Below are 144,179 nucleotides of genomic sequence, written 5' to 3' on the forward strand. Positions count from 1 at the left end.
GAAAAAATAACTTATTGAGGAGATACATACATCCCTCTCAAAAAATAGTTACTGCCACCTATGCATGCTTTCCACCTTCTTTTAGGAATTTTAACGTGAATATCCCTCCGTTTTAGTGCAGGTAAATCTCTCTCTTTTGGGAATTTGTTAGAGAACTGGTCGTAATAGCAACCAGAGATAGAGAATCCGCCAATCATAATCACTCACTCATTTTGTAATTTCGTCAGGCTTTCATTAGCAACATCTATCACTTAAAAAAAAAAAAAAAAATCTGAGTCCAGTCCTCTTTGTCAAGTTTTCTTCCAGGCCAAGGGAAGACATACAGGTTTCCTAGGAAGGCTAATCATCTGAGATGCCTCCTCAAACTGTTAGTCTTTAAATATCTGTTCACCAGTCGGGAGAAACTGATTTTCTGACAACAAAATTAATAACACACTTTGGTTCATGTTCTAAACAGAAGGGTTATTACATGTTTAGTACATAGTAAACCTTTTACTTTCTTTAGAAATATCTTTCAAAAATAAAAAAAAATTAATTAAAAAAAAGAAATATATTTCAAAATTTTATTCTCTTGGAGAATTAGATGCCCACCCTTATTCAAAACAGAGGTAGATTTCATACGATCATTGTGATCATTTATGATCATTATACGATCATAAAATTGTGTTTGAAATCTGTTTTAAAGTTCTCCATGTTGGCAAAGCATTTCTCATTTTCTGTAGTCCCTTTTCAGTTTTCCTTGGTGGTGCTTTCCTCAAATCAACATGTTGAGAAGTACATTAAGGACTTACCTTTTAGACACAAAATAGGTCGCTCATTTCCCCTAAACAAGATGTTCTACAGTATTTCAAATTCCGAGTTCTTGTGTACTGACGGCTGACTTACACATACCAGCTGGCTGACATCAAGGTTGGAAGTGTGTCTGGGGCTGTACCAGGCAAACTCCCCATGAGGCATGCCAACAGAACTAGCCAGTGTGGACTCCCCAAATCCCATTCATTGTGAGCATTGGCTTACATTTTGCTGCTTGTACAGAAACCACACTTGAAGACCATGCTTCCAGTGAATCACAAAATGTCCTGAGCCCTCTTTGGATTAGCACTATTGGAAGTGGCCTGGTTGGCCCTCCTTGCCACTCTGCCTTTGCCCTTCTGCTCACATTTCATCGCTGTGAGGCAAATTTACTTTCATAATTCTCCAACTTCTTTTTCTTTTACTCGGGATTTTCGGCAAAGTCCACAGCGCTGCCCTACCACCCCTATACTCCCATCGGCCTAGCCCTCCTCCAGCCACTGCTTCTGCCTTCTGACCTCTGAGTCACCAGCCACCTGCTGACATCAGGGGAGGGCTGACACTGTCCCAAAGACCGAGGCATATGCATTGGTCTCTTCTCCCATTGTGCTTCATAAACCCCTGGGACTGTACTGGAGTGTTTAATTGTCAACATCCACCAGAGGGCGCCACAACACTGCCGGTACCATGTGATGGCCATGGATCACACCTACCGTTCAAATAGATTAAGAACTCGTCAATATTGGGCCCTTAAAAATGGAAAAAGAAGACCTTTTCTTGCATAGACAAAAGGAATGGATAAATACCCCTCAGGTAACGTTCATCACGGATTTAGCATTTTTGCCCTTGTAAAGGACAGGATAAGACTTACAGTGAGCCTTGAGCACAGTGAGTGGGGCTTTACTGCCACCTCCTGGAACATGGCTTGGCAGCACTGGGCAATCCTGGGCAGAGCCAACGGAGTAGGGAGGATGTCATCTTAGCAAAATGGATTTAAAGCCAACTGCAAGCAAACCCTGAGCTCAGAACTTTCATAATTACCCTGAAATAATTCCTGTCTGCCCAAACAGAACCGACTTCTTCAGCCTCTACCCTGGAAGGTAGGAGTGCTTATCTCTTACTTCTCTCAGGACCCAAGAGAAGAATGGGAACCTGACAACCTTACTTAAAAAGCCAAGTGATTTTAAAGTACATTTTGCTGGCTGGTACTGCGGAAGACAGTATGGAGGTTTCTCAAAAAATTAAAAATTGATCCAGTAATCCATATGATCCATATGATCCAGTAATTCCACTACTGGGTATTTATCCAAAGAAAACGAAAATCTGCATTTGAAGGGATACATGCACCCCTATGTGTATTGCAGCATTATTCCAATAGCCAAATTATGGAAGCAACCTAAGTGTCCATTGGAAAATGAATGAAGAAGATATGGTGTACATATATACGATGGAATATTATTCAGCCACAAAAAAACAAATGAAATCTTGCCATTTGCAACAACATGGGTGGATCTAGAGAGTATAATGCTAAGCAAAATATGCCAGTCAGAGAAACACAAATACCATATGATTTCACTCATATGTGGAATTTAAAAAACAAAACAAAGGGGGGAAAAGAGAAAGACAAACCAAAAAACAGACCCTTAAATAGACAACCAACAGAGGGTTACTAGAAGGGTGATGGGTAGGCAAATGGGTGAAATAGATAGATACAGGGGGTTAAGGGTACACTTATCAGGGCGCCTGGGTGGCTTAGTCAGTTAAGCCTCCAACTTCAGCTCAGGTCATGATCGCACCTTTGGTGAGTTTGAGCTCCACATTGGGCTCTGTGCTGACAGCTCAGAGCCTGAAGCCTCCTTCAGATTCTGTGTCTCCCTCTCTCTCTGCCCCTCCCCCGCTCATGCTCTCTCTCAAAAATGAAAAAAAAGTTTAAAAAAAATTTTTTTAAAAGAGTACACTTATCTTAATGAGCAATGAGTAATACGTGGAATTAATGAATCACTATATTCTATACCTGAAATGAATGTAACACTGTATGTTAACTATACTGGAATTAAAATAAAAGTTTAAAAATAAATAAATACATTCTACTGGCTGGGTTGCATTTCCCGGTACAAAATATTTTTTTTTAATTTTTTTATGTTTAATTTATTTTTGAGAGAGAGTGTGAGTGGGGTAGGAGCAGAAAGAGAGGGGGACAGGATCCAAAGCTGGCTTTATGCTGACAGCAGCAAGCCCGATGCAGGGCTCAAACTCATGAATCACAAGATCATGACCCGAACAGAAGTCAGACCCTCAACAAACTGAGCCACTCAGGCACCCCTCAGATCAAAATAATTTTGATCTAAAATATACCTTGAGCCAAACTATATGATCTTAATCTGGAATTTGGCTTTGTTTTCAGGAGGTAGGAAAAACATTTACAAAGGAAAATCTCCAAAACTCAAGCTACAATCTACCTTTTTTTTAAGACTTTTAAGATCTTTTTAATTTTTTAACGTTTTATTTATTTTTGAGACAGGGAGAGACAGAGCATGAACAGGGGAGGGTCAGAGAGAAGGACACACAGAATCAGAAACAGGCTCCAGGCTCTGAGCTGTCAGCACAGAGCCTGACGCGGGGCTCGAACTCACGGACCGCGAGATCATGACCTGAGCCGAAGTCTGCCGCTTAACCGACTGAGCCACCCAGGCGCCCCATAAGACCTTTAGTATCTTTTATTCACAGAAGGAGGAAACCAAATGACTGATAAACATACGAAAAGAATAATTATATAAAAATATGTGTAACCTCAGTAGTAAACAAGAAAATATAAACTAAAGAGATGAGTTCCACCCATCAGACTGGTCAAAATGGAAATTATTAGTAATATCTAATATGCTCTGTGTGTGAGGAAATACTTTCTCATACACTGTTGGTGGGAAACAGTACAGCATTTTTTGGAGTACAGTTTGGCAGAACCAGTCAAAATCTAAAATGAAGCCTACCTTTTGCAGCTCCAAATATCAATCTCTGCTGAGCTTTGTGACTGTTTCTCCAGCATCCATTCTATGTATATTCTCCAAGCTGGGTGGTTCCACAGGTAAACTGACATTGGCCTAAACCAATCAGAAGAATCCTGTTTCCTTTTGCTCCTGTCATTATTAATTCAGATAAAGGAATTTAACAGAGGCTCAAGCCAATAGGTGCATGCCATTCCCCTGGCTACAGTGCTCGATTCACAGTGAGTAATATCCAAATTTGGCTTAGAGTGAAGTGAAGTTTTGTCTGGTGGCTAGAGAAACGCACTTCCTCCTCCATAAGTGAATGACGAAGCATGTGACTCCAGGAGTCTAATCTCCCAAAGTTTATATTATCTAAACAAAAAAGTTTACATTCATTCCAGTTCTAAATAACCATACCCATATATTTATTTCAACAAACACACACTGCTCTACCATTGACTGAGCGGGGCTGAGTAAATTCCTTAAGCCTTTTAAGCCTAGTAACTTGCCTATAAAATACGGCTTATATTCCTTCCTTCATAGGATTATTCCTATTGTCACATGGAAATCACTGTGTGAGATGGTGTGGAACAAAAATAGATAAATAGGATGTTCCCTAATCCTATTCTTTAGAATAGTTCCCATCTTTAGAGACACAGAAAATTTAATGGGGTGATGACCCTGGATTATTGTTCTTGCATATGGACCTCAGAATCAGGCCCTGACTCTTCTGGAGAGTCTAGGAACAACTTAATAAACAACTTTTCTACACACACACACACACACACACACACACACACACAGTATCTTCTATATATCTACTACCTATATATCTACATATCTATATCTATATCTACATATCTATATCTGTATCTATATACCTATATATAAATATAGATATAGATATAAATATCTATATATCTATATATAAATATAGATATATAGAGATATGTAGATATAGATATGTAGATATATACATATACATATACATATACATATACATATACATATACATATAGTTGGGGGGAAAGACAGTAGGTATACATGTAAGCAAAAGGAATGATGGGGCTAAAAACAAGTTGGGGAGGAAAGTAGCCACTTGGAACACTGTTGTCATGGGGAGGAGGGATAGTTTTAAATTCTAGCAGCTATGTTAATAGAGATCACTTTCCATATCTAGAAGCAAGGAGATAGCTGAATGGGTATAAACTGACAAAAAAACCCTATTCTCGTGACTGATAGGAGATACTCCCATTGACTAGAGACAGAAATATACTGAATGGAGATATTTTAGTTTCAATTCCCTGATTCTTTCTTATTTTAAATTCATGTTAACCAATGATACATTTTCTAAAATTTTGCTAGAATCTTTCTCACTTCTACAGATGATCCTGCATGCCAAAGTAGAACGAGAAAGGATTGAATAAGGCTATGTAATGGGGAGAAATAAAATTTCACTGAAAACAAAGGAAAATAACATTTTGTGGGTGGATTTTTTTAAGAGAAAATTTCTCAGTGTATAGTACATCCAACATCAGATATCCACAAACATCTATAAACACAAAGCTCTAAATCACAAGTTACTTACAAGTGATGAGAAGTGATGTCAAGGTTTGTGGTAAGGTACTTCTCAGAAGGCCATGTTAAGAAACAAATACACTGTATGTTAATTACAGTTGCAAATTTTCTCATGTCTGAAGTTAAACAGAAAAAATAAGGCCTTATAAAAGCAGTGAATGGAAAACGTAATTTTTCATTCACATAGAGGCATGTTAAGAGTCCATTACCAATGTAAGAACACATCACAAAACAATAAAGAAAAATTCATTTAGTCCAATTCACAAGAACCAGCCTTAAAGCCTTAGGAGCAGTGACCCTTGCTGTTTCTAATTCCCTGCCAGTGGTTCAGTTTTATACAGGAAGGCTTAGAAAACAAGTTAATCACATTTTTCAGTCTAGTCTGACTCAGAGTTTAGTGCAGATCGAAAGTTCTATTGTAGCACAACTCAGATAAAAGAACAAATAATGAGAGAGTCACATAAGGAAACATGACTTCTTTGTTCCCATTTCAATAGGAAGTCAGCTATTCTAACTGAGCAAAGGATTCTCAATCAGGAGACCCAAACTCTAAGCCTCGGTCTGTTACAGCTTTGACCAAGCAGTCTTTACAAGACATGTTACTTTATGACTAGGCAGCTTGTATCATGTGCTGTATAAAAAAACTAACTTGCCAACACCCAAAAAATAAAAAGTCCAATTAAAAATGGGCAGAAGACATGAACAGACATCTCTCCAAAAAAGATATACACGTGGCCAACAGAAACATGAAAAGATTCTCAACTTCACTCACCATCAGGAAAATACAAATCAAAACTACCATGAGGTATCACCGCAAACCTGTCAGAATTACCAAAATCAAAAACATAAGAAACAGCAAGTGTTGGCAAGGATGTGGAAGAAAAGGAACCCTCACGCACTGTTGGTGGGAATGCAAACTGGTGCAGCCACTGTGGAAAACAGTATGGAGGTTCCTCACAAAATTAAAATTAGGGCTGCCATATGATTCAGTAATGTCCACTACTAGGTATTTACCCAAGAATATGAAAATACTAATTCCAAAGGATATATGCACCTCTATGTTTATTGCAGCATTATTTGCGATAGCCAAATTATGGAAGCAGCCCAGTGTCCATCGATCAATGAATGGATAAAAAATATATATATTCTTTATATATATAAAGAATCTTAATATGGGATATATATATATATATATATATATATATATATATATATATACATATACATATATATATATGGAATATTATTCGGCCATAAAAAAAGAATGAAATCTTGTCATTCACAACAACATGGATGGATCCAGAGAGTAGAATGTTAAGCAAAATAGGTCAGGCTGAGGAAGACAAATATCATATGACTGCACTCATACGTGGAATTTAAGAAACAAAACAAAGGAGGCGGGGAGAGACAAACCAAAAAGCAGACCCTTAGAGAGCAAACAGAGGGTTACCAGAGGGGAAGTGGGTGGGGGAACGGGTGAAATAGGTGAAGGGGATTATGGGTACACTTATCTAGATGAGCACTGAGTAATGTATAGAATTGCTGAATCACTATATTGTATGCCTGAAACTAATATAACACTATATGTTAACCATACTGGAATTAAAATTTTAAATAATTAAAAAAAGATAACTAACTTGCCACCTCTATATCAAAGTTTCCCCCCCAAAAAATTAACAGATAATTTAAAATTTATCTAAGTACCATACAGTGCTATACACATTATTTGTATTCTCTTCATTAAATAAATGCAAATAAAGCCATCTATGGAGCTCAGTAAGGTATATATTTATTCATTTTAAAACATACATCCACACAGCAAGCCCATTTCTCCCCACCAATACGTATACATATTTCCTATTAGGCTTAACCATATTCTTCTAAGGAGAGCAAAGTAATCTTAAGCTGAAAGAAAGAATTACTTTGGTTCAGTATCTATAGGCCCAGTTTGCAAAATCTTCTTTTTCAAGTAGTTCTGCCAAGGTTCTAACCAGATATGATCTTTGAATCTCAACTTGCACTTACAGTATTTAATTTTTAGTTCCTTAATTCTAAAGTTCACAAAATGTGTCAATAGGCAAAATACACCAAAAGCAAATACAGAGACAAAAAGGTAATTGATCCTAGATCCTCAGTCATTGAGGTGATATGTTTACACTGATCTTTAAATAAAAATAACATTGAAATAAGCTGGAAAGCCACTTGACTTTGAAATATTGTCTTCTTTCCATACTGTACAGTCTATTGGCAATATTTTTTAAGTAAAAATGAAACAATATCTTAATGTGAAGCCTATTAATGTCTATACATTAACTGCCTTTAGCATATTAGCCATACCAATGTAGTCAAACACCTGGTCAGAGGTTAAAAATAGAGTTTCAAAATCAAGACCAAATTTTAATTGAACCACCTATAGACTTCTACATTGGAATCTCTCATTTTGCCTCCTCCTGAATGTCCTGCTTTTTTGAGGACAAAGTATCTAAGGTCAGAATTTTACTATTAAGCTCCTCAGAGTAATAGAAAAGAGTATTAGTTAAATTCTTGGGCTAAGTTTTAGTCAATGCCTTTTGGAAAAAACAACACATTGTTAACTGGTTAAGGCAAAAAAAACCACACAAATTCTGGTCCCCTTAACAGCCATTCTCTAAAATAAATTCAGAGTGTGACCAGCAACCTAGAAGCCAAAAACCTACAGCCAAATTGGCTTAAACTTCCCACCTGGAAGTCATGGACTGGGGCATGAGAAACGGTGTGTGGACTGTATGTAGGTAGATATTTTTGCATGTTCGTGAAGAGCTTTTGGGAAGGCCTATGTGTTTGAGGAAATGAGAAGACAGGAGCATCTCTGGGTTCTGTCTGATATCACCTTCAAACTATCAGTGGACAGGAGTGAGGTCCATAACAGTGGACACTTCCTCCCCAAAGCCTCTTCAGCTGGGGAGTTCAACAGTAACTGGCCTAGAGAAAAGTAACCAGTCCTAGTCAATCAGTAACACTGCTTCCCATCTCCTGGTTTTGTATGTATATACTTCCCCTTTCAAGGAGAAGCATAGTCCTCAACTCCAAGGTATACCTACAAAATTCTCCTTCACTATTCTCATTCCATAATCATGTTCCCGCACGCAGGAACACTGGCTCCAGAATCTCACAATACAGAGGACTACCCGATGTCAGAGTCATACTAAGTCATGAGAAAGAAAAGGCTTCTTTGAGAAATTTGGATCAGTGTGGTTCATAGAAGATCAGCAGAGAGGCCAGATTCCCATAGTACAATGATCAAACATCAATCACGATAATCACAGAAACCAAAGATATACATCTATCCATAGAGAGCAGTTACATATCTCCTTAAAGCCTAGAAACAAGCAAGCTTTTTAAAAGTATATTAATAGGTAAGTTATGGTAAAGGAAACATTTTCTCTTACTGATCCTAGTTTTTTCATTTCTTCAAATGATCCTAGTTTTTATCACCTACCACCACCAAACCCATTCCTAAGTAAATGTACACATTTATACAGATAACACAGAGTTCAATGCATAAATAACATAACCATTATAATGTTTCTCTCTCCCTTTTTAAACTCATTTTTAATCTTGGGTAATTTTAAATCACAATCTACTAACAGTAAATACACATTCGTGGAACAAGAACCATATCACTATTCTTCCATTGGATATATCTTGAAATAGCAACAGTGGACTTGAAAGGTGATGGGATAGCAGTTGGGGAGGGGCACTTGTTCAATCTTCCTTCAAAACACTTGGAAGTCTTTGTCTTTTTTCTTCTACAAGGCCTTTCCCAGAAAATGCAGGCAGTTCAAAAGCAAATGACCAAAACCACAAATCTCTCTTTGTAGGATATCAGCACTTTGGTCACAAGAAGATGTCATCTCAAGGGCTAGAGTAGCATCTAAAAGCACAGGGGGATACAGGCAACCAAACAGTTTACATAAAAATCTTTCTAGAAAGTGATTTATATCTTACTTGCTTTCTCACATTGAATATATTTATAATATTGTAAGTATTACACAGTCTAAGAAAACTTAAGACCGTATATAACAAAAACAAGATTTTAAAGAAAACCTTTAGGATAATTATCAACCAAAACTGTCATGTGTAGCACACCATCTCCTTTTATGTAAATAATGATTAGTTTTGACAAAATAGATCCAAGTTTTATAGAGGCTACAGTTTATATAGTACGTATAACGAATGCATTGCAAAGACGTCTCCCAGCGCCTGGAAAGGGCCCTGTACCAATGAGGAGTTAAAACTTAAGATTTGTTCACTTCATAGTAAATTCACATTTGATGTCACAGACGTTCAAAATGCTTTGTGGAGAATGAGATACCACCTCACAGCTGTCAGAATGACTAGCAGTAACAACTCAGGCAACAACAGATGTTGGCAAGGATGCGGAGAAAGAGGATCTCTTTTGCACTGCTGGTGGGAATGCAAAGTGGTGCAGCCACTCTGGAAAGCAGTATGGAGGTTCCTCAAAAAATTAAAAATAGAACTGCCCTACGACCCGCAATTGCACGACTAGGTATTTATCCAAGGGATACAGGTATGCTGTTTTGAAGGGGCACATGCACCCCAATGTTTACTGCAGCACTATCAACAGTAGCCAAAGTATGGAAAGAGCCCAAATGTCCATCAATGGATGAGTGGATAAAGGAGATATATGTATATATATATGTATATATATATATGTGTATGTATATATGTATATGTATATGTATATATATATGTATATGTATATATATATGTATACACACACACACACAATAGAGTATTACTCGGCAATCAAAAAGAATGAAATATTGCCATTTGCAACTACATGGATAGAACTAGAGGGTATTATGCTAAGTGAAATTAGAGAAAGACAAAAATCATATGACTTCACCCATATGAGGACTTTAAGAGACAAAACAGATGAACATAAGGGAAGGGAAGCAAAAATAATATAAAAACAGAAGAGACTCTTAAATATGGAGAACAAACAGATGGTTACTGGAGGGGATATGGGAGCGGGGATGGGCTAAATAGGTAAGGGCATTAGGAAATCTACTCCTGAAATCATTGTTGCACTATATGCTAACTAACTTATGTAAATTAAAAAAAAATAAATTAAATTAAATAAATGCTTTGTGGAGGTTAACAGATTAATTCCAACAGTACATTTATGAGAGTGTGGGATTTTATTACCATCATATTTTACAGAGTTAATAAGATATTAAACATTAGGTGACTGGTCTGAGGTCACATACCAAATTGCCACTCAAAAGGTCTGATCTTTGGTTTTCATTTTTTTAGTACTAAACAGTTATATTTAAAAGGAAGGCAATCCTGTTACCATTTAAAATTGACACTTAATTTTTCAAATCACTGTTGGTGCCTAATCAAGTGAGTTTTTAATTTACTCTGTTTTCCTTTTTAAAAAAATTTGTAACATATTTCTCCTGGGGGTAGGTCCCCGGTGGGGTGGGAACGTGTGCCAGTGGGTCCTGTTCTTGCTGTGCAGACACATGGTGCAGGCCTGGAGCTTGTAGCTCCCTTTTTACCGTGGTGGAGTAGCAGGACAATAATAAAGTTCATCAGAAACAAATATAAAAAATAAAATATAAAAATAAAAAGGAAGGCAATCATCTAGAATAGTGCTGATCCCTCTTTATTGGGAAAAAGATTACCAAGCAATCATTTCGTCTTTCTCGCTTTACGAGCCCAAAGGGCAAATGACTGATAAGGGAGATAAGTATATATCCTTCCACTGCACTCATCACCCTGAATTCACCTTACTGTATCCAGTAAAACACAGGAGATTAGTTTAAGGGCAAGAGCTGTAAGCTCCATGGAAAGGGATTTCATCCCAAAGACAAATACTACTTTTTTTTTTTTTTAAGTGGCACAATTCTTTCTCTACCAGGTGTTCTCACAGAATCAATCACTAGAGAATGCTTAACGGCAGAATTTGGCCTTTAGCAAGCTACAAAATATCTCCCATGGAAGGTTTTCTTTGCATTAAGTATGAGAAACCAGACATACCCAGTTCAGAACCAAAATGACTCTCAGTGTTGGTGTTCCATTCGAGGCAAATCAGCCTCCGAATCATCTAACAGGGGAGATCCTGAAACCTAGAAGTTAATAATCAAGCATTAAAGATTCTCAAAAATTGTAAAAGTCTCACTCCCCCCCCGGAAAATCCCAATTCTTGTTGTTCAAGTATCAGGTGTTTATAATTAACCATTCATAGCGCAAGCTGCTTGCACAGAAGATGATGATGAAGTAAGAGGCTGTTATTCTTTGACCTCTTTGGTGATACGTGTGTTAAAAAGATGCTTCTGATGTGCCAAGGTAGTGTAAACCCACTACAACCCATCTCTCCTACTTATTACAAACAAACAAACAAACAAACAAACAAAAAACCCTTTAGGAAAAATATGAAAAACAACTGGAGATTAAGGAGAGGGGTCAAAAGTTGGAAATGTGATCCTTCACATGGGGGGTAGGTTCCCAATTTTGTTTATTTTTTGCTCCTGTGACTTTGCCCAAAAGGCAGGCCCTAGTCTCAGAGTAGTGAAGAAGTACAAAAAGCTAAAAGTCTGAAAGAAACTCCCTTGTTATCCCAGAGAAACCCTGCAAGCCACAAAGTATGGGGGTGGGTTGGTCCTGGAGCAAACAGAACTAGAGCAAGGGACTCCCTAATTCTGTGTATAGACTGATGGGAGTCTGAGCCCAGCTCCTGACACATGCATGCATGCAGCAGCTCCAAACCCAGAGCAGCAACAGCTTGGCGAACTGAGCTGAGATTTGAACTACCTGCACAAGTCTCCAGCTAACCCCTGAGCCACACAAGCACAGGACAGATGCAAACTACGATATCAAAGACTTAGAGAACTGAGATTTGAAACATTTCTCACAAGAGATAAGGCAGAATTTGCAGTGAGAACAAAACTTCAATGACTGCCTGCTAAAATAAAACGTCCACATTCTCCAGAGGATTATAACAGGACCTGGAGGCTACACAACCTAATACTAACAGTTTCCAAGATACAATCAAAGTTATTGGCCATAAAAAGATCCAGGAATGTGTCATCAATTCTCAGTGGAAATGGCAATCAACAGATGCAGAAATATATATGCTATACAGGCATATATAACTTAATTAAGTTTATAAAGTCCCAATATTTGGGTCATCTCGGGATCGATATGAATGAAGAAACAGGAATTCTTAGCAGAGAAATATAAGCTCTAAAAAAGAACCAAGTGGACATTTTAGGACTTAAAAATACAGTATCTGGGGGCGCCTAGGTGGCTCAGTCAGTTAAACATCCAACTCTTGGTTTCAGCTCAGGTCATGATCTCACGGTTTGTGGGATCTAGCCCTGCATTGGGCTCTGTGCTGTCAGGGCAGAGCCTGTTTGGGATTCTCTCTCTCCCCCTCTCTCTGCCCCTCCCCGCTCATATACTCTCTAAATACATACATACATACATACATACATAAAACAGCATCTGAAATTTAAATATCTCCCTGGATGGGCTTAATAGCAGAAGGGAAACAACAAGGTAAAGAATCGAAGAACTTAAAGATAAATCAATAGGAATTACCTAATGTGAAGAGCCAAGATAAAAAAAGAAAAAAAAAAGATTAAAGAAAGCAGAGTCTCAGGAACTTGTAGAAAATACCAGAAAGTCTAATATCTATGTCACTGGACTCTCAGGAAAAAAAAAGAGAGAGAAATTATGGCAGAAAAAAATTTTTGAAGAAATAATGACCAAAAACTTCCAAACTTGGCAAAAGAAGTAGGTTTTCAAATCAAGAAGTTCAGCAAATGCCAAACAGGATACAAAGAAAACTATGCTTAGACACATCTTATTAAAACTAATGAACACAAAACGATGAGGATAAAATCTTGAAAAGAGCTAGAGAAAAATGAAACATTACATACAGATGAACAATTCAAATGCCTAAGAATGTCCCACATTCTGATAGAAATCAGAGAGATCAGAAGACAGAGGAATGATGTCCTTATAGTCCTGGGAGAAAAAAGTTTTTAAAAACCTACCAACTCATATTCTATATCCATTGAAAATATATTTAAGGGATGAAGGCAAAATAAAGTCATTCTCAAATGAAGGAAAACTAAGAGTTTGTCACCCATCAGACTTGCTCTGGAAGAAATGCTAAAGGAAGTTTTTCAAGCTGAAGAAAAATGATACCAAAGAATAAAAGTATAATCTTTAAGAAAGAAAGGAAGAACAACAGAAACAGCAGGTAGTTAGGTAAATATAGAAGACTACTTATTTCCATAAATTGCTTAAAATATCTATGACTATTTAGAGCAAAATATATGACAATGTAGTGGGGTTTTCGGTGTATGTAAATAAGACAAAGAATTCTAACATAAAGTCCAGGTTGAAGTAAAAGGACATATGCTTACCACTACATTTTACAAGTGGTACAATATTTACTCTAAGTAGACTGTGGAAGGTTAGTTAATATATATTGCAATCCCTAGAGTAATCACTAAAAAAAATAATACCAAGAAATATACCCAAAAGCCAATCCTAAAAATATTCAAATACAAAAGAAGACTAAAAAGGGAAAACAAAGGAATAAACAAACAACAACAAATATATATATATTTGTTATATATATATGTATTTGTTATATATATGTATATATTTGTTATATACACATACATATAAACATAGAGCTCGATCCAGATATATCAATAATCACATTCAATGTTAATGGCCTAAGTATTTACTAGCAGGCAGAATTCTAAAGATATCACCTGGTTAGTCAATCAAACTATTGTAGCTACTGCTGTGAAGCAACTTTGCACGTGGAATTAATGTTACTAATCAGGTGACTCTAAGATAGAAAGATTATCCTGGCAGGTGCAATGTAGGCCTGCAAGGCCAATCACATCCCTCTTAAAAGCAGAAGAGGAAGTCAGAGATGAGGCAGAAGGGGAGGTAAGGGAGGGTCAAAGAGTAAGAAGGATTTGATCACTATTACTAGCTTTGTAGATGGCAGAACTAGACCATGAGCCAAGGAATGTGGTCAGCCTCTAGAAGCTGACAGCATCCCCCAGGTGTCAGCCAGAAAAGAAACAGGGACCTCAGTCCCACAACCTCATGAAACTCAATTCTGCTGACAATCTGAGCGGGCCTGGAAATAGATTCTCCCCTAGAGTCTCCAGAAAGAAATGCAGTCCCGCTGACATCTTGATTTGGGGTCTGTGAGACTCAAGGGGAGAAGAAGCTATTCCTAGGCTTCTGACCCATGGAAATTGTGAGACAGTAAATATTTTAAGTTGGTAGAAGTTTACTAGCTGTAATAGGAAACACATTCCAATGAACAGAATTGGAATTGACAGAATGGATACAAAAGAAAGACCCTACTTCTATGAAATGTTGTACATTAAAACAACAACAACAACAAGAAACAGATAGTATAAAAGTAAAAAGATAAACCATGGAGACAAATAAGTAGGCTTGAGTGGCTATTTTAATCTCAAATAAAATTGGTTTCATGGCACAGAGCACCACAAGTGATAAAGAGAGGCATTTTCTAATGATAAAAGTGATAATATATCAGGAAGACAAAAACTATTATAAGTGTGTATGTACCTAATAATAGAGATTTAAAATACAGGAAACAAAAATAAACAGATATAAGAGAAAAGTAAATAATTCCACAGTCAGTGAAAGATTTTGACAGCACTCTTTCAAGAACTGATAGAACCAAACAAAAAAATCATTAAGGATATAGAAGATCTGAAGAATACTACCAACCACCTTAATCTAATTTCGCATTTGTAGTAGGCTATGTCTAATATACATTATTTTCAAGGAAACAAGGTTCATTCGCCATGATAGACCATCTGCTGAGCCATAAAACATATCTCAATGAATCTAAAATAATCAAAATCATACACAGTATATTCTCTGACCATATGGAATTAAATTACAAATCAATAATAATAAAATATCTAAGGAAACGCTAAATAACTACTAAACAACATGTTTCTAAATAATTCCTGGGTTAAAGAAGAAATTACAAGGGAACTAAGAAAATGTTTGGACTGAGCAATAATGAAAAACACAACACATCAAAATTTGTGAGATGATGCTTAAACACCACTTAGAGAAAAAATATGTAGATACATACACATAGAAGTATATAATGTGTGTAAGTGTGCAGGAGGTGGACAAGTGGAGACAGAGTCCACGGGTTATGCAATACTTTACTTACAAAAACCTATCTTACAGGTGTTCCAGAAGGTACATAATAGACTTTTATAAATGTGAAAATGTTTGTGTTATGCACAGAAACAAAATGAAGCTCAACGTATTGATCCATACCATAACGTAAGAGTGCAAGGCAAGTCACAGCTTCTGCCAGAAAGCCTTTTGCTTTCAGTCTCTCGCTGTTTCTCTTCCCACTGACATCTTCCACATATAAACTCATGTTATTTTGGTGTTGATTTGTGTTTTTCACTACACCTACTTTCTCCTTTATTGTATTTTAAATACAACTGGGAAATGAACAAATAAACTTAAGAGTAAAAATGCAGAACAAGTTTATAAATATCAAAGGAATAGTTCAAATCAACCAAATAAAAATACTGACGTATGAAGGCTGCCAAAGCCTTTCTTCTATTTCATGAGACAAGATTTGGTTATGTGAACCCTGAAAAGTGGTTTTGAACAATAGTACCCCCACAGACAGCAAGTGAAAAATCCTGCACCTTTAAAATCCACATTAAATTTTAGACATGTACAAGGAATTTATTGAGATACTATAGTTCCTAAAAGTAAAATTTGTGATGGTAATTAATCTTCATGCAACAGGAATTTATTTAGCTTTGATTATATTGCTGCAGAAATTGTTAACAAGAGATAAGGCAAAGTAATAGCAGTCAAAAAACCTTTTTCTCAGGGTCACTGTGTAACTGCCTCTGTAATTTGTTGCCCTCAACAACATAATTTCCCTTGTTGATTGAGTTCTACCAAACTATTTAAGGCGCAGTAGTAGAAAAAAACATCCACATAGATATGGAGGCAATACTTAAATGAGGATGGAGACTTAAATTCCAAAACAAAAGTTGCCTAGCATCAAGGAGAGGTGAGAAATCTGTAAGTACAATGATGCATATCCAAAGTTTATACCCAGTTATGGTTGGCTCAGGGAATTTAAAAGTTTGCGAGTTTTCTTAATGTAAAAATGAGTGATAGGACTGTTATTAAAGCAGCAGAAACATAAATATTCTGTAGAATTAAGAGAAATTATAGAAAAATAATTATATATAGAATAGCAAGTCTTTAACATGCACAAAGTAGATAGTCTTGGGGAAACGTGTCAAATAGAGGATACATTTTAAAAGGATACAGGCAATTCAAAGAGTGGAAGATAGGTTATAGCTTTGGGGTTAACTCAGTGAAATACTATGAGTTACCACAAAAGTTATATAAAAGCCATAGCTAGGCTACACACACACACACACACACACACACACACACACACACATAATTTTAATCTATAAAAAACTGATGACGGTAAGCTGGAAAATGTCTATATAAGTATACATGTAATAAAGGTACTAAGTGCAATGAACAGTAAGAAAAACTTTGACAAACAAAATTGTATGGATCCCACCAATAAACCTGCCCAATCCTTAAGAGTGAGCTTTCCCTAAGATACTTTAATAAGGACATGAGACCCAAATTCTATCTAACCTATAAAGTATTTCTGTACCTGATGTAATCCAATACTGGGGGCGTGCAAGTCAATAGTGGCCAGAGAAGGAATTCGAGATTCTGAGAGATTTTTGTTCTCTTTCCTTATTAACCTGGAATTTCGAGCTAGATAAAAATAACCACAAACACATTTAAAAATTAGACATTTGTATTAGTTTTCCACATTCTATAGCTGTCCCTCAGTATATACTTAGTGTACATATTTACATACATAAGTCTGTAAATATTTACATATGGAAATACATAGTTACTACAATTTTTTACTTTTAATATTTTTTTAGTTTACTTAACATACATTTTATTTATTTTTTAAGATTTTATTTTTAAGTAATCTCTACACTTAACATAGGACTCAAACTTACAACCCTGAGATCAAGAGTCACATGCTCCACTGACTGAGCCAGCAGGTATTCCAATGTAACATAAATTTTAAATAATATAAACAAAAAGGCTGAAAAGTATTATACATACCTATGCCTTCCAAGGCTCTTAGTTCAGGGAGATGATTATAGTTCAGTTCAGGCAAATGAACATCTGTCTTTGAGTATTCCCTTCTTTTCTTATTTGCCTGAAGTAGGCTCTTTTCACTTGGGACCTAAGATCAGAATGATTAGCACAAGTGAATTAGCCTTCAGGTAAGCTGGGCTTGCCTCTTTTGTAACTACTATATTGATATCCTAAAATTTAGGAATTCAAGAATAACACAAAACTTCAGAAGTCCTGTAATGAGATTTTGAGTTTCTTTATTTGGAATTTTCTGCTTGTTCTTTTAATAGAGTAAGTGCTAAGACTCTTGGTTCAAATTAGTTATAAAATAATTAGTTTAAAAAAACCTATCTGCATGTCCAAAAAATAGTAAGTTCAGACCTCAGGTTGGTCTTCAACCTACGTGTTGTAGAAAGTTTAGGCAAAGTTCTGCCTCCAATAATTTTCATTAAGACTCAAGTGTGTCTTCTTCCCATTAATCTCTACCTCTTTTCTTGACAGCCTCTTAAAAATAAGGATAAACAGAAATAAGATCTAAAACTGACAGCCAGTTTTGATTATGCAATGCCTGAAAGAAGGCTGATATCAATTCCAGCAAAGTGCTTTTGAGCCAGCTACTCTGAAAGCCTTGCTGATCAAAGTAATCCTCCAAAGCAGATCAAGAATGTAAAGCACAAAAATATCTACAAAGAAATCAGTAGGGTATTAAAAAAAGGAAAGTACTGTGGATACAGAAATCGTGGGCCAAGAATAATTAAAAGAAAAGCAAATGTAATGCCCAAATCATGAGAGACATGAAAAGAAGGCTACTCTTGTTCAGCTCTGAGGATAACGAGAAGGGTAGACAAGGGAAATTTGAGAGAAAAATACTCTTTGGGAATACATCCACACCTCCATTCCCTGGCACAAGAGTTCATTCACCACAATCTGTAAGCATTTTCTATGGTGCTAGACATGTTCTAAGGGTGGGGTAGAGCTGTAAGGAAAACAGAGCACATATTCCTACCTTGGAAATGTACATTCTAGTTTGGGAGACAGACAATATATAAATAAGCAAATATAGAGGCTGGTAGGCATATGTAATGGAAAAAAATTAAGCCAGGAGAGAGAAAAGAGAGTAATGCGAGACAAAATGAGTTCTAATACTAGGGAAGACCTCACAATAAGGCTTCATGTAAGCCAAGGAGGAGAAGAAGCAAATTCTTTGGATTATCTGGGGGAAGGAATGTTCTAAAGCACAGGAAATAAGTGCAAAAGCCCAAATATAGGAGCATGTCTGGCCAGGTTCAAGGAATACAAGGAAATCAGTGGGTTGCAATAGATTGACCAAGAGTAAGAGAGGCCAGGGGCACCTGGGTGGCTTAGGCAGTTAAGCATCTGACTCTTGATTTCTGCTTGGGTCATGATCTCACATGATCCCAATGTGAGATGGAGTCCCACATTGGGCTCTGCACGAGAGACTGCTTGGGATTATGTCTCTCCCCCCCTCTCTCTCTGCCCCTCCCCTGCTCACGTTCTTACTCTCTCTCTCTCAAAATAAATAAATAAACATTAAAAACAAGTAAAATTTCAAAAAAAAAAAAAAGAGAGAGAGAGAGAGAGAGAGAGAGAGAGAGAGAGTAGCCAGGGGTGGAATAAGAGGGATGGGGACCTGGGTCAATCAGGGACTTATAAGCCCTGTTAGGATTTTGGTCTTGACTCAGAGATGACCAGTCAATGGAAAAGTGATGATGATTTAAGTTAACTTTAAAAAGAAGCATTCTGGCAGTTACGTTAAGCAAAGTAACACTCCTCTGAACCTTCAGAAAACCTCTGAGCCTTGTACATGCTGCCATTCTTATAATCTGACACTGTTTTAATTTGTTGATCTTCTACTAGACCATGAGCTCCTTGAAGAGAGAGATTGATTGATTCATCTCCAGTGTCTCATAATAAGTTATCAATAAATATTTATTAAATGAATAAATAGAATACTTTCTTTTTTTTTTTTTTTTCAACGTTTTTTTAATTTATTTTTGGGACAGAGAGAGACAGAGCATGAACGGGGGAGGGGCAGAGAGAGAGGGAGACACAGAATCGGAAACAGGCTCCAGGCTCCGAGCCATCAGCCCAGAGCCTGACGCGGGGCTCGAACTCACGGACCGCGAGATCGTGACCTGGCTGAAGTCGGACGCTTAACCGACTGCGCCACCCAGGCGCCCCGAATACTTTCTTTTTTTAAAAAAATGTTTATTTATATATTTTGAGAGAGAGATAGAGCATGAGCAAGGGAGGGGCAGAGAGAAAGGGAGGGAGAGAGAGAATCCCAAGCAGGCTCTGACTGTCAGTGCCCAGTGCAGGGCTTGAACCCACAAACCATGAGACCATAACCTGAGCCGAAATCAAGAGTCAGACACTTAACTGACTGAGCCACCCAGGCACCCCTAGAATACTTTCACCAAAAATCTTATGTGAGATACAACAATTTATCTTGTCACCTACTCCAAAAAAGAACTGATCACCAAGTATTAAGTTAAGAAAATTTACTGTTACTAAAAAAATTAAAACATGTCATTTAAATAATATATTTAAACATCTAGACTTACAAAACTTACTTAAACTTTAAGACTTTCACATTTATGATTGTGACAGGTTGGGATGATACACGTACAATTAAGGTTCCACTTTATGATATGTCTCCAAATAAGATTCCCAGTTCTTCACTATTATATTTAACATTAATAGAAGTCTAGAAATGACTAATGCTTGCTCTTCTATCATGGGAGTAACAGTTCACTTACTGATGTGGTCACATTAATATTATAAATGCCTGATGGAGAATGTTTATGTGGTTTCACAAATGGAATGCAATACTTCTTGGTTTTCTCATCCACTCTGCAACAACAACAACAACAACAACAACAACAACAACAAATTTAAGTTAGAACCAGCAGTAACTATTTTTTTCAAGCACAAAACCAAAACCAAATGACACAAAACTAAGTGACATGCAGTTTAATCAGCATTTAATGCCTATTCATAATCATACAATGCACGTAATTCTGGTGAAACGTTCTGTCCTTTACCACTACCCTCATGCCTCCCACCTCGCTCCCAAGTCCAAACAAATAAATTACTTTTCTTTCAGCAAAATTTCCCAAATGAGCTTCTTTGTACCACCAAATACCCACAGCCATACCATGTAGCAGCAGACGCCCAAAACCATTTCTTTTATTATGATAACCTCCTTTCACATTTTTAGAATAAATAGTTATAGACCCTCTTTACCTTACAGAGCACAATCCACTTTCTTAAGACTCAGGTGAATGTTTTTTTTATCAAATGCTAATGACTTTCATTACATAGGCCAAAAGCATTTTGAAACAGAACGCTTACAAGAATGAAGAGCACCCAGAAGCCCGAAAGTAGAATGTGGCTGAATCGATTAACACTCGCAATTTGCAGACATACCCTGAAACAACATTTTGTTCTTATCTTTCTCATTCATACCTGTGACTCTGAACTCCTGGGATATTCACCATTCCAGAATTAACACCGGGAGCCACCGTGGAAAGATTGTGCGCAAGTGGGGGAATTGCCACGCCTAGATTTCTGGTGTGATCCACGCTTCCGTTGCTGCAATCTCTGAGGCTTGTAGAAGGCACGGTTGTGATGCGGCTCATCCCACTGTCAGGGAGACAGCTCGCATTTGAAGCTCGACTGACTTTTTCAACTTTTTCTCCATCCGGTTTTGGCCCTTTTATTTTAAATACTTTAGAATCTTTAACTTTGGGATCAGCATTGGTATCCTGACCATTAATAAAAATGTTAACAACATTAATGATCTGAGGAGAATGAAAAATTACCTCTTCCTGTAAAGAACTCGTCAACTACTGCAGAAATCCATAAATATCACCTTCTCGTGCCCCTGTTTTCTTTATTCTATCTATGGAATTAAAATTACACCCAGGATTCTTGGTCAGACATTTATTTTGAATAGAAATGCAATAACTCTGCTATATATCAGGTGAATATGATACATACATATATCAAATTTATATATATTTCAGTAGAAAAATGTGAAAGAGAAATTAAGTATCACTACTTTTGTTCTTATATATCTAAAGTCAGGAAATACAAAACTGAGAACTGCCTTCTTCTTTTGGTTCATTTGAAAAAATGTGAGTGGATTGTTGATGGATTGGAATTACCTTACCAAGAACAGATTCTAGGTAACCAACATGCAAATGTAAACTTCAAATAATAAATACCCAAATCTCAATTTTAAAGTGCTCTACTTTATACAAAAAAAATGTAAATGATATTTTTCTCTCATATCATTTAAGGGAAAAAATGATACATGCATGTGTTTGTGTCCATGTGTTTATATGTGAGTACATGGGTCTAAATGTTCTTAGATAAGTATGACTTCCTGACAAGACCTACTGCACAGTCTGATACACACTCTGGTACACAGTAGGCACTCAAAACACGATATGTTAAGACAGTTTTTCAAAAGGTAACGTCTATAGAGAAGGTACATTTTTACAACTAAGCTAAAAGTTAACAACTTGCTCACTGCTCAGAAAACCTCTTTTTTTATATTCATTTATTTTCCTCCAAAAATAAAAGGATATATTACATTTAAAATTTAATACACATGAAAACATGGACATTTACCTGTACCACAAGCATTTTTCTATCTTCGCCTAAGGAATCACCTTTTTCCTTTTCCTTCTTTCTGCTTTGAGATTTTTTAGATAAAGAAATATTTCTGGCATCTTTCTGTACTTTTAACTGTAGTTCCTGAGAAAACCTACATAAAAATACATTTGTCAATACAAGAAAATTGTAGGGGCACCTGCAGTGGGTTAAGCCTCCAACTTTGGCTCAGGTCATGATCTCATGGTTCATGAGTTTGAGTCCCTCCCCTGCTTGCACTCACTCTCTCTCTTTCTCTCTCTCTCTCTCTCTCAAAAATAAATAAACATTAAAAAAAATTTTTTTAAACACAATAAAATTGTATAAGATAAACCTAGAAAAAATTCATTTTCAAGATTTTTTTTTTTGTATTGAGTATTAAACTAGAGTATGTTATTTAAAATGAGAAAAATTATTGGGGCACTTGGGTGGCTCAGTCAGTTAAGTGTCTGACTTTGGCTCAGGTCATGATCTCACGGTTCGTGAGTTTGAGCCCCGGGTAAGGCTCTGTGCTGACAGGCTCTGTGTTGGAGCCTGCTTGGGATTCTGTGTTTCTCTCTGCCCCTCCCCCACTCGAACTCTGTGGCTCTCTCTCTCAAAAATAAACAAACATTAAAAAACATTTTCTTTTCATGAGAAAAAGTATGGCCTAGATTAGCAGTTCTCAAAAGGCAGTCTGTAGAACCCTAGGAATCCCTGAGAACTTTTCAGGAGGTTCACAAGGTCAAAGCTATTCTTTACCTTAATAGAAAGATGACTGCTTTTCCTCTACATTAACATTGGCACTGATGGTGTAAAAAGCAATGGTAGGTGAAACCGCTGGCACCTTACCAAGAATTAAAGCAATGGCACCAAACTGTACTAACAGTTATGGCGTTCTTCATATTCATACGCACATTCTCAGTTTAAAAAAGCAAAGGCAGTTTTGCTTAAGAACGTCCCTTATGAAATAATAAAGAAGTATTAATTTTATTAAATCAAAACCTTTGAACACAAGTCTTTTTTCATATTCTGTGTGAAAGAAGGGAATGTGCATGCAGCACCCCGCTACGAACCGAAGTGCAGTGGCTGTCTTAGGGAAAGGAACTGTGTTATTGTTTGAGATACAAACTAAACTAGCCACTTCTTTCATGCAACATTTTTTACTTGAAAGAAAGGATGACAGAAAACTACAGTTATTCAGACTTGGAGTATTCTGCAAACATTTACTTTTAAAAAATGAGCAAAGGAAAACAACTGACAGCATTTGTGTTGACGATAAAAATCACATTTTTATGCAAAATTACAATTCTGTTAAACTTGTGTGCACTAGTGTGACTGTAGCCGATTCCCAATACTTAAAAAGACTTTTCTGATGAGAGAGAATGTGACTTTTTGATACTATATAATGAAATGTGTCACCATTTTAAAGATCTGCATTATTTAGCAAAACAGTATTTTCCAAATGACTAATAATGATACCACAAAAACACACATGGCTAAAAGCTCTATTCAAAGTGCAAGAAGATAGATAAATGGATTTTAATGTAACAGGGTACGGAAAGCTCACTGATATGTTTCAGACTCTGCAATGCAACCAACCCTTAAGAACTACTACTGCCAAGTTTTGGCATAGTATCAAAATTTAGGTTATGGACTCAATAAAGAATACCCACAATTATCTAAAAGGGCTATTAAAATACTCTTCCGTTTTCCAACTGCATATATATGTGAGGCCAAGGTTTATTTGTAGATCTCAATCAAAACAACCTAACACAACTAATTGAACGCAGATACAATATGAGAACTGAGGTATCTTTCATTAAGCTAAACACTAAATGGATTGGTAGAAATGTCAAGCATTGTCATTGCCACTCATCTCACTATTCTTGGTTTTGTTAGCTGCACTGATGCCAGCAGCTGAGACAGCACAAGAGACCGCACTGGCAGCTCTGGCACTCACAAGTTTGGCACATCAAGGTCCCAGCACAGCACTGGCAACAGTGTCACATGACCGGGTGTGATGTGGGTACAGTGGCAACAGGAGATGGTACCTTTGGAAATGCATCAGTACCCAAAACGATGGCAACACGAACTCGTAGCAACACACAAATCAGTGACCTGAGTGGTAGATGTCACCACAGGGAGACAGAAAGAAAAGCAGGATGTAACTGCTTCATGTCAACCTAGACCCCTAATTCAGTGAACGCGGGAGACCACTCCTAGGAACTGCATTATTGCTAAGGCTGAATAGAGGTAGGGTGGTCAATATTTGAGACTGTATACAAGCGGGTGTGTATAGAAATAAGAGAAATACCTTTACTTTAACTCTAGGTTGGGACACCCCAGAAAACATGAGCCAGTACTATACCTCTCAGCAAATCCATCCATATGAAAGAAATCATGGTGCAGGAGCTCAGCACAGAAGGGCCTTTTGTCTGGGTCAATATGTAAGCATTTCTGGAAAACCAAGGAATACATACAGCTCATATCAAACAAAAACTGCCTACATTTAAATTTCTGAATGTAGAAAAATAGAAAATTGCTGTTTATAGTCAATGAACTTTAAAAACATAATAAATGATAAAGAAAAAAATACAAATCTAGACAATGACCACTAGTGGTTGCTAATATCACAAAAAGAAAGACCATCAGACATGTGGTGTCTCTAGATGAAAACATACAAACCTCTTACGACATGGTCTTGCCAAAAATCAACCTGATTCTGATGAGCTCTAGCTCTAGTTTATAAGAAATACAAGACAGAGGAGCATATTAAACTATACTATGTGGATAATTCTAAGGGTCAAACAACCTACTTTCTTTAACAAATAAATGGCAAGGTTTAAACAAAAAAGAAAAGAGATAAAGATGAGCTCGTAAATTAAGATATATCCACCAATTGTGATCTATAGACTTCATGTAGATCCTAGTTCGAACTATAAAAAGAAATTATGAGAAAATCGGTGACACTTTGAGCATTAGTTAGATGTTTTATAATATTAGGGAAATATTTTTTCCCTAATTTTTAAAATTTAAAGCCTTGCACAATAGAAGGGAAAGGGCCTATTCTGTGTATATCACTGTGCTGGATACTTCACATAGATTATTTGATTTTAATGCAGGTCTTGTTCTGACTTATCAGAACCACTTAATGCCAGGAAAAACAGAAAAAACTCAATAAATAGCTTTAAATGAACAAGAAAAATTCTACAAATGATTAAGGTATTTATAAGTGAAGTAATAGAATATCCGGGATTTGCTTCAAAATGCTACAAAAAACAAAGCTGAGGAGGATGAAGATAGGTAAAAAGAAGACTGTCAAGATGCTGTTAATTGTTGCATCTAGATGATAAATACACAAGGGTTCATTGTACTACTATTCTTTCTACTTCTCTGTTTGGAGTTTTCCAGAATAAAATGTTTAAACGTTATGGGAATTCTATTATAAGGGACATAAATAAACCTGGCCTCCATGAAAAATATTTAAATCTGTTAGAAGATTACATAGAAAAGTAGAAATGTATTCATCTAAGAACTTGTTACAATTGTTTATAAGCTTAATAAACTTTTATTAATGAGTTATTTTAAAAATTTTAAAAGCAAAAACTATCTTGAGTAAATGCGATATGATCTTGGTGTTTTAGATATACTGCACTTATTTTATCAATACTTCAGGAAAGTCCTAATTAATAAGAATTTTTTGATCTAACAACTCCAAAAGGTCTAGTGAGAATTGCCCTAATATCTCCCTCAACTACAAGGCAAAGGTGATGATCATTTGTAAATTAGCTTCAGCAAATCTAGTCGTTAAGCAAAAGCCTCCTTAACACTACAGTACATGTCATGATCCTATGCCCTGTGCTTTAATAATTTGCTAGTTCTTGGGGCACCTGGGTGGCTCAGTCAGTTAAGCTTCCAACTTCAGCTCAGGTCATGATCTCACAGTCCTTGAGTTCAAGCCCCGCATTGGGCTCTGTGCCGATAGCTCAGAGCCTGGAGCCTGCTTTGGATTCTGTGTCTCCCTCTCTCTCTGTTCCTCCTTCTCTCTCTCTCTCTCTGTCTCTCTGTCTCTCTCTCTCTCAAAAATAAAAAATATTAAAAAAAATAATAATTTGCTAGTTCTTTACCTTTCTTTTTATTTCCTTATCCATTTTTCTTCTCTTTTCCACTTAATATAGGCTTGCATTTCAAATGTTAAACATTAAAAAGATACTGTTATGAGGATGTTTTTATACTTAAAACATGCTAGATAACACTAAACAGTTTCTTAAAACAAATAAAATTTTCAGGCCTTGGGGCACCTGGGTGGCTGAGTAGGTTAGGCGTCCAACTCTTGGTTTCAGCTCAGGTCATGATCTTGTAGTTTGTGGGTTTGGGCCCCACATCCGGCTCTGTGCTGACAGTACAGATCCTGCTTGGGATTCTCTCTCTCTCCCTCTCTCTCTGTTCCTCACAACTTGTGCGCGCGCTCTCTCTCTCTCTCTCTCTCTCTCAGGATAAATAAATAAGCTTAAAAAAATTCCTTTAAAAAAAATTTTTGAGGCCTTTCCTTCCAAAGATCTCCCTGCCAAATTATTTAATTTTTTAAACTCTTTCTTAATGTACAAAAATTACAGCCACCAGGGCCCAAATGCAGGACATTGGCATTGTGGTGTGGAATACCAGCTTTAAATGTGTCTGTAATTGGCATGACATCCCATGCCAAAATGTCTTATGAGAAGAAATAGAGGTGAACTATAAAGTCATAGCCAGTTTCCTCTCTACTCTGCAATCTAGGAGAAAAAACTTTCACCCAAGGGCAAATCAGGGTTACTCCAATGAACAAATCAAAGCAAACCTGGTGGAAGATTCAAATGCTCCACCACTACAAGCAAGGAGGAGCTTTGCAGAGGACTGATCAGTGGGATAGAGCAGTCAAAACGCAACAACAGAGTGCATGTAACACACTCCAAAAACACTTCCTGAAGTGTCAGGCCCTGGACAGCATATGACCCTTTTTAATATAGTAGTACTCACAGATACAGGATGCATAACAAGCTATTAAACACATAAAAGACAGAAACCTAGCCAAATGATGAAATGGAAGAATTCTCCTCAAGAGAAAATCCAGGAAGAAATGACAGATAGAGAACTGTTCAAAACAGATATAAACAATATATCTGAACAAGAATTTAGAATAACAGTCATAAAACTAATAGCTGAGCTTGTAAAACACATAGAAGACAGCAGAGAATCTACTGCTGCAGAGATCAAAGACCTAAGAAATAGTCACAATGAATTAAGAAATGCTATAAATGAGATGCAAAATAAACTAGATACAGTGACAAGGATGGAAGAAGCAGAAGAGAGAATAGATGAAATAGAAGATAAAATTATGGAAAATGATGAAGCTGGAAAAAAGAGGGAAAGGAAATTACTAGATCACAAGGGTAGAATTAGAGAGGTAAATGATTCCATGAAATGAAATAATAACCGTATCATAGGAGTTCCAGAAGAGGAAGAGCAAGAGAAAGGGGCAGAAGGTTTATTTGAACAAATTATAGCTGAGAACTTCCCTAATCTGGGGAAGGAAACAGGCATCCAAGTCCAAAAGGCACAGAGAATTCCCTTCAAAATCAACAAAAACAGGTCAACTTCATGACATATCACAGTGAAACTGACAAAATACAAAGATAAAGAGAGAATTCTGAAAGCAGCTAGGGACAAAGGGGCCTTAACCTACAAGGGTAGATACATAAGGCAGTAGCAGACCTGTCCACTGAAACTTGGCAGGCCAGAAGGGAGGGGCAGGAAATATTCAGTGTGCTGAATAGGAAAAATACGCAGCCAAGAATCCTTTATCCAGCAAGGCTGTCATTAAGAATAGTAGAGAGAGCAACCGACAGAATGGGAGAAGATATCTGCAAATGACATAACAGATAAAGGGTTAGTATCCAAAATCTATAAAGAACTTACCAAACTCAACACCCAAAAAACAAATCATCCAGTGAAGAAATGGGCAAAAGACATGAATACACACTTCTCCAAAGAGGACATCCAGATGGCCAACAGACACATGAAAAAATGCTCAACATCACTCATCATCAGGGAAATACAAATCAAAACCACAATGAGATATCACCTTACACCTGTCAGAATGGCTAACATTAACAACTCAGGCAATAACAGATGTTGGCAAGGATGCGGAGAAAGAGGATGAGGATCTCTTTTGCATTGTTGGTGGGAATGCAAACTGGTGCAGCCACTCTGGAAAACAGTATGGAGGCTCCTCAAAAAACTAAAAATAGAACTACCCTACGACCTAGCAATTGCACTACTAGGCATTTATCCACGGGATACAGGTGTGCTGTTTTGAAGGGACACATGCACCCCCATGTTTACAGCAGCACTATCAACAATAGCCAAAGTATGGAAAGAACCCAAATGTCCATCGATGGATGAATGGCTAAAGAAGATGTGGGATATATATACAATGGAGTATTACTCGGCAATCAAAAAGAATGAAATCTTGCCATTTACAACTGCGTGGATGGAACTGGAGGGTATTATGCTAAGTGAAATTAGTCAGTCAGAGAAAAACAAAAATCATGTGTCTTCATTCATATGAGGACTTTAAGAGACAAAACAGATGAACATAAGGGAAGGGAAATAAACATAACATAAAAAGAGGGAGGAGGACAAAACAGAAGAGACTCTTAAATATGGAGAACAAACTGAGGGTTACTGGAGGGGTTGCAGGAGGGGGGATGAGCTAAATGGGTAAGGGGCATTAAGGAATCTACTCCTGAAATCATTGTTTCACTATATGCTAACTAATTTGGATGTAAATTTTAAAAAATAAAAAATTAAATTAAAAAAAAAAAAAAAAGAATAGTAGAGAGAAAGGTTTTCCCAGACAAACAAAAACTAAAGGAGTTCATGACCACTAAACCAGCCCTGCAGGAGATCCTAAGGGGGACTCTGTGAGTGGAAAACAGCAAAGACTACAAAGGACCAGAGACATCACCACAAACATGAAACCTACAGATAACACAATGGCACTAAATCCATATCTTTCAATAATCACTCTGAATGTAAATGGACTAAATGCCTCAATGAAAAGACACAGGGTATCATAATGAATAATAAAAATAAGATCTATCTATATGCTGCCTACAAGAGACTCATCTTAGACCTAAGGACACCAGCAGATTGAAAGTGAGAGGATGAAGAACCATCTGTCACGCTACTGGACATCAAAAGAAAGCCAGAGTAGCCATACTTATATCAGACAAACTAGATTTTAAAACAAAGATCGTAACAAGAATTGAAGAAGGGCATTGTATAAATTAAGGGATCTATCCATCAGGAAGAGCTAACAATTGTGGAGGCACTTGGGTGGCTCAGTCAGTTACGCATCCTACTCTTGATTTTGGCTAAGGTCATGATTCCAGGGTCATGGGATCAAGCTCCACATTGGGCTCTGTGCTGACAGTGCAGAGCCTGCTTGGGATTCTCTCTCTCATCCTCTCTCTCTCTCTCAAAACAAATAAATAAACTTTGAAAAGAAAAAACAAGAAGAGATAACAATTGTAAATGTTTATGCCCCCAATGTGGAAGAGAGCACCCAAATATATAAACCAATTAATCACAAACCTAAACAAATGTATGGATAATAATACTGCAATTGTAGGGGACTCTAATACTCCGCTTACAACAATGGACAGATCATCTAGGCAGAAAATCAATAAAGAAACAATGGCTCTGAGTGACATATTGGACCAGATGGACTAACAGATATATTCAGAACTTTTCATCCTAAAGCATAGAATACACATTCTTCTCAAGCACACATGGAAAATTGTCCAAAATATATCACATACTGGGTCACAAAACATCCCTCAACAAGTATAAAAAGATTGAGGTCATACCATGCATATTTTCAGATCACAATGCTATGAAACTTGAAGCCAACCACAAGAAAAAATCTGGGAAGCCCCCAATTACATGGAGGCTAAAGAACATCCTACTAAAGAATGAATGAGTCAAATTAAAGAAGAAATCTAAAAATATATGGAAGCAAATGAAAATGAAAACTTGACAGTCCAAATCCTTTGGGATGCAGCAAAGGTAGTCTTAAGGGGAAAATTCATTGCATTTTAGGCCTATCTCAAGAAGCAAGAAAGGTCCCAAATACACAACCTAACCTTACACCTAAAGGAGCTAGAAAGGCAGCAGCAAAGAAAGCCCAAAGCCAACAGAAGAAGAGAAATAATAAATATTAGGGCAGAAATAAACAATATAGAATCCTAAAGAACAGCAGAACAGATCAATGAATCTAAGAGCTGAGTTTTTGAAAGAATAAACAAAATTAATAAACCTCTCGCCAGACTTCTCAAAAAGAAAAGAGAGAGGACCCAAATAGATAAAATCACAAATGAAAGAGGAGAGATCACAACCAACACCACAAAAATACAATTATTAGAGAATACTATGAAAAATTATATGCTAACAAACTAGACAATCTGGAAGAAATGGACAAATTCCTAGACACTCACACACTACCAAAACTCAAACGAGAAGAAATAGAAAGTTTGAACAGACCCATAACCAGTGAAGAAATTGAATCAGTTATCAAAAATCTCCCAACAAATAACAGTCCCGGGCCAGGTGGCTTCCCAGGGGAATCTACAGAAATTTAAAGCAGAGTGAATACCTATTCTTCTCAAACTATTCTAAATATAGAAATGGAAGAAAAACTTCCAGACTTATTCTATGAATCCAGCATTACCTTGATTCCAAAACCAGACAAAGACCCTACTAAAAAGGAGAAATCAGGTCAATACCCCTGATGAACATGGATGCAAAAATTCTCAACAAGATACTGGCAAATTGAATTCAACAGTATGTTGAAAGAATTATTCATCATGATCAAATGGGATTCATTCCTGGGCTACAGGGTTGATTCAATATTCACAAATCAATCAGCATGATACATCACATTAATAGAAAAAAGGATAAGAACCATATGATCCTGTCAATAGAAAAAGCATTTGACAAAATACAGCATCCTTTCTTAATAAAAACTCTCAAGAAAGTCAGGATAGAAGGAACATACCTTAATATGATAAAAGCCATATGTGAAAGGCCCACAGCTAAGATCACCCTCAATGGGGAAAAACTTGAGAGTTTTCCTCCTGAGATCAGGAACACAACAGGGATGTCCACTCTCATTACTGTTGGTTAACTAGTGTTGGAAGTCCTAACTTCAGCAATCGACAACAAAATGAAATAAAAGGCATCCAAACTGGCAAAGAAGTAGTCAAACTTTCCCTCTTCACAGATGACATGATACTCTACATGGAAAACCCTAGAGACTCCATCAAAAAACTGCCAGAGCTGATACAGGAGTTCAGCAAAGTCGCAGGATATAAAATCAATGTACAGAAATCAGTCATGTTTCTATACACCAATAATGAAGCAAGAGAAGGAGGTATCAGGGTATCAATCCCATTTACAATTGCATCAAAAACCATAAAATACCTAGGAATACACCTAACCAAAGAGGTAAGAGATCTGTATGCTGAAAACTATAGAAAGCTTATGAAAGAAATTGAAGAAGACCCAAAGAAATGGAAAAACATTCCATGCTCACGTTGGAAGAACAAATACTGTTAAAATGTCAATACTACCCAAAGCAATGTACACATTCAATGCAATCCCAACCAAAATTGTACCAGCATTCTTCACAGAGCTAAAACAAACAAACCTAAAATTTGTATGGAACCACAAAACATCCTGAATAGCCAAAGTAATGGTGAGAAAGAAAACCAAAGCAGGAGGCATCATAATCCTAGACTTTAGCCTCTACTACAAAGCTATAATCATCAAGACAGTAGCACATAGACCAATGGAATAGAATAGAGAACTCAGAAATGGACCCACAAATATATGGTCAACTAATCTTTGACAAAGCAGGAAAGAATATCCAATGGAAAAAAGACAGTCTCTTTAGCAAATGGTGCTGGGAGAACTGCACAGCAACATGCAGAAGAATGAAACTGGACCACTTTCTTACAGCATACACAAAAATAAATTCAAGATGGATGAAAGACCTAAATGTGAGACAGGAAACCATCAAAATCTATAAAGAATTTATCAAACTCAACACCCAAAAAAAACAAATAATCCAGTGAAGAACTGGGCAGGAGATATGAATAGACACTTTTCCAAAGAAGACATCCAGATGGCAGACACACGAAAGATCCTCAACATCACTCCTCATCAGGGGAATACAAATCAAAACCACAATGAGACACCACCTCACACAAGTCAGATGAACAACTCAGGAAACAACAGATGTTGGTGAAGATGTGGAGAAAGGGGAATCCTCTTGCAATTTTGGTGGGAATGAAAACTGGTGCAGCCATTCTGGGGAAACAGTATGGAGGTTCCTCAAATAATTAAAAATGGAATTACCCTATGACCCAGCAACAGCACTACTAGGAATTTATGCAAAGGATACAGAAGTGCTGATTCAAAGGAGCACATGTACCACAACATTTATAGCAGCACTATAAACAATAGTCCAATTATGGAAAGAGTCCAAATGTCCATCAACTGATGCATGAATTAAGAAGATGTGGTATATACATACATATATACATATACACATACATACGTATACAGTATGTGTATATAATATATATTAAATGCACATATATGTATATACACATATACACATACATGTATATATACATGTATACATACATATATAATATACACACACAGTTCCACACAGATGGAACTGAAGAGTATTATGCTAAACGAAATAAGTCGGTCAGAGAAAGACAGATATCACATGACATGATTTCAATCACATGTGTAATTTGAGAAATTTAATAGATGATCATAGGGGAAGGGTAGTAAAAATAAGATAAAAACAGAGAGGGAGGCAAACCATAAGAAATGCTTAAATACAGAGAAACTGAGGGTTGATGGGGTGGGGAAAATGGGTGATAGACATTAAGGAGGGCACTTGTTGGAATGAGCACTGGGTGTTATATGTAAGTGATGAATCACTGGATTCTACTTCTGAAGGCAAGACTACACTGCATGTTAACTAACTTGAGAATAAATTAACTAAAAAAACCAAACTAAAAGCAATATAGGGGCACCTGGCTGGCTCATTCCGTGGAGCATGTGACTCTTGATCTGGAGGTTGTGAGTTTGAGCCCCATGTTAGGCATAGAGCTTACTGGCAAAGAAAGGGTGGGGGCAGGGAGAGAGGCCTGCCTGGCTCAGTCACTAGAGGATGTGACTCTTGATCTCAGGGTCCCGAGTTTTGAGGCCCACGTTGGGGGTAGAGTTTACTTAAAAAAATAATAACAGTGGCGCCTGGGTGGCTCAGCCAGTTAAGCGGCCAACGTCAGCTCAGGTCATGATCTCACGGTCCGTGAGTTCGAGCCCCGCGTCGGGCTCTGTGCTGACAGCTCAGAGCCTGGAGCCTGTTTCAGATTCTGTGTCTCCCTCTCTCTGACCCTCCCCTGTTCATGCTGTGTCTCAAAAATAAATAAAACGTTAAAAAAATGTAAAAAATAATAACAAAATAAAATCAAGAGAGGAAATCGTTGACCTAAAAGATCAACCAGACAAGAAAAAGAGAAAACCATGTCTCCATAATATAAATTCACTGTAAGAAAGTAAAACATATGATTACCTTTGCTAAATCTATCACAACTTCAGAGAGCTTGGGATAGCGTCTTTCAAGAGGTTCTGTTTCCTTGATTTCAGGCAACCTTACTCCAGCAAACACAGGATTTTTATAAAACAGCTCCTGATGTCTTGGAATTAGATTACCTGGAAGTGAGAACAGCACACATCTCTGTCATTATACCTCATGATAGAAATGGCAAAGAGACAGGTGATGTGGCATGGACAAAAGAGTAGAACACAGCTTATGGACTTGGAGTTAGGGCTGTCTCAGCATGCAAAATCACCCAAAAACAGTGTTCTTATGGTGATGGTACCTGGCGGTCTTCAATAGTGGTTTTGATGTAAGTCAACTCAAGAAAATTAACATTCTTATCTCAACCTACTCATTTAGAAAATTCACAAGCCACTATATATAGAACTGAAGTCATGAGGGTGCATAGGAAAAGGATAGGTAAAGAACATTTTCTAATTTTTTAGAAATAAGTACCAACACTTCATTTCTAACAACAAAGCATAAAGTGCTGACCAAAACAATGAAAATATTACTAGTCATATGATCAGAATCTAAATAAGTTCCACCCTTTAAGAATTTAGTTTGAAAATGAAAATAAATTGTTTTAATTATTAAAATTTAAATTTTAAAAAATTAAAATTTTTTTCAAAAATTTAAAAATCTACTGATTTTGTACCTGTGTTTAAAGTCTGATTTGAGCACTCTTATCTTTTTCTTCAACTTTAGTACCTAATCTAGTATAAAATACATATGAAAATTCTGCTGTAAGAAACTACTGTATTGTTTATTGAATTTCTACCCTGGAAATTTAAAATCCAACAGTTAAATGCCCCCCCCCCAAGTATTTTCCCACTATTTCCATTTTCCAAGATCCATCTCCCAATATGAAGTTCGTATTTCAACAAATGTAAGACTTTGATACTCTAGCTTTAAAATTCTGTCCAAAACACTAACAACAAAAGTCATATCTGCAACAAGATTAAACTACCTAAGAAGTCTCGGTCTCTCAATTTGAAGATGAGGATAAGGGTAACAGTCGGATTCCACCGAACACTTGCTAACCCCGCCCCCCAGAAAAAACCATTTGCATCCTCTACATGTGATTTATTGATGCAAAAGTGCAGAGAAAATGCACAGCCTTTGCTCTTTTCTTTGTGGGGAGTGGGGCAGGAGGGTGGATGAGAGCATGAATAAGACCATTTGCCAGACAAACCAAAGCCAGACTGAGAATGAATTAATATAAATAGATGAGATTTTCCTATTTGCTCCCTACCTCCACTTAAAACACATACCATCTTTAATATACTAACAAGTAGTAAAATCAATACAAACAAAAACATAGGAGAAAAACCTCTAAAATTTAAAATGCAGATGTATAATCTTACCTAAACACGTCATAATATGATATAGCTGATCAATATCAGAATCTCCAGGAAAAAGGGGTTCTCCCATGAGCATTTCAGTTACCAGACAGCCAATGGCCCATACATCAACAGCCCTGAAATAAAAGCAATGTGGTATAAAATCTGGCATCCTACTATGTTTATGTGACTGAATCTGTTCTGCATATTACTATTTGGTATTGAGAATATTAGTAGCAAGCGTTAAATTACTCATAAAAATACATTTCCCTATAAACTTCAAGTACTGATTCCCAATTTTACCTAAGTCAGATTTCCAGAAACTTCAATCACGTGACAAGAAGGAAAAGGCTTCTCAAAACCGTTATTATGTGTACTTTATTCTGGAAATAAGTTTTCTGGGTTTTCATTCAAAGCCTATTCATTCTTTGTTTATACATTATTCTAACCAGGTTGATCAATATATCCCACCATACACTGAAAACAGCAAAACAGCACAGGAGAAGGTTGTTTGGGACACATACAGTAACAAGGGGAACTAGGAGCTAACAGGAAAAATAGAAACATTATCTTAAAAATCAGACCCAAGAACTTAAAGCAGAATATGCTGGTATCATTCACATAGGGACAACTACCTTGAAATTGTTTAAGGTCATAGCTGAATTATAAAATGGTATAAAGGGGTACCTGGGTGGCTCAGTTGATTAAGCATCCAATTTGGCTCAGGTCATGATCTCACAGTTCATGAGTTCGAGCCCCACTTTGGGCTCTGGGCTGACAGCTCAGAGCCTGGAGCCTGCTTTGAAATCTGTGACTCCCCTCTTGTCCCTCCCCTGCTCGTGCTCTGTCTCTCAAAAAATAAACATTAAAAAAATTTTTCTAATAAAATAAAAATAAAATTATAGAAAAGTTACAGTATAACAAAATGAGAACTCAGAGTAATCAAGAAAATATTAAATGATGTGTGCACTGAAAACACAGAAAGTGTAGAAAACATTTTTTAATGTTTATTTATTTATTTTGAGAGAGAGAGTGTGTGTGCATGAACATGTGAGTGGGAGAGAGGAATGGGCAGATAGAGAGGGAGAGAGAATCCCAAGCAGGCTCCACACTCTCACTATGGAGCTGGACACAGGGCTGGATCTGATAAACTGTGAAATCATGACCTGAGCTGAAATACAGTGGGGAGGCCTAACTGACGGAGCCACCCAGGCACCCCTAGAAAACATTTGAGAAAGATTTCTACCAAAAGCAGTGAGTTACCATCCCTTCTTCTTTGAAGAACTCATTTATGCAGATAATTTATATTTTAAAAACGTTCCACTCAATTATGTTTCTCCCCTCATCCTTGTCAATTCCACCTTGCCTCATTCCAAGTGTCAGACTTACCCAATCAGTGTTGTCTTTCTTTACAAGTAATAAATACATCTATTTCCAACCCACTGTAGAGAACAGACCACACACACCAAAAAACCCACTTGCTCATCTTGATTTCTCTACCTTTAAAATAAGTATGCTCACCCCAATTTATTGCAAGCACACAAGCACACGCTCGTACACACACACACACACACACACACACACACACACACACACACCATTTAAAGGGGAAGCACCAAAAAGAACAAGTCATAAAGTTCCCTAAATGTAAATTTAAGAAACACAACAGATGAACATAGGGGAAGGGAAGGAAAAATAACATAAAAACAGAGGGAGGCAAACTGTAAGAGACTCTTAAACACAGAGAACGTGCTGGGTGGGGGATTGGGTAAATGGGTGATGGGCATTAAGGAGGGCACTTGTTGGCATGAGCACTGGATGTTACATGGGAGTGATGAATCACGAAATTCTATGCCTGAAATCATTATTACACTGTATGTTAACCAACTTGGATTTAATTTGTTAAATAAATAAAGTTCCCTTAAATGTAAAACTTTCAGTGTTAGAGTGATCTTTCATTATATTAGAAACATATTCCATTTTATCAAGAAAAAATGTGTTAAATATGCCCTCTCTGCCCTCCACCCCCTTTCCTGATGTCTTACTTGCCATACTTGACATCGCCGACCAATAGTTCTGGAGCTCTGTACCATCGGGTGGCCACATAATCAGTATAAACTTCCCCAGGGGCTGCCAATGTCCGCGCAAATCCAAAATCACATAACTTGACAACGCCAGATTGGGAGACTAATATATTCTCTGGCTTTATATCTCTGTGTATGATCTAAGACAAAAAGCGAAGTATGACATATATTGGCACATCAAGTTAAGTATATTATTTTTTGAGCACCTGCCATGTGCAGGGTACTATTTTTGTCCCTATAACAAATACAGATAAAAGCATATAAAATTGTTCCTGGCTTTAAAGAAACTGGGACCTAGCTGAGCAAGAAAGAACATTTATGCTTGAAATTTCACTTAATCAAAGATATTGGATGAAATATATATTACTAAATACCAAATCAATTGTTCTGTTAATGACTACTCTCAAGACTAAGAAAGTAAGACTATCATTGAAGACTAGACTGGTCACGGAAAAATTTTATGAAAGACAGGTCTCTAATACTATGTGTGACCTCAATAAATGTAGAAATGGAAGGACAATCCAAGTTAAGGTAACAAGAAGAGCAAAAAAGCAAAGACAAAAATAGATCAGGAAACTCTGGGGAAGTGTTTTTCCTAGAGTAGAGGTTATATACTAGGGTGGAAGGCTGACTCAACTTCCAGCCTGGGAAGTCTGAGCTGGTGTCAAGGCCATGGGAATCCACAGAAGTGACATAACCGATATGGTATTTATAGATGTTGGCCCATAAACAAACTAAATCAGAAGAAGGACTAAAGGCCAGGAGAAGAACATTGGGACAACTACAAGAGGATAAGGGCCCAAACAAGGCTGGTGTTCAGAGGAATAGAATGGAAAGAGGTACAAGTTAGAAATATCTTCAGTCAAGAATGAACAGAACTTAGGAAGTAATCTCAGATATTTTACTTAAACCTGGGAATCTAAAATAATGGTGGTTCCATCAAAAAAAGAAACGTCTAGGGGCGCCTGGGTGGCTCAGTCGGTTGAGTGTCCGACTTCGGCTCAGGTCATGATCTCACGGTCTGTGAGTTCGAGCCCCGCGTCGGGCTCTGTGCTGACAGCTCAGAGCCTGGAGCCTGCTTCGGATTCTGTGTCTCCCTCTCTCTCTCCCCCTCCCCTGCTCATGCTCCGTCTCTCTCTGTCTCAAAAATAAATAAAAACATTAAAAAAAAAAAAAAAAAAAAAAGAAACGTCTAGAAAAAGTTTGTTCTGATGGAATAGTAAGTAGTTTAGTTTTAGCCATGTGGGCTTTTAAGTGGATTGTTGAGCACCCAAGTGGAGGCATTCATCAGGCAATCAGAAATGTAAAAAGAGTAAAATAAGGTCAGTTGTTAAGATTTCTAAAGGAGAGACTATGGAAGGAGAAAACAGGACAGTGGGAGAAATACTAAAAACTCTACAGCTAGGCAAAACAAATCATCAGGCTTATTCTCTAATACAAGTAAGCTTCATTTTGAAATTTTAAAAAATATATTTATTTTAAGCTCTTCCAGATGACCAGCATCAATCTGCCATTGCTGAGCATTTTGTAAGGCTACCAACTTCTGTTACATCCTAGACATCAACGGTGAGGTCACAGGGCCAGCCCCACTCTATTAGCATTTGTTACTTGTATAATCATACCAAAAAAATGTCATTTAAAAATATTTTGTAAAACTGGTAGAATCAATGTGCTGAGTTATTCATTTTATAAATGTCATTTCACCTAGAGGTGCTTTTATATGATATTCAAAGGATATAAAATGATTGTGATAGAAATAGGGTAAGAGCAGGGATTTTCATACATCACAACTAGGCAAGAGAATGTGAACTTAAAATTTGTGCATTTCACTCAGCAAATGCTACCTTAAAAAAACAAAAAAGCAAAAAATCACAGCAAACAAATTTTAAACTCTAGTTTAATATGCATAGCTGAAGTATTTAAAGTTGAAATGTACTGATGTCTGTAACTTACTTTCAAATGCATAAATAAATAAGACAGAGTAATGGGTAGATAAATGGATGACTAGATGAATAAATATGTCATAAAGCAAATACAGCAAAATGTTAACAAGTATAGAGTCCACATGGTGGTTATATGGGTATTCATGTACACTCTTTCAACTTTTCGGTATAGCCTAAAATTTTCATAACAAAATGTTGGAAGAAAGAATACATGTTATTATGAATCATGAAAATTAGCAGTATCAAAGTAACACAGTTTATTTCAATTACTTTACTGGTCCAAACTTTAGGTTAGGCAAGTGTCTCATTAATTAAGTGATAGTATCTGGTGAGTTAATCATTGGCAAAATCATTATTTAACCTAAATACTTACATTGTGACTGTGACAAAATCCAATTCCATTAATAATCTGAAATAAATACTTCTGAACCAGTTGGTAGTCTAGACCATTTGGAAAGAGCTCCAAGTCATCAAGAATTGTATGGTCAACAAATTCAAAGACTAGGTACCATCGTTTTTTTTTCTTACACACTTCCAACAGATTGACCAGATTTTCATGTCTCAGTTGCTGTAGTAAAAAAAAAAAAAATGCAAAATAATTTTTCCAAGATCAAATTATGTAGCAATTAGTCACAATCTAAAGTCTTAGGATAAGAAAAACAAATAAAATTCATAAACAGTATAAATTGTTAAAAGTATGTTCTGGTTTTTAAATTATAGTCAAAAGACCATACTGCCCCATTCTCCACTCAGATAATACAATAAAGCCAATGAGAAAGAAATGTAGCTCCACCTTTGATGGAACTAAGCAGGATCTAGACCCCTACCCACTACGAATGAGGTGGGACTGCCAAATCTAGCCAAGGTGAAACAGAAGTTTAGGAAGATACCAAGAGATCACCTGTGGCTAAAAAGCTGGTAGAGCCAAGTAATCCAAAATTGGTGACATACCCTGAAAAAGGAAAAAACAAAAACAAAAAACTCCTTCTTTGCTATAATAGGAACAAGATTCATAGGCTGTCTGTGAAAGCAACCCTAGAACTGAATGGCACCGAGAAATACCAGGGAAGGGAGGCCTGAATAATTACACAGAAACTCATTCGCTGGAAGCAATCTCTTGGTGAGGCCAAATGGAAGGCAAAACAACTCATTATGAACAAATCAGCAAATGCAAGGATAACAGAAGTCAATCCCACAGATCAGGCTTGCATTGTAAGGAACATCATTGTGAATCATGGTGAATTCCTGCTAGCCTGAAACAAGAGCATAGCCTTTCCCCTAAATGAACCTTCTACAGATAGCTAGTCCAGGAAGGGCTCACTTTGTTACAAGATAAGAAACAATAAAAAAAACCAATCCAGGATCTATTCAAAGATGCTCTAAGAAAAGAGGAAGAAAGAAGGAAACAGATAAACATTCACCAGAAAATGTTGCCACCATTAAAGGGAAAGAAACCACTAGAATATAGCCCTAAAAACACTCAAGGAAAGAGTGATCCAGGAATTTTACATCCAACAAAACTGTCGTTCAAGTAAAAGACAACAGTGAAAAATATTGAGAATGGTGAATTCATTAGTGTGGGACTAAGTCTTAATAAAAATGTGCACATCACAATCACAAAACAGAAGGTGAATATTTAAAATTTAACAAGGCACAAACAATATTTCTTTTTTTTTTTTAATTTTTTTTTTTAACGTTTATTTATTTTTGAGACAGAGAGAGACAGAGCATGAACGGGGGAGGGTCAGAGAGAGAGAGGGAGACACAGAATCTGAAACAGGCTCCAGGCTCTGAGCCATCAGCACAGAGCCTGACGCGGGGCTTCAACTCACTGACCGTGAGATCATGACCTGAGCCGAAGTCGGCCGCTTAACCGACTGAGCCACCCAGGCGCCCCGAGGCACAAACAGTATTTCTAATAAATTTAGAAGAAAGAAGAAAAGATGCAAACAAGAGTGTACGTATGTTGATTTCCTTGTCGATGGGTCAAAATTATATATTTAACATGAAACTTTAAATTACAAGGCCTAATTATATTTACAGGTTTAATGGTAAACAATAAGATAAATAAGATGTCTTTGAAAATCAGATGAGTTGGGGCGCCTGGGTGGCTCAGTTGGTTAATTGTCTGACTCTTGATTTCAGCTCAGGTCACGATCTCAAGGGTCATAGGTTCAAGCCCTGTGTTGGGCTCTGAGCTGAAGTGTAGAGCCTGCTTGGGATTTTCTCTCTCTCCTCTCTCTTTCTCTCTCTCTTCTCTCTCTTGCTCTCTCCATGCCCCTCCCCAACTTGCTCACTCTCTCTCTTTCTCAAAATAAATAAATAAACTTAGAAAATCAGATGAGAGAGTGGGAGAGAAAAGGAAATAGAAACATAATAATTACTTTACAAAGGATTAAGTATATCATATAATGCTATAGTTATAAAGGTAACAAATAGTAAAAAATAAAACCTTTCCAAATTATCAAAGGAAACACATTCAATATTTTAAAAATAATTTAGAAATTATATAGAAAAATATTTTTAAAGGTGTACTAAAATAGCATGATATTACAAATAATAATAACTAATACATACTGTTTACTATGTTCTAAACACTATTCTAAGCACAAAAACCCTATGAAACAGGTACCATTATTATTAGTCTGATTTACAGACAAGGAAACTAAAGCACACAGATTTTAAGTAACTCGTCCAAGGTCACACAGCAATAACTGCTAGACACAGGATTCAAAAGGAAGCATGAGTACCTACAAAACCCAGTCACTGTGGCCTGTCTTTTCCTGACAACATTTCATGTTTGCTTAGTTCCTCCTTCATGTCCAGAACGTCTGCCATGTAAGCACACCCAGACATGTAGCTGATTTGAATGAAAATATTTAGATTTCTTATTCTTAACCACTAAGCCATACTGACTCTTAAGGGGGAAAAAAATTAAAACTAAGATCACACTTACCTGTTACATCATAACTATAAATGGGCTAAACTCACCTATTAAAAGATTCCAGATTGAATCACAAAGAACTTTCCAAAAATATCACTGGTTAAGTGAATTAAGGTAAATCCATACAATGAAATAAATTGCAGCAATTTTTTTTAAAAGGGGAGTTTTATGTCTACTGATATGCAATAATCACTAAGATACATTAAGTGAAAAAAGCAAGATCAGGTCAGTTAGTAGAGTGTGCTGCCATTTGACATGCACACAACACTGCTCCATATACATCCATATTCTTATATATGAATAAAGTGCTTCTGGTAGATATAGTTGTTTACAACTAAATCGCCGGCATACAAAGGTGGCAGGGAAAATCATTCAAATTTTACAATATATTCGGGGCACCTGGGTGGCTCCGTCGGTTAAGCAGCCGACTTCAGTTCAGATCACAATCTCGTGGTCTGTTGAGTTCGAGCCCCACGGCAGGCTTTGTGCTGGCAGCTCAAGAGCCTGGAACCTGCTTCTGATTCTGTGTCTCCCTCTCTCTGCCCCTCCCTTGCTTGCGCTCTCTCTCTCTCTCAAATGGTAAACATAAAAAAAAAATTTATAGCATATTCATGTGTTAAAATAAAATATGCATCAGTGTGTTAAAAGATAAACTGAAGCACATTAAAATTTATGTAAGAATTTTTGAGCAAACATCAATTTGCACAGGGCATCATCAAACTGAAAGAGGTTAGGAGCATTCTCGCAGCAGAAGCTAAGGGAAAGGCTTGTATAGAGCAGATGCAGAAGCAGAGTGAGGAAATTATTTGGTTGGTTATCTTGTAAGTGGTTGCTTTATTTAGGAAAGCCAACTTTGCTGTTTGTGAGTGGTTGTTTTTAAGTTACAGTATCTTAACTTTCAGGCATTTACAGAAATTGACTCTGGCTTAGGTTTCGTTCAGTTTGCTCTAGTGGGCGGCCAAGGCATTCCAGCCACCTCAGTCTAAGGGCTCCTTGTTTGCCCTTTAACAAGCAAAAGGTTTTTATTATAAGCATATACAAACACACACAAACACACACACACACACACACACACACACACACACACACACTCACACACACAGACTTCTGGTAAAATTAAATCTAAAAAGGTATGGAGACTTCTGGTTTCTGATTCTGTGTGTAAAGAGCTTGGAAGTTTCTACTTCATCCTAACAAGTAAAAAGCAGAATACACTATGGGCACCTGGGTGGTTCAGTCAGTAAAGCATCTGGCTTCAGCTCAGGTCATGATCTCATAGTTCGTGGGTTCGAGCCGCAAGTTGGTCTCTGTGCTGGCAGCTTAGATCTTGGAGCCTGCTTGGGATTCTTTGTCTCCCTCTCTCTCTGCACCCCACCCCCACTCCTGCTCTCTCTCTCCAAAATAAATAAACATTTTTTTAAAAAGCAGAATACACAAAAATCAACAACTCTTGTTAGATCCATAACAGAAGAGAGGATATAGGCAAGCCACTGCCCCCAAGATTGGAGAGATAGGCAGGAAAATATATGGAGTCCTTTTACTGGAGCAGATTTACAGGTGGAAATCTTTGCAGGAACCAGTGCCAAGGCAGGAAAACCTGAACTGTAATTGGCAAATTACTGGAGGCTCACTATGGACAAATCTGAAAGTTAAAAACCCCAGAGGAACCCAGTCACAGAGGGGCCCCCACCATATTGTAAGATTTATCTCCAGGAGCTCAGCCAGATTCCCAGAATAAATTTTGGAGAAAAGTCTCCTTCTCCTTCCACAGGTAGAGGAGAAAGGAACCATTCTGAAATACGCCAGAGCTCTGTTCTTCTTTTTAAAAATTTTTTAAAATGTTTATTTATTTTTGAGAGAGAAAGAGAGAGAGAGAGAGAGAGAGAGAATGCAAGTGGGGGAGGGGCAGAGAGAGAGAGACAGAGAGGGAGACACAGAATCTGAAGCAGTCTCCAGGTTCTGAGCTGTCAGCACAGAGCCCAACACAAGACTGGAATTCACGAATCCCAAGATCATGGCCTGAGCCAAAGTCAGACACTTAACCAACTGAGACACCCAGGCGCCCCAGAGCTCTGTGCTTCTTAACAAAGCCTGCCCTGGGGGTGCCTGGGTAGCTCAGTTGGTTAAGTATCCGACTCTTGGTTTTGGCTCAGGTCATGGTCTCATGGTTCATGAGTTTAAGTCCCTCATCAGGCTCTGCACTGACAGTGCAGAGACTGCTTGGGATTCTCTCTCTGCCCCTACCCAGTTCTCTGTCTTTGTCTAAATAAATAAATAAATAAATAGATAAATAAACAAACAAATAAACATTTTTTAAAAATTTAAAAAACAAGGCCTTCCCTCAGCAAAAACTGGTTAAGCAGAGTCTAAGCAGCTGTGGTATTTTCAGAGCCTAAATGGCCTGAGGAAGGGAATACTCAACTTCATACTACTCTAGCTATCCTGTCCCACCTAAGGAAGGGAGAAAAAACTGAGAAACACTTGCAATGTTCACCATCCAGAAGTATAAGAACATTAAAAGACTGAGACCTACATGTCCTTTTACAGGACTACAAAACTCTTCCCTTCCCCCCTCACCTCTGCATTCCTAAAACCTATTTACAACAGTTCCTTTTACCCAGTATATCATTTCCAGCTATCAAGAAAATAGTACAAGACATACCAAAAGGCAAAAAAACAATGTGAAGAGACAGAACAAGCATTGAAACCACACATGGCAGGGATGCAAGAATTTGAAGCAACTATGACTAATATGCTAAAGGTAAAGTAGACAGCATGCAGTAACAGATGGGCCATGGAAGCAGAGAGATGAAAATCCCAAGAAAGAACCTAAAAGAAATGCTGCAGATAAAAAACAGTAACAAAATGAAGAATGTCTTTGGTGGGTTTATTGGTAGACTAGACACAGCTGAGGAAAGAATCTCTGAGCTAGAAGATATGTCAACAGAATGGTCAAAAACCAAAAAGAAGAGAACAGAGACCAAAAAAAAAAAAAAAAAAAAAAAAGAATATCCAAAGACTACAGGACAACTATAAAAGGTATAACATAGATGTAATGGGAATACGAGAAGGAGAAGAAGGAGAAGAAAAAAAGAAACAAAAGAAGTACTTGAAACAATTATGATTGACAATGTCCTCAAAATTAATGTCAGATACTAAATCACAGATTCAGGAAGCTCAGAGAACACCAAGCAGGATAAATGCCATGGGAAAAAGACAAACAAACAAAAAACCTACCCATAGGTCTATCATTTTCAAAACATAGAAAAATCAAAGATGAAGGAAAAAATCCTGAAAGAAGTCAGAGGACAAAAACATCTTATACAGAAACAAAATAAGAACTGCATCCAACTTCTCCTCAGAAACCATGCAAGCGGGCTCCTGGGTGGCTCAGTCAGTTAAGTGTCTGACTTCAGCTCAGGTCATGATCTCACAGTTCATGAGTTCAAGCCCTACATCAAGCTCTCTTCTGGCAGCACAGATCCTGCTTCAAAACCTTTGTCCCCATCCCTCTCTGCCCCTCCCCCACTCGTGCATGCTCTCTCAAAAATAAACATTAAAAAAAAACCATGTAAGCAAGAAGAGTGGAGTGAAACATTTAATCTCAAGAGGAAAAAAAACGCCAATCTAGATTTCTGTATCCTGCAAAATAATCCTTCAAAAGTAAAGGAAAAACAGTTTCTCAAACAAACAGAAATTGGGGAAGTGTGTTGGCAGTGGACTTGCATTGCAATAAATGTTAAAAGAAATTATTTTTTAACATTTTTTAATGTTTATTTTTGAGAGAGAGAGACAGAGCACAAGCAGGGGAGGGGCAGAGAAAGAGAGAGAAACACAGACTCCAAAGCAGGCTCCAGGTTCTGAGCTGTCAGCACAGAGTCTGACACAGGTTTTGAACTCACAAACCATGAGATCATGACCTGAGCCAAAGTCTGACACTTAAGTGACTGAGCCACCCATGTGCCCCTAAAATAAATTCCTTAGAGAAAAGGAAAATAATATAGGCCAGAAACTCTGATCTACATAAAGAAAAGAAGAGCACCAAAGAAAGAGTAAGTGAAGGTAAAATAAAAACTTTATTTCTCTTATTCTTAATTGATCTAACAGAAAACAGTTTGTTGAAAATAATAATGCAAAAATGTATTTGATTATATAGACTTATGAATATCTTTTATATATATATGCTTATGTATGCTTATTTATAAGTGAGATGAATGGAAGCAATGATACAAGAGACAGGAGAAAGGAATTAGGATTACTTTATTATTATAAGGTACTTATACACCTGTGAAGTGATATAGTGTTTTCTGAAAGTGGATTTGGATTACTTGTAAATGTATGTTGCAAATTGTAGGGTAATCACTAAAAAAAAGAAAATTAAAAAGAAGTATAACTGGGGTGCCTGGGGGCTCAGTTGGTTAAGCATCAGACTCTTGATTTCAGCTCAGGTCATGATCTCAGTTTGTGAGATTGAGCACCACATCAGGCTCTGCACTGACAGCATGGAGCCTGCTTGGGATTCTCTCTCTCTCTCTCTCTCTCTCTCTCTCTCTCTCTCTCTCTCTGCCCCTCTCCTGCTCATGTGTGTTCTCTCTCTCTCTCTCTCTCTCAAAATCAATAAACAAACTTAAAATAAAAAGAAGTATAGCTGACAGGTTAAGAAAGGAGAGAAAAATGGAATCATATTAAATGCTCAATTACACCCACAAAAGGCAGAATAAAAGTGGAAGACAAAAATAGAAACAAAGAACAAGGGAAACAAGTTGAAAACAGTAACAAATATGGTAGATATTAACTCAGCTCTATCCTCACTTCTAAAGTCAATGATCCAAATGTATCAACTAAAAAATGGAGATTGTCAGAATGGCTCAAAACACGCAACCTTACTATACATTATCTACAAGAAATGCACATTAAGTATAAAAATACATATTAATTAAAAGTAAATGGATGGAGGGCCACCTGGCTGGCTCAGTCAGTAGAGGGTGTGACACTTGATCTCAGGGTTGTGAATTTGAGCCCCACGTTGGGTGTAGAGATTACTTTTAAAAATCTTTTTTTAGAATTAATTAAAAAATAAAAGTAAATAGATGGAAAAATATACCACACTGATCAAATGGAAGCATGAGTACCTATTATTAATTTCAGATAGACCAAACTATAAAGAAAAATTATCAAGGATAAAGGAGGGCATTATATACTGAAAAGGGGGTCAATCCTCCAAGGAAACATAACAGTTCTTAACGTGTATGTGCCTAACAACAGAGCTTCAAACTATAGGAGGTAAAAATTGATAGAACTTCAGGGAGAAATAAACAAATCCACTATCATAATTGGAAATGTCAACCACTCCACTCAGAAACAGATAGATCCAGCAGGCAGAAAATCAGTAAGGACACACACACAGTTGAACTCAACAATACCATCAATCAACAGATATAACTGATCTACAGACTATCCAACAACAGAATTCACATTTTTCTCAAGTTCATATGGAACATTCACCATGACAGACCATACTGTAGGCCACAAAACATACCCTAACAAATTTAACATAATAGATATCACACAATGTCTACTCTTGTACCACAGTGGAATTAAACTATAAATTAATAAAAAAAAAAAAGATAACTGGAAAATCCCAAAATATGTGGAGATTAAACAACACACATCTAAAATAAAAACATAGATTATCAGTTCCACCTTTCTCTTTCATTCTTTCTCTGTGCTTTTTTTTTTTTAGAGAGAGAAAGAGAGCACATTAGCAGGGGAGGGGCAGAGGGAGAGGAAGAAAGAATCCTTTTTTTTTTAACGTTTATTTATTTTTTAGAGAGAGAGAGAAACAGAGCATGAGTGGGGGAATGAGTGGGGGAGAGGCAGACAGAGAGGGAGACACAGAATCCAAAGCAGGCTGCAGGTGCTGAGCTGTCAGCACAGAGCCTGATGTGGGGCTTGAACTCATGAACCATGAGATCATGACCTGAGCTGAAGTTGGACGCTTAACTGACAACCACCCAAGTGCCCCTGTGCTTTTATTTTTAAAAGCTGATGACTACCCCATTTGATAGGGGCAGACTAGGTAATTCAGACCAACTCTCCTATTGAGAATTCCTAAAAAGTTGGATAAAATATTTTTAAATCTTAAACATATAAAAGGCCCAAGAAGATAGTGAGGAATTACTGGGCCAAAATCAAGAACAGGAGAACTCAGAGTTAATTTCAGTACTCAAATCAAAGCTGGTTTTGCCATCAAGTAACAGAGGTAGACCTGAGCTTGGATATTTGTGGCCTTTTGGGGGCTGAAAAGGAAGGAAAAGTCAGAGTCCAAATGCATTTCAGAGGTGGGTCTCTGAGGCCCAGTTTAAGCTGACACCCTAAGAACTACACTGCCCCAGTAAAAATGGACAGAAATGAACCAGTACCCACTAGACTTCACATCATCTATAACAGTTTAAGAAACCCCAAACCTTGAATTTAGATTAATGTATTGGACTGGGAGCATCCCCATGCACCTGGCAGAAGTAAATGAATATCCTCTCTGGAGGAAGATAATTTTATCTTAGCCTCAAATTATTTCCAAAAAGAAATATCCAAAAACAATATCCAGTACAAAAAGGTAACGAAAAACGCAAGAAAGTAAGACACTATAAAAGCAAAAACCTTGAACTTATTAAGGTGGTCCTGAGCTCACAGTGTGTGTATACCAGACCAGGGAAAATTTTAATGTAAGTAACTACTAACTAGTAAAGGTAGTTAATTATTAACAGGGATAAAAAGACTCTAAGGTATATTTCAAAATAGCAAATACAGACTAGCTACTACTTTCAGGGCTGAGGGAAAGTGCATAGAAAGTAACCAATACATTAGAAGAGCCTCCAGCCACAACCAAGCTGAGATTCAGACTTCATTAGAGAGAGCATGACCGCCACAGACTGCCAGTGGTGAAAAAAATTGCTACAGGACACAAGCCAGAGGTGACGGAAGGGTGGGCAGCCAGCCAGGTGATAGAGAAACTTGCCAGAAATTGCAGGCAGGCAGAACTGGTTGTGAAAGATACTGATGTGAGCCTCAAAACCTCCCATAGAGTGATCTCATCCCAGTGCCCCAAAAAAAAAAAAAAAAAAAAAAAAAAGCAGGCCAGAACCAGGAAGGGAAGCCTCTTCTTAAGGACTATAGTGTCCTTCCATGCCCTCTATTGTCAAAGCTTAATATCAAACTAGCTGGCGAAAGAGAAATGTTTATAGAGTCCAGCTCTACTTCCATGAAGTGGGGCAAAAAGGACTGACTTGAAACTGAAAGGTGGTAAATTGATTACCAGCCCAGGGTCCGTGGATATGGAAGAAGAAAATTAAAATCTTCCCAGGAAGAAAATGTCTTCACTTTAGCCTCAAATTATTCCAAAAAAATAATGTTTAAAATGTAGTGTCCAGCAAAAAAATCAAAGACAACCAGGCATACAAAGAAATATGATAGCACAAGTAAAAACCATCAGAACATAAAGAAGACCAAAGCAGAAGCAGAGTAAGTTCAGATATTGGAATTATCAAATACAGGCTACTATGCTTTAAAAGAAAAAAAAAAAAAAAGGGCGCCTGGGTGGCTCAGTCGGTTAAGTGTCAGACTTTGGCTCATGAGTCTGACTTCAGCTTAGGTCATGATCTCACAGTTCATGGGTTTGAGACCCACGTCAGGCTCTGTGCTGACAGCTTGGAGCCTGGAGCCTGCTTTCGATTCTGTCTGTCTCTCTCTCTCTTGCTCTCTTTCTGCCTTCCCAAGCTCGTTCTCTCTCTCTCTCTCTCTCTCTCTCTCTCTCTCTCTCTCTCAAATATAAATAAACACAAAAAAAAGAAATTAAAAAAAAGAAAAAAGTCAACCTCAAAAAATTGAGGAAACTTGGGGTGCCTGGCTGGCTTAGTTGGTAGAATATGTGGCTCTTGATCTCTGGGTCATGAGTTAGAGCACCACACTGAGGGTAGAGTTTAAGTAAGTAAGTTAATTAATTAATTAGTTAAAATTAAAACAAAAAAGAAAAGCTTAAAAACAAACAAACAAACCAGGACACCTGGCTGGCTCAGTGGACAACGCATGTTTGATCTCCGGGTTGAGTGTAGAGCTTACTTAAAAAACAACAACAACAAAACTGAAATCATAAAAAGTGATATAGCAGATTTAGAACCAAATACAAATTTTAGAACAGAAAAATATAGTAATTTCTGTTTGCAATAACAGTAGACTAGGTAATTTAGAACAAGTAGAAAAGCTTAAAAAAATATATAAAGCCACTATTTTAAGGGACAAGAGAGATGAGATAATAAAGAATATCTAAACTAGTATCTTGAAGACAGAGACCCAGGGAAGTGAGCCAAGCAATTAGAGTTGTTTTTTGTTTGTTTGTTTTGTTTTAGACCCTGGAAACATATCGTTTCAGAGAGAAAATTAAGAGTCTGAGTGGCACTTTTGACAGTCTTGTGATCTAAGGTAATAGTGATTGGTGTCCAGGGGCCAGCAAGATGGAAAGAAGGGGGATGGCCCTGATGAAATCCTCTCACTTTGGGTTGGCCCAAAAAGTCCACAAACTATGATAAGGGTGAATCAGGTCTCTCAGGAACTACAACTCAAATTCAAATTATGTAACTTTCTCAGATTGGATTGAGAGGATGGCAGAATGTTAGGTTTCCTGGAGTACCCTCAAGAGTGCCCTCAAGAGCCTCACAGAAGCAAGTGTAACTCCTCACAGGGAAAAGATAATATCATCCAGAGACTCAAACTATGTATACAATTTTTAAAAATTAATAGAGGCATATCAAAAATAAAAAGATCAAGAGAAAAAAAAAGCAACCAATAGAAATAAACATATGGGAGATCCAGATAATAGGTATTAGATACAGATTTCAGAAGACTGTAATTTAAACAGTCATGAAAGCACAATAAAGAATTTGGGCAGCAAATTGGAAACTATTTTAAAAATCCAATAGAAATATTCTAATTGAAAAATATATCTCTAATTAAGAAATCAGGAGTGTCTGAGTTGGTTGAGCCCCCAACTCTTGATTTCAGCTGAGGTCATGATCCTGTGGTCATGAGATGGAGCCCCACATAGGGCTCTGCACTGACATCAGGAAGCCTGCTTGGGATTCTTTCTCTCTGCCCCTCCCCACTCTCAAAATAAACAGATAAAGATTTTTTAAAAAATCAATGCTTAAGTATAAAAGTAGATTGAAAATAGTTGAAACTGAATTACTGAGTTGGAGGATAGGTCAGAAGAAAATACCTAGAATAAAGTAGGGAAAAACAAAAGGATGAAAAACACAGAAAGAGTATAAGAGACATGGGGGAGGCCTAATATATAAACTGAATTCTTAAATGGAGAAGAGAGAGAATAAGATAGTAGCAATACATGAAGCAATAATAGCTAAGAATTTTCTAAAAGTGACAAATGACATTATTTTACAGATGCAAGAGGTATAAAGTCAAAACAAATAAATAAAAAGAAACCCACATCAAGACATATTATTGTAAAATTGCTGAAAATCAAAGTCAAAGAGAAAACCTTAATGCATCCAAAAAAAAAAAGGACATACTAAGAAACATCCGATGATTCAAGAGCAGTGAGAACCAGAGAAACATTGGAATGGTATCTTGAACACACTGAATATAATGAATTGCCAACTTAGAACTCTATATCCTATGGAAATAATCTTTTCAACAAAAAGTAACATAAAGAGTTTTTTTTTTCAGACGAACAAAAATGGACACTGTTTCTTACCAGTGGATCAGCTTTAAAGAAATAATGTAGTTTTTTAAAACTTTTAATGTTTATTTATTATTGAGAGAGAGCATGTGCGTGTGAGCGGGGGAGGGGCAAAGAGAAAGGGAGACACAGAATCCAAAGGAGCCTCCAGGCTATGAGCCATCAGCACAGAGCCCCACACAGGACTCAGCCCCATGAACCGCGAAATCATGACCTAAGCCGAAGTCGGACACTTAACCGACTGAGTCACCCAGGCTTTCCATTAAAGAATGTTTTAAATACAAGGTAAATGACCCTAGATAGGAGCTCAGAAATGTAAGAATGGTTGATGAGTAATGGGAAGGGTAAATATTAGGTATATCCTAATAAATACTGACTGAACAATTTGGGGAAGGATTTAAATATAGGGAGAATTAAAAACACATATCAGGAAGATCACATATATCTCTAGTGATTCACTACAGTGAATATGACTATGAGATACTGGCACAAACTTAGACATATAGACCAATGGAACAGAATAAAGAGTAGAAAAGCCATTTCTACATATAAGGACATATAGCAAATGAGGAATTCAGAGAGTGGAGAAAAGTTGGTATTTTCAGTAAATGTTTCTGGGATAACTGGACATCCATAAAGGCAAAATAAGACTTGACTGTGCCATACAACATAGTTAAGATCAATTCTAAGTGTACTGAAATATAAATATGAAAACCAAAGCTATTAAGTTTCTTGATGATAGTATAGAAGGCTACCCTAATCTCTAAGTAGTAAAAGACTTCTTAAGCAGATAAAAGAAAGGAAAATATTAAAGGAACCATAAGGAAAATATTAAAACCATAAAGGAAAATATTAAAAATTTGACTACATTGAAATTAACAACTACTATTGAGTAAAAATAACATTAAGAGAGTGAAAAGAGAGCTTTTTAAGAGAATAATAAACATTAAACTTAGTGGTTAGGAATGCATATTTGGTAAATGTGGGGGAAAAAATCATGGCAGTGATGAACATGCACATCAGGATAGTGTTTACCTTAAAGGAGAGGGAGGGGCTAGTGACCAGGATAGTAAAAGAAAAGAGTTGTTGGCAGTGTTTTATTTCTTGACCTGGTGGTGGTTCTGAATGTTTGCTTCCTAACAATTCATTGAGCTATAATTATATTTTTGTGTATATCAACATATTGGCTAAATTTCAAAATAAAAAGTCACTTAAAATATAATATCCCAAATAAATGGCTCAGTGATGGAGATTAATCATACTGAGAAGAAAATTATTGAATCAAACGATGAACCAGAACGATCTATACAGAACAGTGCATAGAAAGACAGATGAAGAAAAAAAAAACAACAGATAATTCAGTGAGAAGATTTATGTTAACTGAAGTCCCAAAAACAGAGGATAAAGGGAATGAGTTGGAATAATAAGTGAGAATTTTCTGGAATTAATGAAAGAAATCATATCATAGATTCATAAAGACTCCAATCCCCAATGAAGCAAAATAAATTAAAAGATATCCAAACTAAAAAAAAAAAAAGAAAAAAAGAAAAAAGATACCCAAACTACATACAATATGGTGAAATTTCAGGAAAACAAGATCAAAGGAAAATTTTTAAGTAGCCAGAAAACAAAACTAACTTATGCTAATTAAAATCAGGATACTTGTGATCTGGATAGAGCAAGAAGGCAGTAGTGTTGGGAGAAGACATAGGGGGGCTTATGGAGTGATTGTAATGTTCTTTTTCTTTATTTACATGGTGGTAATATGGAGTTGTTCAATTTTAAAAAAATAGAGATGATTCTTATGAGATATACACTTTTCTATATTTTATGTCCACTTTATGTTATAAAAGGCTGAAAGGAAAAAAGATCTAGACATAAAAAACCAAACTTATAGGGGCACCTGGTTGGCTCACTTGGAGGAGTGTGTGACTCTTGATCTCAGGGTTGTGAATTCAAACCCCATGTTGAGTATAGGGATTACTTAAAAATAAAATCTAAAAACAAAACAAAACAAAAAACCTTATAAAAGAGCAGCAGTTGGGGAGCAGTTGGACTGACAGCTGACTTCTCAGGAGCCATAATAGATGCCAGAGGACAAAACAGTGTTATCTTCATTTTATTGAAAGAAAACACTTGCCAACCTAAAATTCCATACACAGCAAAAATATCTTTCAGGGATGACAGCAAAAAAGACACTTGCATGCAAACTAAAATTGAAATGTTTTGTCCACAGTAGATCCTCACAAAAGGAAATCCTAAATAATACACTACAAAAAGAAAAGAGATCCCAGATAAATGGCCAGGGATTCAGAAGAAAAGGAAGAACAAAGAAAGTTATAGGTAAACATAAACCTAAATGAACTCTAAAAAATAATTATGTCTTGTGACATTTAAAAATATGTGAGAGTTAATATATGACAATATTAGCATGCAAGATGGAAGGGAATAACCAGAGATAAGTATTGTGAGGATTTGTATTACCTGGAAGAAGAATACAAGTATTAGATAATGTTAGACTTCAACAAATATCTAAGATAACCACTAAAAAGTGAGAAACAAGATACAATTTTCAAAACTATTACAGGGAAATAAAGAAATGATGAATGTAATTAATCTAAAGAAAGAAAATAAAAAGAAATGTAAAACCAATAAGACAAATGGCACATATTAAGATGGTAAATTTATACTGAAATATATCAGAAATTACATTACATGTAAATAGACTAAATATTCCAATTAAAAGGCAGGGTTGTCAAACAGGATAAAAAGCAAAATGTGACCATATGATGTTTACAAAATACGCATCTAAACAAGAATTAAGATGAGATGCCTGGGTGGCCCAGTTGGTTAAGCATTCAACTTCGGCTCAGGTCATGATCTCATGGCTCCTGAGTTCGAGACCCACCGTCAGTCTCTGTGCTGACAGCTCAGAGCCTGGAGCCTGCTACAGGTTCTGTGTCTCCCTCTCTCTCTGCCCCTCCCCCCACTCACACTGTCTCTCTCTCTCTCTCTCTCTCTCTGTGTGATGAAAGTGTTTGCACAAATTATTTTTTCTAGGATTTATGTATAGTGGGAAAACCTGGAGAAAAAAAATTTTTAATGCCATTTACCCCCATCCCCTCCCTTCTGAGATGTCTTACCTGGCCTTGAACTTCATGTTATAGTATCGACCAAACTGTTGTACCTCCTAGGACATGTCCCATCACCTTTGCTGTTTCTGTTCCCTCCAACTGGGACAGCTCTTGTCAGCCATTGATATTAATATGAGCCAGGCAGAGTGTGCCTATATAAACATCCCCCAGTAAAAACCCTGGACACAGAGTCTACTGAATCTTCTTGGTAGATGGTATTTTACATGTGTTGTCTCCCATCCAAGTACTAACCAGGCCCGACCCTGCTTATCTTCCGAGATCAGATGAGATCGGGCACGTTCAGGGTGGTATGGCTGTAGACTACATGTGTTGTCAAAGCTCATTTTTGGAAAAAGTAAGTACATCCTGTGTGACTCCACTGAAAGAGGATTTTTGGAAACCTGTGACAAGTTTCCTCTGGAATTCACCCATGTGCATGTGCCTTTTCCTTTGCTGATTTTCCTTTATATCTTTTCACTGTAATAAATCAGAGCCATGAGATAGCCATGAGCTGCTATCTACTTAGTGCTCTGAGTCCTCCAGTTGAATCATGGAACCTGGAGTGGTCTTAGGACCCCAAACACAGATGATAGATAGATAGATAGATAGATAGATAGATAGACAGATACAGAAAGAAGCAGCAAATACTTTAAAAATCATATTTATATTCATGGGATAAATGAATATGCATAAATAACAATTTCATTTGTTTATTGCCAAAAAAGAAGAAACTTATATCTTAAAGTTTAGTATGGAAATGAATATAAAAACTGTAATTTTTTGTAAAAATATAACCCTGATCAAGAGACAACTTTTTTTTTAACTCAATACACATATTTACTCACCTTAAGTAACTTGATTTCTCGCATAGCAATTTTTTTAACCATTTTGTCATCATCGCTTTCTAAGAACTTCTTTATGGCCACGATTCTTCCAGTATCTTTATTCCGACACTTCATCACCATTCCATAGCTCCCTTCTCCAACCAATCCTAGATTCTCATATTTTTCCATTATTAATTCAAAACCAATAGGAATTCTTCCTGCTATGGAAACCAAAACATGGAGTTAATAATGTTGAGTATATTAATTTCTTCCACCTTCCCAGGAAATTAATTCTTCCCCACTTGTTTTCCATATTAGAGGAGTCACTGTGTCAATGGCTGTCCTGTGCTGTCTCACAATTTCTTACTGTTTCCACATCTAAGCTGTTTTCAGAATATTAACATACATTTCATAATAGACAAAGCAAATGGAATTGAAGCCATTAAATTTAAATTATTAGATGCCATGTTAATGAAATTCAATATATTTTTAATTCAGATAAAGCAATACTTGAACCATCATTCAAAACAATTATAGCTTACTTTAGAAAAACAATTCCTTTTCACTCAGAGGTGAAAAAGTACAAGCGAGTTTGGTTTTGTTTTTTTTTTTTAAGATTTTATTTACTATGTAATCTCCATGCCCAATGTGGGGTTTGAACTCACAACTCTGAGATCAAGAGTCACATGACCTACCAACTGAACAAGCCAGGCACTGCAATGAGTTTGCTTGTAGTGAAGATCAAATTTATTTTTTTTACATTAGGCTTAAAAAAGTGAAGTTGAAAATCTTTATGCATTTTCTATTCAATTGGGAAAAATATTTGTTCACAAAATGACCACTTACCAAATTAACACTAAGGAACTTTGATAAACTTTTTTTTTTTTTTAACTTTTCTTACCGTAGTAATTAAATTCCCATATTGAACTTACAAAATAACAACAATGGCATCACAGTACATAAGCAGATTGTTTAAAAATTAAATTTTGGTAGTACCACATACAATATCTCAAAAATACTTTTAATGATTACTCACTATAAGTATGATCATTTGAATTTTATGTTTAGAATTCTTTTACATCTCATTATATGACATTTTCTGGTTAATAGCAATCCTAATAATGATTGATGAAGGATCAGCAATTATTCCACTACATATTTTGGTATAGAAAAAAACTTTTCAGTTCAAACTCAGATTTTAATTTACAAGGTTTGATTGCCATGAAATATACAAGCTAAGAAAACAAATATAAAGTTAAATTTATTTTTTAAATCTGATTTTGAAATTAAATTCCAGAAGCAAAGAATAAAAAAGTATTGTTCTTAATCCCAATACGGTTCTAAAAGTTTTAGAAGAAAAAATAATCTTTCAGTAACTATATATTCAAGTGATGATTCATAACTGAATTTTTTTAACTTAATAATACAAAAATACTCATTTATAAAATGTGGAAAGAAAAAAAAACTCTCACTTATTTCATTAATTGTGTCCTCATGGCCATCTAAAACTAATTTACCCAGAGGGTGAATTGTGATGTTTTATTTGCTTCCCTATTAGTACACTGATAACAAAAAACAAAAGAAACACCCTCTTTGTTCTAGCAAACTGTGATAATCCAGTGTATATATTTTCAGCAGTTTACCTTAATAATTTAGGGTTATTATAGATAGATAGATAGATAGATAGATATAAAAAGCGTAGATATACATGGAAAACCAGAAGATTGATCTGCTGGGGAAAAAGATGAAAATAAATTCCAGTCAACACCAACTCCAATTATTTCACTATTTTACTACTAGCTTTGATAGTAGATTCTATAACCTGTTTAGAGAGCAGTGTCCCCAATGCTAACTTTTCACATATTTGACATATTAACTTCCATTTAACATCTATTAACTATTTTGAATATATTTTTAAATAAAACGTGTGTTTGGAAAAAAATTGTCAGTGTAATTCTCTCCCGCCTTGCCTGAATTTTTTTTTTCCTTCCATTAAGACAGCATGCTTTATTAAGGACTAGACTTTAGGTTTATCAAGCCAAGGACAAAAATAGCTGGACTCTATAACCTGGATCTTTTTAAACATTTTGCAGTTGGTGCCCTCAATATTTGAAAATGCAAAGTGAACAAAATTAAAATTACCTTAGGCATGTCTGAGATCTCCTGAAGCATATCACAAGCTAACATTAAGCGAGTTGACTACTCCAAGTTTATTCTGGAAACCAACCACACATTTAGTCACAGCACATTGAACACACCTGCTTTTCAAGCAGCACTGCCTCCAAATACCTTAAAAGTATCAGAGCTTAAAAAGCCTGTTTCCTGAAACAGTTACTCATAAACTATAGCTTTTCATGCCTTCTACGCCTGTGTGTAAGGGTGATACAAACTAAAATGATGCCTGGACAATTGGCAATGCGGTATTGCTGGATATGTGCCATATAAGCGTATGGTTTGAATCTCAACAATTTAGACAATAAAAATAGTGCGAATTATTTTGTTAAAGACAACCAGATTGAAATCTATCACAGATCAAAGAATGTGATAATAGAAGCTTTTAAAAGTACTATACTTACTGTTTCTTTAAAATCCTTTCGCATGGAAAGACCCAAAGGTTTTCAACCTGGAAACAAATTTGAGGTGAAATGCATCTCGCTCGCAGGTCTGAAAGATGCTGACTAGCAAACCAGCAAGTCCGGAGCTGTTATGATTTCTTCTGTGGACACAGTCACGGGTCCTAGGTGAATCAGGCAGGGAGGCAGATTGGCCTCAGCCTGCCGCAGGCTCACACTCAGGAGGACCACGGGCCGCATGCTGTCGTCGTCAAGGCAACGACCTCACTCTGCCCCAACCATAGGCTCAGCCTCCAGAAAGAGATACGGCCCAGGTCGGAATGCGTCCACGGCAGGCACCAATACGCCTGTTAAGGCCAGACTTGTAAGAAATTAGCTGGATGCACCGTCTGCCAGCTCGGAAGGTGCCCAGTCCCTGGAGTCTGTGAACCTGCGTGGCTCCAGCAAGCCCTGGGCAAAGGCGTTGGCCACAGAGCTGCAAGGGGGCGGGTTCTCCCCCGCCCGGCCCCGCCCGGAGTGCGCCAAGCCTCCCGTGTTCTGATTGGCTGGGCCCTGTCGTCATGAGCTACGATTGGCTTAGCGCCCACCACTCGCCCCTTCACCTGGGGCTCGGCCCAGGTTCAGTTCACTTAAGCGCAGACGCCAGCATCCACACATGCTTCAATTCTCAAATAGAGGGGGTGCACTTTTCTGCGATCCCGGTGCTCACGGAGAGGATAGAATGGGTGGTGGTTATGTAGAAAACGGAAGGCGGAGACAGGCACAGCTTCGCCGCTGGGGCGGTGAGCGGGCCCCGGGCCCCTGGCGCCCTCACCGGGGAAGGTTCAGGCCTGACCGCGGTTCGATGCTTCCTTTCCGGTCGGGGCAGTGGGACCAGGGTGGGCCAGGTAGGGGGTGAGGGTGACAGCCTAGGAGGTGATGATTAGTAGGTGAGGCAAGGTGACAGCACAACTGACGTTAGGAGGGACCTTGGGAAGGACACCCTGGGCACTGAAAGTGAGGGGATATGCTTTGGAGATAATGGAAAAGGGAGAAGGGACATGAATGAAAGAAGAGGAAAACGGCTCAGGCGGTCGGGGAACTAGAAGAGATGTACAATACTGGCGTGTGGCAGCCAAATAGAGGGCAGTTGGGGGTGAGACGTTTCAGGCACAGGCCGTGCCTTGCTTGAGGCTAGATCCATGACCAGGCAAAATTGGTAAGTCAGAATTACCCACAGGCTTAAGTCACATAAGAAACAGGGCATTCCTCATCTTCAAGTAATTTGGGGTTTAGGCCATACCCCTGCAGTGAAGAGGCCTTAAGCACACAGTTACTTTCATGTTAAATCATCAGAACTAAACATTTTATAATCGTCTTTGTTCTCTAGAACACCTTGATCCAGTGAAGAGAGTGTCCTGGAATAGAAGGTATTTGTACCCATAGTCAATATTGAGGTATGAATCCCTTCTTGTATACTAAGAAATAAATATTCTGATTTATAAATCATCTTTTGTGAGTTTGGGTAGCATGAATTAATCTGCCAGTGCTTGATCACCTTGGGCAAGCTGCTTAAAATCTACTTCTTGAACCTGTAATAATGAGGAGCAGACCTAGGACCTGGGTATGGAAAGAATACAATTCTTAGGTCAATCCAAGATGTCCTAATGTAGCAATTAGCTCTATCCTTAGTTGTGACCAAGTGGGGGGGGGGGAGTCATGTACCGATTTTGTTACCTCTATAGGCTATAACAGAATCTCACGAACTTCTGCTATATAAAGGGCAGACCCCCTTGCATAAAGTGGCAAATCGAAGTTTGTTGGGACTGAAGCTTGAGAACAAGAATACAAAAATATTTTACTTTTCCAACTTTACAAATATATTCAACAACATAAACATATAAAGGCCCCTCTAGGCAAGAGGTCCTGAAGCTTAAAAATAACACATTTATATCCCCAAGGGGATCAAAAGGATAAAAGACTAAAAATACTAGATTTGGTGAATAGACAATGCTTGAGAAAACAGTTTCAAAAAGAACTGAGTTTGAAAGCTAACTGTGAAGGACACATACAGTATTCAACAACTCTACATTTTGGATAAAGCCATCTGCAGGTAGCATTATGTACAAGCAGGGTTGGGTTATTGCTTATTTTTCTTTTTTATTAGGAAATGTCTGTAGGGAAAAAGAATGGAGAGAAGCTTTAAAGAGGCAAGAAAAGGAATAATGAAAAGCCAAGAACAGGTGTGAAGAGAAGGTAATAAAGTATGAAAAGGTCTTAACCTTGAAGAGACTTAGAGAAAAAAGAAAAAACTGAGAAAAGTGTAGGACAGATACATTAGCTGGCCTAGATCTTCTTAGTAAAAGAACATTTTTGCTGAAAAAGATAATGATTGAGGCTCAAGGATCTGAGAGCAGAAATACCTTGAAATAGGTAGTTACAAAAAAGTCATTTTGATATGACAAGAATACGAAATACTAAAATGTGCCCAGTTGACCCAGTTTCCCCCAGGGTGAAACTGACTCTTTTATAGGATTTTGCATCCCAGGGGCAAGAATTAAGAAAATAGGTGGCATACAAGCTAACTCTTAGAGAACTGGTAGTGCAAGGAGAATAAACAAAGGAGTTAAAAAATCAAGTATGATGGAGGGGAGCCTGGCTGGCTCAATCAGAAGAGAATGTGACTCTTGATCTTGGGTCATGAGTTCAAGTCCCATGTTGAGTGCAAAGCTTACTTAAAAATGTTGTTTTTTTAAAAATCAAGTACGATGGAGAACGAACCACTGAAATGGCTTGCCATGGGTCCCAGCTAGATAGGGAGACATATTATGACAGAATTTAGCTAATAAACTGATAATACAAAGGCACCCTAGGAGTGGCGGTCACATAGGCATGAAGTGTAATGGGAGTAAAACAGGAGAAAAAGTGATTATTAAAGCAATTTGTGAATTTAAGACCTTGGAAATGGCACAAGATGATGACAATCAGTTCTGAAGGGTGGGATGTTGGCTGTTCCTTGGGGTAGCTGAAGATTAATGAAAAATGTCGTTGGAATTGAGTTCAATTCCATGAGGTCACAGTATGAAAAATGATGAACTTTTTATGAAAAATCATAACATGAACTACTCAGGTGAGACACTAGAAGAGTTTGAGAAGGACATTTTAATCACTGAAGAAAGTGAAAATATTCTAAAAGAACTAAAGAAAAGAGTGTGGGAGTGCATGAGATTGTCAATGAGAGAGGAGAGCTTGAGATACGGCAAAGAAACAAAGGTTAAAAGAGACTAAGGACCATATGATCCAGCAATTCCATTCCTAGGTATATACCCAAGAAAAATGAAAACATATGTTCACACAAAAACTTTTACACAAATGTTTATAGCAGCGTTGATATTCATAATAGCCAAAAAGTGAAACTCAAATGTCCATCAACTGATGAGTGGATAAACCATGGTATATCCATACAATGGAATATTATTCAGCCATAAAAGGGATGAAGTACTGACACATGCTACAACTTGGATAAATCTTGAAAACATTATGCTAAGTCAAAGAAGCCTGACATGAAAAGCCATGTGTTGATTCCATTTGTGTAGTGTCCAGCATAGGCAAATCCATAGAAACAGAAAGTAGATTAGTAGTTACCAGGTACTGTGGGGGGGGGGGGGATGGGAATGAGGAGTGATTACTAGTGGGTATGGGTTTCTTTTTAGGGTGATGAGATAGTGGAATTATATAGTGGTCATGGATATACAACCTTGTGAATACACTAAAAACCATTGATCTGTACACTTTAAAAGCATGGATTTTATGTATGTGAGTTATATCTCAATACAAAAAATAGACTACAGGACAAGAAATACATGGCCTTCTAAGATATCTTTTTCTATAAATTTATGTATTTTATCTTACAGTAGCCCAACTCTTCCTCACATTAGTGATCATCCCTATTAAGTGACACTTGGCGACAGTCATTCTCTATATATCTTGACATCCCAAAACAATGTGCTTTAGTCAGTTTCTTGCCAAAACAAACAAAATACCTTTCACTTAGGTCCCATGAAATACTGATTTATCATAGGTTTTTGGCATCCCTTCGAATGAGTCACCAAGTGAACAGAAGGGCCATAAAACCTCAGACTACACAAAGTACTCTTTATTTCCAGTATTATTATAGAGCGTGCACTTGTGAATACATCCCACCATTCTATGAAGAAAATGGACTGACTTATTTTGAAGTTCTGGTTCTTTGATGGAAGGACACTTGCCAGAGAAGAGAAAATTCTGTTCTCAACCTAGTAGTTGATTCAATGACCTCATTACTGCATATAAAACTGATTAAGATGATGATCAGGTTTGAAAACCTAAAGTACAATTACCACTTACTTTGCCAAATTCAACATACATGTATATTACAGCAGTGTGAACCTGGAAATTCATTCCTCCAATGTGAAAAATATACATTGTTTGCACTGGCAACATGCCTCTTACAAAAACTCTCCCTTGATGTTCCATCTCCCTCTAGCCTCTACCCCATTCCTCCCTCTTTAATCTTTATAGCAAAACTACAGAAAAAGTCTATTTGGTTCTCTCTTTCTTGTTTTTTATTTTTAAGCAGGCTTCTCACCCAGCGTGGAGCCCCACTTGGGGCCTGAAATAAAGACCTGAGCTGAGATCAAGAGTCCAACTCTTAACCAACTGAGCCACCCAGGCACCCTGAGTCTATTTGCTTCCTTTTTTTTTTTTTTTAACGTTTATTTATTTTTGAGACAGAGAGAGACAGAGCATGAACGGGGGAGGGTCAGAGAGAGGGAGACACAGAATCTGAAACAGGCTCCAGGCTCTGAGCTGTCAGCACAGAGCCCGATGCGGGGCTCGAACCCACGGACCGTGAGATCATGACCCGAGCCGAAGTCAGCCGCTTAACCGACTGAGCCACCCAGGCGCCCCAGTCTATTTGCTTCTTACCTCTAGTTGTCTCTCGGGCTTTCATCCTTATCATTTCACTGAAATAGGTTTTCCTGAAAGTCACTATGGCCTACATCCTGCCAAGGCCATCTGTGGCAGAGATTACTATTCACAGTAAGCTGGTTCCTTTTCCTGTATGTATTATGGCTTACTTATTTTCTGCCATCTCCGTTGAGGTTGGGGTCATGTGACTTAATTCAAGCCAATGGAATAGGGGATTTCTACCATTCACAGTCTTGGTCCATAAAAATCTCCACTCAAGATCCTCCATATTCCTGTTCTCTTTCAGCTGGCTATAACAAAGATGACTACAGTGTGATCTTGAAGCCACACATTAAAGCTAGTAGAGCCTTCATTCACCTGTGTTCCTAAATGACTCCGTGGTGGAGAGCCAGACCAGTGGCCTCTTCACCACCACTCTCCTATTTTTTATATGAGGGGCAAAAAAGCTATTGTGTTTGTGCCATTAGACATTTTGGGGGTCTATTTATTAGAGCAGATAGCCCAGTTTAATTAATTCACTATCTTTATTGACCTGTCAGCAGCATTTGCTACAACTGCCTATTCTTTCCTTCTGAGATAAACTCTTGAAACATAGCTTTCCATGACACCAGTTCTTGCCATATTTTGTCTCCCTCAGTTTCCTTTGCAGGCTTCTCTTGTACTAGAACCCTAAATGTTGAGAGTATCTGAGGGCTCACTCCTCAGCCTCTTTTGTACACTCTCTTCCTAGATGATCTCATCTTATCCAATACCTGCAAAGACCTATATTGACCACTCACAGCACTGAGTTCTCCTCAGAATTCCAAAATCAAACCACCTGGCATTTCTTCCTGGATATCCAATTGACATAGGAAACCTAACATGGCTGAGAGAACTGTTGATTTTTCCCTCCACAATCTACTCCTGTTCCTTCCATATCTCAATAGAATACCTCTCTCCACTCAAGTTCCACCAAAATCCCAGGGATCATCCTTGAACATTATTTTTCCCTCACATTCAGAATCCAACCCATAATTAAGTCTTGTAGGTTCTATCTCCACAATACATCTTATTAGCTGATAATTTATCACCATCTTCACAACTGCAGCCCTCATCCAAACCACCATCACCATCACCTGACATCCCTTCCTGACAGGCTACACACTAATTCAGATCACATCCTTCCCTGTTCAGGTCCCTACAATCCCAGTACAAGAGTAAAATCCGAACTACAAAGGCCACCCACAATTTAACTCTTATCTCTTGATATCTGCTGTTATGTCCACGCTGGCCTTATTGCCCCTGAACACACCACGCTCCTTCCAAACACGGGGCCTGTGCATCTGTTCTTCCTTCTATTTGGAATGTCTCCTACCAGATCTTACCAATGTTGTCTTCCTTCATTTGGAGCCTCAAATGTACCTCTTCAGAGAGGCCTTTCATCACCACCCTCAGTAATGATTAAGGAACAGTCCATTTCCTGTCACCATGGCATTCTCCACTAGTTCTACCCTCTGTTAGCCATGTGATCTTGGAAAAATAGCTAACCCCCAGTGCCTGAATTAACTCTTGTGTAAAATAAACAGTACTCCTTCTCGTAGGATTACTGCTGGGACTAAAGGAGTTGTATTGTGCCCAGAACTTATCAGGAATGAAGTTACTTCCTTCCTTCTTTCTTTCTTTCCTTTCTTTCTAATGTTTATTTATCTTTGAGAGAGCGTGCCGCATGAATGCACAAGCAGGGGGAAGGGCAGAGAGAGAGGGAGACATAGAATCTGAAGCAAGAAAGCTCCAGGCTCTGAGCTGTCATCACAGAGCCCAATGTGGGGCTCCAACTCACAAACTGCAAGATCATGACCTGAGCCAAAGTCAAGTCAGACACTTAACTGACTGAGCCACCTAGGCACCCCTGAAATTACTTATTTCTATGTTTGTTGCTGCCCTCCCTCAAAAAATACAAGTTTCCAGAGGGTAGGCTGTACCCAGCTGGATTACTAACCAGCACCTAGGAAGATTTCTGGCACATAGTAAGATTCTGATATTCACTGACTTTTGTGTAAATCCTTCTCACTTCTGTCACACATTTGTTACTGCTTTGAAACATCACTCTAAGTCATTTGTTAAGTCATCATGCTTTGAAATGTCACTCACATCTGTTCTCTAAGTCGCTATCCTTATCACCAGTATGTGAGAATTTTTTTTACCTCTACAAGCTTTATAGTTCATCTCTTTAAAAACATTAAAAAAAAAAACTTCATAGGGTTATCAGATTTTAAAATATATGTAAAATCATAGGCCCTCAAAAAGTATTCCTTTTTCTCAGCTCAGAGACTCATAGTATTTAACGATTTGACTTCCCAATGACTTTTTATTAAGTAAACTCCACCCCCACCCCCTGACACGGGGCTCAAACTCAAGATCCGAGATCAAGTCACATGCTCTACCGACTGAACCAGCGAGGTGCCCCTGCAGATGTTTGACTTCTGTTCCAATTTTCTACTCTGCCTCATTACTTACTGCTGTGCTTCCTGAATGGAGTTCCTGATTAAGGGATCCTTAATTTTAGGATCCAACTAATGCTGGAGGCTGTGATTTTACAATTTGCTAAAATAAAACCAGGATAAAAATGCATTGCATTCAAAGTTTAAATTTCTGGTATTTAAAAACCCATTTTCTAAAATTAAATAACTTATCCTTTAAAGCAGATTGACGCTTGTGGCTAATGCAGTGTTTCAAATCATTTCATACTAGCATGACTGCAATATCCTGAGCTTCAGTCTCCTCGGCTGTAAAATAGTTAACGACATTTAACCTGGCTAAATATTAAATCAGAAACGTGGTTCATAGTATATCTTCAAATATTACAGAAAACTCGTTTTAGAAATAAAAATGGGTGTAAAGATATTTTACCAGTTGCACTATTTTATTTTTTTTTTAATTTTTTTTTTTCAACGTTTTTTATTTATTTTTGGGACAGAGAGAGACAGAGCATGAACGGGGGAGGGGCAGAGAGAGAGGGAGACACAGAATCGGAAACAGGCTCCAGGCTCCGAGCCATCAGCCCAGAGCCTGACGCGGGGCTCGAACTCACAGACCGCGAGATCGTGACCTGGCTGAAGTCGGACGCTTAACCGACTGCGCCACCCAGGCGCCCCAGTTGCACTATTTTAAAGCGTTAAGTGTCTTGTCTTTCATTAATATCTTCATGCTATCCAGAACTCAAGTCATTCTCAATTCATCAAAATACCTAAATTCAGCTGCCAAAAAATAAGCTAAATCTATTTCCCCTCCTCAGATAGAAGTCTTGAACTACAACAGCACATCAGTTTTCCTTCTTCCATTCTTGTCCTCCACCAATTCTTCACCTGTCATTATTCTATCACTCCCATACTTAATTTTCCTTAATGGCTTGCTGTAGTAATTAAAAAAAAAAAAATCAAATAAACTCCTTACCCTGGTTTAGGTGATCTAGTCCGTCTCTCTCCTATCCCACCTCTTACCATTCTGCCACCTCTCGACCCTACTTCACCTACCCCAGGCACTTACTACCTTCCATGCTTTTCCAATTTTACAGGCTTTGCATTAGCTGATCCTCTGGCTGGAGTGCTGGAATGGGTGATTGAGGAACACCATCCTAAAGCTGACACCCACTTGCTAATGTATTACCTTATCTTCATGCTTTGCCAAGTATTTACAACTATGTCTTCGCCATTATCAAGTAAATAAGCTCAGGGAGACCAGTGGACTTATTGACTCATGTAACTTCAACATCAAGAACAGGGCCTGGGGGTGCCTGGGTGACTCAGGTCACGATCTTGTGGTTTTTGAGTTTGAGCCCCGCATCGGGCTCTGTGCTAACAGCTCAGAGCCTGGAGCCTGTTTCAGATTCTCTGGTTCCTGCTCTCTGCCCTGACCCCTCTCATGCTCTCTCTCTCAAAGCCAAGTATTAAAAAAATAAATTAAAAACAAAAAACAAAAAACAGGGCCTGGTACAGAGCTGCTCAGTCAACACTTCATCAAATGTTAAATGGTTTGTCATTAAAACAACAGTATAATGGGGCGCCTAGGTGGCTCAGTCGGTTAAGTGTTCCACTCTTGATTTCGGTTCAGGTCATGATATCATGGTCATGAGATTGAGCCCGTCAGGCTCTGTGCCGAGTGTGGAACCCGCTTGGGATTTTCTCCCCTGCACCCCTCAAAGATAAAAGTAAACATCAAACAGAAAGCACACAAAAAAATGGTATAATAGATAGTATAAAGGAAAATAGTATAAAGGAAATGTCAAAGTATTTACAAGGACCATCTATGGATTAGACTGTGAGAGTTCATTCCTTTGGATTACATGTATTTTGTATAACGTGCACGTTTGTTTTTTTATATTGCGGTAAATATACATAAAATTGGCCATTTAGAACTTTTGAAATAAAAAGGCACAAGCCAAAATTTTACACAATTCTAGATAGCCTGACCTTTCCAAATCCAAGGTTTCACTAGCACTCCTCCTGCCTCCTTACCCAGAAAGCCTGTTTTTCACTTGTGTTCCACACACCATTTTATTTCTCCAGTTATGCAAGTGAGAAACTTAGAATTCTTCTTGGATACTACCCTCTCACCAAAACCTGGCCATTTTACCCAAGTCTTTCAAATTCTTTAGATTTCTAACACAGTACTTGAGTACACCTCAGTACAAGCTAGTACTACCAGTCTATTATCATATCTTTTGACTGAAATACTGGCAGTATCCATGACCTGATTTAATCCATTTGCCACAGAACTCCTTCAGTTTGTTTCCTATGTAGCTAGAGATCTTTCAAAATAAAATTATCTGCCCCTACTTGTTAAAATCTTCAACTTCTCATTGCTCTTAGCATTAAGACCAACCAAGGCCCTTTATGGTCCGCCCCCCCCCCCCACCTTCTTAAATATGCACCCACACACTTCTTACAGCCTGAAAAACTGATAGAAGGGAGACAGGGAAAGTTTTGAGAACAGATGAGACTTCAAATATTTCTATGGTAAACAGGTCAAAAAAATGAGATGTTCGTTATTAGAGAGCCAGGTATGCATCAATCATTTAGAGAAAACACATTGTTTTGGATTTTGGAATTTGGAATTTCCTAGGACTTCAATGAGGTACGTGGCAAAAAACGATTTAAAAAATGTGTCTGGGGGTGTGCCTGGGTGGCTCAGTTGGTTAAGTGTCTGACTTTGGCTCAGGTCATGATCTTACGGTTCAAACTGAGTTTGAGCCCTGCATCGGGCTCTGTGCTGACAGCTCAGCCTGGAACCTGCTTCAGATTCTGTCTCCCTCTCTCTCTGCCCCTCCCCCCGCTTACACTGTCTCTCTCTGAAAGATGTAAAAAAAAAAAAAAAGAAAGAAAAAAAATGTGTTTGGAACACAGAATAGGTTGACCGCAGAAATGCAATGAAGTCAAAAGTAGTAATTGCGGGGCACCTGGGTGGCTCAATCAGTTAAGTGTCCAACTCTTCATTTCGGCTTCAGGTCACAATATCATGTTTTGTGAGACCAAGCCCTGCATCAGTGCAGAGCCTACTTGGGATTCGCTCTCTCTGCCCCTCCCGTGCCCTCTCAAAAATAAACAAGTAACAACGAATACTTGCAGAGGACCCATTACACTGTTTTAGATACTTTAAAGACTACCTCACTGAGAATCCTCACAATCACCCACCCTACAAAAGCAGCACAGAACAGTGGAATTCCCAAAGCCCAGCTGTCTCCAAAGCTCTCCTATTTCTCTATATAGTAGCTACTAAATGGATAATCAACCGAAGCTGAAGTTGTGCCTGGCCTAAGGGAAACCACCCGAAGTTTTCCAGGAAAGAGAGTAAGTGCACAAGGGATTCAGAGGGGTTGTGAGGTGGTAAGATAAAGCACAGGAAACAAGAGCAGTTAAAGGAATATTATTGTCACAAAAGTGAAAACATTTTGGGTGCCCAGATGGCTCAGCTGGTTGAACGTCCGACTTTAGCTCAGGTCATGATCTCACAGTTCATGAGTTCAAGCCTCATGTTGGGCTTTGTGCTGACAGCTCAGAGCCTAGAGCCTACTTCGGATTCTGTGTCTTTCTCTCTCTTGCCCCACCACCTCTTGCTTTCTGTCTCTCTCTCAAAAATAAACTTAAAAAAAAAAAAAAGTGAAAGCATTTGAAATAGGCAGCCAACTTTATCAAAACTATTAGAAGGAAAAAAATCTGAGATCAAGGACAAAGAGATCAATTAATTTGGCAATAGAAGCATAGTAATCTTCCTGTGAACGTTTAATTCTGAATTTGCATTTATAGTATTTTGCCAGGTATTTGCTAATAATAAAAACTCTATTAATTCTGAAGCATATTAAACATATGTATACATACATAAACAGATTTGAAGATTTTAGTCTCTATTTGTCAAAAATACCCAGAAACTTTGTTAGGAATTATTTGGTTTAATGACATAAATTATTTTAAAAAATTACTCTCTGTATGAACCTACTGAAATCTTATCACAAAGGGAAATTTCTTTCATGATGTAATACTATTCATTTATCCAGTAATTTTAAAATAATTTAGAACTCTGGCATCAAATTAACCAAGGATCTACTACTAAATAATAGTCTTATGGAACAGAGAGAAAAAAAAAAGGGTCTTCATTCTTCTAGTTAAAATATAACGAGTCAGTTGTCCTAATTTAAAGGAAAAATATGAACATCCATCCACTAAGTTTTCTTTCACTTGCCACAGACTGTATCATCATATCATAACTGAAATGAAGCATCTTGTGTGGCTAAAATGTTCAAATATTTTCTTCCAATAAATCTTCTGGACCAAATGATAATTTTTTGCCTGAAATGTGGTTGTTTTCAATACAGCGTGGCATATATTTTTATCCCTTCTAAAAAATGTTTTTCCCCAGCTATAAAGTTAGATAGGTTATTACATTATAATTAAAATTTATAAAATCTTAAGTCTTACTTCCTTGAGAGTACTGAAATAATGACTTCGCTCCAGTACAAACTTGTGAAGACTGACTGAAGGAATCTTCATAAACAGTATCAGGAAAAATTCATTTATAACCATCCCTTTTAACAAAAGAAAAGTCTCAAGTTCTAAAATTACATATGCATTAGGACCTCATTTTTCATTTGAAATGTATACTTGTAAATATGACTAAAATAATTACTTTCCCTTTAATATTCTTCTAGAGCTTGACAAATTTGTTCCAATTTCTGACTTGGGTCTGTCCCTAACTTCAGATAACCTCAATCTTCCCATCCCTCTTTTCCTTTCCTTCTGAAATAGGAGGTAGCAATCCTTTGGAAAACTCAAGTTTTGGTTTTTCTTTATATAAATGTTTAGTAAGTAGTCTGCTTTAGATCGTTCGCACCTTCACTGAATTTAACTTAAATTAATAATTTAATATTCTTTAATTGTACACCAGTTAGCTAAGAGAAATGGGACAGATCTCTAACCATGTTCAAGTCTTACAATGAAATGTTTTACTTTTTTATGCATCAAATTTCACAAACAAGCAGCAGTTGGTTTTAGAACAATTCCTTGGCTGTTTGAAATGCAATAGGGAGAAAATACTTTGGAACACAACTCTACAGATTAAATTAGGGACATAGATAAATGCTGCAGACATCAGTAGTTTATTGTTTGTTTAGTCCAAACACATTCAAAATGGAAACTCAAAGAATACTTTTCCACCTGAAACAATTAAACTAGATTCTACTAGCATATAATGCTTAACACATTACAGCAATAAAGATGGTAATCCATTGTCTTCTATACCTACTAAAGCCAAGATGGTAAAGCCAATTTGGTTGCAATAGTGTCATAAGGATAGAATATTACCATCAAAACAAAACAAAACAAAAACAAAAACAAAAAAAATAAATCAAAAACAAAAACCAGCAAATAACAGTAATGGTCAATGAATATTTTTACTCTGGTTCACTGAAAAGGGGACAAAATGTTAAAAGTCCACAGTACTGCAGGTGAACAATCACCATGTAAACTTCTCCATGTGATGTTTTAATGTTTTTTTTTTTTTTTCATGGTATGTAAAGACTGAAGCTGAATGGCTCTTTACTCTAATTTTCTATTACACTTAACATTTGTCATTGCTTTTGGTGCCAGAAAACAGTTTTCATGGGTGGCAGGGCAATATCCTAGATTGGAAATTACATACATATTTAAAAAGGGAAGGAAAAAGAAATAAAAGAATAGAGGGGAAATATGTTATAAAAAAAAAACCCAAAACACTGACAATAAACCACTTACTTAAAAGTAGTTTGAATAAAGGCTTCAAAACTCAAAAGTAATTTTCTGGTAAGAACTTCAAGTACTATACATCAGAGAGTGTAAAAGTGTTCAAACAGGAAAAAAATCTTTAAGCACCCCCCCCCCCAATGGAAACTATGAGAAATCTGTGTCCCCCAAATATATGCAATAGTGCAAGACTTTTCCCCAAACATGGAAGACCTCTTTCAAGGGGGAAAAATGGAGAGATTTCACTTATATTGCCCAGTACATGAAAAACAAAATATGTGCATCATTTGCTAGTTTACTAAATAGCAAACAGTTCCACAATCCAGAACCAGTTTGCTACTATGTCAAGTGCATTTTTTGTTTGTTTTTACTAAGAATGGAGAAGTCTTCCATGCTAACAAGCAGCTTTAAGTGGTCACACTTAATTTACCTCACTCCTAGCCTGAAACATCAGGAACTGTAATGTACCAAATGCTCCAAGCATAAAATTGGATATCCTTTGCCATAACTTGCGGTTTACTGGAACTTGCTATAAAGACAGACAATAATCCAGCAGCTACAAACTTTGCTCACAGAATTGTTTAGAGATTCATGTAAAAATAAAAGATGTCGTCCCAGACTTAAATTCAGAGCCACTCGGGTGCTGACATCAGTTCAAGAATTGTGCAAAATGAATGACAGTTCCCTGCCCCCCAAATAGAAAATGCAAACACTTAGGAGCTGCTGTTCTCTTCTCTGAAAATTGCAGTATCCTCACTTCAGGTTTACTTGCCGTTTATGGAATCTGACTGCTTTTAAAATGTCATAAAAAATGTACATGAAATTGATTGACTTTTCCAAGCATCTCTCAAGTGATACGCTTCAACGTTCACATTCATGCTAAGAGAAAAGTCAACAAGAGACTTACTCAAATGACTGACTTCCTCCTTCCCTCTCCCTCCCAAACACACACAAGACTCCCTCCCACAGAGAACACAAAGTTGTTAACTGAAGAACAAGGTAAATAATATGCTAGTCAATTTTACTGATTTTAAAGATACTGCAATTTTTATACACTTCAATGATTTTTCAACATTTTGCAGCTGTTTGGCTTTGCAGCACAGCAATTCATACACTATACTGTACAAAATTACCAGCAAGACTGGAATGATGTATTAATAGAAGGCACCATCATGCTTATTACATTACCAGAGAACAAAAATACAGTAAAGACAATTTTCACTGTACACAGCTTAAAGAAAGGAGAAAGGGGAGGAGGAGGAGTGTGTTCAGCAGCCAGCCATCCCTGTACTGAAGAGGGGCAGGTAGAAAAATCTTAGATATGGAGCTACTAAATCTGGTCTAATATTCAAGACCATAGCATTTAAAGTTCTGATTTCTGTTATTTAGTTCATAACTAAATGATTTCCTTCTGGAATATACTTGTAGTCTTGTTAAGGTTTATGTGTACACACGCTGGTCACAGCAAGCAGATAAAATGCCCTCATCATTTCACAAACTATTCTCTACTGGAAAAAGAGATGAAAGGTTTTTTCCCCTGTTGCCTCCTGTTGCAGATGTCAATGTTAATGAGTTCAGAGTACCCATTAGTGCATTTTGATGAGTGCATAACAAGTTTCTGTTGGGTTGTATTTTTGGGGGGGACCCAAGAAAAAAGGCAAGATTCTCCAATTGCACAAATTGCACTATTTGTGTTTCCAACATTAACAGGCAGAAACAGTAACACTTAAACAAAATGTGCAGCAGAGGATTTTTTTTTTTTTTTTTGACTCAAAGGACCTGAATTCAGTTGGGCATGTCCTTATAAGTTCATTTTGTTGTAGACAGTTTAAGATACGGTCATTTCTCAGTCCTTAATTCTCCAACTCTAGATTTATAAATTAACAATGTGAATCCTGTTGTGAAATTGGGGAAATAATGTCCACCTCAATTTAACTGATAACCAAAAGATGCTTTTCACATCAAAGAAATGATCAAAAAGGCTGTGTCACATTCCAAAGCCAAAAAAAAATTAACAAGAATGCAAACACGATGAATAATGTACCACTGCCAAGACTTTGCCAACAGTGGAGCTTCAGCGACGCTGTCCTGTGAAGCGGCCTTCCATTTGCCCAGTTCCTCTTCCAGAGCCAAGTTTCTGTGCCATGCCACCTCTTGGAGGAGGTCCTCTTCCATCCCGGTCACGCATCATTCCACCGCCCACTATTCCACGTGGACCGCCAGGACCTCGATCATTGCGCCTAATATCCCTGCGATCATCGCCACCACCTCTGGTTTCTCGCTCTCTTGCAGCTCTTGTTTTTTTCTCTTCCACATTTAAACGTACTTCCCCTCGAAACATAATTGGCTTTAAAAGGAGAGAAAATCATTTACATGGGCAGGTTAGAAAACAATACAAATGTATTCCCTTACTTACAGAAGTAAAAAAACCTAGGGGCACCTGGGTGGTCCAGTCGGTTAAGCCTCTGACTTTTGATCCTGGATCAGGTCATGATCTCACTGTCCAGGAGTTCGAGCACCGCACTGGGCTCTGCACTGATAGCGCTGAGCCTGCTTGGGATTCTCTGTCTCCCTCACTCTTTGCCCCTCCCCTGCTCACACGCATATGCACTCTCTCTCAAAATAAACTTCAAAAAATAAATTAAATGATCCACATCTCAGAATTTAAAGCCACTAACAAATCTTTATTCTTTACATTAATACCATTTCTAATAAACTACTTTTAGCTTTACCATTAAGAAAAGATGTTCTATGGTTTTAAAATGCACCAAGTTAATGTTACATACAATAGGAATAATAAAGTTTTGAACTATGTACGTCCTTTCACTTACTTTTGCAATTAAGATTCTCTGAACTGGTTCAGAGTCATCAAAAACCACAAAACCAAAGTTTGGAAGCTTGCCCCCAACACCCTTGGTATTGATGCGAAGTTCCACAACGTTTCCAAAACCTGTGAAAATATATATTACACCAAGGGGATTAAACATTTTAATAGAATACTTTGTAGCTTTAAGTGTTGAGGAGAAATAACCTTAATCTACTTGAACCATTTCAAATAAAGGTGCAAGCTGCTACACCCAGTGACAACTGAAGTACATTCACTCATACACATAAAGATGCTAACAACTAGTCTGACCGCTTGTTACATTACCCTTCTGAATTGGTCCTTTCAAAAGGAAAGTTACCTGCATAGCTTCACAAAGACAAGGACATTTTCTATTTCTGACTTATATTTGCCAAAAGAACCCTATCCCCAAATTTAAGAGCTGAATCAGCTCTTTCTTCTAACCTCTATCACTAGGCCAGTCAACACTCAGTAGTCACAGGGAAACATCTAATATAACCTTCTACTCACTTCTGATCAATTAAAGTGATTGGTACCTAGAGATACACACAGTATATAGAGAGATAAGTTTTTTTTTTTAAAGTTTGAATTATATTATGAAAAAAGCTCTATTCCCCCCTGCTCAATTTTACAATAAAGCAAATAAACTACTCACTCATGAAGAACTCTTTCAGTTCATTTTCATCAATATCATGTGGCAAGTTACCAACAAAAAGTTGATGACTGTCTGGATAGCGAATTATTCTACGGTTGTCAGATTCATTCTGTTCAATATCTCCTCTGCCTGAGAAAAGGAATAGGACAGACATTAAAGTTTATAATATATAACAACCAGTTCAAAGCAATGAATGTATAAAAGATACTCCTGTTTTAGTTTAATAAGATAGTGAGCTCCTTGAACAGAGGTGGAAGTGCCTATTATTAGTAGGTTAGTTAGAAAACAACATGACACTAAGTATAAAGTGAGGGTATTGACTAGATTGCTAAAATTCCTTCTTCTAGATCTACTGGTCTGATTATATGAAAGTCCAACATTAGTACAAGTATTCCTCCTTAACCAAATTCTTGCCATCATCCAAGAACCAAACAAATTTCAGATAGTGAGATATATTTGTTCTAAGTATTTGTTTAGCATTTTGAAATTTACAAATTAATCTTTGGTTGTATAAAATTATAGCCAAATCAGTAAACTTAATACTAACAATATCTCATTTAAATAGGCTATATACATTTTAACGTGCTCAAATTTATACAAAAAATTTTTATTTGATCCTCTCAATAACACAAAACACAATGAGGCATATAAGAAAGGCATCACACAAGAAAAATTTGTGTAGTAACTAAATGGCATAAGAGAAGCTCATAATTTAAGGCTCTCACCCAAGATCATAAGCTCAAGCAATAGCAAAACTAGGACAAACCCCAGTTCCCATGACTTCTGGTTTATTAACGGATCACTTTATTTTACTTTTGTGGGAAAAATTACATAGGCTATTGACGGATATGATCTCCCACCTCCTCCCAAAAGCAATCTAAACATACTTAAAGAATTCAAATAGAGGTGCTACGTATATTAGCTAACAATGGAAACAAGTCAAAAATCATGGCAACTTACTTAATACCTAAGACAATCAAAATAAGAAGAATCGGGGTGTGCTTATTGTTTATCTGTGAAGAGATAAGAGTGCTAAGTAAGAGAGTAGGTTATTGGCAGCTCGGTTTTGAATTCTTAGAACCAGTGACAATAACCAAATAAAATCTGTCTCAAAATTTTTACACTTTCAAAATACATGTCTCCATCACATGTCAACTACTCCTCCCCTGAAAGTCAGTTGTTCTACCCCAGCCTGTACCTTTAGCAAGTTAAATCTTTTGAGAAATTTGGTATTAAAAGGAACTGCATATAAAACACATTATAGTTCTTTAAGTTCAATCTTTTCCAACTTTCCAAGTGCTAAATGCTGAAGGCCACAGAGGGGCTGACTCACCTGGTCTTGGTCCTCTAGGAGGGAAACCGGGTCGTTCTCGAGGTCGTTGTTCACGCACCCGAGGTGGCTGAGACTGAACTTCTGGTTTAGCTTCAACTCTTGGCTAAAATACAAGGAAAAAAATACATTATAAATAAACTCATTCCACAGGGGATAAAACAACTAAAGCAACTACCAGCAAGTCATCAGCAGACATAATGGTCATTTTAAGCTCAGAATAGTTTTAACACAGTGTCCTATGTATGTGAGGAATAAGTTTTTACAAAGATATTCTGTACCAATCTAGGACTGTAGGGTAGGTTTGTTTTCCCATTCAAGGATACAGAACTCAAAATAAGCTGCTTTTACAACCACGTTTTTTTCAATAACTTTACATCCACATTGAGACAGCATTAAAGGTACTGCTACAAAAATCACAAAAATGCAAGATGAGCCACTCCATGTAAATGCATATGCAAAATAAAAAATCAACTTTATTCTAGACAAAATTATGACACACACTTTCTAATTATCTAGTTTGCTGCCCCTCAAATGTTACCAGTGCTTAGCCAATGTTCTAAACTCCACCCACAAACCTTAAAAGTATTTAGATAGTTCAAATTATACAGTTTAGCTTATTCTAAGCAACTAAAAATACTACCTATAAGTTAAAATTAAATAAACAAGACAGAAACATGTGTAAAGCACCTCAGAATCAAGGAGTCCTTCAGCACCCTACTGTTCTTCCATATAGGAAAGGAATGCAAGACCCCAACAATTTTCTTTAACTGCACCCGTGGGAGGGGAGGCTCAGGCAGGGAGTAACAGAACTTTTCAAGTTGCCTTCCAAAAATTTCTGCCAACTGCCAAAAATTACACACATATAATTAAAATAACTATTTTAAAACAAAGGAACATCTGCTATTACCTTTTCCTTAATACAGTGACATTTTCAGTATTCCCAAACTCTTCAGGCCATCCACTGCCCAAATATTTATGGTCCAAGGAAGAGATAAAACATATGCACCTTCAAAGAGTGCCGAAAACACTCAGCAGGATATGAAGAAAATGTCCTCCAAGTCAGAAAACTAGTGATTTCAGTCATGTCTTTATGACTGATCATCTCTGAGGACCCCAGTCCAGCCAGTGTCTCAAATTCGTTCATCATCTATATAACTGATTACTATTATAACTTGCAAGGTCAAATTCTAATACAGAAAGTTATAAAGAGTTACGCTTCTTTCAAAAGTGACGATTTACTGTAAATGACTTCACCCTCTGTAATCAAAAGGTACAACAGTAGTTTTTAACAGATGTGTGTATCTCTTCCCAAACTTTTTTTCCATGAAGACTTCCCATTTCCCTCAAGATGAAGTTGCTCTCCCCAGGGCACCTAAGTGGTTCAGTCGGTTAAGCATCCGACTTGATTTTGGCTCAGGTCATAGCATGGTTTGTGAGTTCAAACCCCATGCTGGGCTCTGTGCTGCTTGAGAATTATCTGTCTCCCTCTCCCCTTCCCAGGCTTGTACTCCCTTTCTCAAAAATAATAACGTTAATTAAAAAAAAAAAAAAAAAAGATGAAGTTGCTTCCCATGTTCTAGGATTTTGCTATTTTAAAAATAATTTCAACACTCTTCAGTTTTCTCAATTATTTACATTTATTTATTCCTATAAGGACTGTATCCTAATTCATTTCTACATCACCCAAAACCAAGCACAGCGATGTTAGGCACAGATGTTCAGTAACTATTGCTTCATTTAGAATTAAATTACATTTTTAGTTTTTCAACATGTAGGAGAATGTTCTATGTCTGACAAGGGGACCTATGTTATAGCCCTGAAACCACTGTGATCTGCATTTGCAGTTTAACACTATATGGTAATTTGACCCAAAATGTGATGCCTGAAAAAGGCAGTTATGTAAAGTTTCACTAAAGGGGGCCTAAAAGTGCCAACAATTAAAGAACAGACAAACTCAAACAAAGTTTGATGAAGCTAGTATCCTTGGGAAATTAATAAAAATAGCAAATGTACCTTTCAATTTAAAATTCTCAGAAAAACCTGACTCACTGAATGCAAATGTTATCAAAGAACTTAAGAGGTGCCCTCACTGACCTGATTTACATTCTTTTCCAAATTAATTACCAAAAACAAAAATAACTACACATACCAAAATAGACAAGTTCTTCATTATCCTTTAAGGATTTAAAATTAAAAACAAATTTAAATAATTTACAACATCTTTTCAATAATTCATAGTGACTCAGCAACGTGTCAGTAGATATTTGATGATGCCAGTGTGAAAAAATATGTAAACCAGTATTCCTTTCAACAATTCATATATGTCAACTAAGCCAGCTGTGAATTCATAATTATTCAGGCTCAATTTCATGATTAAAACGATTTACTCCGAATGAGATAAAATGGCTAACATACCACATACTATACTTTAGAGCCTTAAAATTAATTCCATATAACCAGAATGTGTGCTCAGGTGACAAATCTCACAAATGAAAGTCAAACAGAATATGAAATAAAAATGGAACCATCAAATCAACAACAGCAGGTAAAACCACTACTAAGTCCTTCAACTGAACATAAGCTAGTTAGATAAAGTTAGATAAACTAGTGAATTTCTAGACAAAGCCTTTTTACCATGAAATTAACTTACCTACTTCTAAATTAATTCCTACCAATACCCTACAATTAGATTTAATTCTTTTTATTAAACTGTGTTAAAAGTGATAAGGAAATGGATACTACACCAAAGTAATAAAATAAAATTGAAGGATTTATTAAATCTAGTGGAAAAATCATGAATCCATTCTAAATATAGCCTAAAAAGAGCAGAAAATTATTTTAAATAGAAGTTTAAATTGTACCTGTTTAAAAATGTGTTAATAAGGGGATGGGTTGGAAAATACCATCTAGTCTCCTACAACTAAAAAAAAAAATTTTTTTCCCCCTGGCCAAAAAGCTAGGATCTCATGTAATGTAATTCAGACATGCCTTAAATACAATACTCTTCTTTGATGAAAATGGAGATACATTCCCCTCCAATGGGCTAAAGAAACCTATAGGTTTACATGAGTCACAAAGGGACTCTGGTGTCCAACTACATAAATTCAAAGTCCAGCCCTATGCTATTTATACAGCTGTCTGACCTTAGGCTGAGGTACTCTGGGCCTCAATTTACTCATCTGTGAAACAGGAATAGTAACAGTAAGCACCCTTACAGGGTGACTGAGGATTAGGTAAGAATGAATATAAAGTGCTTTGCACAATGCCTGGCACAAACTGAAGACATAATAAGCATTAGCTGTTTTATTTCTTAACTGGAAGTTTAAAATAAATGTAGCCAACACTCAGAAGATGAAGTAACTATCCAAAGGATTTCAAATGCAAATCTGATAAGAAATCAAGAATTTCAAAAGAAAATTCAGAAGTCACTCATCAGGTCTTCAGATGGGTTGAAAAGCACAACCAACACCTGACAAATTAGTTTTCTTCAGTAAGACACAATTCTGGTTTGTAATCTGCCATTATCCAACATTTCCTGAATATGTTAACTGGAAAAAAAAACCAGGTACCTTGAAGCCACGTGCTCTATTATGTAGCTGACTGTGTGTACCAACACCATAAAGGCTGTCTTAGGATTACTAGCTACTTTTTTCAAACCTCAAAGTTTCACTGTTTACAGCAAATAAGAGGTTAATGTACACTAACCGTTTTAAATGTAATTTTCTAGTGGAATGAAGTCTGATGCAAAATGTAGGAAAAAGAATAGAATACCCATTATCTGTACTATAGAATTAACTAAATTCTAATTTAGTTTAAACTGTACCTAATAAACACACCAGGTAGCCAGTGTCTTATTTTCAGTGTTCTGAAAGCTCTGAAATGGGTAAGATGACAAACAGATGAAAAGCAGAATACTGGAATGATCAGTTAAGTGAACACTACAGTCATAAGTTGGTACAGGCTTCAATTAAATGGAGTGAACCACTTACAGACTGAGAGTTTAGGCAGCATAGTTTTTAAAGTTTTCTATTTTTTTAAAACAGTGATTTTTTTTTATAATGCCATACTACTTTGTGCCTTTCCAGATTTCTTCCCTAAACATTTTCACTAAATAAGATTTAAAACTTTAAAAGGAACATTTTTGTTATTTTAAGAAGCCTTTTAAATGACTCTATCTATCTATCTATCTATCTATCTATCTATCTATCTATCTATATTGGTAAAACCAACTTAGTGTGTATTTCACACCCAAACCCCAAATACTACCTATGCAGATGATGAATGGAGATTTGGCATTTATTTAAAGTGGGTGCACTGACATTTAATACAGTATTTTTGTATATTTAATCCATAATTTCTGATCGACTCATTTAAAGAAGTATAAAAGAGATAAGCAATTGGCAATGTAACAAGGATACAATCCAATGTGTTCACAGATCGGTTACCTGTGAGACTGGTGCTTTAACATGGGGTGGAATTCCAGAGGAAGAAACAGTACCACTAGGAGGCAGGTTTTTACTGGTCACTGAAGCCCAGGAGAAAGCCTGCAGGAAATGCAACAAACCTAGACTACTAATCATGGAAAACCACCAACATTCCTATAGGGAAACTTCCAAATATATACTTTCTTTTCATTTCTAAACTATTGTTCTATATTGGAGGACTCCTCAAAAGAAAGGCACACACACACATGCCAGTCTATGTGCCAGCTTTCAAAATCTCATTATGCAAGATTATCTGTTTTGTCTGAACTACTACATAAATCCACAAGCACGTTCCTATATGCTCTAAGGAGATGAGCAATGGCAAACAAAACCACTAACTACACATACTAGAAAAATAAGAACCTAATAGAACCAATTCCTTCCCCTTTTGGGGAAAGATAAGGTGTGATGGTGTTGAGGGGAAGGATAGGAAAGAAGAGAGTACTCACTGAAAACTTTAACAGACATTCACAAATTGAACAAGGAATCTCCTCCTCTCACTACCCAAATATACTTTAACCTTCTACTTTACAGAAAGATAAAAGATGTTTTAGGTAGGCTTAAATGATACACTATGGGTGTCACTCATCTTTCCAAGATCATTTAATTGGTGGTGTAAGGAAATTGCTCCCATTTAAACCGGAAATAACAGGTACCTCTTCTTTTAATAGGCCAACTTGTTTAAGTTGGGAAATTGCATGACTCCAGTTGCATTCGTGCATAGAGGATTTCTACAGAATGAAGAGCAACTCTCAGTTATATACATGGACTCAAATAATCTCATGTAAGAGACTAAACACTGCACACAGACAAGGATTAATTGTAAGTTTCGCTCTTAGGGATATTTTGAGGGGGGGGGGTGGAATACAAAGAAATTTCCTCAGGATTACAAAAAACCCCACAGCTTTCATATACATAAAAAAAGCATGGTTTACTATATTAAACAATTTAACATAATAGAACAAAGGTCATGCTTCATTAATGTCACCAAATATAAAAGTGTGATGTCACAGGCCTAAAGAGCTTCTTTGATCTAACCTTTGGTGGTTCCTGTGGCAGAGAAACAGGTTCAGCAGGAGGAGGAGAAGTAGACTTCTCCTCTAATTCTTCTAAGTTCTTCTCCTCCACTTGTGGCTTTAGTTCTTCAGTCTTTGTTTCCGATTCTGGCTCAGGTTCAGGTTCATGAGAGGACTCTTCCAAAGGTTCCTCTATGCCATTACTATAATCAAATAGTTTATTCATTTTTCAGTATGAAGGAAACAATCGGTTTGACTAAAATAAAATGTAGTATTTCTCTAATCTAATGTGCTTAACTAGTAATAAACTGTTTTGAAACAAAAATCCAGTAAGAACTAGAAGGTAGAAGGGAAGGCAGAAGAGAATGACAGTCTTGCACAGCATTTCTTTGATCCTGCTATTTTCAAATGGGAATACTAAATTACTAAAAATGTTTACTTCAATACTAACTATAAATAAACCCCATATTTATAAAAATAAAATGCTCTCTGTGTTGTCCCAAGTATTCTACATCATCAGTAAGTAATCACTGCTTTGGGCAAAACCATGTTCAATTTTCTATATAAATAAAACAATTTTTCCAAACTTCTTGCATATATATACATACTATATACTATATATATATGGTACTAAAATCCTGGCTTGACAGGTAGCTTTATCAAGAATTTACTTCTAACAGTAAGTCTAGAACAAAAACCACATTACAACTACATCATAATTTAGACCAAATTTGGCCATGCAAACACTATTCTTACGCCACAGGATGAGCTTCATAGTAACCACTATCAGCATTTTCTTGCACAGGTTCTGGGGATGGTTGCCTTTCTTCTTGTTCCTCTTCTACCTCATCTTCTGATTCTGACAATATATAATACACATCTCTTTTTTAAGAGGCTCAACAAACAATTTTATATACATATTTTTAGTGTTTAAGGAAGTGATATAATGGTTTCAAAAATTGGCCTATTCCTTACTAAGGCATTCAATTGCAGTATTCCCTGTTCTCTTAAAAACCAAAGAGCAAGCAAGATGAAATTTGGTATACATTCTATTTTAAAAAAAGATCTAGGGGCAGGCACCTGGGTGGCTCAATCAGTTAAGTGTCTGACTCTTGATTTCAGCTCAGGTTGTGATCTCACGGCTTCTGAGATCTAGCTCCACACTGGGCTCTGCGATGACAGTGTGAAGCCTACTTGGGATTCTCTCTCTCCCTCTCTCTCTGCCCCAACCCCCCGCCATGCTCACTCTCTCTCAAAATAAATAAACATTAAAAAAATAAAATTAATTTTAAAAGATTAGTAAGAAAACGAAAGGTAGAAATAAATGACATTAAAGCCTTAACTGTTTCCTTTGTCACAGCTAATCAATAGTACAATAATGATAAGAAAAGGAAACAAACCGATACATATAAATGAAGGATCAAAAAAAGAATTGGGATAGCCAAAAAACTGACAGCCAACAAAGACACACTAAGTGGAAAAAAGCAACCTTTGAACCATCGTAACTGCATTTTTATAAAAGAAAGTATTGCTAAGGATAGGATCCAGCAAAATTCTGTAACAGGCACCAAACTCTTGTTTATAGAGAATAAGACTGAAATTTTTTTCACTTTCTAGGTCTCATTTTTATATAATGAACATCTATTTCTTTTTAACAAAAAGGAGAAAGGGGGGTTTTGACTCAGTTACAATAGAGGCAAACTTCTGTAAGTTCTGCACTTTTCATGTCCTTGAAGAGCACTGATAGAATCTTTCTATCTTGAAAGTAACCTCACCTTCATCGAGCTCTGGTTCAGAATCACCAAATACTTCATCTTCATAACGAAACATATCATTGTGAACATAAAACTTATTTGGAACAGATCCCTACAGGAAAACAAAATTCAAATATTCCATTAAATACCAATATATTTGGCACTGCATAAAAAGAACAAATTGCAGGGGCGCCTGGGTGGCTCAGTCAGTTAAGCATCCAACTTCAGCTCAGGTCACGATCTCACAGTTCGTGAGTTCGAGCCCTGCATCGGGCTGTGTGCTGACAGCTCAGAGCCTGGAGCCTGCTTCCAATTCTGTGTCTCCCTCTCTCTCTGCCCCCTGCCCTGCTCACACTCTGTCTCTGTCTCTCAAAAAGTGAATAAACATAAAAAAAAAAAAATTAAATAAAAATTACGTGGCATATGTGTTATCTATTTTAACACTACATAATTTAAAAAAAAAAACTATAGAAATATAATATACTCAATGTGATTTTCCAAAATTGAACATGCTGTATTAATATAAAGTACACTTATAAAAGACCAAATATTGGAATTCAAGAAATGGCTACTCAATAGAAGAGAACTAGGACTAATTAACAAATGAAACTTTTCCATTTTAACATAACTTCTTAAAACAAGATACTTTTTGTATTATGTATATAATCTTAGTAACCTATTTATACATTTGTGTCAGCATGACTTTTACTTCTAAATAGGCAAAGTGAAAACAATCAAAAAATAAATAGCAAAGTGTATACACACCCACAAAGCTCAAATTATAGCTAACCCTAAACAACACAAGTTTGAACTGCACTCCAACTTACACATGACTTTTTGATAAACACAGTAATGTACTGTAAATGTATTTTCTCTCATGTAATACCATTTTCTTTTCTCTAGCGTACTTTATTATAAGACTACAGTATAGAATACATATAACATACAAAATATATGTTAATCAACTGTTTATACTATCAGTAAGGCTTCTGGTCAATGACAGGCTATTAGTAGAGTTTTTGAAAAGTCAAAAGTTATGTGTCGATTTTCAGCTGCATGAAACGTTGGTGCCCCTAACCCTGGCATTGCCCATGTTTATCAATGGGTCCAATACCAAGCTCTCCAATTTAGCTACATGCCTATCTAAATCTGTAAGAAACTCGGAACACTTCAAGCAACTAATAACAATCAAAATCATACAAATGAAAATTGAGTGAAATGAAAACTTACTTCAGGAGCCAGAACAAAGGTCTGCATAAACTTCCGCTCTGGCTGTCCACTGTTAGATAGCAAACCCATCACCTGGACAACTACTCCATCACTCAAAGTTGCATGAGCATCCACATGACGAATTTTAGTATGACATTCACTGAAGTTCAGAGATAATACTTTGTGGTGTATATCCTTTAATAGGAGAAAAGACATACAAACTCTTATGATACTGCATTACTTAATACCACAGACTTTCACTGACTTCCTCACAACTCTAGAATATTAACTACTTAATCTTTCTGCCTCATACTTAATACTGCAGACATTCACTGATTTCCTCAGTCAGAACTCTAGAATATTAACTACTTAATCCTTCTGCCTCATTTGAATCCATTCCACCATGACACGCATTACTGCCAGACTGATGCTCCTAAACCACCATTTTCAACAAGTCACAGCTCTCTAGAAGAGATCCCTATGGCTGCCTCCTATTAAGCAGTATTAACAAGTTTTATATAGCTGTCTCCCACTGTTCTGTATTAAGTCTTTAGTCATGCACACAAACTATGTTAACTATTCCTTGACTTCAAAACTGGTTTTACTTTACTGTGTGTTTTCTGGTGCCATTTCTTCTACCTTCAATTTCCTGTTGTCTGGTAAGGCCAAATTCTGTATGTAATTCAGAGTCTAGCTAAAGTCCCACATCATCTACAAGGTCATAAGGTACATTTGGTTCTGTGCATCCCTGTAATAGAAGGCTTAGCCCATATTTTTATAAACTTAATACATTGTTCTCAACTGTTTCATGTATAAAATACATCAAGGATAGATAATAACCTATCTTCTCCTTGGTACCCAACCCAGTGTACTATCTTGTTTCAAACAAAATGGGTATTTATAAGAACTGAAAGCACATTTAAAAACTATTGTAACATACATTCTAGTTACAACTAATGATCACTTTCAAGAAGAAATCCATGGGCACAAAAAATCTAAAATGTGTATGAAATCGATACTTACATTTTGGCCATAAACAGCTTCCTGGGGCTTTCCACTAGCATCTACTCCACCATGAACATAGGAAGAATTCCTTCCATAAAACCTATAAGGCCAGTGATAATTGATTAACATTCAAATCTAAGAGGCAGCAAAGTTCTGGTTTAAAAGAGACATAGCTTGTATGTCTGGCTCCATCCCTCATTAGTTGTATAATCTTGATGAAGTTACTTACGGTCCTTAAGTTCAGTTTCCTTGGTCATCAAAAACAACAGTAACTACTCCATAAGGCTGTTGTAAGGATTAAGTGATTAATGACAGAATTTTTAGTGTTCCTGGCACTCTGAATATACATGCAATCATTTGCTATTCTCATCTAATTCCTATCCAATCTTCTTAAATGAAAGAATGAGATATTCAAAATACATTCTAAATACTGATGCTGTAGTAAGTAACTGACCCAGTTTTCCCTTCAAATACAGTAACTCAGTTATCTAGATTTGTTTGGGAATCAGATGCTGTTTAACATTCTACTCAAAGTTCCAAATGATTACTAATTCCAAAGGCTTAGATTAAAACAGTTTAGTTAGATTTATAATAATTCAAACAATTCAGAGACCAAATAAGAAAATTTACATTTCATTATTATATCATTAATATTTTATACTGCTCTTAAGTACATGATAAACTAGTGTTTCTACGGCATTACCTAAAGCAATTAGAATATCCTTCTAAATTAAGATTATCAAACACACAATGTTAATTCTTTCATAAAGAGAACTCAGCTCCTATTGTTAATGAAACATGTAAGACTTCCTCTATGCCAAGCAAAGTTCTCTGATTGCCCTCACAACCTCATTAAATAAGCGCTCTTTTGTAAATGAGCAAACTGAGGTTCACAAGAGGTTAAATTAACTCTCTGAAGACTACACAAGTGGGGTAGTAGCTAAGACATGAAATGAACCCAGACAGTCCCGCTCTATAGTCTATGCTTTTAACTACTATCTGTATTTTTAAGTTTACACTATTTTCTTGCAAACATGTAACTTCTGGCAAACTTTCTTGCAAACATGTGAACTTCTATCATTTTTCTGGAGCACAATTTGGCTGTAGAGTGTATGTAAGAAATGTCTTAGAAATGATCATACCTTTGATTTAACAATTCTACGTGTAGGAACTTAGTAACTAGAAAGGTGCACAAAGATACACGTGTAAGGATACTCACCAAAGTCTGTTAAAAAGTAAAAAATTATAAATACTTTTATTTGAAATGACAGAGAGCCTTAATGTCGCTACAAAAAAAGTTCCCTGTTTAATATCTACGTTATATAAACACTAAATTTCAGACAAGGAAAGGCCCTATTAAATCCATTCTCCCCTCCCCACTCTAAACTCCTTTACACACACTGTCAACAAAAATGTCTTTTATTTCTATAATTAGAAAAATGTACAGGTATTTATTTTTGGATTTTTTTTTTTTTTTTTTGGAGGAAGGGCATTAGTTATAGAAACAGGTCTTGAATAATGCAAGGCATATTTCAAAATCTAACTTTAGAATGTCCTTAGAAGAGGACCTGGCTAAAAGAATCCAAGTCCTTTTAATAGCTTTTCCCACATGAAGTGGCAATGATTTATCCTTTAACTCATGTGGCTGGTACAACAAATAATTGCAAAGCCTAATCCACCTGCTAAAATACACAGGAAGAACAAAAATTATAAATACTACTTACAGTATAAATCAATTTCATTTCAAATTCTAGAAAAATTCTAGAAAAAATAAGCTTACAGATGTCCAACTCTTGCCAAAATAGTAAACAAGGCTACTGTTGTTGTTGTACCAAGGAACAGTATTTTGCAGATCAGAAGAAATTTTCACCAGTCACTTAAATGATTCATTTTCTAACACTGCTATAAGAAACTTAAAAGACAACTTACATCCATAATTTCAAACTGCAGATTAGAATCCATCAGTTGGTCAAGCCCAAGAAAAACACTCCACATTATACACATGTACATTTTATACAAATTATATAAATGTTGTATTTTATACAAAATACTCAAGAATATAATTGTGTATGTGTGTATGATGTGAAGCGTTTTTCTTACTGCAGATTTCATTTTTTAAAAAATCGGTTTTAGCCATCAGGCAGTTGAAATATTGGATATGGTTTGCAAAGAAACAATCAGAACATGAGACAGGAAAGACGACATATATGTAGTTCTACTCAAGAAAATAATCTAAATAAAAATACCAAATAATCCATTCAGAATTTACCTGTGTAAATATTCTGGAGCTTTATTCAGCAAAGTATAATATTGCCTCACAAACTCCCGCCCTACAAGCAGCGGACTGGGCTTCTCCATAACCATTTCTTTGCTGCACAATGTCAAATGCTAAGGGAGCAAACACAAAAATGATTATTAAAAAGTCATGTTCATAAACTTTCAGGAAGGAAATTTTCTTAGCCATACAAATAGGAATAAAGAAAATTAATGCATTTGTTTAAAAGCAATTTATAACAACAAAATCATAACTTCCCAACAACTACTGGTAAATTCCAACATTCACAGTTCCTTCATCTCTATTCCTCCAGGGAGGGTGGGGGTGGGGAGTGTCACACAGTTCTTTCTCTTATTCCCAAGAGGGTACTATGCTGCCTCACACAATGAACACCATAACCAAGTCTTTCTGTCCACAGTACCTTTCTCCTTTTGGGGACTATAATCTATGTCCTTGGATTCCAATGGTTTATTTTTAAAAGTCAGACAAAGGCACCAGTTAGGACCAGGAGATTACACTTATCATGGGAAACTATAGACTTGTATCTTCTTTGTATTCTCTCTCCTTGGAATTATTTCACTGCCTTCAAAATGATAATGATTACCATAAAAAATAAGCAATAACCTGGTGCACCTGAGTGGCTCAGTCGGTTGGGCTGTCCAACTTTGGCTCAGGTCATGATCTCACAATTCGGGAGTTTGAACCCCAGATTGGGCCTCCTACTGTCAGCCTGTCAGTGCAGAGCCCACTTAGGGTCCTATGTCCTGTCCCTCCCCCACCCCTATCCCACTAATGCTCTCCTAAAAATAAATAAATATATTTAAAAATTTTTTTAAAAATCAGCAGACAATAATATGTTTTACATTTGGCCTACGTCCAGTTATTTCTTTCCATTAACTAAGTAAGCATTTACTACATTGCCAGGTGCTATTAATAAAGGGGATACCTGATGAACAAGATTAAGATAGGGCTAAAGAAGTTTATAATCTACCCAAAAACCAAATAATCCAGTGAAGAAATGGGAAAAAGACATGAATAGACACTTCTCCGAGAAAGACATCCAGATGGCCAACCGAAACACGAAAAAATGCTCAACATCACTCATCATCAGGGAAATACACACCAAAACCACAATGAGATACCACCTCACACCCCTCAGAACAGCTAACATTAACAACTCAGGCAACAACAGATGTTGGTGAGGATTTGGAGAAAGAGGGTCTCTTTTGCATTGCTGGTGGGAATGCAAACTGGTGCAGCCACTCTGGAAGACAGTATAGAGGTTCCTCAAAAAATTAAAAAATAGAACTACCCTACGACCCAGCAATTTATCTACTAGGAATTTATCCACGGGATACAGGTGTGCTGTTTTGAAGGGGCACATGCACCCCAATGTTTACAGCAGCACTATCAACAATAGCTTAAGTATGGAAAGAGCCCAAATGTCCATCGATGGATGAATGGATAAAGATGTGGTGTATATATATACACAATGGAGAATTACGTGGCAATCAAAAAGAATGAAATCTTGCCATTTGGAACTATGTGGATAGAACTAGAGGGTATTATGCTAAGCCAAATAAGTCAGAGAAAGACAAATATCATATGACTTCTCTCATATGAGGACTTTAAGACACAGAACAGATGAACATAAGGGAAGGGAAGCAAAAATAATATAAGAACAGGGAAGGGGACAAAACATAGGAGACTCTTAAATATGGAGAACAAACAGAGGGTTGCTGGAGGGGGGATGGGCTAAATGGGTAAGGGGCACTAAGGAATCTACTCCTGAAATCACTGTTGCACTATATGCTAACTAATTTGGATGCAAATTAAAAAAATAAATAAAAATTTTAAAAATGAAAAAAAAAGTTTACAATCTGGTGAAATTTATGAAACAAAACAAAGAAGCAAAGGGAAAAAAATAAGAGAGACAAATCAAGAAACAGACTCTTGGGAGTGCCGGTTGGTAGAGCTGGAGACTCTTGATCTCAGGGTTATGAGTTTGAGCTGCACATCAGACATGGAGCCTATTTTAATAAGTAAATAAATAAATAAATGAGGGGCGGGGAGGAAGGGGAAAGAAAACAAACAAACAGACTCTTAATTATAGAGAACTGATGATTACCAGATGGGAAAGGGGTGGGGGGACAGGTACAGGGTGATGTATAGAAGCACTGAATCAGTATATCATACACCTAAAATTAACGTAATAATGTAAAGTTTATAATTTGTCGTGGAATATAAACAAGGACATAGGGAACAGAATGGTTAGGCACTATGATAAAGTACTGTTAAGCTCAAATCTCAAAGGCCAGATCAACAAAAACAAACACAATCAAAGCAAGGGAGGGAGGGTTTGTGCTGACAGGGAGGGGGCTTAAAAAATTAAAAAGAAAACAAATAGAAAATAAAAATAGAAACACAATCACTTACTTTTTTCATGTTTATTTCTGACAGGGAGAAAGAGAGAGAGGGAGAGAGAAAGGGAGACAGAGATCTGAAGCAGGCTCTGCGCTGAGAGCACAGAGCCCAAGGTAGGACTCAAACTCACAAACCATTAGATGGTGACCTGAGTTGAGCCAAGGTTGAACACTTAACTGATTGAAACACCCAGGTGCCCAGAAATACAATCACTTAAAGTAAATGCCTTACAAGGTGCCTGTGTGGCTCAGTCAGTTGAGCATTTGACTCTTGAACCAGTTCAGGTCATGATCTTGTAGTCTTGAGATTGAACTCCCAGTAGGGCTCTGCGATGAGTGTGGAGACTGCTTGAGATTCTCTCGCTCCCTCTCTCTCTCTGCCCTTCCCTCCCTTCCCCTCCTTCTCGCTCTCAAAATACATGAAACTTAAAAAAAAAAATTACTTACATGATTATAGCCCCCAGAACAGTCAAAATTATAACATTAAGAATCAGAAAAGAGAAAAAAAAAGTAAAAAGTTAAATATTACTTGTTTAAATATATATTTATAATTAAACATCCTTTCCTACTACACTTAAAAGTACTGGAAAAAATTCACAGTATCTATGTGTACCTATAGGTCAACTGGGATGAGTTTAAATTCCTGCTTAACAAATAAATCTCAATGTAGGTTTCCTTTAAACAAAAAAAAAAAAATTCCTTTAAACAAAAAAAGCCAAAAATAAGCTGCCATAATCATTACAACTGTGATAAAACATTATTTAAAACATTATTTAAAAACATTTAAATAAAAATCAGGTTATCAACCACAGCAGAGCCTATAGGAAGACTGTAGCTCTGTAGCTCCTGTGTGGCTCGGTTGGTTAAGTGTCTGACTTTGGCTCAGGTCATGATCTAGCAGTTTGTGGGTTTGAGCCCTGCGTCAAGTTCTGTGCTGACAGCTCAGAGCCTGGAGCCTGCTTCAGATTCTGTGTCTCCCTCTCTCTCTGCCCACCCCACCCCCCACTTGTGCTGTGTCTCTCTCTCTCAAAAATGAAAAAATTAAATAATAAACATTAAAAAAAGTTTTAAAAAATGTAGCTCTATATAATCCCAGTGACTCCCAATTCAGTTTTCACATAATGCTCTCTCCTTTTACAACTGTCTTGAAATAGTAAACAACAAATCTGTTTAAATTTTTAAATAGCATCTTACTTGCTTTCAAAAATAGTGAATCCAAAAAAAGAAAAAAAGTTAATTCACTGCTTCCAGTGGCAGGGTCTAGGGATAGGGCAGTGGCAAGAAGAAGCCCCTGAAGCAGCTAGAAGAGGTAAAGTGAAGGCCATGGGGGAAGGCTCCTCTGGCCACAGGAGGAATGGAAAAATCTAGCAAAAAGTAAGCAGTTTCTTCTGTCTCCATCAGGAGATAGTGATCCTTACTGCTGTTTAAAACATCTGCATTCTCTGCCATAAAATCTGTTGCCACCAAGAGGTAGAAAGAAGTGTTGTGTTGGAGCCTTCTGTACATTCAAGAATAAACTTTGGAAAAAAAAGAAAAAAAGAAACAACATACAGCGGGGGCTCATCTCTTTATTTCTTGTTACTTAGCTATTTCTACCTTACTCTGAGGTCAGAGTAAACCCAACCTAGAATCCTGCCAGTCTGTTCTTCAATCTTTTGTTCTCCCTTGAATTCTGTACCACTTACAAATAAACCAACTCATAAAAAAAAAAAAAAAAAAAAGAGAGAGAGAGAGAGAGAAAAGAAAAAATTCACAAAGCAGAATCAGATACTGTCATTTCAGGTGCCATTAGTTTCCTCCAAAACCTAAAACTTCCAATAAGGATTAACAAACCCTAATGCATAAAAGAACTCTCATTTGCTATATATTTAAAGTAACAAAGCTAAAGCTACACAGTATTTTTATTTTGAATAAGTGTGAAGTACTTATCTAGTAAAATTAATGTGAAAATTATATATACTTTTTTAATGTTTATTTATTTTGAGAGACAGAGAGAAAGAGAGAGCAAGTGCATGCATGAGCAGGGCGGGGAGGGGGGAGGGGGGAGGGGAAGGAGGGAGAGGGAAGAGGGAAGAGAGTCCCAAGCAGGCTCCTTGGGCTGTGGTAAAGTTAATCTCACAAACTGAGATCATGACCTGAGCTGATAATCAAGAGTCAGAAATTTAACCCACTGAGCCACCCAGGCACCCCTTAAGTTTGCATTTATAATTCATGCACAGCCAATGTATATATCACAATCTAGTCAAGAGGAAAAACAAAAGAACCAAATTACACATTCAGAATAAATGTGATTACAAGAACAACTGTGCAATTCTTATTATTCACAGCAAAGTATTCAACTCATAGGTAAGCAATTTCTGGGATTTGGGTCCTTCCATTTTTTTTTTTTTTTTTTTAATGATCAAAAAGAAACCTCTGAACATGGGACTAAGAAAGATTTTAACTATCTAAGACCAATGAAAGAGTTAGCTTTTGGGATCTCAATTTTCTAATTTATAAATTGAGATGTGATCTCTGGTCAAACCTACAAGACGATACAGTTCAACAAAGATAGCCGAGATTAAAGGATTCTTCTGTAAAAGGGAATCTTCATGTGGTTGTTAGCCTCTAGCACCTTCAAAGATTAAGAGCAATTATCATCTAACATCTTTTTGGATAAAGTAAAATTCTATGTTTTAAACCCCACTTTTTCCTATGAACATTTGAAAATATGGAGATTTGTGTCACACTGGGATGCACAATATAAATTCACTTTTCCATGTCAATTAAAAATAATCAGTCCTATCTATTCATCCAAATACCAACATGATTATATGTGGCCTCCGAGATATAATTTACAGAGCCTCAACTACTTCAGAGATCATCCTACTTTCCAACTTTACCCCACTTAATCCCTGTGTATCTTTATCAACATCCTTTTATTCATTCTTGTTTCTTAAAATGTTTCTTCTCCATTTGCCTAGACTAATTCCTGAAGCATAGCTACTCCAGCTCTCATGGGAAATTGCTCTGCATCAACTGGCACTATCTTTTCTGAATCTCTTAATACCAGTGAGAGAGGAGTGGAGGAAAGAAAATTAACACATATACACAAATAAGAGAAAAGACAGTCACACTGGGCTTCATCTTACAATATACTTCAATTTCAAAGTAAGTTAAAAAAAAAAATCAAAGGAACTGGTTCCTTTGGCTATTTTGATACCTTTGGTATCAACAAAAGGAACTTTTGGTTCCTTCCTTGATTAAAACTTCAGCTTCTAGTTAAGTACTTAAGATTTGTTTGCTCACTTTTTGGTTAAAGGTTGGGTAAATCACTAACTGGTATAATGGAGCTGCCCCTAAAGCACACAATCTCAGGCTACAATATAATGTCTAAAATGAGCTGACAATTCTATTCTACTTTGTACAAGTACTGGATAAAGAGTAAATGGACATCACAGGAAGGTAGATTTAGGTTCAAATAATCCAAGAATAACCAGAATAGAGCTACTTCATAAATAGCCAGTCAATGTAGGTATTTATCTCAGAGACACAATTCTGCACAATTTAGCAGAAATCTAGTAAAACAGTCTATGTCTAACAACATTTAGGTTGCTCCAACACTACGATTCTAGAAGTCTACTAAACAAGATTCCTACTCCAATACTCACTCCATCCCTCCCTATCTTTAATGATTGAAACCCCATGCATTTATTTGGGCCCAGGTATTGTCCCCCTGAAAACCTTTCCTGATTCAAAAGACTATAACTGTCTTTCCTCTGGATTCTCAAAGTACTTTTTATTAATCATATTGTTCCCTAAATTAATAACTGTGCATTAGTCTTCCTCATCTCTCCTCCACTCTCAAATATTATAATCTGGGCTCTCCCTTAAATATAATTCTCCAGAAAGTCACAATTCTGAAAACTCCAAAGACCTTCCTCAGTCTTCCTCTTATCTGCATTACCATTGTTGATAGCCTACTCCTAATGCTTTTAGATTTCTATGATAAGGCAACTTTCCTTCTCATCAAAATGCAGAAGTTCTCAAAATTCTGTCTTCTAACCTGGCAGTTTCACAATCTAAGGGCTTTAGCTCTCATATCTACCTAAAAGGATAGCTGGTCTCTACCATAGACTCAAATTTTACATTTTTAACCCCCTGCTGAATACCCACATGTGATTTCACAGGTTACTCAATATATGCAACCCTCCCCAGATACACAAAAAACTTTATTTCTGTTAATGGCACCATCTTCTTGGCTCAAATGCTCAGTCCTAAATGATTTTCCTTCTTTAAGCTTCAAATGATGAAATCCTAACAACTCAAAAGTCTTCTGCAATTTGTCTCATCCTTTCTGCTCCCACTGAATTCACATTCTTTACATCTTCAAGTCTTCCAAGCTTATCATGTGCAGCATACTTTAAATACAAACATCTGCATTCAGTTTGAAGCATAAGGCATTACACAAAAATCCAGCCTGAAATTCATGGTCCTGACCAACTTTTCAAATTTATCTCCCATCACATTTCTCACCTCTGTAACAAATTCTGTGTTTGAAGAACACTATGCCACTCCCCATCATTCCCTGAACCTGCGATTTTCATTCTTTAGGCCACTGTCTTACCTCATTCAACATATGCTGGGTGAATAGGTGAGACAACACGCATTCTTTCAATGTTTATTGAATGTCCACTCTACATGTGTCAGAAATTATGCAAGGAAAAACAATGGTGAACATGAAGGACTTCATCTGCTGCTCCAAATAAATTTACAGTCCAGTGGGAGACAGAAGTCCTAAACACAATTATGTGATAAATGCTACAGCCCTACCACAAAGAATATACCACTTGAAAACTGGAACAGGAAGAAACTGGACATGCAGAAAATGAAGTGAATATTCTAAGCCAAAGCTAAAAGAGAAAAGAATTTTTAGGGGATGACTATCTCCTCGAAACCTCATACCACCGAATCTTTCCCCTTTTCATTCTTCAAAAACCTGCTCAAGATCTCATTCCAATCTCCCTCTAGCTTTCTGAGCTAGGTCCATCAGACAGGATTAACCATTTCTTTCCCTTAGTATTATGTATCTCTTCTTTAGCTCTTATTAACGCATTTAATCCTAATAATGTGTGTACATGTGTATAGGCACTCCCCTCTATTTGGAAGACTCCTCTGTGCTAATGCTAAGCATAAGCCTGGCAGTGTCATGCTTCCAGGAGATGCTCAAGAGACGTCTTTGTAGCATCCACCATAACTGTGCTCATAATACTATTAAAGTATCTGTTCTGATACTAAAGTATCTGTTTAAAAGCATCTGTTCTGATACTAAAGACCTCTTAAAAAAAGAGCAGCAACCTACTAAAATACAAAGATATTTCAATAGCTAATGAATAAAACTATAGACAAATGTCAGTGAATAGATGAAACAAAATCATTAAGCATGCAATTTTAAGCTATCTTTAAAGTTAACCAACCACCTATGCTCCTGTGCATATTTATGCGTAAATGTACAGGTGTACACAGTCACCTACATGAACGCATGCTACTCCTATAATAATGAAGTTAGAGTGTTTTGATATTAAAAGGTCAACAATGAAATACAGCATAGCAGTTTGGGCACAAATACTTTTAAGAACTTTTAAACTTTAAAATCAGAACTTAAAGCTCTAATTTTAGAACTTTAAGAAATTTTAGAAATCCCACCCCCCAAAAATTGGCATTACAAGAGACCTACACAATATAGTCCTTTCAAAGGTACCAAAGTAATTTTATCTTTTCAACAAAAAGATTTGGGGACAATCTGACATCCACACATTAAAAACAAAAGGGGGGCACTTGGTGGCTCAGTTGGTTAAGGGTTGGACTTCAGCTCAGGTCATGATTTCACAATTTGTGAGACCGAGTCCCTTATCGGGCTCCATGCTAACAGTGTAGAGCCTACTTGGGATTCTCTCTCTGTCCCTTCTCTCTGCCCTTTCATGTGCTCGTGTGCTCTCTCTCAATATAAATAAACTTTAAAAACATAAATGAACAAAAGGAAGTCTGCCTCATACTTTCTCACCTGCATATAAAAATCATCTTGAAATGGACCACAGACCTAAACATAAAACCTAAAACTTTAGGCTTCTAGAAGAAAACTTTTAGGGGTGCCTGGGTGGCTCAGTCAGTTGAGTGTCCAACTTCGGCCCAGGTCATGATCTCACAGATCATGAGTTCGAGCCCCCGCATCGGGCTCTCTGCTGTCAGCACAGAGCCTGCTTTGGATCCTCTGTCCCCCCTCTCTGCCCCTCCACTCGCCCCAAACGTGCATGCTCTCTAAAATAATAAACATTTTAAAGTATATACTATTTTTGGGGCACCTGGGTGGCTCAGTCAGTTAGGTGTCTGACTTCAGCTCAGGTCATGATCTCGCAGTCTGTGAGTTCAAGCCCCACATCAGGCTCTGTGCTGACAGCTCAGAGCCTGGAGCCTGTTTCAGATTCTGTGTCTCCCTCTCTCTCTGACCCTCCCCGATTCATACTCTGTCTCAAAAATAAACGTTAAAAAATTAAAAAAATTAAATAAAATAAAAAAATAAAAATATATACTATTTTTAAAAAGAAAACTTTTGTAACCTTAGGTTAAATAAAGTAGGTAAGACACAAAAAGAATTATTAAAAAAACCTGACAAATTGGACCTCCATCAAAATGTAAAACTTCTCATTTAGAATCATCACTTAGAAAATAAAGACAAACCAGTCTGAAATGATAAAGGACTTGTATCTAGAAAAAAACAGATTTCTCATAACTTAAAAAAAAAAAAGCATTATTGAAAGCTAAACAAGTTAGTATTACAGAATTCTATTGACAGGACATTCTGCAAAATGCAAAACTACAGGGTTAAACCTATCAGAGACTGAAGATACAAAGGACTATAAAGAAACAGGAGATAACTTCTGGTGAAGGGAATATCTTGGATCTTGACCATGGTAGTGGTTTCATAACTATATGTCTGTCTAAAGTCATTAAACTGCACATGAAGAATAGTCTCTACTGTTGGTAAATTATTCCTCAAATTTTAAATTTGGCAATACAATTATGCTTCATTATGTCAATTATTTCATGAACTTTCATGGAAAATCCCTCAACACAATGTAGGAGAAGCACGATATCCTGAAATTGAGAACATTCCACAGTTCAAAAAAAGGGGCAATTTATTCAAAGTTGGTATCTTCCACCTATAAAATTAACAAAAATGAAAATGATTGGTAATATCCAGTTAAGGGGTGTGGGGAAAATGGGCTCTTACAGTGTTAGTGAAAATAAACATTTTTACAACCTTTAGGAGATGTAATTTTGCAGTTTTAATTAACTTAATTAAAAATGAACATATATAACCACTAAGCCATTTCTAAGACACATTACAAAGAAATACACAATTGAACAGAGATGTATATTTAACACTGTTCATTGCCACTAAAGAAAATCAAGCAGGCTAGGGGCACCTGGGTGCCTCAGTCAGTTAAGCATCGGGATTTTAGCTCAGGTCATGATCTTGCAGCAGTTCAGGAATTCAAACCTCATATCTGGCTCTGCACTGGCAGAGCAGAGCCTGTTTGATATTCTCTGTCTCCCTCTCTCTCTGCCCCTCCCCCGCTCTCATTTTTTTCTTTCTCTCAAAATAAGACTTTTTAAACTTAAAAAATAAATACATAAATAAAGCAGTCTAAATTCCATCAAGAGGTAAATGGAGGCACCTAAATGGCTCACTTGGTTAAGCATCTGACTTCAGCCCAGACCATTCTCATGGTTTGAGAGTTTGAATCCCTCGTCGAGCTCTGTGCTGACAGCCCAGAGCCTGGATGGAGGCTGCTTCTGATTCTGTGTCTCCCTGTCTCTCTGCCCCTGCCCTGCCCATGCTCTGTCTCTCTCAAAAACAAACAAACAAAAAAAAACAATTAAATGGAAAGCTATAAAATACAAAATTATGCACTGATTTAAAGTAAAATAGGAGAAGGATGCCTGGGTGGTCTCTCCCTCTCTCTCTGTCCCTCCCCACTCTCTCTCAAAAATAAATAAGCTTAAAAAAAAAAGTAAAATAGGGGCGGATAGGAAAGTATAAATGTGGGCAAGAAAGACCGTCTGCAAAAGTAATAACCAAATTGTAGAATAATGTTACAAACTCCATCTTTGGAAAAAAGCATGATAAAAACATACATACAAATGGGTTATGGGTCTACAAAAAAAAAAAAAAAAAAAAGAATGCAAGCTACATACCCATTCTTAACACCACTAGTAAGACATTAAATTAAGACATTAAAATTTTCACTTAGTTTCTGATAACTTTCTAACAGATACATGTTACTGGTTACAAAATAGGACTCTAGGGGTGCCTTGCTGGCTCAGTCAGTAGAGCAAGCAACATCTTAATCTTGGGGTCATAAGTTTGAGCCCCACACTGGGTGTAGAGAGTACTAAAAAAATAAGCTTAAGAAAAAAAATTAAGAAAAAAGAAAACATGGCTCTAGAATAAAGGCCAAAAGTGTGTGAATACACTTACCACTACTAGTAAAACAAAAAGGCAATCTCTGACATTATGCCTACATTAGTGACAATTTATGAAGTTTAAGTGTGCTTAAATATCACCAACTAATTGAAGATAGGCTTCAGTAGATGGAGATGGAAGAAACAGACTAATACCATGTTGGAATTAAAATTGAGCAACTAGGGGTGCCTGGGTGGCTCAGGTCATGATCCCGGGATTCATGGGTTCAAGCCCCGCGTCCGGCTCTGTGCTGTAAGTTTGGAGCCTGGAGACCGCTTTGGATTCTCTGTCTCTCTGTCCCCTTCCCCGTTCGTTCTCTCTCTCTCAAAAATAAACATTAAAACTTAAAAAATAAAATAAAATAAAATAAAATAAAATAAAATAAAATAGAGCAGCTACATACAGAAAGACTAATAAAGAACTTACTGCCTAGGATCCTAAGCAGCACCCTCCAACATCAAGGTTTCCAAAAGGTGATTTATAAAACATTTGCTATGCTTACCTGATAGAATAAACTGAATCCCAACTATAATATAAAAAACATCAATTCATGTGCAGTCATTAAAATACTTTCAAAGACAATAAAACCACCAAAGAAAACACACTGAACACAATTCAAAACTTACAAGGTATGATTTCAACAATGTAAAGGCTATGCATGCACCTGGACAAGAAAATGAAATTAATTTTTCAGATCTACTATAGCAAAATAGTTATCAGAGCAGATTACAATAGAAAAGACAAGGGAGACACTGTATGGCTCAGTCCTTTAAGTGTCTGACTCTTGATTTAGCCTCAGGTCTCAATCTCACGGTTTATAGGGCTAGGATGGAGCCCCGCTTGGGATTCTCTCCCCCTTTCTTTCTGCTCTTTCCCCACTCACAACTCTCTTAAAATACGTAACTTAAAAAAAAAAAAAAGGCCCCAAGCAAAATAATTTTGTATTCCAACAGTTCTCTTTAATCTCAGGGATCTCTGAAATGGCATCTCCATTCTTATTAAAGCGACGTCTCCATTATCCACACGGTGATAGATCTACATATAATCATAACATCTAACTATAACTATTAGCTTCAAACACCTGCCAGCAACCACCACAGTATATAAACATCAAAACACACAATCAAAACTTCACTCTTTGAGGAGCCCAGAGTGTCCTGACCACAATTTATAAAAAGTGGTAACTGCCCAAGTTCTGGCGGGGAGATTTCACTCACTGCAAATTACAGACATGAAATTCCAGGTCACATTTGGTGGCTATTTCAATGCTTGGAGAAAAAAATAACGCAAATGAAAACTGCTAAGAAGCTGAGCTATGTCATCTTATTTAAAAAATAAATAATCAGGAAACTCAAAGAAAATGACAATTACAAAAATTTTTTTAACCTACAAAAAATATTTTTTCAGCCTACTGTAAGGTTATATGTACTATATCTTGATTCCTATAAAAATAATAAGATCTCTAGTGACAGGATGCAATTCTTTACCAGAAAGAAACTATGCTACCAAAGGCTATGTCTATGCTAGGACATAGCTAATCTCTACTGGGTACTGAACTACCTTTCCCCAGTAGTCAGGCCTAACCCCTTTGTCACTGAGCCATGGACTATACCCATTCTCAACACTTAATCACGTATTAAAACTGGAACTTCTGAAACTCCAGGTGACTTTACCAAAACAGCAATGAATCTCCTTCTTTTTTTTAAAGATTTTTTTTTTTTTTTAATTTTTAAGTAATCTCTACATCCAACGTGGGGCTGGAACTCACAACCCTGAAATCAAGAGTGGCATGTTCTAGGGGCGCCTGGGTGGCTCAGTTAGGCATCCAACTCTTGATTGGGCTCAGGTCATGATCGATCTCATGATCTCACTGTTCATGAGTTCGAACCCTGCACCGGGCTCTGCGCTGACAGTGGGGAGCCTGCTTGGGATTTCTCTCTCCTTCCCCAACTCATGCTCTCTCTCGCTCTCTCAAAAATAAATAAACTTAAAAAAAAAAATTGAAAGAGCGGCAAGTTCTACTGACTAAGCCAGTCAGTCGCCCCAACAATGAACACCTCTTTAGAGCAGAAACCTTCAATTTGTTGTAGCAGACCATAAAATGAAAGCATCACAAACAAGATCAAGTACCAGTGGCAGAAATAAATAAAAGGTAGTTGTAGATTCAGCCTTTCCTCAGGCCCCAAAAGTAAGGAGGCAAAACTTAAAGTTCAGAAACTCTTGAAAGTGACCAAGTATTATGCTGTCTCTGCACCTCCCCCACTCATGCATTGTCTCTCTCTCTCTCAAAAATAATAAACACTAAAAACAAATTTAAAAAAAGGCGGGGGGGGGGGGGTGCCTGGGTGGCTCAGTTGGTTAAGCATCTGACTCTTGGTTTCAGCTCCAGTCATGATTCTCATGGATTGTGAGATCAAGCCCGGCATCAGACAGAGCAGAGAGCAGAGTCCTCTTAGGATTCTCTCTGTACCTCTCTCCTCAAAAATCAAAAACAAAAACAAAAAAACAATAAAAAACCCGATAAATGAAAAAGAACAGCTAAATGAAAAAGAACAGCTACAAATGCAAAAATATAAAAAAATTCTTTTTAAGTCAAACTGTTAGCTTATTTGGTACTGTTGGAAGGAGCTAAGAAACAGAAGACAGTAATAAAAGACAAAAAACCCAGGAGTCATCCCAAAATACCCACAATGCTATACCAAAATAAGGTAAAATACCTAGAAATTAAAAGATGTGAATAAGCTGAGGCACAGCCATCAAGAAACTGATTCTACTCCTTCTGAAGCCAGTCCAGAGTTCTGGGCGAAGAATCAATTTGTCTTAGCAGCTCTTAATCAAGTGTCCATCACTGCAGAGTAATGTAACCAAGCCATGTTTGCTGATGAAATTCTACTGAATTTAAATTCAGAAGCACCCTCAAGTTGTACCTATCAAACCTAGACTTTAGAAGGGATCACTGGTGCCTGGGTGGCTCAGTCGGTTAAGCATCTGACTTTGGCTCAGGTCATGATCTCACAAGTCCTGAGTTTGAGCCCCACATCAGGCTCTGTGCTGACAGCTCAGAGCCTGGAGCCTGTTTCGGATCCTCTGTCTGTCTGTCTGTCTCTCAAAAACAAATAAACATTAAAAAAACAATTTAAAATAAAGGGGGGGGTCATTCCCTGCCTCTATATCAACTCAGTGTAAAATGTGGGGGAAAAGTCTTAAAGAAACCTAAGAATGAACTTTCAATCCTTGAAAAAAAGTTTGTATTTTTTTTAAAAACTTTTTTTAATGTTTATTTATTTTGAGAGAGTGTGTGTTTGAGGGGGGAGGGGCAGTGAGAGAGGGAGAGAGAATCCCAAGCAGGCTCCTGCTGTCATGACCTGAGCAGAAATCAGAGTTGGATGTTTAACCAACTGGGCCACTCAGGCGCCCCAGGAATCTTCGATTCTGATAACGGGGAATCAATAGGAATAATTCTTCACAATAAGGAAACTGTTAAGAATCTAAACACACAATTAGTTATTTACAGATTTTCAACAACTGCTATCAAAATTTTCATTTTTGATTTCTCATAAGTAAAATATGGGCAATTATTTCCTGCTACCAACAGTGCCAATATTACTGAAACTCAAGAACTGGCTGCTCAGCTACTACTGAACACTCATTTAGGCTACCAAATTAAGACTTACTTTCTTCTTTCTTCTACTTCTGGTCCCTAAGAAACCCACAAGTATTCTGATTCTCTTCACTCTTAACACTTCTTCACCACTAATATTTCAACCCCAAATACTAAAAAACCTGAACCATAACAGTTCTTAACAAGCAATCCATTTGAGGTCCTTATCCTCCCTACAATCCCAATAGCCTTTCAGAATTAAACAGCCTGGAGAGATGGTTATAACATAGGGACACACATGACTAATCCTAAAAATTTAAGAAAGCAGGAGGTACTATCACCAAAGAAACTACACATAATCCCGTTCTAAATTCAAACTAATCATACCATCTATGTTTTAAGACCAAGAATTTTGGATATCAAAATAACATTGGATACTAAAAGGGCTAAATGTTTACTTAGAAACTTTGTTCACATCTCTAAGGCTATATTAACTGCCAAATATGGAGCTAGACAAGGAATTCTCATCTTCTTTCCCTCTAACATATAGGGTTCCCTAATTGCGGTTTATGGTTCAGAGATCCAGGTACAGGAAATGCTCACATTTGGAGGACTAACACGGTGTGTGGAGCCTTGAACCTAAAAACCAGTATTTTAACCCAATTTGAAACCATAACAATTATATTGGGGGGGGGGTCAACTTTACTATCGTTCCAGCTTCCGTGCACGAGTTTTGTTGTTTTTTTAAAGGGATCAAAAGCACCTACCGTCGGAAAAAAAAAAAAAATCTGTTAAGAAATTAGGTATGCGTGGGGGGGGGGGAATTGATCTATGCGGAAAACTGTAGATGCAAATCTATATTCGCTCCAAATCGGCATAGAGCCATCTTAAGAAATCCGCTTTTTAAAGACGCAGATAAAATTCAATCAGATTCAACTAACAAAAATCAACACAATATAGGGAAGCTTATGTTTCTCTCCTAGACTATCCTTCCCGCCCCCAGCCCAAAAGTGGGGGAAGAGGAAGAAACCCATTCCTCAAAGCACTCAAACACCTTTTCTACTCCTGGATCAATAAAGGATTGTCTGCATAAAAAGAGTAGGAAGAAGATGCACGTTACATACACACACACACACATATACATAAACCGGGTTTCTGAACACGTTGGGGATAAACCCAAGGTGCGGGGTGAGGGGAGAGTCAAAGACCGCGGAACACTAGATACTGGGTAAGCAAAGCGGCGGCTGCTTTCAAACCCGGATTCTGTTTCGGTGCACAGAAATGGTGCCCGCAGGCCGCTACTTTCGCATCTGCGTCGCTTCTGCCTCCGCCGACACAGCCTCTTTTCCCCTCCCCCACGGGCGGGGCGGCGACGGCCTCCCCGCTCCCCTGAAACCGGGAATAAGAGACGCAAACGACTCGAAGACAAGGCTGGTGGGCTCCCCACCCTAAACCATCCTCTCCAGAAAGCCCACTCCTCCACGTCCCGAATTGAGCCTCCACCAGCGCGCCTTTGGGAGCTGCTGAGTCCCCTTTCCCAGCTCGCCACCTCATCTCCAACAAATCCGGGCCCCACCTGTGCCCGCGGAGCCCTCCGTCCACACAACGCACGCCAGTCACCTCCCTTCTCACGCGGCCTCCTATCCCTCACCTGCGAGGAAAGGCTCGGCTTCTTCCACGCACACACGGCAGCGTAGGCAGCCAGCAAGAACAATGTCTCTCTCTGCCCCGACACCTCCGACACTGGGGCTCACGCACAGGACGGTTGCCTCGAGCCGCGGCCAGCGAAGGGAATGTCCCCTTCCGACCACCACACCAACCTCCCTTCCCGGCCCCCGTACACACCTCCAACCAACAGCGGCGGCGGGTACGTCGCGCGGAGGTCAACAGGAGAGTCGCCGAGGACCGGCTGCAGTGGCTTCTTCTCGCTCGCCACCCCCTCCCTCCGACAAACCTGAAGCCTCGGAAGCCGGAGAGTCGTGAGCTCGCTTCCCTTACAACCACCTCTTCCCGGGCGCCAGGCGCTGCGGCGAGCGACAAGGAACACGGACGTCCCGCCCCCTTTGCCGCCGCCCCCTCTTATTGTTTTACCCCTGCCGAAAGGGCTGGGGAACCCCCCAGCACGACTTCAGCCAATCACGCATCTCCTTCGCGAGCAGGACCCAACCTTCTCGCGTTTCTCTGCGGAGCACGCGCAGAACGCCGCCGCGCTCACGTACTCTCGCGCCCAGAAAGCCGGGGAACCGGAACCGGCCTGAAGCCGGGGCGAGAGTCCGCTGATTTGACGTCACAAGGAGGCTGCCTTTCTACTGCCCTAAGGCTCTGGCCTCGCCGCCCTTCTGAATCGCACCAGAACACGAACCCGGTTGGCTGCTGCGCTGTGTCTTTTGCGCCGTTTTTTGGAGACCGATATTTCTAGTCCCTTTTGATTATTAATGTTAAAAGAGAAGGGATTTAGTAATTTTCTCTTTTAACTAGGTGTCTGCAGGTTGCTGCTCTAGACAAACATAAAATGCAGCCAGTGGTTTCAGCTATTTGTACCCTAAATTCACCTACATTATTAACCCATCCTAGGAAATGGAGATTTAAAACTCCACCGAGAAGGTCAAATTCAGCCTAACAACCCAAAGCAAAATACGTTCCGGGGCCTACTAGGTGTTAGGCCCAGGGATATAGAAAAATATGCTGTGGCCTGCACAGAGTGGAAAATAATCTATTTCTTTGTGTGCCTGTTATGTATTTAGGTGTTGCTAAATACATAATAAGGGTGTTACATACTAAGGCCTCTAAAAAGGCTGAAATCTCAGGAGATAGCAGGATTACAGCCCTGTCCTAGATCTAGGCCCAGACTTGGCCCCAGGGCGTAGCTGGGACAACACTAGACACTGACTCTAGTGACCTTGATTCATGGGGAAAGCCAAATCTCCTTATAGTCAAGGAAGCCACTTTGCACCTAGGTTCTGGCGATGTTTCTCAAAGACTGTGGAGACAGCAGAAGAATTTTGGAAGGAAGAGCTGAGGAAATGGCAAAAGAAATGAAATGGCAAATAGAAAAGCAAAGAATACATTTATTACGCGCCCATGTACCAAACGTAAGCGGGCATAGACCTTTCATTAGTTTTCTTAATCCTTTAAGAGCAATTTTAAAGTATTTTCCACATGTGCAAACTGAGGTTTCCAGAGGCAGTACCAACATCTGAATCTCCAAAAACTACATTGTTTTTACCTTAGTTTGCCTAATCATTTTGTTACATGAAAAATATTTGAGCAGATTGTAACTTTTGTGAAATGAACTTTTACTTTTTTTTTGTTCCTTTAAAGCATAATATATTACATGCAGATTACCCTTTAATACTTCTGTACCAAGCACTCTTCAAATTCCTTTTTGTAATTGTTTAGGCGTAACAATAACCCTATAGAGTAGTTATTATTTTTATGCCCATTTTACAAACGAGGAAGCTGAAGTTTAGAGAGATCAAATTAAGGTCACACAGCTACTGTTGGAGCTGGGATTCAAACACAGTCTGCCATCACACTCCAAGCCCTTAATCACAAGCTATGGAATATGCTCACTGTATTAACTGCCATGATTTACACTTATCTCCTGTACTGCTGATTGACATTTTGATTGTTTCCAGTTTGGGGTTCTTATGCATAACCACTATTACTCTTCAAGATAATGTATCCTGATGCACAGGTACAAAGGTTTCCCTAGGGGAATGGTTCTCAAAAATTAACATACATCAGAATCACCTGGAGAGCTTGTTAAAACAAAGATTGCTGAGCCCCCAAGCCCAGGATTTTTGATTCAACAAGTTTGTGTTGAGGCCTGAGAATTTACATTTCTAACAAGCTCCCAGGTGATGCTGTTGCTGTGTAGTAACCACACTTTAAAAACCACTGAACTGGGGCGCCTGGGTGGCTCAGTCGGCTGAGCATCCGGCTTCGGCTCAGGTCATGATCTCACGGTTTGGGAGTTCGAGCCCCGCGTCGGGCTCTGTGCTGACGGCTCAGAGCCTGGAGCCTGTTTCGGATTCTGTGTCTTTCTGCTCTTCCCCTGCTCATTCTCTGTCTCTCAAAATAAATAAACATAAAAAAAAAAACTAATAAACTGTATACTTTAAAAAAATAAATAAAAATAAAAACCACTGAACTAAAGCACGGGCTGGGAAACTTACACTGTAAAGGGCCAGATAGTAAATATTTTAAATTTGGGGGGCCAAAAATGGTCTGTTACATATCCCACCCCACCCCCTTTTTTAATCCTTTAAATATGTAAGAAACTTGCTGAGCTCTAGGGCTATCCAAAAACAGGCCCCAGGCACCCCCTGCTCTAGGGTAAATATTCAGCTATCTTTAATTTTAGTAAAAAAAAACCTAGGGGCACCTGGGTGGCTCAGTCAGTTAAGCGGCTGACTTTGGCTCAGGTCATGATCTCACGGTCTGTGAATTCAAGCCCCGCGTCGGGCTCTGTGCTGACAGCTCAGAGCCTGGAGCCTGTTTCAGATTCTGTGTCTCCCTCTCTCTCTGACCCTCCCCTGCTCATGCTCTGTCTCTCTCTGTCTCAAAAATAAATAAACGTTTAAAAAAAAAAACAAAAAAAAACCCCTAAACTGTTTCCTAAATGGTGATTTTAACTTCTAAGGATCTCTCAAGTCTGTGCCCTTTGAATGCCTCTCCATACTTATAGCCTCTGCTCGGGTTCAGGCCCCTTTCACCTTTCCAGAATGACTGCAGTAGCCTCCTAATGTCCCTGCCCTTTAAATACAACCTCCATGAAACACCCCCTCCCTGAATAGACTATAAGGCAGGGAGACCAGTATGAATTACATTCATTCAGTGGCTCCGACCAAAAATGTTTGTCACCCTTGACTCTCTCACACCACACAGCCAATCATCAATAAACTTATTCCCTCTACCTTCAATATTTAATCTGGATTAAACACTTCTCATCCCTATTACTGCTATTATAGTCCAGGCCACTACTGCCTACTGAAACAGCCTTCCAACTTGGTCTTGGTGCTTCCATTCTTATCCTACTACAGTCTAGTCTCACAGGCACAACAACCAGATCCTTTATAGCTGTCAATCAGATGACATTTTCAAAATTTTCCTTCCAAAGGCAACCCAATAAAATTTCACATCCTGTCTGGCCTACAAGGTCTACCTGATTTAGTCCTTATGTTACTTCTGCCTCTTTTCTTGCCACTTTTTCTCTTACACACTCTACTCTTCCTTTGACACATCAGCCATGTATCCTGTCACAGGGTGGACCTTGGATTCGAACCTTTATCAAGTTTGTGAAAGGGGTGCCTGGGTGGCTCACTTGGTTAAGTATCTGACTCTTGGATCTCAGCTCAGGTCTTGATCTCAAGGTCATGAGTTCAAGCCCTCTGTTGGGCTCCGCACTGGGTGGGAAGCCTACTTAAAAACAAAAAACATCTGTGAAAAAGCAAAGTAAATTGCATCTACTGATTTCTCCTAAAGTACTCTTACTGAAATAACTCACTTAAGCATCCTAAAGGTGAGTTAGGTAGGATTTTCCCTTACACAAACTATCCTTAGAATTTCAATTAACCTAACACCCGCTTAAACAGGCTACAAGTTTATCTCAGCTGTGTTCTATTGTTATTTTGTATACTTTATATATTCTATAGTTCCTAGATTCTCTAGATTTATTTTTTTTAACAAATAGAAATACAATGGTAATCTACAGGTTGTCCTGCAGGAGTCCACCCTTTAAGACTCCTGGGATTCATTCATTCAGCAGCCACCATTGATTGTCAATGTATCAAGCACAGCACTAGGCTCAGAATGAGGCAAAAATAATTGAAACATAGTGTCTTCAGGGAACTGGGAGAGAGGAAGAGAGGAAGAGAGGGAAAGAAAAGACAGAGAACAAGAAGAGGAAAGAAAAATAGAAAAAGGGAGAGAGACACAGTAAAAAAGGGAGACAGAAAGGCAGTAGGGAGAAAATGACAGCAGAGGATACTGTTAAGTGATGCTGCACAGGGATACTGAACAGCATTTTGCACTTCTTCACAACACTGAATATTTCAATTTATAATTCAATATCTGATATTTCCCCTCTTGTATACATGCACCCTGTAAGTTCCATGGGGGAAGAACTCATGTTTGCCTGTCTAATCCAGCACCTGGCACTGGCTGAGTAAAAGTGCCCCCGTAAGAGCTTCCATGAATTGACTAAGTGACCATTTGAGAGAAGAGGGAGGACACAACAGTCTTTCTCCTGGACTCCTAGTATTTGTGGTGGTTTTGCCTTTTTTAAAAATGTTTTCATTTATTTTTGAGAGAGCGCGTGCGCACACACGCACACGGGGGAGGGGCAGAAAGAGAGGCAGGCTCTGTGCTGACAGCAGAGAGCCGGATGTAGGGCTTGAACTCACCAACCAGGAAATCATGACCTGAGCCGAAGTCGGACACTCGACCAGCTGAGCCACCCAGGTGCCCCCTTAAAAAATTCTTTAAAGAAAAATAGAGGGAGAGAAAGATGGAGAGAAATGGGATCATAATTAAACACTGTTTTGCAGGACACTACTTTTTATCTTGATAGTATAACTTAGGCATCCTTTTATGTTAGTACATGGGTCTGCTTCATGTTTTGTTTTCCAGTGATTACATAGGTGAGGAATGACCTTTTAAGCTTAGAGGCAATAGAATCAATTATAAAGAAAATTATGAGAATATAACCAAAATAAATACAAGCTATGTACCTGCACACTTCTGTCACAAATTTGAGTCAAAGGACTAACAAACTTGGTAAGAAATCAACATGAAAACCTAATCAACAAAAATGCAAAGGATGTCCAATTTATAGAAAAAAAGTACATAGTGTTAAGCACATATAAAGAGCTGTTAAAATAAAACAATGGCAAATCATAAATAAGTGTAAATATTTGTAAGTGAAAACACCTAATACACAAAACCAAGCCCCTTTGTATATTTTTGTTGCAAGTAAATATTAATTCAACCTTTTAAAAAAGCAATTTGGCAAGACATATCAAAACCTTTAAAATGTTTCCACTTTTTAAGCCAATAATTCCATTTCTATGTATTTATCCCTCTTAGGATATGCACCAAGAAGTTCATAGTCGGGGCACCTGGCTGGCTCAGTTGGTGATGCATGCAACTCTTGATGTCGAGGTTATGAGTTCAAGACCTACACTGTGTGTAGGTAGAGATTACTTAAAAATAAAATCTTGAAAAATATCATTGTGATATTATTTGTTTTCATCATTTAAAAACTGGAGGCATCTTAAAAATAAATTTAAAAAATAAATTAAGAAAAAAGAGGCATCTTAAATATCCAGAAGTGAATGGTTAAATAATTCACATATTCCTGACAAATCTATGTCTAAACTGTAAGTTTCAGTACTCAAAAATGTATTTTTATGTTACATATTTATGTTTCAATCTTAAGCCAAACATTTGTGATGCAATCTTAAATAAAAAATATGGTACTCAATTTGCTATTAAGTAGGAACATGTTTCATGCTTTTGGTCAGCTTAATGTTTTTCTGTACCTCCTACTCTTCTATAGTCATATGTTAATTTCACAATAAAAAAAACATTAGTAAACAGTGAAGGCATTGCCTTAGTACCTACGGGATGGTATTAATTTTTCATCCTCTCAGCTCTCCCTTCCCTCTCATAACATATCCATAAATAATTTATATCATCTGAGCAGAAATACAGGTGGTATAACAAAAGATGTAGATGGTAAAACAAAAGAAATGAATAAAGAAGAAATTAGGGGCACTTGGGTGACTCAAGTCTGTTGAGCCTCCCATCTCTTGATTTCAGCTCAGGTCATCATCCCAAGGTTGTGGCATTTAGCCCTGTGTCAGGCTCTGCACTGAGTATGAGGCCTGCTTGAGATTCTCTCTCTCTCTCTCTCTCTCTCTCTCTCTCTCTCTCTCTCCCTCCCTCCCTCCCTCTGCTCCTCCCCCACTCATGCTCTCTCTCATTCTCTCTAAAAAATAAAAAGAAGAAATCAGACAAATCAGACAAAAATCTACCAATTGACGTTGGTGAAGAAAAGATGCTGCCAGACATATGGGATGACTCTGATACCTTTTTTCCTATCCAAAAAAAAAAAAAAAAGCAGGGGGACAACTGGCTGGCGCAGTAGGTTGAGCCTGAGATTCTTGATCTCAGGATTACAAATTTGGGCTCCACGTTGGGTGCACAGATTATTTTAAAATATAATCTTTAAAAAAAAAAAGAAGGAAAGGAAAGAGAATCAGATCCAATCATTATTAGCAGGTGAATTTCTAAAAAAAGTAAAATTACTAGAATTAGAGTAACTGATTCTTGTTTTTATTACAGACTTCAGCATAAAATACTTGGCTGTCATTTTAATTTACCGTGCTTTTCCTTTGAACCTTCTTATGTGACCATTTTCAACCTAACTGGATCTTAAAAGACCAACCAACCCCATTATCACCATTTTGCTGATGAAGTAGGTGTGTAAGGGATGACTTTTCATGCATGTTTAAAGGCTACACATCCCCACAGAGGTAGGGTTTACGTAGGACCCCAAAATACGAAGACTAGGCATTAGGGGTCAAATCCAAATCCTGAAAGGATACTTGTTTTTCTTGGAAAGTATTGTTACTCATCACGATTTTAGCCTTCCAACACTTACATAACATTTAACCTTTTGAGCATACCAAATGTCTTGGACTGGCTACCAATTCAGTAAGGATCATGCTGCCAGCAACGTGGTCCGGGCTTTGCAACCAGGCTGCCTGGATTTGTGTGCTCACTTCACCTCATCACTTATTAGGTATATTACCTACGTATATTACTTTAGGCAGGATGCTTCACTTTTCTGTGCTTCAGGGTTTCTCATCTGTAAAATGGGAACAATAATATTTATTTACCTTATTAGAGCACTGTGAAGATTAGATGGGCTAATTAGATGGGTGCCGTGCCTGGCACATGGGTAAATGCTCAATAAACATGGGCACTTAATGTTTGGTGCTTAAAATAGCATATACACCCATTGCTCTCAACTGATCCTTTCTTCACCGACTGCTCCTTGATTTGCTTGGAGTAAAACTTACATTTGCGTAGCATTTTACAGTTTTCAAAACACTTTCAAACACAATTCATTTCAGTTCCACAAGCAATCCACAGAGTAGGCAAGCTGCACAAGGGCAGAAGTGGCCAATTTAGAAAGAGACCCCAGAATCCCCCAGGGTTCCTGACACTATACCTCATCCTACTTCTATGAACCTCCGCAGCCTTGGAGCAAGCCTTCCTGATTGAAAACATGTTACGCAGGAATTTCAGGGTTCTCTTGGTGCAGCTGGCTCCCTTGCAAAGCTTTTTGATGCAAAGAGAAACCTGCTCCCCAGAGTAGGATGAATCTATTCCTTTTAGAGCAGAAAAGGAGAAAGGCTATTATGGCCTGAAGAAAGAATCAAATGTTAATTTCCCCTGAAATCTTTCCATCCATTATCTTTGTAAACCTGGGACAGGTTAAGGTCTAAAGAAATAGTCTTCCTCTCCATTTGATCATTGTGTTAAAATACCTCACATATCCAGAAAAGTGCATAACACATTTGGTGGCTTACCCATTTGTTAACTATAAAATGTAACGACATGACTTCCTGCTGTATGTGTGGGTGTTAGCTACCTAACTGGTTTTGATCATATCTATTAGTCTTCAAGCAGAGGAGATTCTAAATGCTACCAGAGATTGGGAGAATAAAGGCTGCAAACCTGAAGCATGTCACTTCTTCAGAATGTAGAGACAAAAACCTCATCAAAAATCAACCCAAAGAGGGGTGCCTGGCCAGCTCAGTTGGAAAAGAGTGGGGCTCTTGATCTCAAGGTCGTGGGTTCGAGCCTCTCATTGGGTGTAGAGATTCCAAAAATAAATAAATAACCTTAAAAAAAAAATCAACCCAAAGAATTAGGTTTATGGGATTACAAAAGTAAACCATCTGAATAATGGTTTGTAAATTCTAATGGATTCTCTATCCAATGCTTCTGAAGTTACGATGACAGCTAAAATCACCTCAGGCTGAGTGATCTAAGAGATACAGTAATCCTGGGAAGTACAACAACTAAAGATAATGTCAATAAAAAGAGGAGTCATCTGCCCTGAGTTGCCTGGAGTCCAGAAAATGATGATTTTCGAAAGGGGCAAAATTTCACCAGAGTTGATCTCTTACTGCTCAGGGTAGATTATGTTTGGCAGCCACAAATATTCTTGTCACTAATTGGCTACAAAGTGTGCTTTATTGTCTGGATGTGAGATGCCTTGAGGTCATCCAATTCTCTCCCCTTGGACTGAATGCTCACCAAGCACTCTAAACCCAGAGGAGGGGCCCTGGTCAGCAGATAACCTATTAATTGAAAAGGCATATCTCCCTTTGTGAAATAGTATTCTGGTGGGTCGTTAATCAGTCTCCAATGGGTTAACTTGGTGTCAACCAGTGTCCCTGAGCCAGACTTCCTTGTGTGGGAGAGAAGGGAAGTCGTACTGGGAGAAGCCAAAGCAGGGGAACAATTCTCTACTTAAACATAGGAGTAGGAAAAAAGGGATGAAATCCTATTTTCCTCACTGATTAGCTTTTGGTTTTTTTTTTTAAAGTAATCTTTACACCCAATGTGGGGCTTGAACTCACAGCCCGGAGATCAAGAGTCACATGCTTCTTCGACTGAGCCAGTCAGGTGCCCCTTCACTAACTAGTTTTTTGACACTGGTCAGGTTAGTTCACTTCTTTGCCCTTTAATTTCTTCATGGATAAACAGCCAACTTTAGGGTTGTTGGGAGGGTTAGTGACAGTGTCTGGCACAGTTTCTGGCATAGAGGGTATATAGGTCTGGTTCCTGTTACGAAACGGAGACAGACCTTCAGTATCTGGGGACTGAAATACAATGCTACATAAAGTTATAAATAGACATTAGCCTAGGTCTACCACCTTCCATCCTTTCGCTCTCCATTCTCCTCTTGGGTCAAGTATGGTTTGATAGTACAGAGAAACCATGGCCTGAGTCTTTGTCTTAAATAGACAGTCAAATCCAGGAGCGGGAAAAGCATATGGTACCTTTAAAAGCAAATTTGTTTCACTCTAGTAAAACACTCAAGTCTCTTCTTGTAACCAGGCCATAAAATTATTCCAAGTAGTGGGGTGCCTGGCTGGCTCAGTCGGTGGAGCATGTGACTCTTGACCTCGGGGTTGTTAAGTCTGAGCCCCACCTTGGGTGTAGAGATTATTTCATGTATTTATTTGTTTATTTATTTTAAATATTTTAAAAATGTTTATTTATTTTTGAGAAAGAGAGCACGAGAGGAGAAGGGATAGAGAGAGAAGGGAACAGAGGACTGATGCGGGTTCCATTCTACCAGCAGAGAGCCTGATGTGGGGCTTGAACTCACAAACCGTGAGATCATGACCTGAGCCAAAGTCAGACACTCAAGCGACTGAGCCACCCAGACGCTCCTAGAGATTAGTTAAAAACAAATAAAATCTAAAGACAAAAAAAAAAAAGAAACTATTCCAGCTAGTAAAAAACCCAACTGTATACAAAATACAAGCATTCATCAGCAGACCAAAAACTTAAAAGATAGGAGAGCAGTTGTGAAACTTCTTCCAACTGGGGAAAGATCGTCATAAGAAATTATACAGCTGATACACGGTAAAAGCATTTTGGCTTTCTTCTACCTTGACCAGTTGAGTGCAACACACAAAGGATCAGTCCCAGCCCTTATTTTCTACCCACATGTTTCCAGGTATAACCACTTAGGCTACCTAATTCTCTGGATTCTGGCTATGGCAGTGGAATACTTCTCTAAACCTTCCCTCAGCTTCTGAGGTTTATGACTAAGGCAAGACTCCTCCTCAGAATCAACATCTGTCCTATCCTTCTGGTCAGGCCAGAAGCCTGGTTTTTAAAAACATCTCTACCTTCCTTCTTTCAGATTGCCACTCTGACCTATGCCTTGTTGACTCAGACTCGCTGAGTGAGCCCTTGCAGCGGAACAGGCCTGATCACTAGCACCAGAGCCATGGCCCCCAATTACCCAAGTTCTTGTGGTGACCTGAAAAGGGAAAGACAACTGAAAGTTAGTGACCAAAGACCTTTTGTGCACAAGAAAGCAGTCCCAGATAAAGTGTGTTCATAGGGGCAATAATGTTGGAAGGAGAGGTTTTTTCCCTAAGCAACCAAGGCTATAGAAAACTCAAGGAACTTTCAGCTCCTTAAGTAAAAGAGTTGTAAGAGGCCCTGAGGGCTTTTCTATAAGCAGAGCTGGGAAAAGATACAAAAGCATTCATAAGAATTCTTAAAAAGAGTTTCCAGATCTATTTAAGTAACTGTATTTCCTTGAATGTTTTAAACCAGTTTTTAACCCTGAGTTCTCTGCACATTTTTTAGGGGTGGAGATAGAGGATGTTCGTGAAACCATAAACATTTTGTATGTATTTGTGTAGAGTTGCCCCTTGAACAACATGGGGATTGGGGTGCTGACCCACGTGTAGTCAAAAATCTGCATAAATGGGGCGCCTGGTTGGCACAGTCAGTTAAGCGCCCAACTCTTGGTTTTGGCTCAGGGCATAATTTCACGGTTCATGAGTTGAGCCCCACATGGGGCTCTGTGCTCTCAGCAGGGAGCCTGCGTCAGATCTGTCCCCCCCCCAACTCTCTGCCCCTCTCTGCTTGCACTCTGTCTCTCAAAAATAAATAAAAACATTTTTAAAAATCTGTATATAGGGGCGCCTGGGTGGCTCAGTCGGTTAAGCGGCCGACTTCGGCTCAGGTCATGATCTCACGGTTCGTGGGTTCGAGCCCCGCATCGGGCTCTGTGCTGACTGCTCAGAGCCTGGAGCCTGTTTCAGATTCTGTGTCTCCCTCTCTCTCTGACCCTCTCCCGTTCATGCTCTGTCTCTCTCTGTCTCAAAAATAAATAAACGTTAAAAAAAAAAATTTTTTTAATGAAAAAAAAAATCTGTATATAACTTTTGACTCCCTGAAAACTTAACTACTAATAGCCTACTGTTGACTGGAAGCCTTACCAATAATATGCACAGTAGATTAACATGGATGTTATATGTCATATGAATTCTGTACTATATTCTTACAATCGACTAAACCAGGGAAAATAAAATGTTATTAAAAAATCATAAGGAAGAGGAAATACTTTTATGGTATTGTACTGTATTTTAAAAAAATATTTATTTATTTTGGGGGCATCTGGGTGGCTCAGTTGGTTAAGCTTCTGACTCTTGATTTCTTTGGCTCAGGTCATGATTCCACAGTTTGTGGGTTTGAGCCCCGTGTGGAGCTCTGCACTGGCAGCGTGGATCCTGCTTGGGATTCTCTCTCTCCCTCTCTCTCTCTCTCTGCCCCTCCCCTGCTCACACTCTCTCTCAAAAATATATAAACAAACATTAAAAAACATTTTTTAAAGCATAAATTCTGCCGTCTGGTAGTGTCTGGTTTTTAATCTCAGCTCTACATTTAAAACTTGTATGATGCTGAGCAAGTTATAAAGCCCTCTGAGTCTGTTTCCTCTTCTATGAAAAAGCACCATTGTCGTTCCAATCTCATAGAACATAAAGCCATCATGGTTACAGTTAGGCCACGTGGTCATGGCCCAGACATTGCCCTTCTCTGGGTGCCAGGTACATGGCCTTCAGACGTGTTTCTGAAAGGGGAAATAAACTCTTTTAGAGGTAGTCTTGGAAGCCCACATCTATAAAGTGACAGTGAACATCGTAAACAAGGACCTGTTCTTTGGAAATAAGGAAGAAAATCTAGTGTAGCAGTGAATAAAGGGTTAATAGAGGAGTTAAGGGACGGACACACACACACACACACACACACACACACATACACACACACAGAAAAAGCAGGGAATGAGACATTTTTTTAAAAAATGGGTATTCCAGTCCATATTTGGTCAGCATCAACAGCACCCTTAAAGTTAGAATGTTCATCTAAACGGTTTCTATTTAATACTAGACAAAATAATGATAACGTGCATTTCACAAAGCAGCATATGTTTCCCATAAGGATTATTTAACTAAACCTAAAGTTTGGAAATGAGCTAATATTATGATTTTTTGAAAGAAAACTAGAAGAAAGGTCATACAATTTATCACTTTTATTAATAACTTGCCTTCGAGGAATGTAGCGTGGGAGAGATGCATGCAAAGAATGTTAATGTCACTGTAACAGAGTAAGGTTTAAGACAGAGATCTGCACAGGGTGAAGTGAGAACAGAGAGAAGGGGCAATGAAGTCAGACCAGAGGTTCGAATCCTACAGGACATGACACCTGAGCAGAGTCTGTAAGGCCAAGTGAGAAAGAGTCACGGAAGAAAGTGCAATGGCTGACAAGAGCTGTCCCAGGTGGAGGAAACAGCAACAGCGAAGGTGATGGGACATGTCCTAGGAGGTACAACAGTTTGGTATATATAACTACAACATGAAGTTCAAGGCCAGGCAAGACATCTTAGGAGGGAAGGGGTGGGGGCAAATGGCATTTAATTTTTTTTCCTTTAGGTTTTCCACTGTATATAAATCCTAGAAAAAATAATTGTGCAAACTTTCAGCATAGGATGTGTATTTCTGTGATGAGCAAAGATAGTAAGTCATACATCTTGGAAAAGCTGGGCTTAATTTCCATGAACCAACTCCATATTTCCTCTTTTTCTCTGCAAACTGAGAAAACTGTACAGTTTTTAAGCATTTAAAAGCAGTCTTTTTTTTTTTTGTTGTTGTTGTTCCCCCTGGGGACTGTCAGGGGTCTGATGACCTTTCTTGTAAAATGTGGGAGCTTAAGGGAATCACTAAGGAAGCTGGAGTTAACGCTTAGGTCATAGAAACCTGCAGAAGTAATTGATTGCTGCCTGACAATTTGCTTAGGGATATATTTTTCAAACAAATCATTTTTGGAGGTTTCTGATCTAAGGCCTAAACATCATTGCTATTTTAGGGGCACAAGGAAGTAGTATCTAGTGAAGTGAGCACATTTATTTATTGGTTATTACATTTGTTGTGTGTATTTTAAATGTCACAGAACCTCTGTTATCAATGCTTCTGATCTGGTTGGCCTCAAGCCAGGATACTGACCTCATATCCTAGTTACTCATTGAGGCTTATTTTGGGGAAGAGAGCACAGCATAAAACCTGCAGCTTTCCTTCCCCACTTTCAGAGACTCCCTAAGATACCTGAACATTCAAATGTATTAGGGAAGGCCTGATCTTCACAAAGATCTTCCTTGTGCTTTTATTGTGAAGGGCAAACCTTGTTGGCCCATAAAAAGAAATTCCACAGAGAACAAATTTCTGTGCAAAGTACTTTGCCATGTTTAGCAAGCATTCCACTAGCTTCTTTGAATGTGCAAGGAGAGAAGAAATTGCCAAGGAAACTAGGAGTAAATTATATGGCACTTTCCAACACTTGTAGGTATCTCCTTAGTAGATGTTTGGTCTTACACTGAGACATTCTTAGGTGAAGAAGGAGGTTGTTCTATAGTACTGATTATTAGATGTGAAAGAGAAAAATAAGAAGTTTAAATAGGAGGAAAAATCATAAGCAGTTCCCCAAATAAAAATAAAAAGATCCCAGAAAAAAAATCCCAGAAAGACAGACCTAGATAAGGAAGTCAATCTCTTATGCTTGTTCAATGTTATTAAATATTCAAATTTATTCAGTTCAGGGGCACCTGGCTGGCTCAGTCAGTAGAGCATGCTACTCTTGATCTCAGGATTGTGAGTTCAAGTCCAAAGTTGGATACAGAGATGACTTAAAAATAAAACCTTTAAAAAATTTTTTTTCTTTTTTTTTTATTCAGTTCAAATTTAATGACTTGGCCAACTAGCTCTGCAATACCGAGATGCTATCATTTGCCATCAACAATGTCAGTCTTCTGAATGAAAATTCCCAAACAAATCCTTCAGGTACAGATTATTTTCATACTGACCTAAGGGAGGTGGCTTGTTCAATAAATCATGTGAAGAATATTTTGAAGTCTCAATGAACCTTTCCAGGTAATTTGTTCTGAAGGAAATTATGTGAATTTAACATCAAAAGATTGTCATGGCTACATGCAATAATATGGGTAACTCTCACATACATAATGTTGAGTAGAAGAAGGCAGACACAAAAAGGGATGGACATATTCTGTAAATCCACTGGTACAAATTTTAAGAAAGGCGAAACTAATCTGTGGTTGTAGAAGGCAGAAGAAGAGTGGTTACCCCCCTGAAGGAGGGAGGCATACAGGAAGGTTCCAATCTTTTTTTTTTTTTTTAATTAAAAAAAATTTTTTTAATATTTATTCATTTTTGAGACAGAGAGAAAGAAAGACAGAGCATGGGCAGGGGATGGGTCAGAGAGAGGGAGACACAGAATCGGAAGCAGGCTCCAGGCTCTGAGCTGTCAGCACAGAGCCCGACTGGGGGTTGAACTCACAAGCTGTGAAACTCTGAAAAATTTTATTGAGCTGTATACTTATGGTTTATGCTTTTTTTCCTATACGTAAGTAAAAAAATAAATAAAAATAACAAAGATCATCATGGGTCCTGCATCAATGAAGCACCTGGGTTAAAAACCAACACTTGAGGGGCATCTGGGTGGCTCAGTCAGTAAAGCATTCGACTCTTGATTTCAACTCAGGTCATGATCTCACAGTTATGAGACTGAGTCCCACATCTCTCTCTCTCTCCCCCTCTCCCAGGCTCATGTGCACTTCCGCTCTCTCTCTCCGGAAAAAAAAAAAAGAAAAGAAAAGAAAAAAGGAACAACAACCCCAAAACCTCAACATTTGAATCCAGAACAGAAAAATCTTTAGAAAAGGAAAGTAGATTAGTGGTTGCTTAGGGCTGGCAGTTAATGGCTAAAGGGGACAGAGTTTCTTTTTGAGGTGATGAAAACATTCTAAAAATGACTGTGGTGATGGTAGCACAACTCTGTGAATATAGTAAAAAGCACTGAATTGTACATTTTTAAAAAACAATAACAAAACCAATATTTGGAGAACTCTTACTAGTTTTTTAAAGATTTTAAGTAACCTCTATACCCAACGTGGGACTTGAACTCACACCCCTGAGCTCGAGTCCATGCTCCACCAACTGAGCCAGCCAGGCATCCTGAAGAACTGTATTTTATACTCTTCATTGCTTTGTTCCACTGACAGCTCCCTATGTATTCCTAGACTTCCAGACTGGGCTATCTGGTTGTGGAATGAGTACAAATATATATTTCCACTTTAAGAAACAGCTAATTAAAATAACACTACTTGAGTTCCACTGGCCTCCCTGACATCTACCTGTTTATTATTCACTGCTTCCCTTCCCTCTGTGAGCAATGCTCAACAGGGGTCAATATTGTAGGAAAGACTCAGTGGTTCTCAACCTTGGCTGCACATCACTATCACCTGAGTCCCATCCCAAGAGATTCTATTTAAGTGGTGCAGGGTGCCACCAGGCATCTGAATTTTGTTTTAACGTTTTATTTATTTTTGAGAGAGAGAGAGCGAGAGAATGAGCGGGGGAGGAGCAGAGAAAGAGGGAAACAGAGGACCCGAAGCAGGCTCTGCACTGATAGCAGTGGGCCTGATGTGGGGCTCAAACTCACAAACCTTGAGATCATGAAATGAGCTGAAGTCAATGCTCACCAGACTGAGCCACCCAGTGCCCCAGCATCTGAATTCTTTTAAAGCTTTCCTGGGATCAAAATCTGGACACACTGATACATTGCCTACTAAACATCCACCCATGTGTGAGCATGCATGCACACACACACACACACACACACACACACACGCACAAACACTTCCTCCCCAGGGGATTCTAATATACAGCCAATATTGAATTGAAAACCACCGGTTTAGTGGTTTCCACAAAGAATGGAAAATCCAAATTCTCACTGTGCCATTTATTAACTATATGACACGAATGAACTATCTGATCTCTCCAAACTTCAGGTATGACTTCGGGACATACCCACCTAGCACACAGTAGGTTTTCAAAAAACGGTAGTTGCAGGGGGCCTGGCTGTTTCAGTGTGTGGAGGACGTCTCTTGATCTCAGGGTCAGTGAGTTCAAGCCCCATGTTGGGCGCAGAGCTTACTTTAAAAATGTTAGTTGCCTTTACCTTTTTTTTTTTTTTTTTTTTTTAGTAAACTCTATGCCCAACATGGGGCTTGAACTCACTGATCCCGAGAGTAAGAGTTGTGTGCTCCACCAACTGAACCAGCCAGGTGCCTCTGTCTTTCCGTTTTTTTTTCTTTCCCTTCAAAAACTAGAGAATTCTAGTAAAAAACAGAATTTTTAAAAAAGAAATGGAGAAAAAAAAAAAGCAAAAAAAACCTAAAGAAGTCTATTGAAAAAAAAATGTTGTGACTATTATCAACTTCTATGCGATGTTCCGTGTCCTATGCCTAGTACTTGCTCAGGGTCCTTAACCCAAGTTACTGAACCTCTTGTCCTCTGGCTCCCTGTTAGATGGACTTGTGGATTGGGAACCTGATCCTTGCCTTGGCTGGCCTGGCAGGATTTGGTATCTAGACCACCTGTCAACCCATTTCTGATTTTGGCTTCCCCTGTTTGCTCTGTCTTTATTGCCACTGAAAAGCCAAGCATGTCACATAGCAATCTTTTGAGTTTGATCTTAAGGATCAGGCAAGAGTTAGGATTTGGATCAATGGAGAGAATGGGGTTGGGCAGTCCAGATAATGCAACATGAAGAACAAAAAGAAGAGCCATGAAGGCGCAAAGTATCAGGGAACACGGAAGGGCTTTGAGGGGTTTCTGGAGAGCAGAGATTGCAAACAGGGAGACTGCAGGCCAAATCCAGCTCGCAGTTGTTCTGCTTAGCCCTCACAGTGTTTAAAAGGTTTTTTAATTGATTGCTCACATTTAAAGTCGGAAGATTTCACATCAAAATTCAGATGTCCAGCGTCTCTTGAAAAAGACGATGATTCGGGGTGCCTGGGTGGCTCAGTAGGTTGAGCGTCCGACTTCAGCTCAGGTCACGATCTCACGGTTCTGGGTTCAAGCCCGGCGTCGGGCTCTGTGCTGACAGCTCAGAGCCTGGAGCCTGCTTCGGATCCTGTGTCCCCCTCTCTCTCTGCCCCTCCCCCACTCACACTGTCTCACTGTCTCTCTCTGTCTCTCTCTCTCTCTCTCTCTCTCTCTCTCTCTCCCCTTCAAAAATAAATAAACATTTAAAAAAATTTTTTTTAAAAAGAAAAAGATGATGATTGGACAGCACTGGACACACGATCCACATGTGGACAGCGGGAAGATCAGTAGCTGCCACTCCCTCGGTGTGGGGCCTCCTCTCTCCAGTTTTCTGCAGCCTTCACCACAACCTGCTTCACCCTTCACTTAGGGCCTGCCTCTCTTAAGTGTTCAATAATTAATTAATCAATTCGAATGGGAGAGAGAAAGAGGAAGAAGAGAAAGAAAGAGAGTCCCCCTATTCGTACTGAAGAGTTAAATCAATTTCTCACACTGTACACCTGAAGCTTACACAACGTTATGTGTCTATTATATCTCAGTAAATCTGGGGTGGGGAGAGAAAAAATAATAATAATAAAGACAGTAACTGGGGAAGACTCAAAGAGCACGCCAATTTAAGTGTGGACTACGGCCTGGGGTGAAAGTTACCTGAAGGCATTTTCCCACGCAGCAACATGATCAAGGTGAGTGCTTGAAAATATTTTACATACAACTTTAGCTAGCACATATGTCAAAGGAGTGCCTGCCTGAATTTATGGGACGCTAGTAAAATCAGGCCCTCCAACCTTACACATGATACACAGTTGAAATTAAATAATGAAAAGAATGCTAATAATTATTGATTTAAAAAATCTACTTCCGGGGCACCTGCTAGTCGGTTCAGCGCCTGACTTCAGCTCGGGTCATGATATGCGGTTCATGAGTTCAAGCCCCCACGTCCAGCTCTGCGCTGACAGCTCAAAGCCTGGAGCCTGCTTAGGATTCTGTGTCTCCCTCTCTCTCTGCCCCTCCCCCGCTCATGCTCTGTCTCTCTCTCTCTCTCAAAAATAAATAAACATTAAAAAAAATTTTTTTAATCTACTTCCAAGTATGTATGTATGTGTATATATATATATACACACACATGTATGTATATACATACAGATATATACACATATATACATATGTGTATAATACATACGTGTATATATACACATAGGTGTATATACATACAGATATACACACATATACACACACACATATATACACATACATACACATGTACACATATATGTGTATATATATATAAATGTTTTATTTATTTTTATGAGAGAGCACAAGCAGGAGAGGGGCAGACAGCAAGGGAGATTGAATCCTAAGTAGGCTCGAGGCTCTGAACTGTTAGCACAGGGCTCGACACAGGGCTCAAATTCATAAACTATGAGATCATGACCTGAGCCAAAGTCAGACACTCAACCAACTGAGCCACCCAGGTGCCCTCCGAGGTAAGTATATTTTTATATTTCACCAAGTTCCAGGAAGGATTTAAGACGGCACTAGAAGGCAGGAGGCTCCACCTCCAGAAACAACAGTTGGGGGTATTTTCAGTAATTTTGAGCATGAAGTAATTAAGGCATGAAGGAAATGGGGGCAGGAGGACACAGAAGGGGTAATGGTCAAGGCCTAGTGAATGTCCAGGAAAATGGCCCTGTGACTCAAGGCCCAACAGTTCCTAGAAGAGTCTGACAGTGAAGGTGGGGAACACAGCACTAGTGGGACTGGGGAAAAATAAAACAAAACAGGATATGATTATTTGGGAAGGGACCTGGTGAAACTAATAAACACTTCGGGGCCTCCGCAAAACAGGTCTCACACTACAGGGAGTACAAAGTTCTTGGTTGGGCAAGACAAGCATCATTCAGGTCTCCAAGAGGGAAGGTTGTATGACCACAGCCCCACAGGGGGCCACCGGCTCCATTCAGGCTCACCTGATATATACAGCAATGAGACTCAATTCCAAGTTCGCCAAATTGTGATCCTTTAGTTCCTGCCATGGTGTCTCCTGAACTGGGTGGGTCTGAGCCTAAGGGAATGGGTACCAGTGTTGCACCCCTATAGTTCAAGGCAGGACTAAGATGTCTCGGACGTCCCCAGAAATTAGCCAGAAATGTGTGTCAGGAGTTCAGGAAAGAAGGCTGGAAATAGAGATTTGGGGGCAAGAGAAGTCAGTGCTAAGAGAGAAGCACATCAGCCTAAAAAGCATCCACATCTAAGGGATGAAGGGATAGGAAGCAACCACCATAGGAGTCAAAGATTCACACAGAAATACCTGCATAGAACAGAATCATTTAGCATCACAAGCTAAGAGAGCAAGGAGTTTAAAAACAGGGGGGCTGTTAACAGTCACTTCCTAAAGAAAGGACACACAGGACAGAGACTGAAATAATGTCCAGGTTCTCACTGGCCAACCTTCGAAAGAAGAGTTTCCACAAAAATGGGTGGAAACTGGGTTGCAAGGGGTTAAGAGTAGGAAATTAGTGGGTGCCAACCAATCCGTTGGTATTTATGGCAGTAAGGTCTGAGCTGTGTTTGTTTTGGCTGTGGAGTTGCTAGGCTATGACAAGTGCACACTGCACTCCAGCCAGGCCACCCCCTTTTCTGTCTGGAAAGAAAGAAGAAATCACGTAGATCATCTATGCTTACTGAGTCCTGTACTTGTTATATTTCTTCTTTTTCAAAATGGAAGCCAACAGCTCTCCAGTTACATCTGTGGTTGCCAACAGTCCATTACAGTCTGGGCTGTGTTAAACGAAAGACCATGGAGCTCATCTCTCTGGGAACATGGAGGGGTCACGCAGCAAACGGACTATGACGGAGGGAATATGTTCTTCCCTTTGTTTTGCATATTTGTCTTTACTTCCACACAGTGCCCCGTGGCCTTGGCAAAACAAAAACAAAAACATTTAAACGTGTAAATGATGCAAGCACAACAGACAATTGCCAACAGTTGTTCCCAATCATCAGTGTCGTCACGGAAAGAAGACTAAATCAGGAGTGCAGACATCAGTGGGCAGCCTGCTAATTTTATAATTGTAATCCTTTTTATACAGTTCCCTGTTCACATGCACGCAAGGGTAACAAAATTAAATTCACAGCATTTTCCACATGGTAGGTGCTCAAATACACTTGTTTAAACAGCCAGAAAATAGTCATTGCTAATAAGAACAATTTAAAGGAAATATAACTTCCTCAAAAGGCACAAAAACTTGGGGCGCCTGGGTGGCTCAGTTGGTTGAGTGTCTGACTTTGGCTCAGGTCATGATCTCACAGTCTATGAGTTCGAGCCCCAGGTCGGGTTCTGTGCTGATACCTCGGAGCCTAGAGCCTGCTTCGGATTCTGTGTCTCCCTCTCTCTCTGCCCCTCCCCTGCTCATGCTCTGTCTCTCTCTCTCTGTCAAAAATAAACATTAAAAAAAATTTTTTTTTCTAAAATTTTTTTAAAAAAAGGCACCAAAACTTATATTCAGAGTTTATTTTCCACCCCCTCTAAAAAGACAAGTGAATTGGGCTTTCTTCTACATGGCACCAAAACCAGAAACCTTAGAGAAAATAATTTAGGAAAATTTAAATCATGAAATTAATGGATTTTGCTGATATATTTATGGATGAGATATATGATGTCTGGGATTAGTCTCAAAATGATAAATAATTTAGGGGATGTGGGTAAGGGTACATATAGGTAAAATAAGAATAGCCTTAAATCAATATTTAAACTTGGCGATGAATATGTAGAGATTTAATACAGTGTTCTCTCCATTTTGTTTGACATTTTCCACAATATAAAGTTTTAAAATGGTACTGTATTTTTGTAAATTGGATAGTATCTTGTAAACAAAATTGAAAGGCAAGCAATAAACAAGGAAATATGCAAAATGTTGTATTATTAGGATTTATATCCTTAAGTGATAAAGAGTTCTTACAAATGGATTAGAAGACTAATAGCTAATAGAAAAAAAAAATGTCAAGAATGAAAAATTCACAAAAGAAATACAAAAAGCTAATAATCATATGAAAACATATTCAACTTTACTAATTATGGGAGACAGAATAATGGTCCCCCCCAAGGATGCCCATGTCCTAATCTGCAGACCTGTGAATGTTACTTTACATGGCAAAAAGGGACTTTGCAGATGTTGATTAAGGATCTGGGGATGGGGAGATTATCCTGGATTATCCCAATAGGCCCAAAGTAATCACATAGGTCCTTCTGAGAAGGCAAGAGGCTCAAAGTTGGAGAGAAGGTGACCTGAGGAAAGAACCAGAATGTGTGAAGGAGACTGATAGACGCCAAGTTGCTGGCTTTGAAGATGTAGGAGGGACCATGAGCCAGGAAGTGCAGGTGGCCTCTAGAAACTGGCAAAGGCAAGGAAACCGATTCTCCCCTGGAGCTTCCAGAAGGAAACAGCCCTGCTGACACCTTGTCTTTAGCCCAGTCACTGTGCCTGGAGGAAAACACACAAGGCTGCCTTCTGGTCTCACTTCAAATTCTTGCCTACAGACTTCCAGTAGCCCTACGTCTGCCACCACTGCAATGGCGCAATACTTCTTATCAATTTACTCTCCTAGGTAACTGTGTCACAGCTTTTCTGCTCTCAAGTTTCCAGACAACTTCTCCCCATTTACCCTCCCAACGTGTCTCCTTTGTCCGTGCATTTTGCTGGAGCGAGGGGCTTAATCACGTGCCCACAACACAGCGCGGCAATCAGGGCACCTTCACGTGCTCTCTGCGTCTGCACCCATCACTCTTCCGTCCTACCTGTTGCTTTCCCTATGCTGTGCTCCTATAGGTCAAGCCTCCCCTGCCACCTACTCAGGAACATCCCTCCTGCACTTATCCATCATCACCAGTTTTTCCCTCTCCACTGGATCATTCCCATCAGCATATAAACATGCTTTAAAATAGCCCAGCTGAAAAACAGTAACAAACTTCCCCTCCCATATTCCCCACTAGCTACACCCCACTTCTCTGCGTTTCCTCAGAGTAAAACTCGAGAGTTGTCTATACTTGCTGTCTCTAATTTTTCTTCTATCCTTTTTGAACCCACTCCAATTGGCTGTTAATCCATCCTCAGCAAAGATCAGCACAGTGGGAATCATTATTTTCCATTTACAGAAGAGGAAATGGAGTCTCAGACAAGTGGGGCAAATTGTTCAAAACACCAGTAGGCAGCTGACTCTAACTAGTCACTGCTTCAGCCTGGCTTGCCAACTTTCTTATTTTCTCCTGTAAATTGGACCACCCGGCAGCCTCCTGTAACACTGGCTGTGTTTACGTCTTATAGAGCATTTATAAGACGTGATTCTAATTAGTTTATGTACTACAACCTAATATGTAATATTTCAGATTTTATGTCTGTGTCATGGTTTCTAGTGAGATGTTTTCTCTTGCAGTTATTGCTTTTAGGAAAGATCTCATGAATATTTCCTTAAGCTAAGAGGTTACATTAGTATAATCTATACTGTATCATTTTATTCATGTTTATCATTTTAACTAATATATGCTCAGTACGGAAATGTAGAAAACGGGAAGAAAAATAGATGTGCCGCAATTACATGACCAAATACAAACACTGTGAGCACTTTTATTTCCTTCTAAATTTCCTTGTGTTTTTTTTTTCTAGTTATAATCATAGCAAATGTGGAAGAACAATCTTGTGTTATCTATTAAAATATGCAAAGAATTCAACATAAATAACAACACATATACTTAAGAATATGAAATGAATGTTTAATTTAGCATAGAATAAAACAGGAAATAAATGTTCAATAAATAGCAGTTATACAATTTGTTTCCTCCTCTGTAAAGTTGACATTATACCAGTTACTTTGTTGCAGTGTTAGAAGAATTAAATTAGATAATATATGGAAAGCATATAGTGTATAAATAAGAGATAACTGCTCAGAGAACATGTTATTTTTACCCCAGCTTATCTCCTCAACCCTGTATTCTCTACATTTAGCTGTTTCTAGCTCAGGTCAAAGTTTTCCAACCTGGCCTCACAATTCCAGAAAGTCTCATTACTCTTTCAGTGTTTTGGCTCCAACAAGATGAGGTTATTCTGCCAAATCCAACAGATACTGAGGAAACTTCCTCCTCTGTTCCATTTCTCACAAAGATAGGTTCTGCTGCACTGTTTTGTAGGGATTCAGTAGGTCTCTTTGCTGGACCTAAATCCAACTTCTGCCACAAATGACCAACTCTAAGGAATTAGGGTTGCTTGGCCTACACACCTAGTTTTGCCCTGTCTCTTTTGATGGCTAGTTGGTAAGAGTTTTCATTCACTTATTCTCCCTTGGGATAGTAAGCACTCTGTCTTTTTAATCCTGTATTTATCTTTCTTACCCATTTTTGGTATATCACAAAATCAGGCCTAAAATAAAACTCCTAGCAAATAAAATGGTGCTGGTACGGTAAGCATTTTTTGAATGAATGAATGATTTTTTTCTAAGTAATCTCTATACCTAACGTGGGCCTTGAACTCATGACTCCGAGATAAGGAGTTGGATACTCTCAGCCAGGTGCCCCAAGATTATTTCTTTTTATTGTCAAAATAAAAAAAAAAAAAAAGCATGCTGACAATATGCTATTAGAGTTTATCAAATACCACCCTTAAAAAGGGGGGGAAAGATTAAATAAAATTGGGACTAATAATTTTAAACCATTTGGTTTGAATAAAATATTTTTCTTATGCCTCACCCCTTTTAAAAAATATTTATTTTGAGAGAGAGAGAGAGATCGAACATGAGCCAAAGCTGGGGAAGGACACAGAGAGACAGGGAGAGAGAATCCGAAGCAGGCTCTGTGCTGACAGCACAAAGCCGGACGCGGGGCTGGATCTCATGAACTGTGAGATCATGACCTGAGCCGAAAACCGATATTTGGACACTTAACCGACTTAGCCACTCAGGTTTTTCTTATGCCTCTTAATTTGCTAAGTCTTGTTGAGTAAGCAATATTTTAAACTTGCACAACAGTATCATCTGGATCCAGTAAATAATATCTAGTCATTGTATTTGTTTATATTTCTTTTATATTCTAGCCAGTTAGACAGTTTTTTGGGGGTTCAAATTCAAATTCTGATATAATTTTGGAAAACAATTTTATCCAATTATCTTCTACCCACTAAAATACTCCAGAGGAAAAAAAAATAGACCATGAAGGGGTCCAGAATATGCCACTGTGGCATAAAAATTATTTGAGCAGAAGCTATTTGAGTTCCTGAAATCCTTTATATGCCTAAAAGCAGAGCTTCCCAAAAGAACTCAAAAGAACCCAAATTGTCATAGATCAACCAGGTTAGACTGATTCTTATCATCAGAGACTTTGAGAAGTCTCCAAACCACACCTAAAACTACCCTTTCTCCCATCTGCACTCCTAGGAGCCCATTAACTTTCCAAAAATTTCATGCATTTTCCCATAATGTCTTTTCTCCCCATCTCCTTCCCTCATTAAGAAGTATTTTGTTTTAGGGGCGCCTGAGTGGCTCAGTTGGTTAAGCATCAGACTTTGGCTGAGGTCATGATCTAGAGGTTCATTAGTTGGTAAGTTTGAGCCACAAGCTCTGCGCTGACAGCTGGAGCCTGGAGCCTGCTTCAGATTCTGTGTTTCCCTCTCTCTAAGCCCCTCCCCTGCTTGCGGCTCTGTCTCTGTCTCTCTCTCTGAAAAATAAACATTAAAAAAAAAAAAAGGAAGTCTTTTGTTTTCCAGTAAGTGCCCTTCCCCCTATACTCTTTCCCCATTAAGATGGTATAGTACAACCCCCAAATTCTAATTGCCCCTCTGAGACACATTAATAAAAACATGATTAAATTTTGTCTTTTTCTTGACAATTTGTCTCTTGTTAGTTTTTTTTTAAAGATTTCTTTAAGTGTACTTAAGCAATCTCTTATACCCAACATGAGGCTCGAACTAACGACCCCAAGAATAAGAGCCACATGCTCCACTGACTGAGTCAGCCAAACACCCCTGTCTTTTGTTAGTTTAACTCAAAGGCTCCCAACAACCAAACCTTAGTAGAAAATTTTTTTCTCCCTGACAACCTTATGATTTATCATTTCCAGTATTTCTTTGCAAATGCTGAATTTTATGTATTCTTTTAAATTTATTCATTTACTTTTGAGAGAGAGACAGAGAGAGTAATCCCAAGCAGGCTTGGAGCCCGATGTGGGGTCTGAACTCATGAACTGTGAGACCATGACCTGAGTCGAAATCAAGAGTCAGCTGCTTAACTGAGTCACCGAGACACCCCCTGACAAATGCTGAATTTTAAATCTTCCTATGTGCTATATCATAAGAGAAAGCATTATGTACAGACTCATTAGCAGGACTATGTATAGAAGCTGCAGCAAGGTAATTATGGCCCTGGATGTCCCTGCACACCCGCCCACCCTGGAATTTGGAAATGAGATTCACATCAGACAGAGCAGAGATAAAGCAAATGATCTGGAAGAGACTTCCAAATTATTCCACGGGATCAACCTGGACCATAACCAGAATGAATATACAAAACTGATCTACAGATGAAGGAGTAGGTGAAAAGGGTGGTTGGTCATCCCTAAAATCACTCACATTCTTTTGTTCCAATAGAAGTGGAAGGAAGTAAGGAAGAGAGGAAGGGAGGAAGGGAGGAAGGTCCCACATGCAATGGCTGATTTTAATACGGATTCCCTGTAGCTTCCTATAGGGTGAGAAATTGTTGGCAGGGAGTCTCTTCCTCCTGACAGTTAGTATTTCTTCTTACACATTAACAAATGAGCAAACCTGAGGGCGGTGCAAGGTTCGGTTGGCAGAAGTCAGTTTCCCAGCGTTTCAAGCAATTTGCGGATCAGTTATGAGGGCCAGGCTCTGACAGCAGTTAGGTGTGAGGAAACAGCCAGCAGCCCACCAGACTCCATCTCTCAGCCCTCCATCTACAGCACTTCCCAGTTAGGCAACTGCCACCAGTTTCCTCTGCCCCCAATCCTTTCATTCAACATCTACTTACTAAATGTCCAGAAGGGCCAAACACTGAACTGTGTGTAGACCCGTGAAACAGACAAAACAGGGTTCTTGGCTTCATGAAGACTGAGTCCTCTTGAAGTCTGCTTAACTGGGTGTAGCAAACAGGTGTCACGCCCTGGGGCTAAGATCTAGGGAAGCACCAGATTCAGTGGGTGGGGGAGGTGTCTTCTAAATTGAAAACTGAAGGACATGTAGGAGCCAATTTTGTGGATGGGAAGTGGTCCCGCAGGAGGGTAAGCACAGGGAGACTTCTGGAGGTAAGAACATTTAGGAAGTGAAAGCTCTTTAGTCTACAAACTGGAGTTTACAAGGGGCATTGGAGAGGAGCAGAGGACTGGAGGTGGGGAGGGGCAAGGCAACTTTTGAAGGCTGAGGGGCCATAATAAATCAAACATTCTGGATTTTATCCTGGGGGGCAGGGGGAGTGGGAACTGAGTTGTGTTAGCCCAGAGAGAAACCAGATGAAGAGTCTTCTTAAATGTATCACAGGCCAGGGGCGCCTGAATGGCTCAAATTGGTTAAGCATCTGGACTTAAGCTCAGATCATGATCTCACAGCTCCTGAGTTCGAGCCCCTCATCGGGCTCACTGATGTCAACGCAGAGCCCGCTTTGGATCCTCTGTCCCCCTCTCTTTCTGCCCCTTCCCCACTCACGCTTTCTCTCAAAAATGAATAAACATTTTAAAAAATATATCACAGGCCACAGCAAGAAGAAAGGAGGGGTCAGGAGGAAGACAGAAGGCAGGGAGACCCTTTAACGACTAGCTGGCATAGTATCTTACCTTTAATTCAAAATTTCTTCCCCTCTTCTGCTATTCATTGGATTCATAAGATGTTCTCAAGGTCATTTCGTTTTCTTCTGAGTTTTAAAGATAATTTTCACCTAAATATAACTTCATTTGTTGGCAACATCTCTCATCCATCTCAGAGTAAATGTTTCTCTTAATAAATTGTGGATCTTGGGCAAAATGCATACACCTCCATAACTTAACAACTATTTTGCTTATTTATTTTAATCTCTAGCCCTACATTGAGATCTCCTAAACTCTGCAAAACTGGAAGAGGAAGTGCCCAGAGGGGTTAATCCTCAGGGAGGGCCGGGTTTTGAGTAGTACATTTAAATGCCTGATGACCCCACTTGGAGTTCTTCTGAGATGCAAATTGCCCACTTGGGAAACAACACCCCCGAAATCCTGTGCTGCACCTTCAGGCTACCTGGGAGGTAGAGGCCCACCCAGAGAAAGCCAGAAGCCAAAGCCTGATATAAATCTTTCTATTCTCCCAGGGAAAACAGAAAGACAGAGCTCCACAGGTATTCTATGGCCTGGGGAAGAGGGGTCCCGAGAAGAGTGGAGGGCACGAAAGGCTGGCTGGGAAGAAGGAGTGTGAGCACGGGGGAGGCCCCAGACTAAGGACCCGAAAGCCCCTAGAAAGTTTCTTCTACCACCACTTAGGGGAGCTCCTAAATGAGCACTGGCAGGGTCCTTAAAAAGGAAGTGGATGAGCCCTGTGGAAGAGGGCTATGAAGAGGGGATGAGTGTAAAGGCTTCTCCACATCTACAGATCATTAGATGTCAGGAAGTTCTGCTGTCCTTAAAACTCAGGGATAATAGCAGTAATAGCTATCATTTATCAAGCACAGGAATGGTGCTTAAAATAATGAACAGGCACTGTGTAGGGTGCACATGAGTGTACACATGTAAGAAAACACAGAAATTTATCATACACACATATACCCTTACATACACATAATAGAAACACATCTCACCCCTTGAATCTTCACAGCAGTCCTATCAGGCCAGTTCCATTATTTCCATTTTACGGATAAGGAAATGGTCTCCAAGAGGTTATATATGCAGCAAAATATAATTCACAGGTGAGTACTTTGGAAATTCTATGAAGATCCTACTTACTCTTAAGCTGTTCTAATAAACCTGGATATTGAGGCAGTATTGTATATTCTATAGTGTTATAAGCTCTGGAGCTGGACTGGTTTGAATCCCAAGCTCTGCCTCTTGGTAGTTGTAGGACTTTGGACAAATGGTCACAGAATAGGAATAATAATAGTGCTTTCTCTATAGAGTGCTTATGAGGATTATATTGGCTAATATGCACAAAGTTCTGGGAACAATGCCTGGAACACAGTAAGTGCTCAATAAAAGTTGCCCATGGCTAACAGTCTATATTAGATCACAAGTAGCAAATTAAGAGTGGAAGGACTATTACACATAGTAGTGGAAACCGAAAGCTAATAAATAACCTTAACAGCCACAGGGAAATGTGAAAACAAATACCCAAGTACATAAGTGGAATTGTTTGATGGGAGAAGAGTATAATAAAAGACAGGTGTGTATACAACAAATGACCCTCTGGTTCCCAGATAAAATTACACATTCATAATCAGGTTAGGGTGAAGGAATGGACCTCAGACAATAATATTTGAAAATATATCCAGAACATTTAGGACAATTACCAGATTGATAAATGAGGATGCATTATTTCTTAAATAAAGCATCATTATTGGTTAGCTTAATTCCTTTTTTTTTTTTTAATGTTTATTTATTTTTGAGAGAGAGAGACAAGAGTGGGAGCAGGAGAGGAGCAGAGAAAGAGATGGAGACAGAATCTGAAGCAGGCTCCAGGCTCCGCGCTGTCAGCACAGATCCAACGTGGGGCTCGAACCACAAGATTGTGACCTGAGCTAAGTCGACACTCAATGCACTGAGCCACCCAAAAACCCCGGTTAGCTTAATTCTAATCCTATGGTTTAACAAATCAATATAGAAAAAACATTGATTGGACCTTAGTCTTGTCAAATATAAATTTTATAAAATTAAAATCAACTTTTTTTTTTTTTTAATTTTTTTTTTCAACGTTTTTTATTTATTTTTGGGACAGAGAGAGACAGAGCATGAACGGGGGAGGGGCAGAGAGAGAGGGAGACACAGAATCGGAAACAGGCTCCAGGCTCCGAGCCATCAGCCCAGAGCCTGATGCGGGGCTCGAACTCACGGACCGCGAGATCGTGACCTGGCTGAAGTCGGATGCTTAACCGACTGCGCCACCCAGGCGCCCTAAAATTAAAATCAACTTCTATTTTTCAAGCTTTATGGCATTTGTTTAGCGTGGAATTGGATTTTATGAAGGTAGACTCTATTATTTAATACTAAATATTGAAACTTGGGAACAAATCTTGAGAACAAAAATGTAGACATAATCCTAAATGAATGAATTTGCTAATTGGTTTTCTTAGCTACAGTTACTATTAATAGCTGCTTTCTGGCCAAGGTGTACCTAAAATAGAAATTATCTCATAGTGAAGGCAAAGTATATGTAACAAACGGGACCCTCTATTATTGAGAAAGGGTAGCGACAATTAAGTTAGGTCTATGCCACGTGCTAGGTGTTGTCTGAAGAGAAGTATACTTAATTCCAAACCAAAAAATTAGGCACTGTGAGGGTGAGTCTAAGGAAGGCCGTCAGGACTTCTCCCATGCTCAGGCTTGGTATTGAGGACTTTAGGGGACTATCCCTCTTTCCCACTAAGCTTGGCTCTGAGAAGGGACCTTGCAATTTTGTTCAGCCTTAGCTCCTAGCACCAAGCCCAATAAGGGATTCCTGGATATTGGGAGTAAGGAACACCAACAGTCCAAAAGCCAGGAATTCAGGACCCCCAGTGAGCTGTGAGCTGAGGATCAATCAACTCTCCTAATAACCAGTTTACTTTGATTGGCATTACTCTACTCCATCTGTTTCCCTGTGGCAGCTTCTAGCAGACAGAACCCAGCTGTAGTTAGGTTCTGCTGTATACTTGATTCACAGCTGCTGGCCCCCGACCTTGGAGGGGAAACAGTGCCTCCTAGAGGCCAACATGTTGGTGGCAGCAGTAATGTGAAAGGGACCTAACATACATCTTGGGGAACCGAATGATTATGGTCCAGCTGATTGATCCCCTCCATTGTGATCTTTAAAGTTTTTTATTTAAAAAGTGTCTTAAAAAACATTTTGGGGGGGGGGGGGGGGCGCCGCCTGGTGGCTCAGTCAGTTCAGTGTCCCAACTTCAGCTGAGGTCATGATCTCAGCTGAGTTGGAACCCAGGTGAGTTCCTGAGTTTGAGCCCAGCCTGTTTCAGATCATCTATCTCCCTCCCTCTCTGTCCCTCCCCCCTCTGTCTCAAAAATAAACATTAATTTTTTTTTTTAGCAGAATCATCTACTCCAAAGGTTGCTAGCCTATAATCATGATTCCCTTCACTAACTTGGTGCTAAAGTCTCAGTATTTGTGTCATAAATATTCATATATTGAAATCCTAACTTCCAATGTGATTCTATAGATGAGGCCTTTGGGAGGTTATCAGGCCATGAGGTCTCCAAGTGGGATTAGTATCCTTACCAAGGAGTCCCAAGAAAGCTCCTTTGTTCCTTCTGCCATGTGAGGACACAGTAAGAAGCCAGCCATCAATGAACCAGGAAGTGAGTGGGTCCTTACCAGTCATGAATCTGCCAGCACTTTGATCTTGGACTTCCAAGTCTCCAGGACTGTAAGAAATAAATTTCTGTTGGTTTTAAACCACCCCATCTATGGTATTCTGTTATAGCCACTCAAATGGAAAAAGACACCAACTCTGATGACCCTTGGCTTCGATTTTATGAGAAGATATAATCTAAAGTTGGCTGGTTCAGTTTACTGGCAGGGAGAACACTTACTGGTCATCCATCCCACCATATACCAGGTACTGTGCCAGGGCTAAGCCCTGAAGTATTATTGAACATTAGCAACAGCTTATATAAATGACAAAGTGTAGTGTCCATTTGGAGGGCTGCTAGAGTTGGTGGATGGCTCCACATGAGAAACAGAGCAGTCTCACCTGGTCTCCATATGTTCCGGCAAGAGCAGTGCTTTGTCACAGACTGGAAATAACTAGGAAACAATGTTACTGGATGGACTTCTGTAACCCACTGATTAGTGTACCCCTTCTCACAAATTATCTACTTCCCCAGAGTGAGACAGAGTAGTCTGGGGAAATAAGTACCAGGGTTAAGCTATGGCAATTGCCAAGAACAACCAATGAAGTGATTAGAGATTGATGTGGGAGAGCAGGAGAGGACTCAGCCTCCGCAGTAGGAAATCTCAGATCAAATCCCAGTCACTGGGCTACTTTAGCTCCCTCCTTCAAGTGTCCTCTTGCATAAAGGGGATGAAAGTAGTGATATTAAGACAGTTAATGGAGACAGTATACACAGTGGTTACCGCAAGGACTTGTTGGTACTAACTGTTGTTGTCAGGAAATAATACCAACTACTACCACACTCGGGTAACCGAAGATCAATGGTTCTTAACAGGATATACTAAATCTTCCATCCTCCCACCCCACCTATACTCTGTAAGCCAAGATAAAGGGAAACACAGGTAATAATAATGAAACATTTCTTAAACAAGGGTCCTACTTGGGCCAGGAAAAAGCCAGGGTTGGGGCCATGGCATTCATGCAAGCCTAACATAATGGAAGCAGATGGGTCATGAATCAGCAGAGAAAGCAAGTCTCAGAAAGAAGGGAGTAGAACAGATTCACGGAAAAAAAGCACAGAAAGGAGACTATCAAGCTTGACTGACATGCACCACACACACACACACACACACACACACACACTCTCTCTCCACACATAGTACCTGTATGTTGACTCTAGTTCTCATGGGGGCTGGGCTGTACTTCCTGAATATTTCCTTTTAGATTCCCCTATATCCTTACATCTTCTTTGACCTGAATTATTTTACAAGACTTTCTGTTTCTTTAAACAGGAGGGGCCCTAGGCTGTGACAGAACCCAGAACCTCTTTACAACTTTACAATGTACAATTTCAGAATAATAGGAATAGAGGGAACACTGTGGAAGAGGTGAAGGGTGAACCGGAGGGAGGATATAGAGATGCAAGTATAAATGACAGCAGAATGTTGGCATCTACATATTTTAAATTTTATTAGTGAACTTTCATTTAAAAATGTGAGCAAGAGGCAAGCTACTAATAAGCACAAGACTGGTATTTGTACCTCAGTGGGACTGTTATTCTATTTTTTTTTTTTTTGAACTTTACTTATTTTGAGAGAGAGAGCAAGCAGGGGAGGGGCAGAGAGAGAGGGAGAGAGAGACCCACAAGCAGGCTCTGCACTAACAACAGAGCCTGAGGAGGGGCTCAAACTCACAAACCTGTGAGATGACCTGAGCCAAGACCAATAGTCAGAAGCTTAACCAACTGAGCCACCCAGGGGCCACTTTTTATTATTTTTTTGAGTTCATTTATTTTGAGAAAGGGAGAGAGAGTATGGGGAAGGAGTAGAGAGAGGGAGAGAGAGAATCCCAAGCAAGCTCTGCACTGTCATCGCAGAGCCCAATGTAGGGCTCAATCTTATGAACCATAGGATCATGACCTGAGCCTAAATCAAGTGTCAGAGGCTTAACCTACTAAGCCACCCAAGCGCCCCACTTTTTATTTATTTAGACTTTATACATTTTGTGGGGGAGATGGTACACTCTAGTAGGAGTATTTGAGAATGAGAAGGATTTGGGAAGGCCACAAATATATCTCTCTATATTCTGGAATCTGGAATCTCCAGGTTATAAGGCACTCTCAAAAAGACTTGGCTGCAAAGAGAAGGAAGATGGGTAGTACCTAAATATGGGAAGCCTTTTAGATCTTCCCCCCAAACAAACTAATGTGTTAAGAGTAAAATTTGTTCCCAGAATCCTAACATTGTTCTTTAATCCTCTTTCTTGCCCTTCCTAAGTCACCTGTTGCCAGAGGACATTCTTACTGCCTAGTCTGAAACCCACTCAATATTCCTGAATGTTATCCAACGGTCCTCTCTTCAATTAAAATGTTTATTCTTGCAAAGCATGGCTCTCATTTAGCATTTAAGATATATGATAGAATTAATTTATGCTAATATATAAAGAACAGTGTAGCCTAATGATGATATACTCTTTCCACAGACATCTGCACTTAAATTTTTTTTTTTATGTTTATTCATTTTTGAAAGACAGAGAGAGACAGAGCACAAGCAGGGGTGGGGCGGAGAGAGAGGGGGACACAGAATCTGAAGCAGGCTCCAGGCTCTGAGCTGTCAGCACAGAGCCCGACGCGGGGCTCAAACTCACGAACTGCGAGATCATGACCTGAGCCGAAGTCAGACGCTCAACTGACTGAGCCACCCAGGCGCCCCTGGACATCTGCACTTTAAAAGAAGAGATTTGTTGATCCAAAAAGCTAAGTCCTTCATACCATACTTTACACATTGTAATCATCAGCTTGGGCAGATATTTTTTGATCCAGGGGTCTTTCCAGGGCCTCTTAACTGACATAGTCTTCCCCTAGTAGAATATACATTGCACAAAGACAGACATTTTTTTTAACTTTGTTTTTAAAGTTTATTTATTTTGAAAGAGAGAGAGAGAGAGAGAGAGAGAGAGAGAGATCAGAGCAGGAGCAATGAGAGAGGGAGAGAATCCCAAGCAGGCTCTGTGCTGTCAGCACAGAGCCTGACATGGGGCTTGATCTCACAAACTGTGTGATCAGGACCTGAGCTGACACCAAGAGTTGGACGCTTAACTGACTGAGCCACCCAGGTGCCCCATTTTTGTTTTGTTTTGTTTTGTTTTTTATATATATATATATATTTATTTATTTATATTTATATTTATATTTATATTTATTTATTTATTTTTTATTTTTTATTTTTTATTTTTTAATATATGAAATTTACTGTCAAATTGGTTTCCATTTTTGTTTGTTTTTAATCATTGGTGAATCCTCGGTGCCTAAGATAGTAGGCGACACAGTAGCTGCTCAAATAATGTTTGTTGAACAAATAAATGGTGATGTCAGGATTCAAATCCAAATCTGTCTGGTTTTAAGGTATACTGTTCATTCTACTATATAAAATTGGTCTTCTTATAATTAATCTTTTAACCTACCGTATATTAAGAGGAAAAGAGATGAGAAATAAAGGAAAAGAAAAATGGAAGGGAAGAGAAGGGATGGTATCAAAGTAGATGAAATAAAATTCAGGCTCAGGCATCAGCTGCAACATGGGGGCCCTTGGGCTTCTTCTCCCAAGCAAACTAATAGTGTTTTCAGGGTTCCAGATGTTTCTCTTCCAAAACTATTTCTATTTAGTATCTTTTCTAAGTTACTTATAATTTGTGATTATTTTTTAATTTTTTTTTTCAACGTTTTTTATTTATTTTTGGGACAGAGAGAGACAGAGCATGAACGGGGGAGGGGCAGAGAGAGAGGGAGACACAGAATCGGAAACAGGCTCCAGGCTCCGAGCCATCAGCCCAGAGCCTGACGCGGGGCTCAAACTCACGGACCGCGAGATCGTGACCTGGCTGAAGTCGGACGCTTAACCGACTGCGCCACCCAGGCGCCCCTGTGATTATTTTTTAAAAGCATCCTTGTTTAAAAAAAAGTATCCATTGGAAATTATGGAACAGGTGAAAGAAGAAAGCATTATCTAGGATCTTCCCACTAAAATATAACCTCTCTAAATTCACACCTTACTGCATTTCCTTCTAGGCTTCTTCCTATGTTTACATTTTAAACTTAGCTATGATCATTCAGTATATATAATTTGTACCTTGATGTATTACTTTTCTACCATCATTTTTTATTTTTGACCTGTACTGATATTATAATTCCCTCATGTTCAGTGTAAAATTCTCAGTTAAATGAAGTGAGACTCTGCAGCCAATTGGTATTAAATTTTCATGATCTTACATACTGATTCTGTGACAAGGGAATTTTAAAATTCCAATTCTTTTCACGGGCAGAAGCGGAAAGAGTTTTACAGTTCCCTCTCTCTGTTAAATATTTTAAAAACTGCAAAGAATCAATAAAACATACAGTTGTGTTTATTTATAAGGCTGAGAAAATGCCACTATTCTCTAACCATTTTCCCTGCCCAGGTCTTTCCAAAGTATGATCCCTGGGGGGAATAAATAGCCATTTGCCCCAAAAAAGAACAAATGTCTTAGACTATAAGGAGGTGAACATGCTGAAATATAAATAAATTTGAATCAAGTTCTTATATAATACCCATGTAATGCTGTCTTAGTAAAAGGTCCTAGAACCAACCATTCTGCAAGCAGTTGTGTAGATTAACACAGCATAGAGGTAGTTTTAGTTGTATAGCTGAAGAGATGCCAAAAGATTTAAGAAAATATAGAATTTCTAAACATAAAAGGAAACTAAGGTGCAGTGACTATCATCTGTTCTGTTTACTGCCTCTGTGACTACAGTGATTAAATAAATAAATAAATACCTGTGCCCACAAATTGGGCAGGGGTAGTTTTTTAATTAATTAATTAATTTTGATGGGGAGGGGGGGCAGACTAGGGCATGAGAGAGAGAGAATCCCAAGCAGGCTCTGCACCTTCAGCACAGAGCCTGATGTAGGGCTTGATCCCATGAACTGTGAGATCATGACCTGAGTTGAAACCAAGAGCCGGACACCCAACTGACTGGGCTACCCAGGCACACCAAGGGAGGGGTATTTTTTTTTTTTTTAATTTTTTTTTTTAACGTTTATTTATTCTTGAGACAGAGGGAGACAGAGCATGAACAGGGGAGGGGCAGAGAGAGAGGGAAACACAGAATCCGAAACAGGCTCCAGGCTCTGAGCTGTCAGCACAGAGCCTGACGCGGGGCTCGAACCCACGGGCCGTGAGATCATGACCTGAGCCGAAGTCGGACGCCCAACCGACCGAGCCACCCAGGCGCCCCGGGAGGGGTATTTTTCAGAATCAACCGCTTCTTGGTAAACGTTTTCCGAACATTGTTTAATTTGATCTTTACAATGATGCTACTAGGTTAGCAAATTTCTCACTTAGTGTTTATTCTCTCTTCTTTAAGAATCTTTTCTCTTTTTTTGGCCATTCACCCTTGCCCTTCTTCCTTTCAGAATAAGGATGCAATGCTGGAGATGAAGCAGCTAGCTTGTAGCCACAAGGATAAAAGCCTCAAGCCAACGATGGCTGAGCAGAAAGATTCTAGCTTAGATCCCAGATGACATCTTAGAGCCTCTGTGTCAGTCCTGTACTTCCTACCTCCTAATTTAAGATACTCTTTGATTTCCTGTCGTTGCAGCACATGGTCATTGCAACTGATACAGCAAAGGAATTTGCCCAAGGCTACGCTGTCCGAAACTGGCAAGACTAGAATGAAAACTGAGGTCTGTCTAGTTTGGCAAACAAAAACTTGCCTTTCTGGTCTATGCCATGCTGAAGCCCAGGCTTCTTTCTTTGTGAAACAGGAGTAAGGATTTCTCACATTCCAGAGTGATATACACACAGGAGAGTACCTAGAGCAGGGCCTGTCTCTGAGGACAGAGGCTCAAATGTTTGCTGAATCAGTAGTTCAAGAAACCAAGCACAACTGTTTTCAGCATTCTGCTATACCGAGCTATTTTAAGTACTGAGAAACAACAACAACAACAACAACAACAACAACAGTATTTATGTGGGTGTAATACTCTAGCTGCAGATAATTAGTCAGCAGTTTCATTCAGTTTCTCAATTCTCTTGCCACTCTATTGCCTTCCTCTTCTTTGCCCCCTGTCTCCTTCATAGAAGCCCTTCTAATCATCCCTTCCCTTCCTCAGGTCCTGCAACCCCACCTCCACACCCCATTCCACCCCCCAAAAAAAGAGGGAGGGGGCATATGGATTCCAAAAGAAAGGTTCTATGAGCAAAATGGCTTATTCTGCTGGGGAAGATAGGAGTTGACCCACAGAAAGGACCATCCTTCCTGGACTGGCAGGGAAAAAGCAAATATGGGGAGCCCTAGACCTGGTTAGAGCTGAGCAGCAATCCAGAGGACCAGATTCTAAAAGCTCCAGGCAGAAGAGCTAAAGCTCAAGACATACAAAGACACAGCTGAGCTTGGAATCACTAATTTCTGTGAAAATGAAATGTGTTAAATACGTAGTTTCATTGATTTGTTTTAAAAGGCATGAATCATGAACTTTTAAAGAACAAAGATCCTAAAACTTACTATACCATGAAATAAATACCACAATACTAGTATAGCCATTTTGCTCTGACCCAGATACTAGAACCAGACCTAGATAGCAGGGCCCCCACAGGAAGGAGACCGGTTGCGGCAATGACCTATTGGGACCTCGGACTCTGAGCTATTTAGGAGTCACTATTCACATAGCTGGGAGAGAGGGAACAGTTTTAGGACTTGAGTCTGGGTCGCTTAGGTCTCACAGGCTGTGGTCCTGCCCTGGAAAAGCCATGTGTGTGGGGGAGTATTGGAGGTAGGGAGCAGACAGTGGAGACGGCAAAGTCAGTTCTCCCAGCTCTTCATACTACCTCCAACTAATGTGGTGTTTAGGAGGCCCCAGTAAGGCAGCATCAGGAAATGGGCAGGACAAAGAGAAGACTTCTCTTTTTTCCCCTCTCTGTGCTCATGACCTTCTAATCTTCCATTTCTCTACAGTGGACGCCTGACCTGCTGGCAGAGAATTACATCCTCACGCAACTCCTTCTTTTCTCAAACCATCTGCCTATTCCAATTCTGAACCCTTCACCTAATTATCTGCAAGTTACTGAGCCCACCCCAATTATCTGTGTATTTACTGACCACAGGACATTGGCACCTTATAGTCAACTTCATTAAAGGGCTGAAATTGGGGAGAGATGGACTTTAGAGGTATAGACTGGCTTTGAAAAGTGGTCTAGGTCAGCTAACTATCCTGCTGTCCTGGAGGCCCGATCTACCTTGTCAGACTGTATTCTAATCTCAAGAAGATCTACAGAGTCCCCTGACACCCCATCCCCCCACACTTGGGCCAGAGACTCAGGCAAATGAAATAGATCAGCTGCAACTTGCTCTAGGGTCATGGATTCCTGCTAGAGGTAGCAGTGACTCCATAATAAACCATCTTAAACTTCCATGGAATCTTGGTATCAGCCAGTAATGTGAACTTCAAAGGATTTAGTCTAACTATGGAATGGGACAATAAAAACTTCATCCTGGCTATTCAAGACCTGCTTGTTCAGCTAGCTAGAAGAAAGGGGGAAGATCGTGGGTATGGTGGAGAGCTGACTGCAAATTCTCCACAGCAGGCAAGAGTGCCAGGGCCTGGATCTGATAAATCTGTCCCTCAATAGATAGTTTTATAAAAAGCCCTTTGGAACTGAAAATGGGAGTTCCCAATTTAGATGTTTCATAAGTAAGCAACTCTGTTTACTGTATTTTCTTAAATATGAACACACACCAGGACCATAGTTTTTTTAAAAAAAGAGTAAAGATACAGCTGTGCTTGTAAACATAAACACAATGCAATGTGAAATTACTTTTATTACATAATGCAGCATGATCTTTTGAACCTTTTGCAGAACAACAGAACTGAGGCTAGCAATATGTTAGTGGCACTGCTGAAAAAATATTTTCCCAAAACAACTGGCAAGTGGTCAAGTCCATTAGGGCATACAGTGAGCACCTATTGTTTTTTCTATCCTGATAAACTTTCCCCTGGCACGTATTCTAGATTTCCTGTGAAGAAAGTCCCTGCTCCCCTATTCTTATGCTTTATGCTTTCAGATGAGCTGAGGACTCTGACTGCTGGCTTTAGAGGTGGTCACGTGAATCAAGGCCAATTAGTTCATTTCACACTTTGGACTACAGGGTTTGGCCCAACGCATGGGCACATGACTCAACCAGATACAGTGAATCATGAGGAGAGGTTACGAGTCTTCCTTGATGAACTTAGACCTGGGAGATTGTAGGGACTGACAGCCATCTTGCCCCTGAGTGGAGCCAGAGAAAAAAACCAATAAAAAGAGCAGAGTCCAGAAACAGTGAAAGTCCAGAACCTGGGGACATTGTCTTGAAACCCTAGATCAAGCCCTATCTGAAGTAACAGACTTTTCAGTAACATGAGCCAATAAAGTTTCAGTTAAGTACGATTATAGGGTAATATCTTTAAATGTTAAGTTTTTAAGAAATTCATAATACATACCAAGGCGATCTGGGTCTCCACTCTAACCTTTATGGAGTACTTACTATGTCTCAGATATTAACGTATTAAGCATGTTAAAGATAATATCTAATAAAATCCTAACACCTTTATTTCCTTTCTAAACAGGTAGAGTAGGAATTTGAACCCTGAACTCTAGAGCACGTGAGACTACTTCACTATTGCAAGTCCATACCTTGCTCAGGTT

General features: G+C 38.4%; 2 protein-coding genes across 3 annotated transcripts; both read right to left on the minus strand.

The window, feature by feature from the left end:
• Positions 1 to 7,121: 7,121 nt before the first annotated feature.
• Positions 7,122 to 59,061, minus strand: CDKL2 (cyclin dependent kinase like 2). Its single transcript, XM_049632082.1, has 14 exons — positions 58,599 to 59,061; positions 56,044 to 56,243; positions 39,743 to 39,937; positions 37,388 to 37,566; positions 35,367 to 35,479; positions 33,973 to 34,112; positions 24,643 to 24,731; positions 22,272 to 22,407; positions 21,102 to 21,400; positions 20,393 to 20,486; positions 17,598 to 17,721; positions 17,125 to 17,231; positions 11,403 to 11,491; positions 7,122 to 9,267 (listed from the first exon to the last, which is right to left on the minus strand). The coding sequence occupies exons 2-13, from the start codon at positions 56,209 to 56,211 to the stop codon at positions 11,426 to 11,428; spliced, it is 1,710 nt and encodes a 569-aa protein (XP_049488039.1). The 5' UTR covers positions 56,212 to 56,243; positions 58,599 to 59,061; the 3' UTR covers positions 7,122 to 9,267; positions 11,403 to 11,425.
• Positions 59,062 to 71,153: 12,092 nt separating this feature from the next.
• On the minus strand, positions 71,154 to 104,830 carry G3BP2 (G3BP stress granule assembly factor 2). 2 transcript variants are annotated; one of them, XM_049632083.1, is made up of 12 exons: positions 104,746 to 104,830; positions 88,365 to 88,483; positions 86,114 to 86,195; positions 85,112 to 85,285; positions 83,903 to 83,993; positions 82,884 to 82,986; positions 82,150 to 82,330; positions 81,073 to 81,171; positions 76,628 to 76,730; positions 75,295 to 75,423; positions 74,626 to 74,744; positions 71,154 to 74,141 (listed from the first exon to the last, which is right to left on the minus strand). In XM_049632083.1, the coding sequence occupies exons 2-12, from the start codon at positions 88,457 to 88,459 to the stop codon at positions 73,869 to 73,871; spliced, it is 1,449 nt and encodes a 482-aa protein (XP_049488040.1). In that variant the 5' UTR covers positions 88,460 to 88,483; positions 104,746 to 104,830; the 3' UTR covers positions 71,154 to 73,868. The 2 variants fall into 2 exon arrangements, with proteins under 2 accessions (XP_049488040.1, XP_049488041.1); XM_049632084.1 differs by lacking the exon at positions 81,073 to 81,171.
• Positions 104,831 to 144,179: the final 39,349 nt, after the last annotated feature.

This window comes from Panthera uncia, chromosome B1 (genome assembly GCF_023721935.1).
Source record: "Panthera uncia isolate 11264 chromosome B1, Puncia_PCG_1.0, whole genome shotgun sequence".
Lineage (NCBI taxonomy): Eukaryota > Metazoa > Chordata > Mammalia > Carnivora > Felidae > Panthera > Panthera uncia.

Coding starts and splice junctions, on each gene's coding strand:
- G3BP2 (XM_049632083.1), bottom strand. CDS start 88,459: ATGGTTATGGAGAAGCCCAGTCCGCTGCTTGTAGGGCGGGAGTTTGTG. Junction 83,994..85,111: donor CCTTTGTTCTGGCTCCTGAA/GTAAGTTTTCAT, acceptor GTTTTCCTGTAG/GGATCTGTTCCAAATAAGTT. Junction 82,987..83,902: donor TGAACCAGAGCTCGATGAAG/GTGAGGTTACTT, acceptor ATATATTGTCAG/AATCAGAAGATGAGGTAGAA.
- CDKL2 (XM_049632082.1), bottom strand. CDS start 56,211: ATGGAAAAATATGAGAATCTAGGATTGGTTGGAGAAGGGAGCTATGGA. Junction 39,938..56,043: donor GAGAAATCAAGTTACTTAAG/GTGAGTAAATAT, acceptor TTTTTACTACAG/CAACTGAGACATGAAAATCT. Junction 20,487..21,101: donor CCAGGAGTTCAGAGTCACAG/GTATGAATGAGA, acceptor TTGTTGTTGCAG/AGTGGATGAGAAAACCAAGA.